At 40.3% G+C, this 144179-nt stretch overlaps 3 protein-coding genes across 4 annotated transcripts in view; 2 read left to right on the top strand and 1 right to left on the bottom strand.

Annotated features, from left to right (window-relative positions):
- The window catches only part of LOC149018702 (FKBP-like peptidyl-prolyl cis-trans isomerase family protein), a 15625-nt gene extending 10766 nt beyond the window's left edge, over positions 1-4859 (top strand). The window contains exons 7-9 of one of the 2 annotated variants that reach the window (XR_016172968.1): positions 2730-2768; positions 4382-4452; positions 4624-4708. Coding sequence is in view for 1 of the 2 variants with exons in the window: in XM_089152859.1 (XP_089008985.1) it covers positions 2730-2775; positions 4382-4452; positions 4624-4701 (195 nt within the window). In the remaining variant the exon portion in view is untranslated. Of the gene's footprint in view, positions 1-2729; positions 2776-4381; positions 4453-4623 lie in introns of both variants that reach the window. The other variant, XM_089152859.1, reaches the window with a different exon arrangement.
- Positions 4860-63888: 59029 nt separating this feature from the next.
- Positions 63889-94576, top strand: LOC149018701 (protein OSB2, chloroplastic-like). The gene is made up of 9 exons (XM_089152858.1): positions 63889-64370; positions 74825-74963; positions 77940-78033; positions 78633-78721; positions 79005-79146; positions 79472-79560; positions 79627-79792; positions 93417-93481; positions 93562-94576. The coding sequence occupies exons 1-9, from the start codon at positions 63994-63996 to the stop codon at positions 93700-93702; spliced, it is 1302 nt and encodes a 433-aa protein (XP_089008984.1). The 5' UTR covers positions 63889-63993; the 3' UTR covers positions 93703-94576.
- Positions 94577-97955: 3379 nt separating this feature from the next.
- LOC149018700 (uncharacterized) lies at positions 97956-115800 on the bottom strand. The gene is made up of 2 exons (XM_089152857.1): positions 115383-115800; positions 97956-98471 (listed from the first exon to the last, which is right to left on the bottom strand). The coding sequence occupies exon 1, from the start codon at positions 115676-115678 to the stop codon at positions 115406-115408; it is 273 nt and encodes a 90-aa protein (XP_089008983.1). The 5' UTR covers positions 115679-115800; the 3' UTR covers positions 97956-98471; positions 115383-115405.
- Positions 115801-144179: the final 28379 nt, after the last annotated feature.

Here is a 144179-nt window from a genome sequence, read left to right as displayed (position 1 = left end):
CAATACACTGGCCACTGCTTGTACTCTGTTTCTGCCATCTGAGGTACCTGTTGATTACATGCTTCCCACCAACTGATGTTGTTTTTCCTTTGAGGATTGTTCTTACACAATTAATGGAACACTAGATCCAAGTTCTGGAACATTTAGAAGACCTGATTAATGACTGGTGCCTCTTCAAACCAGACCTATGGATGCTCTGCTTTTTGATGTCTCAATGACCCATCTGCAAGTAACCCTGTACTCTCTACTTTGCTGAGTTTATTGTTCTGCTTTTGGTGTTATTTTTCCTTGCCTATAGCCCGATTTACTACATTCTTTTGGTTGAAGTTTTTGGTGATAGGAATTCTTTTGTGATTCTTTGCTGCTACTGCCATTGAGTACCATGCTTTTGTTTTACTGTTTTGCCTCTTGTATGCCTCTGGTTTTGAAAGATACTGCTACAACAGCCCTGTGTTTGACATAATCTACTGATACTGTCTTGGGTTTACGATATATTGTTGTCTTAAATATGCACGAGTACTACCTCTTTTACTTAAAGATGCATCGTTGGTATAGCCTTTTGTTCTCAGTTATATTGCCGATACAGTCACTGATTGAGTTATATTCTATGGCTGAATCAAAGTCCACTGCTGATATTCTACAAGTTCAAATGCTCCCTTTTTTTCTTTTTGTGATAATCTAAGGTGCTGTAGATCACCTTAAAGACAGTTCTGATCCTCCAGTTAGCTAAGAACTGCTAGCTGGATTACCAAGTATCTTCTACACTCTATTTTGGTTTATGTACTTAATTCTGAATTGCTTTTATGAGGTTGAATTGTTTCTTGATCAAGTTAACTACTAAGTTGTCATTATCTTACCTTGATGGACCACTAATCACGTCGATTTGGGATTTCTTTTGTCATTGTGTTGGGGTGACTAAAGATATATCAGGTTTTGAGTTTTGATTATTAATTGGCCACATGTAATGCTATAGGGGGAGATTGAAGATCTATTCTCTGTCTGCTCACGACTTGTATTTGAAGGTGGTATTCTACAGCAACAATATATATCTAATTTGTCTGCAGTAACCCAAACTGCCTTTTACCTAGCTACTTGGTCAACAGTAACCCATATTACCATTTACCTAGCTACTTAGTCCATAGCCCAAGCTACCTTTTACCTACCTATTTGGTCCACAGTAACCAAACTGCCCTTTACCTACCTACTTGGTCCGCAGCAACCCATAATATCTTTGACCTTCATACTTGGTTTATAGTAACATATATTTGACTTAAAGAGACCATTGTTTGAGGCTTTGTTTCTGCCTTTGGTTTAGTAGAACTACCTACTACCTACGACTTGCCTTCTTGTGAAGAGCGTATGTGTGGACTATGTTGCAATAGCTGTGTGATAGAAAAAGAAAGGTGAAGTCTTGGAATCTTGGAGAGAAAGCTATTATAGAATTAGAAAGTGTTGTGTAGGAGTCTTGGAGAGCAAGCTGTTACAAAATTAGAAAGTTTGGGTGCTCTACAAAATTAGAATAGAAAGTTACTAATTTTCTAGTTGATTTAGTTTCATATTATCTTTCCTTTTTGGGGACAGATTTAGGACTTCAGAAAGTTGATTTTTATTTTTGGAATGCAACAAAATTAGTAGGATGGATTTTTCTGTCAATTTTTGGTCTGTTCTTAAGGCTGTAAACTTCACTATAAGTAAAGGCTCTTGAGGGCAGAAACGATGCTACAACAGAATTGTTTTTGCCCCCTCTTCTTCTTCTCTTCTTCTCACTTTTGGCTCTCTTATTTTTCTTTCTTTCCTGCAGCTGCACCTCAATAGAGGATGCTGGTTTTGTTGCATGGAGTTGGAGCTTCACTTTTTATCTACTTGTGTGGACATTGGAGCTGCACTTTTATCTTCTCTTTGTGAATATTCCCACCTACTACTTGTCTATTGTGATGTAGCAACTGGATATGCAACACGTTTGAGACAATTGCTACTTACTACTAGTGACATTATTTGGATAATGTCTTTAACATTATTGTTGCTGCTTGCTCGTGTTGATTCATATTCACTACCACCTATTGTTCTCATTGTTGATGGTTTGTTTGGCATGAAGATTATTTAAGTTGGTACTATCTCCTAGATGAAGTTTTCTTGGCATTTATCAGCATCTGCTATTGCTACTTGTTCTCAATATTGATTAAGATTTTTATATATGTTCTTGTTATTCTAAGCTTTAACCTTCGATATGTATACTCCAGCTTGAGCAAGAGTATTAAATGGCATTGGGTTTTACCCTTTTAACTTTTGTTACTCGGGTGTCAAGCTGCATGCCCCAAGTTAGATTTGGCACTTATTTATTTCCAGAATTCCTATCTAATTAGTTTAGGAAACTTAGATTTAGATCTGATTTGCAGTGAGCTATAGAAGTTAATATTTTTCAGTCTTTCAATTTTTAGGAAAGTGGACAGAATAATCTGTCAAGATCTATGTAATCTATTTATATAAAAATGGGCCACAATTCTAGGATTCTAATCCAGAATCTCAGGGAGACAATTTTCTCTTCTTCTTTCCTTTTTCTCTAATTCCTTCTCCTTTCTGGTCCTTACGCTGGTTAAAGGGTCCTGAATTCTTATAAAAATAATTGAGAAAATGTGACTCAAATCTAGAACCTCAGTTTGGAAGCTGAGGTGCATGGTCCTTTGGGCCTTTATAGTTGTAATCATCTTATATGGCATTTCTTTTGACAGATCATACAAGGCTTGAAGGAAGTCTTAGTAGGCATGAAGGTTGGAGGTAGCTCTCTCTCTCATCTCGTTTCCTTGTCAATTGTGTTGATTAATTGTTAAAGAGTATGTTAACAGGCAAATTACTGAAACCTTGTCTTATTCTTGAAGGTCCTACAATATGAAGCTACTGGCCTCTCCTTGACCATGATTCACTTCTATTTCTCCTTCCCCTTGAAAATATATGATGAATTTTCCTGTAATTGATCCTTCAAAAAATAGATAAAAAAATAGTATGTTAAAGGTTTTTTTTTGGCCAAAATATGGTAAAGGTAACAAAGGAACAAAATACTTTTCACAACCACGATTTCAGACCGACTGATAACAATTCCTTGGCCTGTCTGTGATTTTAGTTGTCTCATGTTCACAAAGCAAGCTTCTTATCCACCCCCCCCCCCCTCTTTCCCCATCAAAACCACAAGCAGTCCCCCATATCCTGTGCTTCCTCAATCTTCACGTCCAGAACCATACCTGTGTGAGAGTACAGGGACCTGGCCCTGATTAACTGCCTTACCAGTTCTCATGGCCCAACCATATGATGTTTTATCTATGATCCATCTTAAATTGGTGCAACTGGATCTTTACAATTCAGAAACTGAACTTCAGATTCTTTCTTCCTTGACCTTTCCACCATTGCCTTTCAGGTAAGAGTGTTACTGTCCAGGTCTTGGTCTGTGAATGATGATTTATACTTAGGATCCCCCCTTAAATTTAAATCTATTACTTGGTTGCCACTTTCTGTGATTTTGAAATTTCAAAGCAAGCAATTAGTCCTGTGGTTTGAGACTAGAAGATTTTTATTCCGTATTTGACATTTCTAGGGAAAGGTACTTAATAAAATTGGTGCAATATTTTGTTGGAACTCAGTCTATGTTACTTGGCAAAATGGGAGGCAATTAGATATGTTATCCTGCTTGACATTTAGAAATTGATGGATGATAATCTCCACTGGGAATTTGTGCATCGGACAGGAACCATTGTGTACCTCAATTGCTCTTATCTCATCATTAACACTTCGTCTGGAACTTTTTCCATGGATCAGTTTCACTTATGGTGACATTGAGGTTATCCATAGTACCTTCAATCATCTTTTAGAAGCATTTTGGTTGTTCTGTTTTCCATCCAAGGATGTGATTTACCACGGATTTCACTATCAGGATTTCATTCTTGTGAAAGACAGTCACCATCCTCAAAAACTTTAAGATGACAAGTATATATCTTTATATGATTCTTTTTATTTGTGGATAGTGCTGAACATCCAAGTTTTAGTCCTTTTGGTTCAAGTCCATGGTGATTTATCAGTGAGCCACCTCTAAAGTCTGCATACTCAGTCATCCTCCTTCCCCCCCCCCCCCCCCTCCCTTTAAAGATGAAGTAATGCTTTTATTTGTCATCAGTTCATGCAAGTTTGGATAGCCCCTCCCCCTTTGTGTGCATATCATTTAGCTCTCCTTTTGCTTCACTTTCTTCATCAGCGAAGGTGGTGACTTCACTCTGCGTAAGATCCCTGTCTAATTTTGCTTCCTGTCATCCATGCAGAATTACTTGAAAAGAGAGAGTCTTACACCTTTGTTTATATAAGATTACTGAAACTCATAGAGTGCCTTATTTTTCAGGGAAGAGGAGAGCATTGATACCTCCTTCTGTTGGATACGTAAATGAAAACTTGAAACCAATCCCTGATGAGGTTTGCTTTATTTGTTGTGATTTTTGCAATTGATTAATGTGTCCTCAATAGACTGCTAGTTTTTCCAATTTCCAACTTTTCCAACTGAGCACCAATAGCAACTAAAGCTAAATTTGAGGAAACAGTATTTTTATAGATTAATCTCTTATGTATTTTGATTTCTGTTCGCAGTTTGGCCCTCGACGTAGTCTTCTTTCTCATGCAAATGAGCCTTTGGTGTTTGAAGTGCAGCTTCTTAAAGTACTATGAGTTCATCTCATGGAATTATGGTCAGATTTCACTTCCTGATAGTTTCCTACATGGTACTGCTTGGTTTAACCCAAGGCTACTATTGTATATTCAGAAATGAAGCTTTTCTCTGAGAACAAGTTTCATATGTCTCCTCTTCTTGGGTTCCCCCCCCCCCCCCCCCCCAAAACTTTTTATTTCTCTGGTCTTTTTTCTCCTTGTTAACTGAAGTGGCATTAGGTTGCATCAGTTTAGGTTGCTGAGTGTAATTACTGTTAAAAATCTGGACTTGGTTCGAATTGCCTGGAATTTCATTAAACTATACAACCCAGAAGAACTTCATGAGTTGATTCAATTGGTCTGTGATGTGTTTTAGGTATTCCAGATCAACTCCATCAAGTGGTGGTGGTAAAGAGTGACTGCAGTTAATGCAGGTTGTGGCATGAAAACTTTGCCTAAAGGTTTACTAGAGCATGTTCGAAAAATCATTTTTATATGAATTTATTCTTGTCTCTTTTTGTTCGTCCATCTACTAGATAGCTTTATATTTCCAACCAAGTAGAAACACTAATAAGAATGGCAGTTTAGAGTTACTATCAGATCACCTTAATACGAAGGCATGAAAATTGAGCATTCTAGGCCTTTTGTCTTGTGGATCAAAAGATGGATGCAACCTTTTATTGGGTGGGTCTGAAATAGGAACTTTTGCAAAGCTAAATTGAGGATCAATATTATCGATGTTGATCAGAAAAATGTAGCCCAAGAGTGAGGTTTTCGGTTACATGAACTAGTTGGGAAGATATGATATACTACCACAAAAGCACTCACAGAAGCTGAGGCGGAATTTTATAGATATTTGCCCAAAATAGTAATCCTTGACAAGTTAATTAGGTGTTCACTTGTTGAACGTTTGGTCGATCACGGGTTCTAGTCTTGAAATATGGATGAGGGAAGTTCTTAAATGGGGGAGCGACCTTTTTTAGCTAAGTATGATGAAAATCCATCCAGTGAGCGGCTATAGCATCTGATTAGGACCATTGGGTAGGATATATTAATAACTCTGCATCAGCTTCTCTCCTTTTCATTAACTGAGGTCTCTAATCCAGCTTACAAGTATCTCGACTAATCCTCAAAGAAGAGCTTATGTATATCAAAGAAGAGCCACAAGAAGATTCAAATTCCTGACTTCTTATTCATAAGGATTGAGTCCCCAGTGGGTTCAGAATGACCATTATATTGAGTTGTCACACATGGAAGACACTTGGAGGGGGGATTGACAAAGAATCTCTCAAGATCGTGAGTAAAATAGTTAACTGTTTACCAGGGTGGCAGAAACTGTGCTAGAAAAGACTGCCAAGAGTTCTACTGGCACTGAATTAAGTTTTAGCTCTTGGGAAGAGATTTAAAACATTTTTTTACCACAACTAGGTCCAACACTCGTGAATTCGACATCCAGAATCGCGAACAAACGCTCCCCAAGCATGCCTGTAGCGAGGTTTATATCCGTTGTGGGTTGTTACTTGTGGACTAACTACATTGTTGATTGTGGGTTTCATTTCAGGTAATTTGAAATGGTGAGGCATAGACACTGACCTCATAGAGCTGCTCAAACCTGTAGCGAGGCTTCCCAGGAGACAGGGGTGGACACACCAAGTCGGCAAAAGCCTCTGGAGACTCAAATTGAGGCTCCTATTCCTAGTCCTTCACCAATCCTTTCAGCTTAGGATGTGGCCAGCATACTGAGCAACTAATACAACAACAATAAGCATACTTGATCACTTCTATTCTCGGGCATGCAAAGCCTATAGTAACAATTCATGGACACCTGGGTTGCAAGCCATGCCACCCCTACCCCACCCCCACCATAGCACTTCAATAGGGGAGGTTCTTCCTAGTGAGACAAGATGATGGACCTCATGCTAAGCTAATGGAAGCTTTTCAGGATGCAAGTCCCTATGTTGACAAGCATCACTAAGGATCCACTCTAGTGCATCAGATGGATTCGAGAATTAAAGAAGGCATTTAAATATCTAGGATGCTGCAAGGATGCCCATAGAGGATGCAGCACAAGGCCGACACTTGATGGAATGCCATTGAACCCATTCTAGCAGCTCTACACCCGGTGGTGACCTCGGAACACCTTATGGAAGCTTTCAATAAGAATTATTTCATAGATGCAATGAGGAAGGTGAAGGAGAGTGAATTCATGGCCTTCCAGTAGGGGTCTATTTCAATGCTAGAGTATTCACAACAATCTGAGAGTTGTTTTTCTTTACCCCAAAGCACCTGAAGTTAGACAAAGCTAAGCCAAAAAATTCTTGAAGGGAATCAGGCCATCCATTAGGGCCTAATTAATTGGCATGTCCAAGGCCGTGCACACATTAGGTTACCAAGAGCATCAAGGAAGTAGAGAGAACTACAAAGTTCAATAGGCAGTAAACAAGAGGAGTATGTCATTCGTGAATCAAAGGATCTGTAAGTTCAATTGACATCCTCTATATGCACCCACTCCACTGCAACCCCTCACAGTAGGAGTTGGGGGTGGCAGCCTCCCAGCCTCGACCAAGAGGGTTTGTATTAGTGCAGTGACCAATTTATGCTAACCCCTGTCCAGAAGCCCCATCTAACTCAACTGCCTCGGTGATCTCAAGTGTTTTACATGTGAACAACCTGGGCACATCTCAAAGCATGCCTAGAACAGCCACCCCAACCTTCCATACCAACACAACTATAGCTCCTAGACCCACCCAAGCCCCACAGACGAGAGGAGTATACAACACGACAGAGACTGAGTTTGAGGCTAGTCAGATGGTGGGGATGGTTGTGGTCTCTATTGCTTCTATTCCAACATACACTTTTTTTGACACAAGTGCATCACATTCTTTGGTATCTCCTTTGCGAGGCGAGTGTGTGTACGTGCTAAGAAACTCATGGAGGCCTTGTTCTTCACATAACTGATATAAGGAGCAATGCTTGATAAAATCAAGAGAAATTAATATTAAAATAGAAGTAAGCTTGGTCATGGGTGAGACTGTATCCAAGTATTCACTTCCATAAACCTAAGCATAATCTTAGCAATAAGCCAAGCCTTCAACCAAGCTAGAGAACCATCCTAATTAATATTATTGGCAAAGACCCACTGACAACTAATCGTAGTCTTCCTCAAGGGTGAAGGCACAAGATCCCATGCTTGATTTTATTTTGAGGCCATTGGCTCTTCAGTCATGGCAGCAATCCACCCAAGAATAGATAAAGCTTCCAAAATAGTCTTAGGAAGTGGATAGCTCTCAATGATGGACAAAGAGGTTGTAGGACAAGAGGAGAAAACCATAGGTGTCATGAGTACCTTATGTAGGGCAATTGGTTTGAAGATGAAAGGGTAAAAAATCTCAGGCTTCACAAATGAAGATGGCAATGAGGTAGAGACTGTGGGGGCAGGGACGCAGCAGCTAGTAGTGGATGGCAAACATAGGTGATGGGTTGTGGTGGCGGAGTCAAACCCTTAGGAACACTTTTTGACTAAGAGAGTAATCTCAATTAAGTTAATAGGTCAATAGAATAAGGAGTAGATTTTAAGAAAGACACATTAGCAGTAATAAAATATTCATGCAAGTCAAAAGAATTACAATGATACCCCTTTTGAGTACGAGAGCTTCCAACAAATAGATATTTAAGAACACAAGGTTTTAACTTAGACTACCACCTAAGACGATGACCAAAGGGAGTAAGCAATCAAGAGTAATGAAAGAAATAACAAAGAATATGGAAAGCCACACTGTAGAACAGAAGATGGCTATTATTAACTAGGTAGCAAGAAGTCAAAATACCATCAGTCTGAAAATGTTTGGACACCTTCATCTCAAATAAAGAGAGAGTGGGTGACCTCCATTAAATGCAAATTTCAGAGTGTAGATGGAAAAAGAAGAAAAGAAGAGAGCCACGATTATGTTTGGGAGCTTCACTTCAAAATTATGAAGTATCCAAAGTACTTTTTATATATAATCAATTCTACAAGGAATGCGATGATATCCAAATACTGTAGTATTGATAGAGTGGAGCTTAAATTCATGTTTAGGATGTAAGTCGTAAGAAAGCATTTTAGTCGTGCATGCTTGTGGATTGTATCCAAATAGTAAACTAAACATGTTTAGAAACTACAAACAAAGCTAATGGGATCATGGGGTACGCCGTTGGAAATAATGGATCAAAAGCCGGTAGTTGCTTTCATGAGAAGTTGCAATGTGAGATGATCGATTGGCTCTCCAATCAATCAACCAGCTGCAACTATCATGGGAAATTGCAATGTGGGCCAGAGGTGAAAGATCTAACACATCTACTAACACTTATGTATCATGTTTGGAGCTGAGACACTAGGTTGGGAAGGTCTCATGGAAGCTCACATGCCAAATCAAGCAAATTCACTTCAGAACTAAGGTGAGGGGCTGTGTGCTAGAATCTAGGATTGCACTTTCATTTTTTGTTATGCCATTGTACTTATGACATCATGACCTACATTGTCATATGCAAGCATTCAGTAAGATCCTTTTTTGTTTTTTAGGCAGAATGCATTGAGTAAGATCATGATGATTAACATGGAATTGTAAGTATGATCTTAGTATTGCACATGGCTATTCATTCACTTGATTATAGAATCAGCATTTTGAGTTTATTTTCAAAAATGAGGTATGAGAATGGACATGGAAATGGATATGAGCAGCATATGTGGACTGAGACATGATGAGTTTGAGTATGAAAGAACATAACCATGATATGCATATGGGAATAGGCATGTGCATTCTTACATTTTAAACATGTCACATACATGGCATCATATTAGAATGCACGACCAAATGACATGCCACAACCCTACCAACAAGGATCATGGTTTAGGGCAACACGTGGTATGGATGACAGATTTTGTATTTATTATGAGATGTGTTTTGGATTGTGATGTGATTGATGTGATGAGCTTCACTGCTTCAGGTTTGCTGTGGTCTCTCAAAGCAATGAGAAATTAATGAGGGGCCACAAGATAACACCGGCATACCATTCATTAGGTTGCCAAGGGACTTTCCAAATCAAAGGCCAATATCCACGAGGAGGTCCCAAGGTAACTCTCGTGTGGTTGTTTGGGTGCCAGCCCAAAGTGATGCCTGAATTTGTGCAGGCTATTGTCTTATAATTGTATCATGATGAGAAGATGGCTTTTGCATGGCTAAGTGTGAAATCCCGCAAAAAACCCTAATCCAAAAATCCATAGTGTAGATCCGAAGACTCGAAGTCAAGGAAGAAGATAGCTGTGGGCCATCCTAATTTGAACCCTTTAGGTCTGATCTAGAACCCTTGGAGGTAGATAATGAAGATCCTAGCATGAATACCCCAAGTGCGTGGAAGAAGAGTGACTTGAATGAGGTTTGACTGGAAAGGCGGACCAAGAATACAGTGTTTACACCTTTGGAAGGTCCTATAAAGTCAGGTAAATCCCTTTCTTAAATTGGTAGAGGACCTAAGTGGTGAGTTTGGCTTTTGGGAACCGAATTCAGCAGTTTTGACCTAAGGCCCTACCTTGGTCGATCCAATTTACCAAGGCAACCGATCAAAGCTTCCCTCAGGGCTGAATTATCTATTTTGGGGAACTTTAGGTTTTGGAAGTCCTATATATTTAAACCTCGATCTAATTTGTACCACTCTGCCTCTTTGCCTCTAGGGAACGTGAGAAGAACCCTAGAGTTTCCTCCTCAAGCCGATTCCAAGCATCCAAAGCAAAGTTCATCCATTGAATCTTCTTCTACAAGGTTAGTATTCGATTCTATTCTCAATTGATCTACTATCTCTTCTGTTTTTATTCTTTGTGTTGATTGTGAGGAAGGTCTTACACTACTGTAATGACCTAATCTCAAATCATCATAGTCTTAGAGTGAATTCCCATTCACTCTATTCTCTCCGTAGACAATATGGTCTGATTTCAATGTTTTGATCTAGCATGAGACTATGATTTATTCTTACTATAGTTATTTAATTCTAATCTATGTTAGATCTATTCCTAGGTTGTTTTCTATGCATGATCTACTATTTTTTATCTTTAGAATGAATCCCCATTCGTCTTTCCATGAGAATCCGCGGATCAAACCTATTAGGTGATTTACTAGATTCCTATTCTAATGGCCTTGTTTGATGTTTAGATCATCATAGATAGTCTCAATATTAGAATTTTTCCTGTTGATTTCAGAGTGTTCCGATGTCATTCGATGAGTTTCCGGCCAAAGTTGGAAGTTACTGTTCGTACACAGTAGCTTTGGTCTATCACTTTGGTTGATCCAACCGACCAAGGCCAATTGACCAAAGGGTGCCCAGACAACAGTTTTGTCTGTTTTGCCTTCGTTTCATCTCCGATCATTAGGGTTTGTTCCTTATACTCTCTACATGTTTGTTTAGGGTTGTATTTGCGATTTTGGATTTGCCCTTTGATCTCTTTCTCGAAGATTACGAATCGAACACAAGGTGAGTACGTTCACTCACAATTGACATAATTGCATTCTATATGTTGTTAGATCTTGTTTGCACATGATAGCTACTAACTTAGATTCTTTTATATATTGTTTTGCTTTTGTAATTACAGTATACTTTTCATGATGTGAATTAAATGCTTGTATTGAATATGAATGATGGGATTGTGACTTGGACTTTGTTGTGATATTTATTGAATCATAATGTGATGTGTTTGCCTAAGTTGTGATTGGGGAATGGGGAATGCCCTTTTGGCGTTTCTGACTCGAGACACCAGTGGAGGTGGTATGAGATGCTTTCCTATGGTGCCCCTTGGCACTTTCCCTGATTCTTGGTTGACATACTTATGGTATGTCTAGCTGTGTTTGGCTAGGAAACCCTGTTATATTTGACCCTATTGGATGGGGTATTGAGGTTAAGTGACTTGTGGCAGCAATGGGGATTGGTGGGTGCTCAAGACCAGTAACCAACCCGTGAGTGGACACAATCACATTGTGGGGACCATTCATTAGTAGGGATGCATATAGTAAGCTTGGGCTCGTGGGCGCCCAAGAAGGCGAGAAGCATGAGGGAACATAGGAGCTTCCCGTTTATTATATGTGGATGACCAATAGGGTTAAAGATTTTAGTCTATGTAGCCGAGAAGGAGACAGTGACTCTAGGGGGAAAGGTACCGGAAAGGATCGCGAGAAGCGAGGAATGGACGTATTCAACCCTAAGTAAATGTGACTTAGTAGTGACTTGCATTGGGCTGGTATAACACTAACACGCACCAATACTCATACCAATGGTGGTGAGTGATAGTGGTGACCTAAACCCCAACCATGGAATGTTTGAGAAGGATGCCCTAACCCAATTATCGCGAAGAACCCAATAGACCGAGTGTGAAATCCCCCGAGTTTCTACCCCTTTAACCCGTGGCTTCAAAATCGAGAAAATCGGGCCTTGAGTTGACGACAAATGTGGGCCATTCAAGTGGAGCCCGAATGGTTGAAAATGGAACCAATGTTGGTGGATGACCCTTGTGATGACTCATCAACTCTCCTAAAGTTTAATTGAAGAGAGAAGATTAATCATGATGGTGTAAAAAGGGTGATCTTGGAATGGCCATAGATCAGTGATGGAGAATCCGATTAACGCGAATAAGGTATCAAAACAAAGAGCGTCAAAAGACCTTTCCAACAAGCCAAAGATCTCCCAATTTGGACCCTCAACCAGGGCCGGTGGGTCGGGCAGGTTGAACAGCCGATTGACCTCCCCCAGCCCAGTTCGGGGCAGAATCGGGTTTTACCATTTAAAACCCTATTTGAAGCTCTTTTTCACTCATACTCGCATATTTTGTTGCTAGTACGAGGCTAAGGCTCAAGGAGGAGGTGAAACCAAGGGAGAGGAAGGTTCCTAACCGTTCGGACGCGTGCCGGCATCCAGATCATTGCGGAAAAGTTAGGAAAGGTAAGAATCATCAAACCCTCTTCTTTGGGCTTTGTTTTAGGAATAGTTCTTTGCAATAAATGTTGGATTCGAGTAGTTGTAACATGATAGGTGTTTTGAATGATTGAAAATAGTTTCATTTATGTTTTCCTTTGGTTTGTAAGTGATTTGTACGAATCGTTGCAAATGATTTTGCATTTTAGCTCTCAGACTCAACCGAGAGCACTCGCGAGAGCCCAAAATTGGGGCTTTTTGATTGAGATGGGATTATATCAAATTTAAGGTATACTTAGGACCCTGTTTTTGCCAATTAGACATTCCCAAAGTTTCGTTTTGATTCGACTTCAAATCGATGGTGAAATTTGATTTTCGCCGAAACTAGGTTGAGAAAGGTGGGTTCGAAACTAGTTGGCAGATTAGGCTTTCGTTGGGTGATTTAGGGAACTTTTTAAAACCCAATTGACTTCTAATTTATATCTAATGATCCTCTTACATGATTAGGTTTATTTTGATTATAATCACCAACTCGTACGTGTGATTTTGTGGAACTTTGGAGAGCTTATGCTAACTAAAAAGGTGAGGAATATATTCAACCTTATCTTGCATGTTTAATTATGTAATTAAATTTCATTATTGATATATTGCTTTGCTTTAATATTTATTATCTTGTGATTATGTGTTGGACTTTGCACGAATGAAAGGTGTAACAAGTATCTTTGCTTCTATTTTCAATATTCTTTAAAAACAATATGAGAATGTATGAGATGAATGAGATTGAATGGATTGAGTGTTTTCTCTTATTTTCAAATTCTAAATTATTGATATGAAGATATATGGATGATGATGAATTAAATTACTCTTTTTATTTTATGTTTCAAACTAGGGTTGTGGGTTCGCCCATTACCCTAGTGAACTTACATTAGTATGCATGTAGACTTAAGTACATGAATGCTAAGTGTCTAGAAGTGTTTGGCTAGGTAACCTCATGGGTACTACTACCCTTCCGAAAGGGGTATTGAAACCGGTTAACCCGTGATGTTAGTGGCTAGGTCCTGAGCGTCAAACAGGCCCACTATCATCATAGAGATGTAGGGTTGCATATAATAGATAAGGGCTCCTGGGCGCTCAAGACCGGTGAAATGATCCCTGAGAGGACATGGAGAGCATCCTGTCTATTATATGTGGATGACCACTGAGTTAAGGAATGGGATCCAACAGATGTCTCCCGTTGAGGATTTCATACATAGGTGGAAAGGTATCGAACCAAAAGGGCACTACGCATGAGGGGAGATATCCAGACCATATGTAGTACGAAACCGTATGACTTTGCACTTGGCTAGGATTATCCTTGACACGCGCCAATCTCATACCAAACGGTGATGTGAGAGAGTGGTGACCTATACCCTAACCATGGCTTGACAGGACTTTACCCAACAACCGCGGAGAACCCAATAGACGTCTCTTGTTGAGGGAGAATGACTGAGACCCCCAAAGGAGATTGGTGTACAAACTTAATGCATGTCTACAATAGAGACCTCATCATAGAGTTAGGAGCATAATATCATAATCATTCATACATTATACCACTATCATTAATTACATTATCAATACTCAAGCTATATGTGTGGTGTGGGATCTTGTGTACGAATACATGATATGATGTGGAATATTGTGGACGAATGTATGATAAGATGTTGAGTTGACCTCACTGAGTTCTGTTGAACTCATTCCTTTTTATATGTCTGTTTCTATTAGAATATTCTGCAAGTTATGAGGACTCCTTCCAAATGGAGGATTCGTCGCCGACAGACTTTTTTGAAGGAGTGACTGAAGAAGATGTAGACTTGCATGGAGCTTCATGCCCATGCAGAGACTGTTCTTATGAGGTTGGATTCCTTTAGGGAATCAGTTTAGTTTAAATTCCGCTATGACAATCTACACTTCCTTCAAACTCTGATGTCCATTTTGATTAACTTTAGATAATGGATGATTGTAACCTTTTGATAATCCATATTTAATAACTTATTATTAAAATTTGATTTATTATTGTCCTTTTAATTATGCTATATCTTGTGTTGTATGGAATTGTCACTGAACCTAGGACTTGGCGGTGTATCACCCCCACGGGTATTCGGGTATGGCCGGATCCGGCTGAGTGGGGTGTGATAGAGGTGGTATCATAGCCTTGGTTCATACAAGTCCTAACTCCATGTGATATCGTAGGGGCATCCTTGAGTCATAGATCCAGAAGTGACTTAAATCTTTCTTAGAAGTGAATAATAGAAAACTTGGATTAGAAATTTGAATAAATGAAGCATAAAATACCATGTTTGAATAATGCACAATAATTAAAGTTTATGACTTGTACTTGGGTTGTAGTCATGGTTAAAGTTAAGTTGTCAGTTTTAAGTTATTGTGTATGTGTATTGAGTTTTGAGTTGAGTCTTGAGTTGAAAGTTTTCGTTGTGAGTCGTCTTTGTGGGTGAGTCTTTGTTGTGAGGTACTGTCAAGAGTAAGTTCTCATAAGTCTGAGTCGTGTTGTCATCATGTGTTGTCGTATGAGTTTGAGTCGAGATTCGTTGTTGGGAGTAATGGTCGTGAGTGGTCGTTATGAGTTATAAATCATAACTAAACATTTACAATTACTAATACAACAAAAGAAATGGATAATGTACAATAACATAAGTGAGACAAACTGAATTTCATTAATCACATAAGAGGTTTTTACAAGTCTGAAAGGAAATACATTTGTGAAAGCATAAAAGGAAACTCCTAGCACTATCTATTTAGGTGATTGGCCCCGGTGATCTGTCTGGTCCCTCCTGGATCTGACTCCTTCTCCAGTAGTGCAAATCTTTCTCCCAAGGTATACATATAGGACCCTATCCTCTCCTTTTGAGCCTTTATCCTCTTAAGCATGGAAGAAATCGATAACTGATGAAAAGCCACACCTAGAGTCTCAGAAGTCGTATGGAATGTAGAGCATCCAGCCGAATTGTGTCGAAATCTCACAAATGGTATGTCGAGAGAGCCTACCTTTGGTTCCATGGAAGAGATGCCGCCGAACCTCGCGTTTGAGCATCGTGCATAGCTAGATTTAACTTAGGAAGTGTAAAAGAACTCCCCCCAAGGCAAGAGAGAAGGTAATAAATAAAAAAATTATAAAAAAAAGGTGGAAAAATGTTGAAAAAAAAAAGTGTTTTGGGGGATATAGGAGCACCCGCGAGCGCAGCGCAACGCGGGCTGGCTGCGTGGCCCTTGCCTCTAGTAAACAAACCAGAGGCAGGGAACCCCCGGTCAAACGGGCGGTCTGACGTGCGACCGGCCCGACCCCCCTGCCCCAGGTTTTTTTTTAAAAAAATTCTTCTTTTCCTTTTGGGCCCCTGATTTCATAAACCCTCCCAGTCTTCTTTAAAAAAAATTTGAAATTTCTTTTTCCTTGGCCCCTTATTCCAGAGACCCCTTGAAGTAGAAGAATAAATAATAATAATAATAATAATAATAATAATAATAATAATAATAAATAAAATTTGGGGGACCTTTTAAGCACTTCAATTGGTATTTATGTTTGCCTTAAGCTCAAATGGTTGGTTGGCTTGAGGTTAAATACAAGAGATGGATGTATTGGGCTTGTGCACTTGTGAAGTTGGATATGAAGGATTTTAGTGCAATCTTTGGCATGGATTGGTTGGCAGCTCACAAAGTAGCCATCTCATGTCTTGATGGGGAAAGTTCGATTTCATTCTGTTAATGGCCTTGTTTTCGAGTTCCTGGTGATGTGGGAAAACATCGTGGAGAAGACTATAGTGGTGGCACTCCAGACAAAGGAACTAGTGGGGGTGCTAAACTATGGGCTTCCATAAGAAAAGAAGGAAGTGAAGTCCATTGAAGACATTGAAGTGGTGAAGAACTTCAAGGATGTTTTCCTGGCAAATTACTTGGAATACCCCCGGAAGGGAGTTAGAGGTTGCTGAACTGGTACCCAGAGCTACACTTGTATCCAAAGCACCATACAGGATGGCACTGATGGAGTTGAAAGAACTTTAAGGTCAACTTAAAGAGTTACTAGGGAGAGATTTCATCCAACCTAGTGTATCTCCTAGAGGAGCTCCGGTGTTGTTCGTGAAGAAGAAGGATAGAAGTATGAGGATGTGTTTCGACTATAGAGAGTTGAACAAGCTTACTATCTAGAATTGATATCATCTACCGAGGATTGATGATTTGTTTGATGGGTTGAAGGGGCCTCGATATTCTCTAAAATTGACTTGCGGTAGGGATTTGTAAGGTCGAATGGCATCACTTGGACAACTGGCTAATGCACTAGCTGCTTTCATGGATTTGATGAATAGGATATTTCATGATGTCTTAGACAAATTTATAATAGTTTATTGATGACACCTTGAATTATTAAAGGATGAGAAGGAGCAGGTTGAACACTTGAGGTTTGCTTTGCAAAGGTTGAGAGAGAAGAAGTTGTATGCGAAGTTTTCCAAGTGTGAAATTTGGTTTTCACAAGAAATGTTCTTGGGTTATGTTGTAACTACGGATGGACTCAAAGTGGATCCAGATAAGGTCAAGGCAATGGTGGATTGGGATCAACCTAAGTCGGTTGCCTAAATTAGAGGTTTATTGGGACTTGCCGAATACTATAGGAGGTTACGAGAAACTTCTCTAGGTTATTCACCCTGATGACAAGGTTGACGAAGAAAGGTATGAAGTTCGTGTGGAGTGAATCATGTGAAAAGAACTACCAAGAGTTGAAGAAGAGATTGACCAATGCACCGGTTGTGACTGTACCTGATAACTTTGGAGGATTGACGGTCTACACGGATGCATCGAAGATCGGCCTTGGTTGTGTTTTGATGCAACACGAGAAAGTGGTAGCTTATGCATCACAGCAACTCAAGGTTTATGAACACAATTATCCCACTCATGATCTTGGGTTGGTTGCGGTGGTCGTTGCTTTGATATTATGGTGCCACTATCTTTTTGGAGAAAAGATAGCCATTGTTCACCGAGCATAAGACCGAAAATTCAGAAGGAGTTGAATGTGAGACAACACCGGTGGTTGGAGCTAGTAATAGACTACTATTGCGATATCCAGTATCATCCAGGTAAAGTAAATGTAGTGGCTAATGCCTTGAGTAGGAAGAGCACTCGAGGAGTGATTGATCTTAATGTTATTAGTAAGCTTTTGCTCAACTCTATTATGAAGTTGGAGTTGGAGATTGTGCCGGAAGGTTTTGAGGTAATCTTTACCGCTTTGACAGTGAGGCCTACCCTAAGAGATAGGATCATTACCTTACAACCTTCGGATCCTTTGTTGCAAGAGAAGCTAGAGATGATTTCTTCAGACCCTCAAGAGGTGATTGATTTTTCTTTATCCTCCGACGATGCTCTAATGTACAGAGGAAGAATATGTGTACCGGTGGATGAAGGCTTAGAAAAGAGATTTTGGAAGAGTCTGCAAAAGCTTTGGGTACCCAGTTGAGTTTGAGTATAGCTCATCATCCCCAAATGGATGGACAATCTAAAAGAACCATTCAAATCTCGGAAGACATGCATTGTGCTTGAGTAGTTGACATGAGTGGAAGTTGTGATGAAGCTAGAAAACAAAGAGTTTTTGGCCCTAAGTTGATAGAAGCTAATGGAGCTATGGTTGACTTGATCAGAGAAAGAATCAAGATAGCTCAGTCCAGGCAGAAGTCTTATACAAATAAAAGGACATACCTTGAATTTCGAGTAGCGAAAGGGCTTTTCTAAAAGTCTCACCAATGAGAGGTGTGATTAGGTTCAACGTCAAGGGGAAGCTTAGTCCAAGATATGTTGGTCCTTTTGAGATTATAGAGAAGGTGGGACAGGCTGCATATGGGTTGGCACTTCCGACATCTTTGGCAGGTGTGCATAGTGTGTTCCACGTTTCTATGCTTCGTCAATGCAAAGAGAACCCGAAACACTTATTACCACAGGAACCTGAAGGATTGAGTGCGGATTTGTCTTATGAAGGAGAGGCTGCTGAGGTAATGAATCGAAAGGACAAGCAACTCCAAAATCAAACCATTCCTTTGGTGAAGATCCGATGGAAGAATCACAAAGTAGAAGAACCCTCGTGGGAGACAGAAGATGAAATGTGGGAGAAGTATCATATCCACTTTGACACCTCAGGCACCTCAATTTCGAGGACGAAATTTCTTTTAAGGGGGAGGAATGTGAAATCCCTCGGATTTCTACCCCTTTAACCCATGGCTTCAAAATCGAGAAAATCGGGCCTCGAGTTGACGACAAATGTGGGCCATTCAAGTGGAGCCCGAAGGGTTAGAAATGGAACCAATGTCGGTGGATGACCCTTGTGATGACTCATCAACTCTCCTAAAGTTTAATTGAAGAGAGAAGATTAATCATAATGGTGTAAAAAGGGTGATCTTGGAACGGCCATAGATCGGTGATGGAGAATCTGATTGACGCGAATAAGGTATCAAAACAAAGAGTATCAAAAGACCTTTCTAATAAGCCAAAGATCTCCCAATTTGGACTTCATTTGGCCCCTCAACCAGGGCCAGTCGGTCAGGCCAGTTGAACAGCCAGTCGACCTCCCCTAGCCCAGTTCGGGGCAGAATCGGGTTTTACCCTTTAAAACCCTATTTTGAAGCTCTCTTTCACTCATACTCGCATTTTATGTTGCTAGTATGAGGCTAAGGCTCAAGGAGGAGGTGAAACCAAGGGAGAGGAAGGTTCCTAACCGTTCGGACGCGGGCTGACACCCAAATCATTGTGGAAACGTTAGGAAAGGTAAGAATCATCAAACCCTATTCTTTGGGATTTGTTTTAGGAGTAGTTCTTTGCAATAAATGTTGGATTTGAGTAGTTGTAACATGATAGGTGTTTTGAATGCTTGCAAATAGTTTCCTTTATGTTTCCATTTGGTTTGTAAGTGATTTGTGCGAATCGTTGCAAATGATTTTGCTTTTTGGCTCTCAGACTCAGCCGAGAGCACTCGCGAGAGCCCAAAATTGGGGCTTTTTGATTGAGATGGGATTAGATCAAATTGAAGGTATACTTAGGACCCTATTTCTGCCAATTAGACATTCCCAAAGTTTTGTTTCGATTCGACTTCGAATCGATGGTGAAATTTGATTTTCGCCGAAACTAGGTTGAGAAAGGTGGGTTCGAAACTAGTTGGTAGATTAGGCTTTTGTTGGGTGATTTTGGAAACTTTTTTAAAACCCAATTGACTTCTAATTTGTGTCTTATGATCCTCTTACATGATTAGGTTTATTTTGATTATAATCACCAACTCGTAAGTGTGACTTTGTGGAACTTTGGAGAGCTTATGCTAACTAAAAAGGTGAGAAATATATTCAACCTTATCTTGCATGTTTAATTATGTAATTAAATTTCATTATTTATATATTGTCTTGCTTTAATATTTATTATCTTGTGATTATGTGTTGGACTTTGCGCGAATGAAAGGTAAACAAGTATCTTTGCTTCTATTTTCAATATTCTTTGAAAACAGTATGAGAATGGATGAGATGGATGAGATTGAATGGATTGAGTGTTTTCTTTTATTTTCAAATTCTAAATTATTGATATGAAGATATATGGATGATGTTGAATTAAATTACTCTTTTTATTTTATGTTTCAAACTAGGGTTGTGGGTTTGCCCATTACCCTAGTGAACTTACATTAGTATGCATGTAGACTCAAGTACATGAATGTTAAGTGTCTACAAGTGTTTGGCTAGGTAACCTCATGAGTACTACTACCCTTCCGGAAGGGGTATTGAAGCCGGTTAACCCGTGATGTTAGTGGCTGGGTCCTGAGCGTCAAGCAGGCCCACTATCATCATAGAGATGTAGGGTTGCATATAATAGATAAGGGCTCCTGGGCGCTCAAGACCGGTGAAATGATCCGTGAGAGGACATGGAGAGCATCTTGTCCATTATATGTGGATGACCACTGAGTTAAGGAATGGGATCCAACAGATGTCTCCCGTTGAGGATTTCATACAGAGGTGGAAAGGTATTGAACCAAAAGGGCACTACGCATGAGGGGAGATATCTGGACCATATATAGTACGAGACCGTATGACTTTGCACTGGGCTAGGATTATCCTTGACAAGCGCCAATCTCATACCAAACGGTGATGTGAGAGAGTGGTGACCTATACCCCAACCATGGCTTGACAGGACTTTACCCAACAACCGCAGAGAACCCAATAGACGTCTGTTGTTGAGGGAGAGTGACTGAGACTGCCCAAAGGAGATTGGTGTACAAACTTAATGTATATCTACCATAGAGACCTCATGATAGAGTTAGGAGCATAATATCATAATCATTCATACATCATACCACTATCATTAATTACATTATCGATACTCAAACTATATGTGTGGTGTGGGATCTTGTGCACAAATGCATGATATGATGTGGAATCTTGTAGACGAATGTATGATAAGATGTTGAATTGACCTCACTGAGTTTTGTTGAACTCATTCTTTTTTATATGTCTGTTTCTATTAGAATATTTTGCAGGTTATGAGGACTCCTTCCAAGTGGAGGACTCGTCGCCGACAGGCTTTTTTGAAGGAGTGACTGAAGAAGATGTAGACTTGCATGGAGCTTCATGCCCGTGCAGAGACTATTCTTATGAGGTTGGATTCCATTAGTTTAGTTTAAATTCCGCTATGACAATCTACACTTCCTTCAAACTCTGATGTCCATTTTGATTAACTTTAGATAATAGATGATTGTAACCTTTTGATAATCCAGATTTAATAACTTATTATTAGAACTTGATTTATGCTTGTCCTTTTAATTTTCTATATCTTGTGTTGTATGGAATTGTCACTGAACCTAGGTCCTGCGGTGTATCACCCCCACGGGTATTCAGGTATGGCCGGATCCGGCTGGGTGGGGTGTGACACCGAGAAGGTTGAGGAAGAGTGATTTGAGACCTACCTAGAGGAGTATGGTGATTTATCTGAATGCGTGTCTGCCAATAGAGACCAGCATATATAGAGTTAGAAGCATACTTGCATACTACCTCATATCATTTGCATTTATGCCTTGTTCTTGTTCTTGAGATTTTGATGTTTATAATTGTTAATTGTGTTTGAACTGCTTGCTGAGCTCTTTTGAGCTCACCCTTCGGGGGACATGTTTTCTTTAGATTGTGTTGCAGGTACTGATTGTTAGGTTTATCCTAGGCAATACATGGGTTTAGATTAATTATTGGGGTTAATAATTGATGGGGGTCTCAACACATCAGGCCAATGCACTGCCATTAGGTTTGAGATGGGCCAAACCAGTTCATTGTGGAAGTGGACTAGGGTTTGGGATTGCTATTATAAATAGCTATGATGGGGTCCCTCCAATCTCTCAAGTTCTTTAGTTCTCTTCTCTCTCCACAAGAAAGACGTACGGTAGAAAGACGAGGAGATTGGAGAAGGCTTCGTCACTCTGCAGATTTGGCATCCAAGGTTTGCATCAATCTTCTTCAATATACGTCTGGTATAAGGTATGTCTAATACTTCCTAATCTATTATATTGTATTCTAGTTCTTGCATGATTTTATTATTTTTTAGGGTTTTAAGGAAAACCCTAGAAGTCCCAACAATTGGCGTCGAGCCTTCCCCTGTAAAACTAGAATCAATTATTCGTTTTAGTTAAATTTATTTATTTTATCTCAAAAAGGATTGGTACGGCATGGTGTAAATACCACATGCCCACCTTATCAAAATTCTCTTTAATTGCTGCTAAATAATAATTTTTTTTTCTCTCTTGGCTTCACTTCATATCCCTATTCTCTGGTGTAAGATATTGGTGGGTATTGTAACAATGATTGGAACTGTTCCATTATAATAACAAACCAACGATGATTTGAAGACGAAGTTACACGTTTTAGCCTTAAGGGTTATACCTTGTGCCCCTCGTATTATTTGACCATTATATTTTTTAACAAAATCCATTATTCTTTATGTTTTTGGAGGTCAGGCTTCCCCAGTGGCTGTGTGAATGCGTGAGCCGTGAGGGTGTTGAATCCCTTCTTTTGTTTCTCCACTAGTTTCCCATGTGGCTAATGTCTTCTTTTGAGTAGGTTTATCTTTATAAAATATTTGTCAATTTTATTATTGCTTTTGCTTTTAGTTTCCTTCCTTTACTGAATACAGTTGTTAGTGTATCATATGGATTCTTCCTTTTATAGCGTATTGTAGTTTTATGTTATTCTATAATGTTAGGCATCCCCAATTTTCTTATTTTATATATGCATGCCTTAAATGGTGTAAGACGGAGCGTCGTCTTGTGATGGTATCTATATTTAAATTGCATAAATGATAGGTGTCTAGAAGTATTGGGCTAGGAATCCCGATGAGTACTACTACCCTTCTGGTAGGGGTATTGAAGCTGGTTAACCCGTAATGCTAGTGGCTAAGTCCTAGATGTCGAATAGGCCCACTATCATCATAGAGAGATAGAGTTGCATATAATATATAAGGGCTCCTGAGCGCTCAAGACCGGTAACCAATCCATGAGAGGACATGCAGAGCATCGTGTATATTATATGTGGACAACCACTAGATTAAGGAATGGGTCCAACAGATGCCTTCCATTGAGGATTCCATTCATAGGTGGGAAGGTATCGACCAAAAGGGCACTAGGCATGAGGGGAGATATCCGAACCATATGTAGTACGAGACTGTATGACTTTGCATTGGGCTAGGATTATCATTGACACACGCCAAATCTCATACCAAATGGTGAGGTGAGAGAGTGATGACCTATAACCCAACCACGGATCAACAGGACTTTACCCAACAACCGCACAGAACCCAATAGACATCTATTGTTGAGGGAGAGTGACTGAGACTGCCCAAAGGAGATTGGTGTTTATACTTAAAGCGTGTCTACCATAGAGACTACATGATAAAGTTAGGAACATCTTATCATAATCATACATCATTTTGGCTATATTGTTAATCACATGCTTATCTTATATTTATGATGTGGAAATGATGGATGAATGCATGACATGGATGCTAGTTAACCTCACTGAGTTCTATGAACTCACTCCTTTATTTGTGTATATTTTAGACTTCTCTACAAGTTATGAGGACCCCACTCCTATGGAGGATCCTTCAGTGGGAGATTTCCATGAAAGCGTGATCGGGGAAGAGGTGGATGCACATGATGCGTCATGCTCCTGTCTGGATTGTTCTTATGGAGTCAATTTCCATTAGAATCTTCTTTAGAGGCTTCTGCTACGAACAAACTATGGACTTTTCTTTTAAACTCTGACGTTTATGACTTTGGATTCTAAACATTGGATGATTGTAATCGATATTTTGGATTTTGGATTTTAATACTTGAACTTGATTATTCTTGTCCTTTCAATCATGTGTTGTATGGAATTGTCATTGAACCTAGGTCTTGCGGAGTATCACCCCCACGGGTATTCGGGTATGACCGGATTTGGCTGGGTGGGGTGTGACAGAAGGTGGTATCAGAGCCGAGGTTCATACAAGTCCTAACACCTATGTGATATAGCAAGGACATCTTGAGTCATCAATCCATAAATGACTCTATAAAATAGAGGTGAATAATAGGCTTAATATGAACCTAGAGAAGTTATCATAACATTTGCATAATGAATCTAAATGAAACAAGATACAATAACTATATGAAATGCAAAATCACACTGATGCTATTAATTAAACAAAAGCATAAAGCACAATAAGTATAAGAAATGATAAGTTGCATAACTTATAAAATACGTAAGTCCTAAAATATTACAACCCAAATATTAAGGGTAAGCGTGGACAAACACGCATAATAATAATACAAACATAAGTCTGAAAAATATTGAAACCGAGTGAAGTAACCAGGGGAAATCAAACAAGAGAATGATGTTGAGCCAAGACCTCTAGCACTCTGGTGTGAGGAGAGAGCTTAACTGTGATTTCGTGGACGAAATGCTGTTAAATCTTGTGTTTGGGGGTTGTACATGACTAGATCTAGGCGTGAAATGTGGGAGATTTCACCCAAAAGCAAGAAAAAGCAAGGAGAGAGTGTAAAAGTAAAAAAATGGTGAAAAGTTTTTTCTGGGTTGGGTGGTCATCAAAGATCCCCCCCCCAAACCCGTTTGGGCGTGCGGAGCACACGCCAGCACGCGCGCCGCGCGCGCTGGCCGTGAGATCTTCGGTCTCTGGTAAATATTTTGTTTACCAGAGACAGGGGGCACCCGGTCAGACGGGCTGTCTGACATGGGACCGGCCCAACCCCCTGGCCCCAAAAATAAAATTTTAAAAAATCAATTAAAAATTTGGGGTCTTTTGGACATTTGTTTTTAATGCTTGTTTATGCTTCTAATGCTTGGCTTTCTTGAATTACATACTAAAGATGGATGTTTTAACCTTGTGCTTTTGTGAATTTGAAAATGACAAATCTCATGGTCTTGAAAGGGTGATCAATTTGAGAAATCGAGCCATTGGAAATGGGAGTGGCCGTGGGCCAAACAAGTGGTTCAAGACATGAAGAAGGGAGTGGAGTTCCTCCACCAACTACTGAGACACCCCTCCCTCCAAGTGGTGGCTTGCCAAATGCTCCACCATTGGCCACAACTCAAGATGTGTTCAACATCATGACGAACATGATGCAGCAGCAGCAGACTCAGATCAATGCGCTCATGCAAGGAGTAGTGGCTATAGGGAACAGGCCTGCACCTCAAGCTCATGGTGCTAGAACCTCCGCTCAAGGAGGGAATGATGGGACTTTTGGTTTTGTATCTCACAGTAGACTGATGGAGCAATTCCTCAAGCTTCATGTCCCAGCATTCACAAGGATCACAAAGGATGTCTTGTTCCCAAATAAACGGTTGAGGGAAATGGAGAAGGCCTTCCGTCACTTAAGGTGTGATGAAGAACAAAAGATAGTATGCGCGGAACAAAAGCTTCAACATGAGGCGGATGCGTGGTGGAATGCCACACAACCTGTCTTGGCGGCACAACACCTGGTGATCACTTGGGAAATTTTCAAAGAAGTGTTCTGTCAAAACTACTTCCCAGTGTCGGTAAGAGACTCCAAGGAAGCTAAATTCTTGGCACTTCAGCAAGGACCTCTTTATGTTCTCGATTATCAATAGAAGTTGAGGAGCTCTTCTTATTTGCTCCGGTTTTTATGAGGGCTGACTTGGAGAAAGCCAAGAAATTTTCGAAGGGTTTGAGGCCAACCATCAAAACTTATATGGCCATACAACCTATCGTGAATTATGCTCAAGTGGTGCAAGCAGCGAAGAAGATTGAAGAATGTGAAAGAGAAACCTACCATCTGCAGAGGAGTCTAGCTAATGAGGGTCCTAGTCCTTATGTGAGCAGAAATCAGGGAAGGTTTGCAAGGCCCTCACCTTACCCCACTCCGCAGTTTCAACCTAGAGGAGCAGGGTTTGGTAGTGGAATTAGTGGTGTACCTATGAGGCCAGCTGGTACTACTCCACCATTAGGACCTATCTATGCAAATCCGCGTCCTGTCGACGTCCTAGGCTTGCAGCTCGGCCCAACTCTATTTGAGGTCAGGGAGAGCTCATATGCTTCATCTACAAGAAGCTTGGACATATGGCTCGCTTTTGTCCATAGAAAGGAATTCAACCTAATACTTCTTTCAGGCCACCTCAGCAACCTCAGGTGGGAAAGATGTTTAGTGTGACTGTAACTGAGATAGACCAGAGTCATGATGTGGTGATAGGTACACTCTTATTGCTTCAATTCCTGCATTTGTATTATTTGACATTGGAGCATCACTCATTCATTGCATCATCATTTGTGAGGCGTAATTCTTTACCATCTAGTAAATTGTGTCATGAACTAGTGGTTAGTACACCTACTCAGTCTCTAGTAAAACTTGATGAAGTAGTTGGACCTTGTTCTATAACTGTTGAAGGAAAAGATTTAGAGGCTCAACTAGTGAAATTGGATATGAAGGACTTTGATGCTATCTTAGGCATGGACTGGCTAACAGCTCATAAGGCAGTCATCTCATGTTCTGAGAAGAGAGTCCAATTTCATCCAGTTGGTGGCTCTGTTTTAGAATTCCAAGGTGATTTGGGAAAGCATTGTGATAAGACTATAGTGGCGGCACTCCAAGTCAAGGAACTGGTTGGATGTGCTAAACTATGTTCTCTTATAGAAGATAAGAAGGAAGTGAAGCCCATTGAAGTAGTGAAGAACTTCAAGGATGTGTTCCCCGATGAATTACCTGGAATACCCCCAGAAAGAGAGTTGGAATTTGCCATTGTACTAGTACCTGGAGCCGCACCTGTGTCCAAAGCTCCATACAGGATGGCACCACTAGAGTTGCAAGAACTTCAAGACCAACTAAATGAATTGCGAGGAAGAGGTTTCATCCAGCCTAGTGTATCTCCTTGGGGAGCTCCGGTGTTGTTCGTGAAGAAAAAGGATAGAAGCATGAGGCTTTGTATTGACTACAAAGAGTTGAACAAACTCACCATCAAGAATAGGTATTATTTAACCAAGAATTGATGATTTTTTTGACCAGTTGAAGGGAGCCTCGGTATTCTCCAAGATTGACTTAAGGTCGGGATATCATCAACTAAGAGTAAAGGCATGTGACGCGTACAAGACAGCTATTAGGACTCGATATGGCCATTACGAATTCAAGGTGATGCCATTCGGTCTTACTAATGCACCCGCTGTTTTCATGGACTTGATGAATAGGATATTTCATGATGTCTTAGATAAATTTATAATAGTCTTTATTGACGACATCTTGATTTATTCTAAGGATGAGAAGGAGCATGCCGAACACTTGAAGTTTGCTTTGCAAAGGTTGAGAGAGAAGAAGCTATATGCAAAGTTCTCCAAGCGTGAGTTTTGGCTTTCACTAGTGGTATTCTTGGGTCATGTTGTATCTGCGGATGGAATCAAGGTGGACCCCGATAAGGTCAAGGTAGTGGCGGATTGGGATCAGCTCAAGTCAATTACTAAAATTAGAAGTTTCTTGGGACTTGCTGGATACTATAGGAGATTCATTGAGAACTTCTCTAGGTTATTCGCCCCAATGACAAGGTTGACAAGGAAGGGTGTAAAGTTTGTGTGGAGTGAGTCTTGTGAAAGGAACTTCCAAGAGTTGAAGAAGAGGTTGACCAATGCACCAGTCTTGACTGTACCCGATAATTCTGGAGGAATGACAGTTTACACTAATGCATCAAAGATCTGTCTTGGTTGTGTATTGATGCAACACAGGAAAGTGGTAGCTTATGCATCACGGCAACTCAAGGAGTATGATCACAACTATCCCACTCATGACCTTGAGTTGGCAGCGGTAGTCTTTGCTTTGAACATATGGCGCCATTACCTTTATGGAGAGAAGATTGTCATATTTACCAACCACAAAAGCTTGAAATACTTCTTCACCCAGAAGGAGTTGAATATGAGACAACATCGGTGGTTGGAGTTAGTGAAGGACTACGATTGCGATATCCAGGTACTACCCGGTAAAGCAAATGTGGTGGCCGATGCTTTGAGTAGGAAGAGCACTTGAGAAGTGTTTGATCTTAATGCAGTTAGCAAGCCTTTTTGAACTCCATTATGGGTTTGGAGTTGGAGATTTTGCCAGAAGGGTCTAATGTAATTCTTGCCACTTTGACAGTAAGGCCTACCCTTAGAGATAGAATCATTACCTTACAGCCCTTGGATCCTTTGTTGCAAGAAAAGCTAGAGAAGATTTCGTTGGATCCTCAAGAGGTAATTGATTTCTCTTTATCTTCCGATAATGCTCTAATATACAGGGGAAGAATGTGTGTACCGGCGAATGAAGATCTTAGAAAATAAATTTTGGATGAAGCACATCACTCCGTGTTCACCGTGCATCCCAGTAGCACCAAGATGTACAAGGATTTGTAGGAGCACTATTTGTAACAACCCCCATATTTCTAACCCGGGATCCGTATTGCAGGTCCGAGAACCCGAAGGTCTAGCCGGGTAATTTTGTGGAGTGTCCGGATAGAAGTCCCATGATCCATACCCTGAACCCATGGATCTGGATTCTCTTGATGAAGAGCTTGCCTTGCTTGGTAGTTGGACTTCTGGAAGGCAAGTGATGTCTGGAGATGTCCGGAATGAAGGTAAGACCTCCCCCATGTGTACATTAGGGTTAGGTTGTACTTGGACATCAACCCCCTGAGCAAAGCACCCTTGTATAGCAATATACTTGGGGGCGGTTGCTAGTAGAGGTTGATTAGACCAAGCGACCGCCCCAAGTGACCGCCTGGTCCTAGTTGCGGGGATTTGCCCTATTTTGCCCCCAGACTCCTATAAATAGTAACCCTCGCCTATTTTACGAATATTATATTCAGGATTATTGTTTTTTTAGGATAAACGGCTGTGGAGACATGCTGGAAGGTGATCTGAAGTGTTGTCAGTGTTCCAGAAGGTTCTCTTGTCCTTCATAGCTGATCTGGTTGAGGTAAGTGATTCCCTGTTCACTCATACTTCACTTTAAGCTATGATAAAAGTAGATTAGTGTTCCCCTTGGGTTGTTCTTGATCCTTCTATTGCATTGTCTACCTTTTTGATGATCTTGGTGAGATCAAATCCGAAAACAAAACCCTACTTTCTTGAAAAGGGCTGATCTAATCAAGAGGGAGGATTCTAGATAACCAATTTGATGTCATTGGTTAGGTTTAGTATCACCCTTGGTTATGGGAGTGATAGATTTGAAATTTGGACTATGATCATTCAAAATTCGGATTGAAAACGGATGATCAAAAGCCTGAGTTTCGGATTGAAACTCTTTGTTTTTGGGGCGGTCACTTGTGGCGGTCGCTCAGCCTAAGCGACCGGCCCAAGCGACCAGCTGGTTTCCAATGGCCAAATGATTTTTGGTTTTGATCTGATTTGATTCATTCGACTTATACCTTATTGTAACCCTGTATATAGGTGTTCTCTATTTCAAGTAGAAGTCTTATAATTGTTCCTGGATTGCAAGTTAGAGGAATTCTACATAATTACAGCTAAGGACATACAATCCTTTCTTTATGAAATAACTTAAACATGCTAGTCCAGTGTCTGTTATTACTGTTCTTTTATTTCATATGCTGCTGTAACCTTGTTTAGCATGCTGATCTTATTATATGCTTGTTGTTTGTACTGTCTTTACTTATACTTTGTTGATTATGAATATGATATTGTAATGGTTGATAGTTTGTGGTTCTAATGGAAGGGGAATTCCATGGGGATATCCTAGCTTGGGATATCAGAGGGCTGTAGTATGGGACACATGCTCGCTGATGTCTCTAGCACTATCATAACTACTGGATGACATACCTAGATAGAGTCTAAAGTTGCATGGCTAGGTACCCCACATGCTACTACTCTTTCGGTAGGGGAATTGAAACCGGATGACCCGTGACGGCAATGATGTGACGATGGTCCACTGTTGGTCATATAAATGGTAGGGTTGCATATGTTAGGGTTGGGCTCATGGACGTCCAAGGAATGGACCGGGTGTCGTGAGGAGTCATGAGAGCATTCCACCCCAACACTGTTGGTCATATAAATGGTAGGGTTGCATATGTTAGGGTTGGGCTCATGGACGTCCAAGGAATGGACCGGGTGTCGTGAGGAGTCATGAGAGCATTCCACCCCAACAATATGTGGATGATCATAGGGTTATGGAATGGAGTTCAATAGCAGTAGCTAGTCCATGAGGGTTCTCATTCCTAGGTTGCGAAGGATACTGAACCGAGTTGGTTGGGGATGTATCTAGACTTCATGTAGTATGTTACCATTATGACTTGCATTGGATTAGAAACCCCAATATACGCCAGTACTCATGCCAATGGTCATGGTGAGAGAGTGTTGACTTAACCCCAGCCATGGTTTGAGAGCCAGATGTGGACTATCCATTTTACCCAGGATTCTTATAGAGGTCACCAGTCCTTGTCAGATCAGAGTGACTAGACCTACCCAGAGGAGGGCTGGTGTATATCTTAAAGCATGTCAACTATTAGAGACATGCATGGTTAGATCTTAGCAGTATTAATACTTTGCATTCATACATATCATATATGCACTTTTGATTGGTTTAACATATGGATGGGAATCATTGTTTGTTCTTACTGAGTTCTCCAGAACTCATTCATTTATTTATCTATGTTTTATTAGCTTGTACAGATGGAGGATATATGCCGGAAGATGGATTGGTTTCCCATGAAGGAACCTTCTCGTATGAAGAAGATGTGGCACCGGCAATGGGAAATGGAGATAGCATGTGCGGGAGCTCATGCGAGTGCATGGAATGCGCTTATAGCACACATTGATGGGCGGAGGAGACAGGTTGCTAGGTAGTTTGCACATCGTTGGAGAAGAATTGGAAAACCCCTCATCTTGATAAACTTGAGTCTAAGTTTTTAGCTTTAGAGAAAGAAACCGGAAATAAACTTATTTAATTCTTTTTTTGTCACATCCACCCAGCCGGTACCCCATTTGGAATACCCGGGATGTGATCCACAGTCAAAGGATCAATGATCTGAGGTCCATGCCTCCCACATACACGGTAACACAATCATGAACAGTAATAATCAATGGTAAAAACAGCTAATATCAAGTATCATGAACAAGACAAGATTAACTAAATCAGAGTGCGGAACATAGATAATAAATAAGGTATGATCAAAATCATAAAGGGTGAGAAGGCGTGGTAGCCACCCTCTCAGAGCAGCGGAAAAGTATTAAATCAAGTTAGTTACATATCCAAGTATTACCGGAATAATTCAAAGACAAGTTAATTACAAAATCCAAGGTTCCACAAATACACCAAGGGAATGGGGCACTATGCTAGGGTTTCTTCTATACTAATGGTAGTCTCCTCAACAGTACGGATGAAGTAAACCCAGCGTTGCCGCTCCCGCACAACTGTGGGGCTAACCCTGTTGCGAATAATAATCCACCTCGGCTCCAATATACGAATCCTCACCGACGCCACTACCCAGAGGGTAGTATGTCGAATCATAGTCCGCCTCATAGGAGGTGCCATCGTAATCTTCAGTACCTGGAATGTAATCTAAAACATTTGCACAAAAGGAATGAGTTCGAAGAACTCAGCAAGGGAGTTATTCCATAATTAGAAATCATACACATTCAGAGCATATAATAATGCAATGTGATATGGAACATATGATGCAGATATGAGCCTAACTCTATGAATGCTGGTCTCTAAGGTAGACATGCTTTAAGTCATAGCACCGTACTTCTCTGGGTCGTCAGTCACTCTCCCATTTCCATATCTTGGGAATGCCCGGGGAAGATCGGTAAAGTCATCAAAAAACCATGGTAAGGGGAATCGGTCACCGCTCTCTCACATCACCATTTGGTCAAGTACTGGCGCATGTCACAGTAAAGCCTAGCCCAATGCAAGTCGTCTACTCGGTCGGTCAAGTCGATTCAGATACGTCCATTCCTCGCCCCGGCGATCCTTTCCGGTATCCTTCACACTAGAGTCAGCGAAATCCCGGATTTCGGACTCATCAACCCTATTGGTCATCCACATATAGTAAACGGGAAGCTCTCACGTCCTCTCACGGATTGGTTACCGGTCTTGAGCGCCCGTGAGCCCAAGTCTATCCATATGCAACTCTACCAATAAATGGCCCCTTTCGGTATCCGTAGCATGGTTTATGTCCCCTACCGGATTGGCTACCGGCCTAGAGCGCCCATCCAACCATACACTACCACGGGTTGTTCGGTCTCAATGCCCTTCCGATTCGGGTCTGACACGACAAGGATGAACCTAGCCACACAACTAGACAATCCTATGTATCTCATCCAATAACTCGGGAGAGTGTCGATAGGCACCATCGGAGAACATCCCATACTATTCCCTCTGATGCCCAAGGACAGAAGTGTCAGTAGGACACCCTCCAATCCCAAGTCATACGTAAGCAATCACACATCAAATCTCATCATTCTCATGCATCCAATGCATATTCATAATAGTAATCAAATCATGATATTGAAACGAATCATTATAAACATAAGCAAATCAAAATGATAAAGTAACACAACCAATGTATAAAGATTTAAATGTTACTGTTCTAACACATATGTAACAGTATCATAATGATTGAAAGGAATCTAGGGATTTCATTCTTTGAATAAAGCACAGTTCAATACTTGATGACTTATATGTTTATGGATATAACCATCCTTACCTTGGATAGGTTGATGATGAATTGAGAATACCAAGAATACCAAGAATAGTCCAATAGAATTGTTAAGGCCCTAAACAAACATCAATAATTAGTTAGAAAAGAAGTCGGGAAGATCGGATGTCATTTGAGTCAAAACTGACCAAGGTTGCTGTCAGCAACAACTTTGGTCGATGGTTTTGGTCGATGGTATCGACCAAAATAGTCCTCGGGCAGAATAGTGGATTTTTGGGGATTTTGGTCCGAAATGAGTCCTCCGGTGTTCGGATCAATCTGAAACTTGGAGGCATACTTAACAACAGTAGTAGGACACTATAAATCAAGGAATTAACCCAATCCAATGGTCTAATTAAAAAGCCCCAATTTGAGCTATCAAGTTCAAGTGATAAACATCATGGCATGAGTTGGAATTGATTGCATTGATGAGGAATATCATGCAATAGCTAGAGGAACTAATAGAAATTCGATTGGAATCATATGGCAATGTTAAACATGAACATAATACACTCTATAGCTCAGTTTGATATCAAATGGTATGATGTTAATAGGTAAATCATGGAATACATATGCTAGGCATGAGATATAAGCATTAGCATCAATGATGGCTAAGGGAATCATGGATTGAGCATGAGTAGGCACTTGGAGTGGTGGTTGCAAGGTTGCAGCACCATTCCAAATGTCCCATCAGCAAGATGACAATAGAAAAGAGTAGAAAATGGTAGGGTAGAGAGTGGAATGAAGAGTCATACCTTAGTGTGGAAGATGAAGACAAGAATCAATGATAAACTAAGTGTCTTTGATGAGATACCCTTCACACTAACCAAGGAGCTGCTTTGGGAAGCTCTCCCCACGTTCCCAGGTGAGAAAAATGATTGCAAAAGGCTCAAGGCTCGAGGTCCTATTAAATAGAAAAGGAATATTCCATGGAATCATTAACTTGGCGATCGGGACATTTTGGTCGATGGTCCTTGGTCGATGGTATCGACCAAAATGTTTTCAGCAGAAAACTCAGGTTTAGAACAGCAACTTCAAGTAGGGATTTGAAAGGCTATACAAGGTCAAATTGAGTGAGGTTTTCTTCCACAATTCAATCAAGAAGTCTAGTTTCGGGGAATACCTTCGGATTGTGCACAGGAGGTCATTTGGTACATCAACCATATTAATCTTCTCCGATGCGCAAACTTTCCTTAAACACTGACAATGCATTTAAGCAAGGGGTATCATTGTCAATGTCCATGGGCTCGGTCTCCGAATCATGATCATCAATCAGAATGGTCCATAAATCTCTTCTTCCACCACTTCGGGTCCTCGGACCTGAATACAACAGTGGATCCGGGTCAGGGTCAAGGTTAGAATAGGGCTGGATATTACATTTTTATTGCTTCCGTTGAACTCGTATTCATTTTGATTATTTATTCTTTCCTTGATTATTTTATTGGAGTATTTGGACTCATGTAATCCTTTCATTTAATTATTAAACTTATTCTTGCTCATGATTGTCTTTACTTGCATTTATAATTATTGATAGACTAAAACCGTGGATCCTGTGACGGATCACTCTCACGGGTTGTCAGGCCGATAACCGAGACCGGCGGGTGGGGTGTGACACTATTGGTGGGTTGGTTTGAAAAATGATGTTGAAGACTTTGTGGCCGAGTGTGGGACTTGCCAAAGGGTAAAAGCCGTTCGACAACCATCTGCGGGTCTTTTGCAACCACTTCAGGTGCCGAGTTTGAAGTGGGAGGACATTACGATGGACTTTGTCACGGGTTTGCCTCGAACCAACAAAGGAAATGACATAGTGTGGGTAGTAGTTGATAGATTGACAAAGTCGGCGCACTTCATTCCTATGAAAATTACCTTCACCATGGATAAACTGGCAAAGTTATAAGTGAATAACGTGGTGAGGTTACATGGTGTACCAGTGAGTATTGTGTTGGATCGTGATTCAAGGTTTACATCAAGATTTTGGAAGAGTCTGCAAAAGGCTTTGGGTACCAAACTAAATTTGAGCATAGCTCATCATCCCCAAATGGATGGACATCTGAAAGAACCATCCAAATCTTGGAGGACATGCTTCGTGCTTGTGTAGTTGACATGAGTGGAAGTTGGGATGAACACTTAGGATTGGTGGAGTTCGCTTACAACAACAGCTACCAGTCTACCATTGGCATGGCACCGTTCAAGGCTTTGTATGGACAGACATGTAGAACTCCCCTCTATTGGGATGAAGCTGGAGAACGAAGAGTTTTGGGCCTTGAGTTGATAGAAGCCACTGAAGTTATGGTTGACTTGATTAGAGAAAGAATCAAGGCAGCTCAATCTAGGCAGAAATCCTATGCAGACAAAAGGAGGATAGACCTTGAATTTTGAGTAGGAGAAAGGGCCTTTTTAAAGGTCTCACCAATGAGAGGTGTGATGAGATGCATCAAAGGGAAGCTCAGTCCAAGGTATATTGGCCCTTTTGAGATTTTAGAGAAAGTGGGACCGGTTAGCCCTTCCAACATCCTTGTCAGCTGTACACAACGTGTTCCATGTTTCTATGCTTCGTCAATGCATAGAGAACCCGAAACACCTGTTACCACAAGAGCCTGAAGGATTGAGTGCTGAGTTGTCTTACAAAGAAGAGGTTGTTGAGTTATTGGACCGAAAGGACAAGCAACTTTGGAATCGAACCATTCCATTGGTGAAGATCCGGTGGAAGAATCACACAGTTGAAGAAGCCTCGTGGGAGAAAGAAGATGAAATGCGAGCGAGGTATCCTGCCCTCTTTGGTGCCTCAGGTACGTCAATTTCGAGGACGAAATTTCTTTTAAGGGGGGAGGAATGTGAAATCCCCCAGATTTCTAACCCGTTAACCCATGTATGCTTTCAGAACCGCAAACCCGGGCCTCGAGTTGGCGACAACTGTGGGCCATCCAAGTCGAGCATGAGGTTCGAGAGTGGACCCAATGCAATGGATGACTCTAGTTGTGAAACCCGACCCTAACCTTAACCCGGATACTCTTTTGTCTGTAGGTCCGAAGACCCGAAGTAGAAGTGAAAGTCAACTATGGGCCATATTGGTAGAAGATATAGTGTTCGACTCTGAACCTATGGAGATTGAAGATGATGCCCCATACTTGAAGACAGTGTTGGATATAGAGAAGAGACTACGCCTTGATGAAGAGAAGATTAGTTGATGACCTTAGAGCTTGGTGGGATATGATTTAAAGCCATTTTTCCATGCTAGGTATGTTATAGAATATGTTTTTAAAGTTTCGCTTGATTCCGAGTAGTGGAAGACCCTCAAATCCCTGCTTTTGGATTTGCTGTCAGCCTGGGTCGACTGCTTGGGTCGACTGGGCCATGCTACCCAGCCAATCGACCCAGAGATGCTGAACTCGAACAGAATCTTCTGTTTTGAGTATCTTGCTATATATACCCCATGACTTCGTGATTTTAGTATCCCTAGCCTCCATAACACTTAGAGAACGAAGGGAAACCATCTCCAAGCCTCCAAGAGTGAAGAAGAAGACCTAATCTTGCAATCTTGCAAATTCTCTCTCTTGTTCTTCAATTAAAGGTTAGTATTCTATCTTTTGTGTTATTGATTTATTCTTTCCATGATCACTCTCATCTCTGAATTGAGATTATGATGAAGATGCTGCAACCTTGTAGTCATATCTTTACAATCTCTTTTCATTCTCTTGTGCTATGATCATCTCATTCATTCTTGACATGATTCTTATGATTTCTTCTTAAACTATGATCATATTCCTATTTTGATTTATTATAGCATTATAGATACTTCTCTATGATTATTCATACCTCTGATCTACTATGTTCTTGTACTAGAATGAGATCTTATCATCTCTAGTTCATCTCTTTCGTTCATAGCATGTTTCCAATGAAAACTATGATTTTTACCAAAATAGAAAGTATGATTTCAAATTAGTAAGTAATGGTTTTAATGGTTGTTTGATGTCTAAATTATGCTTTTTAGTGTTAGACTACTGTGTTAGACAATCTCTCCAAGTTTCGTCGCATTTCGGATTGTGTAGCATAGGTTTTCGATCAAGATTCTATTCTTGAATTCGGATTGGCTCTTGGGCAGATTGCCTGGGTCGACTGGCTAAGTCAACCCAGCCAATCAACCCGCAACAGCAGAATTTGATTTCTTCGTCCGATTCGATTCGATTCGATTCATGCTTATTCTTTTAGGACTACTTCCTAATGATTGTGTGATGCTATTCTAGGGGTTGTTTGCTAATTTTGGATTCATCCTCTTGTCCGTCCGGAATATATTCGAATCTATTTAAGGTAAGGAAAGTTGTTACCATATTAACATAGATTGTATAGATTTAGTTTCTAATTTGGGAACTACTTAGAATTGCTACTGTTATGTTAGTTTCTATTATGATATGAATGCTGCAAGTACATTAGGATCTTATTTCCTTATTTACTTTATGTACTTGATTATGTATGAATACTTACTCATGTATGTTTCTTATTTATTTGATCTTGTCTTATTATACTCTTTCATATGATGAGATATCTGTCGTGGATGATATGACTGAATTATGATTGTGATTGTTTAGGTATGATTTGGGATTGGGGAATGTCCTTTTGACATTTCTGTCCTTGGACCTCATTAGGAATAGTATGGGATATTTCCAATGCTGCCCTTTGACACTTTCCCAGATTATTGGTTGTCATACCTAGGACTTGTCTAGCAGTGTTTGGCTAGGTTATACCCCCGTTATATTAGACCCGATTTGGAAGGGTATTGAGACCGAACGACCCGTGGTAGCAATGGGGATTCATGGGTGCTCAAGACCGGTGAGTTATATCCGTGAGGGGACATGAATCACATTGTGGGGGCCATTTATGGGTAGAGTTGCATATGGATAGACTTGGGCTCATGGGCGTTCAAGACCGGTAACCAACCCGTGAGAGGACATGAGAGCTTCCCATTTACTATATGTGGATGACCTATAGGGTTGATGAGTCCGTATTTGAGAGAGTTGGATACGCTGACTCTAGTGTGAAGGATACAGGAAAGGATCCCGAGAGGGGAGGAATTGACGTATCTGGATCTGAGTTGATATGACTAAGTAGATGACTTGCATTGGGCTAAGCTTTACCCTGACATGTGCCAATACTTAGACCAAACGATGATGTGAGAGAGAGGTGACTTAACCCCCAGCCATGGATTGTCCAAGATGGATGAAGGACCCTTTGCCAACCGAGGATGAGTGAATTGAGACCTACCCAAAGAAGTATGGTGCTATGACTTAAAGCATGTCTGCCTATAGAGACCAGCATATATAGAGTTAGATTCATACATGCATTGTCTGTCTCATATCATATCACATTATGATTGTTTGTGTTAATATGTTATTTATGCTATTATGGAATAACTTGCCTTGCTGAGTTTCTTTTGAAACTCACTCCTTTTTGTACAATATCTTTTGTTAGATTATTATACAGGTCTTGATGGCTATGAAGCGCAATATGAGGAAGCGCAAGATGAAGAAGCGTACCATACGCAAGGTGTTGGCGACTACGAAGATTACTTTGAGGATTCCTCGAGTGGTCTCATTGGTTACCAAGATTAGCTCTACTGTGGAGTGGGAGCGTCTGAGCGTAATTGATGAAGTATATGTTTATGAAGATGTTCTTTATAAAGTAGAAAAGACTCTAGCTTAGTTAGAATATATCTTTCTTTCTTGTCTTTAGAATTAGTTGTAATCCCTTTGACTTTCGAACTACATTTCGCTGTACTCGTGGAGTGAGATTCCGCCTCACTCTACATTTGATTTATATATCTATTGGTATCATTTCCGCACTCTGATGATTATCTCGTTACTTTACTTTGATTTATTTGAATAATATTGTTAACCTTGATTTAGTCTTGTTCTTGATTATATTGTTGTGAATGTGGGAGGTTGATTTTACTAACTACTGGATCTTGTGAACAGTGGATCACACACTCGGGTATGCCAGATAGGGTACCGGCTGGGTGGATGTGACGGATCTTTATCCGCTCCGGTTCTGACAGTTTGTTGTTCCCTCCAATTAACCGTTAGATGGTGGACATGTGTTTTATTTTAATTTTTTGGTCAAGATCATTCCATCTTTGAATCGCTCAACCCTAACTCATTTATGCCTTCTTCCTCTTCAGCTCTGGCGACAGCAACTCACCACCGACAAGCCACCACCACTTGCACGTCTGCAATAGCAACTAACTCCCATAACACAAACGGTAAAATAGACATATAATCCCCAAATAATATCTCTCCAGGAGCAGAGGATTCGTGTTTGATTTATAGATCTTCTTCCTCTACCTTTCTTGGGTTTTCTCTATTATTGGCGATCTTTTTGTGTTTCTCTTCTTCTTAGAATCTTGTAAAGGGGTATGGTGGTATAGTAGGAGGAAGGAACGAAGTTCAAGATATGAAAAACAAGGAGATTCAAGAGATCGGGAAATTCTGTGTTGAAAAATACAACTGAAATCTGCAGCTTTACCAAGCACAGCAAAATACCATTTGGAATTCAAGGAAGCTGTCAAGGCTCAAACCCAGTTGTTTTAGAATTCAAGTATTTTCTCAGAATTTTTGCGTTTTATTAAGATGGAAACTCAGAGATTTATGATGTGTGGTGATTGTGGTGAAACCAATCGATCAAGAGTTGGAATAGGACCCATAGAGGGCTTCCAAATAGAGAAGCTGTACCAATTGAAGATGTAGGGAAAGCAGAAAAATTTTCTTTTTAAATTGTTGTCTGGGTTTTCTTCTTTGTTATAACAAAACGAAAATTCAGGTTGAAATTCGAAGAAGTAAACAGAGGAGGAGAGGTAAGAAAGAACTCAAATCTAAAAAACAGATAAACCAGAAACACAAGCAAGTCAAGAGAAAACTGAAAACCCCATTTTTTAGAACCAAAATCTCGCAGGATCTGGAGTAAAAATCGACTACTTAATGGGGAAAAAGCACACAGAACCCAGCCCAAGTTTTCAACAAACACGGAGATGAAGGGAAGAAAAATAGTGAGAGAGAAAAAGGATCTGAGTGTTCCAGATCTCCCTCCCCGCTTGTCTGCTCCTCTTGGAGTTTTTCTCAAGTTTGAATGCCAGGTTGGTACAACATTCCCTCCCAAGCATTACTATATGGTTGTTTCTGCTTCACCCAAGCATAAAAAAGAACTCCTGTAAGAGTTGGTATGCACAAATCAACCGGAAAAACATGCCCTTTCAAACCACGCAAATCCAAGCGAATATTTTTCCATCTCTTTTCTCGCCCAAATCCTTGCTCCACTCTCTCCGACTGACTCTCAAGTTCCAAGTTCTCAAAATCAATAGGTGTTGCCGAAGGTGAAGAGGGAGACTGTAATCAGCGTTGCCGGAGATGAAGAGGTTCACAGCAGAGACACTCGAAACAGGAGAGAGAAAAAATGATGAAGTGGTTAAGAGTAGGAATAATCGGAATCGTAAGATTAGAATTAAACACGTGTCCATGATCAAACGGCTAACAGGAGGGAACTGGACATTGTCAGAATAGGAGTGGATAAAAATCTGGATGTGACACTAGTGATGACTTGACACCTCTTATAGAATTTAAGAGGAGAGAGAAGTTTAGTCATGAAGGTTTTAAAAGGCAATATTGGCACGTCCGTAAAACGACGATGGAATATCCAAATAACGAGGTATTTTCACCCATGATTAGATCTTTAAAAGACCTTTTTAGAAAGCCAAAGATCTCCAAATTTGGACTTTGTTTGACCCTTCAACCAGGGCCGGTCGACAACCCCCAGCCCAGTTTGGGGCAGAATCGGGTTTTACCCTTGAAAACCCTATTTTTAAGCCCTCTTTCATTCATACTTGCATTTTACATTGCTTGTACGAGGCTGAGGCTTAAGAACGAAGAGAAACCAAGGGAGAGGAATGTTCCTAACCATTCAAAAGGGTGTCGGCACCCGGATCTTTGAGGAATCGTTAGGAAAGGTAAGATTCATCAAACCCTCTTCTTTGGGCTTAGTTTTAGGAGTAGTTCTTCGCAATAAATGTTGGATTTGAATAGTTGTAACATGATAGGTGTTTTTAATGCTTGAAAATAGTTTCATTTATGTTTCCCTTTTGTTTGTAAGTGGTTTGTGCTAATTGTTGCAAACGATTTTGCATTTTAGCTCTCAGACTCACCCGGGAGCACTCGTGAGAGCCAAAATTTGGGGCTTTTTGATTGAGATGAAATTATATCAAATTGAAGGTATCATTAGAATCCTATTTCTTCCAATTAGGCATTCCCAAAGTTTGTTTTGATTCAACTTCGAATCGATAACAAAATATTGAATTTTCGCCAAAACTAGGTCTAAAACGGCAGGTTTGAACATAATCGTCAGACTAGGTTTTGTTGGGTAATCCTAGGGACTCTTTTGAAACCCATATGATTTCTAATATGTGTCTACTAATCTTCTTGTGTGATTAGGATTTTTTTAAGTTAATCGTCGACTCTTGCGAACTGGAATTTGTGAATTTAAGAAGGAAACCGTATCAAAATGTGAGGATAGACTAACAATGTTGTGTATTATTAAATGTTGTTATTTTGGACTTTATTAATGATATGAATCTCTCTAAATTGTTATCTACCAATATATGCTTGCGTGTGACTTTGCACGAACGGAAGGTAAGCTCGATGTTGAATGTTATTCTTTATTCGAAACTTTATATTATGATTTGTCTATGATATGAGAACATATGTGATGAATGATGTAGAATGTGATTATTCTTCTTAACTAATCTTGTCAAATGGGGTTGTGGGTTCGCCCATTACCCTAGTGACCTCATGTGATGGTATCTATATTTAAATTGCATAAATGATAGGTGTCTAGAAGTGTTGGGCTAGGTATCCCTATGAGTACTACTACCCTTCCGGTAGGAGTATTGAAGCCAATTAACCCGTGATGCTAGTGGCTGGGTCCTAGATGTCGAGTAGGTCCACTATCATCATAGAGAGGTAGAGTTGCATATAGTATATAAGGGCTCATGGGCGCTCAAGACCGGTAACCAATCCATGAGAGGACATGGAGAGCATCATGTATATTATATAGGGACAACCACTAGGTTAAGGAATGGGGTCCAACAGATGCCTCCCGTTGAGGATTCCAATCATAGATGGGAAGGTATCGAACCAAAAGGGCACTAGGCATAAGGGGAGATATCCGGACCATATGTAGTACGAGACCGTATGACCTTGCAATGGGCTAGGATTATCATTGACACGCGCCAAATCTCAAACCAAATGGTGAGGTGAGAGAGTGATGATGTCACATCCACCCAGCTGGTATCCTATCTGGCATACTCGGGAATGTGATCCAAAGCCCAAGGATCAAAGATCGAGCGGTCATGCCTCCCACATAAACGATAACATAATCACGAACAATATAATCAATGTTTTAAGCAAGTAATAACTAGATCAAGATGGATAAGAAAAGATAATCAAATCAGAGTGCGGAAAATTATAAGGTATCCAGTACATATAAAGGTATTCTCAAAAGAGAGAGAGAGAGAGAGAGTGATCAGAAGTCACTTCCTCTCAAAAGCAGCAAAAAGTGGTTAATTAGTTGAGTTACAATCCCAATTTTAAAGAGTAAATCCATAAAAGTTAATACAACATGTCCAAGTTCCAAAATGATAGAAAAGGGCCTAAGCTAGGGTTTCCTCCATCTTGTATAAGGTGTCCTCGTATGTGTACATGAAAGAAACCAAGCACGGCCTCTCCCAAAACAAGGTCGGGCTAACCCTAGTACAAAGGGTAATCACCCTCGGCACCTTCACCATAATCTTCGTAATAGCCAGGACCTTCACTGTAGTATGAGGGATCCTGCGCCGCCTCGTAGTAGGAGCCATCAATGTCTTCGGTACCTGCAGATAAGTCTAACAAAAACAATTGCACAAAAGGAAATGAGTTCAAAGAACTCAGCAAGGCGAGTCATTCCAAAATACAAAAATCATACGATACAAGTCACAATATGATGCCAGATGATATGAGACAATAATGCAATATGATTCTAACTCTGAGTATGCTAGTCTCCAATGTAGACATGCTTTAAGCCATAGCACCATACTTTTTTGGGTCGTCAGTCACTCCCCCTCAACCCATTCTGTATCTTGGGTCTGCCGTGGTAGTTGGGTAAAGTCCTCTCAAACCATGGTAGGGGATTCAGTCACCACTCTCTCACATCACCATTTGGTATAAGTATTGGCACATGTTAGGGTAAAGCTAGCCCAATGCAAGTCATCTACTCAATCGTATCAAGTCAGATCCAGATACTTTCCCTATGGCACTGACCAACTCTGTTCCGTATCCTTCACACTAGAGTCAGCATAATCCCGGATTATGTACTCATCAACCCTATTGGTCATCCACAAATAATAAACGGGAAGCTCTCACGTCCTCTCACGGGTTGGTTACCGGTCCTGAGCGCCCGTGAGCCCAAGTCTAGCTATTTGCAATCCTACCAATAAATGGCCCCTAACAGGTATCCATAGCATGATCTATGTCCTCTCACGAGGTAGTTATTGGTCTTGAGCGCCCATCAAATCACACTATTACCATGGGTTGTTCGGTCTCAATACCCTTCCCATTCGGGTCTGATACAACAAGGATAGTCCTAGCCATACATCTAGACAATCCTATGTAACTGACGAATAACCAACCCGCAATGAATAGGGAAGGTATAATAATGCTTTGAATGACCCAATATCGAATACTGGTAATAATATCAGCAAAAGAACGTTCTCCCGTGCTTCCAGACATACCGAACTCCACATATTCTTGTACAGTCAAAGGGGATCGATTCTGTGAAAGATGGAATCAGTAAATGGAAACTCACTATCATCGTCATCTTTGTGAGATCGTCATCCAATGATCCGGGAAAGCATCGGTGGACACCTTCTGAGAACATCCCATACTATTCCCTCCGATGTCCAAGGATAGAAGTGTCGGTAGGACACTTCCCAATCCCAAGTCATTCTTAGTCATTTACAAGCTGAATCTCATCATATCATACATGATCAATAATTCATCATATAAACAAAGGCATAATATAACATGATCAATCATATATGTAATCATAAAGAATAATTATGCATGATATTCCGAATGACATGTAACATAACATGACTAATATAAAGTGCATACAACGGTCATACATGGCTAAGGAATACACTAGTGAAGTATATCTACTAAGTTTCCAAAGTAGAAGTAGATTCGCATAATCAGCGTACTTGGGGTAACAACCGTCCTTACTTTAATCGAGTCGGAAATAATACCAGGAATCACCAAGAATAGCCCAATAGTCAATGTTTGTACCCTAGACAACATATAAAAAATATTAGAGAAGAAAACAATCGAATCGGAGGTCAAACGAAGCAAATCGGCCAAGGACAAAGTTGCTGTCATATCTTGGTCGACTAGCTGGTCGACTGACAGTCGACCAAAGCAAACACTAATGGGCAGAATTGGAGATTTGGCCCGAAACTGATCTTCCGGTGCTCCGATCGATATGAAACTTGGAGGGGATGATCATGGCAATGTGAGGACATTACACACTAAGTTTCATCATGATCCAACGGTCCAAATATGAATACCCAAATCAAAACCCTATGTTCTATATGCTAAACATCAAGAATTGAATTGGAATTGATTGCAATAGCAAGAAATGATAGGTAATCAATTAAGGGAATGATAAGAACTAATTTAGAATCATGAATCATAGTAATTCAAACCTAGTATACATTTACACATTAGTTTGAATTAAAGCATAGGTTGAAATGAAAGAAATCATGGAATTGTAATGTAAGTATCATAATCATAGCAAGAATGAAGTGAGATTGATGGAAATGAAAGGGGAAGCTCATGGCCAAGTGTTTGCAAGGTTGCAGCACTTCAGCCATGGTCTGAAGAGTAGAAATTAATAGGAGATTGAGTAGATTAGAAGAAAAATAAGAGAAACCATACTTTGAAGTGATGATTGAGATGGAAAGCCAATGATTGGAGCCAATAATCTTCACAAACACCAAGAGATGGCCTAGGGAATATCACTCCTCGTTCTCTGGAGTGCCAATGATTAGGGTAGACCTTCATTCACGAGTTCCAAAAATGTAGGGTCAAAATGGTCAAGATTTTTATGATTTTTCAAAATTAATAACTGCTGGTCGACTGGCTGGTCAACTGGTCAGTCGACCAAGATTGACATCAAACTTAGAGTATGGATTTGGAAGGTCAGACTAATCCAAATTGAGTTGGGTTTTCTTCTATAAGTCAATCAACAAGTCTAGTTTCAAGAAATACCTTCGGATTGAGCACGAGAGTTCATTAGGTGCCTCAACTAATTCAATCTTTTTCGATGCGCAGATTTTTACTAAACACTAACAATGTGCTTAAGCAAGGGGCAACACTGTCAATGTCCATAGGCTCTGGATGATACACCGAATCTTCAACTATGAGGGCCCACAAGTCTCTTCTACCTCCACTCCGGGTCTTCGGACCTACAACTGTAATATCCAGCCCTATTCTAACCTTGACCCTGACCCGGATCCACTGTTGTATTTAGGTCCGAGGACCCGAAGCGGTGGAAGAAGAGATTTATGGACCATTCTGATTGATGATCTTGATTCGGAGACCGAACCCATGGACATTGACAATGATACCCCTTGCTTAAATGCATTGTCAGTGTTTAAGGAAAATCTGCGCATCGGAGAAGATTAATATGGTTGATGTACCAAAATGACCTCATGTGCACAATCCGAAGGTATTCCCCGAAACTAGACTTCTTGATTGAATTGTGGAAGAAAACCTCACTCAATTTGACCTTGTATAGCCTTTCAAATCCCTACTTGAAGTTGCTGTTCTAAACCTGAGTTTTCTGCTGAAATCATTTTGGTCGATCATTTTGGTCGATACCATCGACCAAAAGCATCGACCAAAATGTCCCAGTCTGCCAAGTTAATGATTCCATGGAATATTCCTTTTCTATTTAATATGACCTCGAGCCTTGAGCCTTTTGCAATCATTTTTCTCACCTGGGAACGTGGGGAGAGCTTCCCAAAGTAGCTCCTTGGTTAGTGTGAAGGGTATCTCATCAAAGACACTTAGTTTATCATTGATTCTTGCCTTCATCTTCTACACTAAGGTAAGACTCTTCATTCCACTCTCTACCCTACCATTTTCTACTCCTTTCTATTGTCATCTTGCTGATGGGACATTTGGAATGGTGCTGCAACCTTGCAACCACCACTCCAAGTGCCTACTCATGCTCAATCCATGATTCCCTTAGCCATTCATTGATGCTAATGCTTATATCTCATGCCTAGCATATGTATTCCATGCTTTACCTATTAACATCATACCATTTGATATCAAACTGAGCTATAAAGTGTATTATGTTCATGTTTAACATTGCCATATGATTCCAATCGAATTTCTATTAGTTCCTCTAGCTATTGCATGCTATTCCTCATCAATGCAATCAATTCCAACTCATGCCATGATGTTTATCACTTGAACTTGATAGCTCAAATTGGGGCTTTTTAATTAGACCATTGGATTGGGTTAATTCCTTGATTTATAGTGTCCTACTACTGTTGTTAAGTATGCCTCCAAGTTCCAGATTGATCCGAACACCGGAAGACTCATTTCGGACCAAAATCCCCAAAATCCACTATTCTCGCCTAGGACTATTTTGGTCGACCAAAACCATCGACCAAAGTTGTTGCTTGGACACAACCTTGGTCGGTTTTGACTCGAATGACATCCGATCTTCCCGAATTCTTTTCTAACTTATTATTGATGTTTGTTTAGGGCCTTAACACTTCTATTGGACTATTCTTGGTATTCTCAATTCATCATCAACTCATCCAGGGTAAGGATGGTTATATCCATAAACATATAAGTCATCAAATATTGAACTATGCTTTATTCAAAGAATGAAGTCCCTAAATTTCTTTCAATCATTATGATACTGATACATATGTGTTGGAACAGTAATATTTAAATCTTTATACAATTGTTGTGTTACTCTATCATTTTGATTTGCTTATGTTTATAATGATTCGTTTCAATATCATGATTTGAGTACTATTATGAATATGCATTGGATGCATGAGAAATGATGAGATTTGATGTGTGATTGCTTACGTATGACTTGGGATTGGAGGGTGTCCTACCGACACTTCGTCCTTGGGCATCGGAGGGAATAGTATGGGATATTCTCCGATGGTGCCTATCGACACTTTCCCGAGTTATTGGATGACATACATAGGAGTGTCTAGTTGTGTGGCTAGGTTCATCCTTGTCGTGTCAGACCCGAATCGGAAGGGCATTGAGACCGAACAACCCATGGTAGTGTATGGTTGGATGGGCGCTCTAGGCCGGTAGCCAATCCGGTAGGGGACATAAACCATGCTACGGATACCCGAAAGGGGCCATTTATTGGTAGAGTTGCATATGGATAGACTTGGGCTCACGGGCACTCAAGACCGGTAACCAATCCGTGAGAGGACGTGAGAGCTTCCCGTTTACTATATGTGGATGACCAATAGGGTTGATGAGTCCGAAATCCGGGATTTCGCTGACTCTAGTGTGAAGGATACCGGAAAGGATCGCCGGGGGCGAGGAATGGACGTATCCGAATCTGACTTGACCGACTGAGTAGATGACTTGCATTGGGCTAGGCTTTATTGTGACATGCGCCAGTACTTGACCAAATGGTGATGTGAGAGAGCGGTGACCGATTCCCCTTACCATGGTTTTGATGACTTTACTGATCTTCCCCGGGCATTTCCAAGATATGGAAATGGGAGAGTGACTGACGACCCAGAGAAGTACGGTGCTATGACTAAAAGCATGTCTACCTTAGAGAACAGCATTCATAGAGTTAGGCTCATATCTGCATCATATGTTCCATATCACATTGCATTATTATATGTTCGAATGTGTATGATTTCTAATTATGGAATAACTTCCTTGCTGAGTTCTTCGAACTCATTCCTTTTGTGCAATGTTTTAGATTACATTCCAGGTACCGAAGATTACGATGGCACCTCCTATGTGGCGGACTATGATTCCATATACTACCCTCCGAGTAGTGGCGTCGGTGAGGATTCATATATTGGAGCCGAGGAGGATTATTATTCGCACCAGGGTTAGCCCCACAGTTGTGCGGGAGCGGCAGCGCTGGGTTTACTTCATCCGTACTGTTGAGGAGACTACTAATAGTATAGAAGAAACCCTAGCATAGTGCCCCATTCCCCTGGTGTATTTGTGGAACCATTGGTCTTGTAACTAACTTATCTTTGAGTTTATCTTTTGACACTTAGACATGTATTTGACGTTATCACACTTCTTTTCCGCTGTTCTGAGAGAGTGGTTATCATACCTTCTCTCACCCTTATGATTATGCTTTAATGTTATTGCCTTCCGCACTCTGATTTATTTAGTCTTATCTTATTCATGATATTTAGTATTAACTGTTTTTACCATTGATTATTACTGTTCATGATTGTGTTACCGTGTATGTGGGAGGCATGGACCTCAGATCATTGATCCTTGGACTGTTGATCACATCCCGGGTATTCCAAATGGGGTACCGGCTGGGTGGATGTGACAACAACAGTACAAAATCCGGGCCGGGTCAGGGTTAGGATAAGGCTGGATTTTACATTCTCCCTCCCTTAAAAGAAATTTCGTCCTCGAAATTGAAAGTGTACCTGTGCTTCCAAAAAGATGAGGAAACTTCTCCTTCATGTCTTCTTCTTTCTCCCATGAAGCTTCTTTCAGGGTGTGGTTCTTCCACCGAATCTTCACCAAAGGGATGGTTCGATTCTACAACTGCTTGTCCTTTTTGTCTAAGATTTCGGTTGGTCCTTCATCGTAAGAAAGATCGGCATTAAGTCCTTCGGGAACTTGCTGTAGTATGTGTTCCGGGTTTTCTATGTACTTTCGAAGCATCAAAATATGAAACACATTGTGAACTCCAGCAAGAGATGGGGGCAAGGCCAAGCGGTATGCTATAGGTCCAACCTTCTCCAAAATCTCATAAGGTCCAATGAAGCGAGGGCTAAGCTTTCCTTTCACATTGAATATCGTCACCCCTTTCATAGGTGATACCTTAAGGAAAACTTTCTCTCTAATTAGAAATTCCAAATCGGTTCTTCTCTTGTCGGCATAAGATTTCTGTCTAGACTGGGTAGACTTGATCCTTTCTCTAATCATGTCAACCATTGCACTTGTAGCTTCAATCATTTCCAGACCCAAGACTCTTCTTTCACCCGTCTCAGTCCAATACAAAGGCATCCTACAAGTGTTACCATACAAAGCTTTAAACGGAGCCATGCCTATTGTTGCTTGATAACTGTTGTTATAGGCAAACTCAACTAAAGATAAGTGTTCATCCCAATTTCCACCCATGTCCTCCACGCAAGATCTAAGCATATCCTCCAAGATTTGAATTGTCCGCTCAGATTGTCCATTAGACTGTGGATGATGAGCCGTACTCATATTCAATTGGGTTCCCAAGGCTTTCTGCAAACCATTCCAAAACCTTGAGGTGAACCTAGGATCACGATCAGAAACAATACTCACAGGCACTCCGTGCAGATGAACCACATTGTCCACATAAAGCCTAGCTAGCTTATCCAAAGTGTAAGTGATCTTCATAGGGATAAAATGGGCTGATCTGGTCAACCTGTCAACAATCAGCCACACAGTGTCATTTCCTTTACTTGTCCAAGGCAAGCTAGTCACGAAGTCCATGGAGATATCTTCCCACTTCCAACTAGGAACAGGAAGGGGCTGAAGCAATCCGGATGGAGGTTGACGAACGGCTTTCACACATTGGCAAGTCTCACACTTGGCAACAAAGTCTTCAACATCAGCTTTCAAACCATTCCACCAAAAATGTTCCCTTAAGTCCTTGTACATTTTGGTACTTCCAGGGTGTACTGTAAAGATTGACTGGTGTGCTTCTTTCAATATTTCCTTCTTGATTTCTTCAATGGCTGGCACACAAAGTCTACCTCTAAACAATAAAGTACCATCTAAAGACGTACTAAAAGCAGGGTCCATTTCTGAATTCAAGGCAATCTTCTCTTTCAACTCTTGATCAGAACTCTGCAAAGCAACAATCCGGTCTCTAAGGGTGGATCTTGCCATCATGGCATAAAGAACACAATCCAAACCCTCAGGGACCACTTCCAAACCAAACCTTTCCATCGACGACAACAAAGGCCGACTCAAAGCATACAAGTTCAATTCCTTCCTTTGACCTTTCCTACTAAGAGCATCCGCAACTACATTTGCTTTACGTGGGTGATATTGGATGTCACAATCATAGTCAGAGACCAACTCCAACCACCTTTTTTGTCTCATGTTCAGCTCCTTCCGGGTGAAGAAGTATTTCAAACTCTTATGATCTGTGAAGATAGAGATCTTCTCACCGTATAGGTAATGTCTCCAAATCTTCAAAGCAAAGATAACGGCGGCAAGCTCTAAATCATGAGTGGGATAGTTCCGCTCATAATCCTTTAATTACCGAGAGGCATAAGCCACTACCTTACCATGTTGCATCAACACGCAACCCAACCCGATCTTGGAAGCATCAGTGTAGACTGTCAACCCACCGAAACTATCAGGTATAGTTAAAACCGGAGCACTTGTCAATCTAACTTTCAGCTCTTCAAAATTCTTCTCGCAAGCTTCAGTCACACAAACTTCTCTTCTTTTCTAGTTAGCTTAGTCATAGGAGAAGCCAACCTAGAAAAGTTCTCAATAAATCTCCGATAGTATCCCGCCAATCCAAGGAAACTTCTTATCTCAGTCACGGTCTTCAGTCCTTCCCATTCGGTAACAGTTTGCACTTTCTCCGAGTCAACACGGATACCTTCGGCCGAAACAACATGACCAAGAAACACCACCCTTAAGAGCCAAAAGTCACACTTGCTAAACTTAGCATAGAGTTTCTTTTCTCTCAACCTTTGCAATGTGAAATTCAGGTGTTTCACATGCTCTTCCTCATTCTTCGAGTAGATGAAGATGTCATCAATGAAAATGATTAAAACTTATCGAGCACATCATGAAATACTCGATTCATGAGGTCTATGAACACGGCAGGAGCATTAGTTAAACCAAAAGGCATAACTCTAAATTCATAATGTCCATACCTGTTTTGAACGCTGTCTTAAAGATATTACTTGACTTCACTTTCAACTGATGACACCCAGATCTCAAATCAATCTTCGAGAACACAGCCGCGCCTTTCAACTGATCGAAAAGATCATCAATCCGGGGCAGCGGGTATCTATTCTTAATTGTCAACTTGTTCAACTCCCGGTAGTCAATGCATAAACGCATGCTACCGTCCTTCTTCTTCACAAACAAGACTGGAGCTCCCCAAGGTGATACACTTGGCTGTACAAAACCTCTCTCTAAGAGCTCATTCAGTTGTGTTTGTAACTCTTCTAGCTCGGTAGGTGCCATCCTATACGGAGCTTTAGATACCAAAGACGCTCCAGGAGTCAAGTCTATGGAAAACTCAACTTCTCTATCAGGGGGCAATCCCGACAGATCGTCTAGAAACACATCAGCAAAATCACAAGAAACTTTGACTTCTTCAAGTCTCTTCCCTTCTTTGACCTTGCTTCCAGGTGAAGCACTTTCCACCAAAGCGTGGACTTGCATTAAAGCAGTCAAAGTCTTCTTGCTAACTCTTCCCTTCTTGCCTTGGAACTCGAAAACTGAATTTCCTTCCCCTCAAAACTGAATCTTCTTCGAAGAGCACAAGATTACAGCATTGTAGGATGTCAACCAATCAATTCCCAAGATTACATCAAAATCCTTCATATCAAACAACACCACATTTGTCTTCAAGTTCTTTCCACAAACTAACACAGGACATTCTTCTAACACTTTATCTAGTTTAACAGCAGACCCAACAGGGGTACTAATTGACAAACAACTAGATAAACACATGGGTGTCAGGTTAGTCTTCATAGCAAATGTAGATGAGATGAATGAATGAGATGCACCCGTATCAAACAAAACAAATGCTGGAAAAGAAGCAACTAACAATGTACCTATGACGACTTCATGACAAGGGTCCTGTTCAGCACCAAATATGTTGAATACTCTGCCAGAGGGAGGGGCAGGAATAGGAGCGCTTCTCACGACTATAGTAGAAGCACTAGGCTGGGTAGGCTTCTTCGGACAAAAGCGAGCAAAATGACCAGGTTGCTTACAAAGGAAGCAAACAAGATCCTTCGGTCCCACTGAAGTAGCTGCCACTGGAGGTCTCTGGAATGCAGGCCGAGGGTGCACCATACCTGGCTGTGGGGGTTGCACAAATCCCGTAGGTCAAGCTCCACTAGGTTGGCCACGAGGACCCATATAAGTAGCACTAGAACTCTGACCCACACTCCTTAGCTAGAAGGTAGGAGTGGGATATGGTGTAGGCCTCACAAAATGACACTCGGTGCGATCCACAAGACCGGGGTGCCTAGGCTGCCAAGGCCTCTGGACACGTGGATTTTCTCTTTCAGCTTTTTCCAACTTCTTAGCATATGGAACTACCTGGGCATAGCACTCAAGAGGGAGGATGGTGAGGTATGCCTTTATAGATGGCCGTAGTGCTTTGAAGAATTTCTTTGCTTTCGCATTGTCAGGCTTTATCGAATCAGGGGCGAAAAAGAACAACTCTTCAAACTTCTGCTGATAGTCCAACACTGATAAGGAACCTTGAGCTAATGCCATAAACTCTGTTTCTTTGGCATCCTTCACTGCCTTAGGGAAATAGTTCTTACAGAAGGCTTCTTTAAATACTTCCCAAGAGACAACACCAGCATGGAGGGCTTCGAGAATAGGGCGAGATGAAGTCCACCATGCATCCGCTTCCTATTGAAGCTTCTGCTCGGCGAAGAGTACTTCTTGGGCATCAGTACACTGTAAGTGCCGAAAGGCCTTCTCTATTCCCTTAGCCATCGGTTAGGGAACAGAACATCCTTTGATACACCAATAAGGATGGCATTTGCAATTTCAAGAAGCTCTCCATCAACCTGGTATGCGGGGTTCCAGCGAACCTCTCCACATACGGGGCTGCCACACTTGGGTTACCATGCCCACTTGCACGATTATCTTCCCGAAGAGTCACAAAACCAGCCATCATCTGGATTGAACTGGCTTGCTGCTGCCACATCATATTCTTTATGATGCTAGCAATGTCCTTGAAGCTTCCGATTTCAAGGGCATTGGGGATGCCATTAGTAGTATGGCTGTCCTCTTGGGTATGTTGGTTAGATCCCCCAACAGGTATCTCTTCTTTGCCGGAACTACCGGAACCAACAAGATGATTTCTCAAAAGAACCATTCTGCAAAACAGAGTGACCACATCGAGACACGAAGATTCATCAAAACTCACTTGACCATGTGATTAAAATGCTTAAATCATACATAGGTTCATCAATATAACAAGCAATTAATCAATCATTGGTCAAAAATCCAAAAAATTTCACAAAAAAACCAAATTTTCACAATTGATGATCTGCTGGTCGACTGTCAGTCGACCAAGCTCGACAGCAACGAGAATTTGGCCTTTAAACTTCATTGTGCAGAAGGTTATGATCGAGGTTGTCATGCATCTGGGTGTTAGGAACCTTTGCTTTGGGATGGTTTTGACACATATCTTCAGATATTTTGGGGTAGGCCTGGACGATGAGGAGAGGGTTGTTGGAGGTGCGGGGTATTCCATCGGCGCGAGGACTATTGGGCTGATGCAGTTAGATCAAGTCGATAGATCTCCCAGTCTAGGGGATGAGTCGAAGTTCGAGGATGGTGATGAGGATGTTCTAGCAGAGGGACAGGCTAGGGATGATGCAGTGATGCGGGATGTCGGTCCCGATGATCAGGGGATTCTTGCACCAAAGTTTGAGGTCGGGGATCCATCACAGGCTGCACCTGAGACACTGGATCTATATGCTCAGATGCTGACTATGACTTCCATGATGGAGAGGATGGGGGTCAGACAGGAGCAGTTGTTCGAGAGTTTAGAGGCCAGGCAGACTCAGATGTACGAGAGGATGGAGGCGAGTCAGACTCGGATGTATGAGAGGTTGGAGGTGAGGCTTGCACAGATAGAGTCTAGACAGGATCAAATGCAGTCTCATCAGCTCACCCAGATTACCGAGGATGTCAGAGCACCCAGAGATCAGCGGTGATCTCCTAGATAGATAGATTGTACTAGGATTTCAGTTTATGCTTTCCATATGTAATCCATTGTAAAACTTACTTAAGTTAATGAATTTCACTTTTGTTTCCTATTATTGTGCATTATTCACTTTTCTTTTTGTTTCATTAAGTGATGATTGTTAAATTGTAGTTAGTGTATGTTATTCAACAATTCACTTATGCTTTATTAATCAAGTTTCTAGTCTGGGTTATCTATTATTCACTTCTAAGAATAATTGAGTCACCTTGGATTTGTGACTCGGAATGTTCCGTTGTCGTTTCTGTGGTTGGGGCCTTACTTGACCGTGGGCTCTGATACCACTCTGTCACATCCACCCAGCCAGTATCCTATCTGGCATACCCGGAAATGTGATCCACAGCTCGAGGATCAAGGATCGAGCGGCCATGCCTCCCACATAAACGATAACATAAACACAAATAATATATAATCAATGTTTTAAGCAAGTAATAACTAGATCAAGATGGATAAGAAAAGATAATCAAATCAGAGTGCGGAAAATTATAAGGTATTGATAACTCTATGAAATAGAGTTAAGATTTATAACTTTTATACTTGAGATGGCTTGATTTAGGAGTATTTTGTCTTTGTTTTAGTGATAGTATTCATTAGGTGTTGTTTTATTTAGTCTCAACATGTTGCATTTTGTTTAGTTCATTTTTGTCACATTGCATGAATTTCCCTTCTTTTTATGGATGAATTTGACTGTTTCTCTTTCTCTTGAACATGTAGGTGAAGATTCATAATAGAAGAACATGTCCTCTAACTTTGTTGTAGAGTTGTTGCTGCATTGCTACAACAACGGAGCAAAATATTCTCAGATCCAATTCAAATGGAATTGACCAAAAATGGCTAACTTAAGTGGACTAAATTCTTGTAAATACATGATGGTTTTCAGCCCTTGATCTCAGGAGGAAGGTTCTAATCCTATGGCCAGAATCTAACCTAATGATTGAAGACATTTATGGAAGAAAGAGAAGAGAGGCAAGGAGGAGAGGAGGAGACATTCGACCAAGGGAGAATAGAGACTGGGCTGAGAGGAAGGAGGTAGAGAACGAATGCTGGAGCTCTTGTGGAAGCAAGGAGCTGCTGGAGTTGCTGATTTGCTGAAGACGAAAGCTGGAGCTCATGTGGAAGCATTGAAGCCTTAGTTTATTCTTGTTTTTATAACTCTATCTTCTTATTTTCTAGTCTCATGTCAACTATACTTGGTTTTATGCATTTGAATTCTGTTATGGGCTAAATCTTAGCTATGTTGGGATGATAGTAGTACCTAAACCTGAATTTTGATATGTAACTAATCATGTGTTCTTTAGTTTTATTGCAATCTACTTTATTGTTAATGAATTCAGCATGTTATATTGACTAATTTCAGTTCTTGAACCATCTTTCTTGAATGAATGTTATGATTTCATTAATTGGAAAATTAATGAAGTCTAAGTGTTTGTTGAATTGTGTGAGTTAGCATCATCTTTAATTAGGCTGTGTTAATTAGTAGGTTGGGTAGAAATACCCAATTACCTCACATTACCATTGATTGGATTGGGTTTAAATTGCATTCTTAATTCAATACTTCATAGGAATATGCTGATGTTGATTTAGGATGCTAGCTTATGTGTATTGGAAAATACCATATTGCCATTCATTCCAAGTTCTTGATTTATCTTGGGGTTGTAGTATTGCTTTAGTATTTGTGTTTTAAAATTCAGGGGCAGGGAAACTTGATTCCTAACACACTTGTCACTCATTAAGTTTCTTCCATTGCTCAAATCTACATTTTAGTTCCTTAGTTTTCTTTACCTGTCATTTGGTTAATTAGTTAGACAAACACCAATCAACCTTGTTAATTTCATTTAAATCAAATTTATTTTTACATTGAAAGTTAAGGATATAATTCTCCGTGGGATCGATACTTTACTTATCATTTATTACTTGATTGCGATACATATACTTGCGTGATATCTTGAGATACAAGCAACAGGTATCCAATACATATAAAGGTAATTCTCAAAAGAGAGAGAGAGTAATTAGAAGTCACTTCCTCTCAAAAGCAGCGAAAAGTGGTTAATTAGTTAAGTTACAATCCCAATATCAAAGAGTAAATCCATAAAAGTTAATACAATATGTCCAAGTTCCAGAATGACAGAAAAAGGGCCTAAGCTAGGGTTTCCTCCATCTTGTATAAGGTGTCCTCGTATGTGTACATGAAAGAAACCAAGCACGGCCTCTCCCAAAACAAGGTCGGGCTAACCCTAGTACCTTCACCATAATCTTCGTAATAGCCAGGACCTTCACTGTAGTATGAGGGATCCTGCGCCGCCTCGTAGTAGGAGCCATCAATGTCTTCGGTACTTGCAGATAAGTCTAACAAAAACAATTGCACAAAAGGAAATGAGTTCAAAGAACTTAGCAAGGCAAGTCGTTCCACAATACACAAATCATACGATACAAGTCACAATATGATGCAAGATGATATGAGACAATAATGCAATATGATTTTAACTCTGAGTATGCTAGTCTCCAAGGTAGACATGCTTTAAGCCATAGCACCATACTTCTTTGGGTCGTCAGTCACTCCCCCTCAACCCATTCCGTATCTTGGGTCTGCCATGGTAGTTAGGTAAAGTCCTCTCAAACCATGGTAGGGGATTCGGTCACCACTCTCTCACATCACCATTTGGTATAAGTATTGGCACATGTCAGAGTAAAGCCTAGCCCAATGCAAGTCATCTACTCAGTAGTATCAAGTCAGATCCGGATACTTTCCCTATGGCACCGACCAACTCGGTTCCGTATCCTTCACACTAGAGTTAGCGTAATCCCGGATTATGGACTCATCAACCCTATTGATCATCCACAAATAGTAAACGGGAAGCTCTCACGTCCTCTCACAGGTTGGTTACCGGTCTTGAGCGCCCATCAAATCACACTATTAACACGGGTTGTTCAGTCTCAATACCCTTCCGATTCGGGTCTGATACAACAAGGATAGTCCTAGCCATACATCTAGACAATCCTATGTATGTCATCCAATGATCCGGGAAAGCGTCGGTGAACACCTTCAGAGAACATCCCATACTATTCCCTCTGATGTCCAAGGACAGAAGTGTCGGTAGGACACTTCCCAATCCCAATTCATACTTAGTCATTCACAGGCTTAATCTCATCACATCATACATGATCAATAATTCATCATATAAACAAAGGCATAATATAACATGATCAATCATATATGTAATCATAAAGAATAATTAAGCATGATATTCCGAATGACATGTAACATAACATTACTAATATAAAGTGCATACAACGGTCATACATGGCTAAGGAATACACTAATGAAGTATATCTACTAAGTTTCCAGAGTAGAAGTAGATTCGCATAATCAGCGTACTTGGGGTAACAACCGTCCTTACCTTAATCGAGTCAAAAATAATACCAGGAATCACCAAGAATAGCCCAAAAGTCATTGTTTGTACCCTAGACAACATATAAACAACATTAGAGAAGAAAACAATCGAATCAGAGGTCAAATGAAGCAAATAGGCCAAGGATAGAGTTGTTGTCATATCTTGGTCGACTGGCTAGTTGACTCTCAGTCCACCAAGCAGTCGACCAGAGCAAACAGTAATGGGTAGAATTGGAGATTTGGCCCGAAACTGATGTTTCGGTGCTCCGATCGATATGAAACTTGGAGGGGATGATCATGGCAATGTGAGGACATTACACACTAAGTTTCATCATGATCCAACGGTCCAAATATGCATACCCAAATCAAAACCCTATGTTCTATATGCTAAACATCAAGAATTGAATTGGAATTGATTGCAATAGCAAGAAATGATGGGGAATCAATTAAGGGAATGATAAGAACTAATTTAGAATCATGAATCATAGTAATTCAAACCTAGTATACATTTACACATTAGTTTGAATTAAAGAATAGGTTGAAATGAAAGAAATCATGGAATTGTAATGTAAGCATCATAATCATAGCAAGAATGAAGTGAGATTGATGGAAATGAAAGGGGAAGCTCATGTCCAAGTGTTTGCAAGGTTGCAGCACTTCAGCCACGGTCCCAAGAGTAGAAATTAATAGGAGATTGAGTAGATTAGAAGAAAAATAAGAGAAACCATACCTTGAAGTGATGATTGAGATGGAAAGCCAATGATTTGAGTCAATAATCTTCACAAACACCAAGAGATGGGCTAGGGAATGTCACTCCTCATTCTCTGGAGTGCCAATGATTAGGGTAGACCTTCATTCACGAGTTCCAAAAAGGTAGGGTCAAAATGGTCAAGATTTTTATGATTTTTCGAAATTAATAACTGCTGGTCGACTGAGCAGTCGACCAAGGCTGACAGCAAACTTAGAGTATGGATTTGGAAGGCCAGATTGATCTGAATTGAGTTGGGTTTTCTCCTATAAGTCAATCAACAAGTCTAGTTTCAAGAAATACCTTCAGATTGAGCACAGGAGTTTATTAGATGCCTCAACTAATTCAATCTTCTTTGATGCTCAGATTTTTACTAAACACTGACAATGTGCTTAAGTAAGGGGCAACACTGTCAATGTCCATAGGCTCTGGATCAAACACCGAATCTTCAACTATGAGGGCCCACAAGTCTCTTCTACCTCCACTCCGGGTCTTCGGACCTACAATAGTAAAAAATACGGGCCGGGTCAGGGTTAGGATAAGGCTGGATTTTACAGATGTCCTATACCCCAACCACAGATCGACAGGACTTTACCCAACAACTGCAGAGAACCCAATAGATGTCTCTTGTTGAGGGAGAGTGACTGAGTTTCACATCCACCCAGCCGGTACCCCATTTGGAATACCCGGGATGTGATCCACAGTCCAAGGATCAATGATCTGAGGTCCATGCCTCCCACATACACGGTAACACAATCATGAATAGTAATAATCAATGGTAAAAACAGCTAATACTAAGTATCATGAATAAGATAAGATTAACTAAATCAGAGTGTGGAATATAGATAATAATAAAGTGTGATCAAAATCATAAAGGGTGAGAAGGTGTGGTAGCCACCCTCTCAGAGCAGCGGAAAAGAAGTAAATCAAGTTAGTTACATATCCAAGTGTCACCAGAATAATTCAAAGACAAGTTAATTACAAGATCCAAGGTTCCACAAATACACTAGGGGAATGGGGCACTATGCTAGGGTTTCTTCTATACTAATGGTAGTCTCCTCAACAGTACGGATGAAGTAACCCCAACGCTGCCGCTCCCGCACAACTGTGGGGCTAACCCTGGTGCGGATAGTAATCCTCCTCGGCTCCAATATACGGATCCTCACCGACGCCACTACCCAGAGGGTAGTATGTGGAATCATAGTCCGCCTCATAGGAGGTGCCATCGTAATCTTCGGTACCTGGAATGTAATCAAAAACATTTGCACAAAAGGAATGAGTTCGAGAACTCAGCAAGGAAGTTATCCCATAATTAGAAATCATACACATTCAGAACATATAATAATGCAATGCGATATGGAACATATGATGCAGATATGAGCCTGACTCTATGAATCCTGGTCTCTAGGGTAGACATGCTTTAAGTCATAGCACCGTACTTCTGCGGGTCGTCGGTCACTCTCCCATTTCCATATCTTGGGAATGCCCGGGGAAGATTGGTAAAGTCATCAAAAAGCCGTGGTAAGGGGATCGGTCACCACTCTCTCACATCTCCATTTGGTCAAGTACTGGCGCATGTCACAGTAAAGCCTAGCCCAATGCAAGTCGTCTACTCAGTCGGTCAAGTCAGATTCAGATACGTCCATTCCTCGCCCCCGACGATCCTTTCCGGTATCCTTCACACTAGAGTTAGCGAAATCCCGGATTTTGGACTCATCAACCCTATTGGTCATCCACATATAGTAAACGGGAAGCTCTCACGTCCTCTCACGGATTGGTTACCAGTCTTGAGCGCCCGTGAGCCCAAGTCTATCCATATGCAACTCTACCAATAAATGGCCCCTTTCAGGTATCCGTAGCATGTTTTATGTCCCCTACCGGATTGGCTACCGGCCTAGAGCACCCATCCAACCATACACTACCACGGGTTGTTCGGTCTCAATGCCCTTCCGATTCGGGTCTGACACGACAAGGATGAACCTAGCCACACAACTAGACAATCCTATGTATGTCATCCAATAACTCGGGAGAGTGTTGATAGGCACCATCAGAGAACATCCCATACTATTCCCTCCGATGCCCAAGGACAAAAGTGTCAGTAGGACACCCCCAAATCCCAAGTCATACGTATGCAATCACACATCCAATCTCATCATTTCTCATGCATCCAATGCATATTCATAATAGTAATCAAATCATGATATTGAAACGAATCATTATAAACATAAGCAAATCAAAATGATAAAGTAACACAACAAGAGTATAAAGATTTAAATGCTACTGTTATAACACATATGTAACAGTCTCATAATGATTGAAAGGAAATTTTGAGATTTCATTATTTAAATGAAGCACAGTTCAATATTCGATGACTTATATGTTTATGGATATAACCATCCTTACCTTGGATGAATTGATGATGAATTGAGAATACCAAGAATAGTCCAATAGAATTGTTAAGGCCCTAAACAAACGTCAATAATAAGTTAGAAAAGAAGTCGGGAAGATCGGATGTCATTTGGGTCAAAACTGACCAAGGTTGCTGTCAGCAACAACTTTGGTCGATGGTCTTGGTCGATGGTATCGACCAAAATTGTCCTCGGGGCAGAATAGTGGATTTTGGGGATTTTGGTCCGAAATGAGTCTTCCGGTGTTCGGATCAATCTGAAACTTGGAGGCATACTTAACAACAGTAGTAGGACACTATAAATCAAGGAATTAACCCAATCCAATGGTATAATTAAAAAGCCCCAATTTGAGCTATCAAGTTCAAGTGATAAACATTATGGCATGAGTTGGAATTGATTGCATTGATGAGGAATAGCATGCAATAGTTAGAGGAACTAATAGAAATTCGATTGGAATCATATGGCAATGTTAAACATGAACATAATACACTCTATAGCTCAGTTTGATATCAAATGGTATGATGTTAATAGGTAAATCATGGAATACATATGCTAGGCATGGGATATAATTATAGCATCAATGAATAGCTAAGGAAACCATGGATTAAGCATGAGTAGGCACTTGGAGTGGTGGTTGCAAGGTTGTAGCACCATTCCAAATGTCTCATCAGCAAGGTGACAATAGAAAAGAGTAGAAAATGGTAGGGTAGATAGTGGAATGAGGAGTCATACCTTAGTGTGGAAGATGAAGACAAGAATCAATGATAAACTAAGTGTCTTTGATGAGATACCCTTCACACTAACCAAGGAGCTGCTTTGGGAAGCTCTCCCCACGTTCCCAGGTGAGAAAAATGATTGCAAAAGGCTCAAGGCTCGAGGTCATATTAAATAGAAAAGGAATATTCCATGGAATCATTAACTTGGCAGACTGGGATATTTTGGTCGATGGTATCGACCAAAAGGATCGACCAAAATATTTCCAGCAGGAAACTCAGGTTTAGAACAGCAACTTCAAATAGGGATTTGAAAGGCTATATAAGGTCAAATTGAGTGAGGTTTTCTTCCAAAATTCAATCAAGAAGTCTAGTTTCGGGGAATACCTTTGGATTGTGCATAGGAGGTCATTTGGTACATCAACCATATTAATCTTCTCCGATGTGCAGACTTTCCTTAAACACTGACAATGCATTTAAGCAAGGGGTATCATTGTCAATGTCCATGGGCTCGGTCTCCGAATCATGATCATCAATCAGAATGGTCCATAAATCTCTTCTTCCACCGTTTCGGGTCTTCGGACCTGAATACAACAGTGGATCCGGGTCAGGGTCAAGGTTAGAATAGGGCTGGATATTACACTGAGACTGCCCAAAGGAGATTGGTGTTTATACTTAAAGCGTGTCTACCATAGAGACTACATGATAGAGTTAGGAACATCATATCATAATCATACATAATTTTGGCTATATTGTTAATCACATGCTTATCTTATATTTATGATGTGGAAATGATGGATGAATGCATGACATGGATGCTAGTTAACGTCACTGAGTTCTATGAACTCACTCCTTTATTTGTGTATATTTTAGACTTCTCTACAGGTTATGAGGACCCCACTCCTATGGAGGATCCTTCAATGGGAGATTTCCATGAGAGCGTGATGGGGAAAGAGGTGGATGCACATAATGCGTCATGCTCCTGTCTGGATTGTTCTTATGGAGTCAATTTCCATTAGATCTTCTTTAGAGGCTTCCGCTACGAACAAACTATGGACTTTTCTTTTAAACTCTGGCGTTTATGACTTTGCATTCTAAACCTTGGATGATTGTAATCGATATTTTGGATTTTAGATTTTAATACTTGAATTTGATTATTCTTGTCCTTTTTAATTTTGTTATATCATGTGTTGTATGGAATTGTCACAAAACCTAGGTCTTGCGGTGTATCACCCCCACGGGTATTCAGGTATGACCGGACCCGGCTGGGTTGGATGTGACATTTATAGTTCAACATTCTAGGAAAAGTGCTGGAAACTCTAGCTGCCTTCAAGATTTTGCTCTTTTTTCTGGTTAGCAAGTCGAGACAGACTGTTAACCAAGGCTTGTATGAAATATCTGCACTTACACGACGAGGATCGTTGTGACTTTTACCAAACTGAAATTGAAGATAATTTACATATATTTAGAGACTGTTCTTTCACCAAGGTATTTGGCTTCAGCTTGTGGCCCCTCTAAACAGGGACTGTTTCTTTGGTTGCTGCATGAAACAATGATATGTTCTTAACACTTGTGGTGATGCATCCAGATGGGCATTGGATTGGTCAAAGAAATTTGTTTGTGTTTTCTAATTTCTTTGGTTTTGGAGAAATAAAGACCATCATGAGTCTGATTTTGTTAGGCTAGGAAATGGACGGGTGGTTATTGAAGATTTCTTTAACACCGTAAAAGAAGCACAGTTGTCATGCCAAGCTTCGTTGAGATTTCAATCTTCGAAGCTAAAAAAGAAAGTTGGTGTAGACCACGGGAGGGATGGTTCAAATGTAATACAGATGCTTCCTTATATAGTAAGAACAATTTTGCTCAATTGGGAGGAGTAATAAGATATCAGGATGGCAATTTCAGAGGAGGCTTCTCCAAGAAGGTTATTTGTAGTGATGTGCTAGAGGCAGATTTGATGGCGATAAAAGAAGGGCTTCACATGTCACTTAATCTAGGGGCGCAGCCAGTCCAAATGGAATTAGATTCATTGCAAGCTATATCTCTTTTGGAGCCAAATGGGAGTTTTCAAGGAAAATATGGTGACATAATTTCAGCTATCCTGAAAAGCTACCACTCGCATGGACATGTTTGATATATCCATGTGGGTAGGGAAGGAAATAAAGCTGCTGATTGGTGCTCGAGAATGGTCCTTCCGTTGGATAGTAATTCGCTGATTATTCAGGACCCTTCTTTGGACTTGAAGGAGTTTTTTAGGGCTGATCTACTGTCTAAGCCAGTGTAGTATCTTTTTGTTTTCTTTTTTGGTCTTGTTTTGACAGCATATTCTCTCTACACAAAAAAAGAACCATCCTCAATATGTAAAAATGGACTATTTCACCCCAGGAAAACAAAATTATGGACCTCAGGGTTGAATTGTAAAATTCTTTCCCGCACTTCCCGGTTGTGAGATTCCTCCGTTTGCCCACAAGTGAAAAAAAAAAAAAAAAAAAAAAAAAAAAGAATTTTCAAGTTCTGAGAACTCTCCGGCAACCCATTTCCCTCTCCCCTTTTTTGGGTCTACTCTGCTTTCGTTCTCTGACCATTCGTTTTCTGTTCCACCATGAATAAACTTTGTAAATCACTATTAGCAGCTGTTTCATCACCTGTAACGGAGAAATGGCTTCTGCCTCCCATCTTCACTCTTCAATCTTCACTCTACTCAACGAATTCATCAGCGGAACAGGGACACACAAAAACTGAGCCCTCGGTTTCAGAAACAGAGAATTTAGGAATTCCTGCTGACGCTAAGTTTACCAAGAAAAAGATTACCGATTGGCCGAGACCGAGTGAAATTCCATTTCAGGTGAAGGTTGCCAATTCTGTCAGTCTCATTGGTTCCATACATATGCCAGTTCAGTTCGAGTCGTCTGCTGATGGGAAGTCCTGGGCTGGAACTATCATCACTCAGGAAAAAACGGCGGATATTCCTGCTATGTGGTGTGTTAAATTCTTGTTCCATTTTATATTAGATTGAACCTTGTATCAAGATGTTTCTGTTTGTTGATTCTGGAATTGCAATTGACTTCATCGTATAATCTGTTTGTTGATTCTGGAATTGCAATTGACTTCATCGTATAAGATTCAATGTGTTCAGAGTTTCGTTCATTGGTTTTTTTTTTGGATACATTGAATCCTAAATCAGTTTAGTAGATGTGCATGTAGCTTATAAACAGTTGGTGTGCAGTGCACAGGTTGTGAAACTTGCACCTCTATGTATTGCCGATTCTATGCATGCATGTTTATGGAATGCGTTCCCCCCCCAAAAAAAAAAAAAAAAAAAAAACAATAAAAGAGCTTATGGAAAGTGTTAAGTTCATATGTGTAGTGTTGCTTAGGGTGGGTTGCTTCCTTTAGTTTGTTACGAAACCATGTATTGAATGCTTGAGTTGTTGATATTTCCCTTTAGTTAGAGGGTGGGTTCCCCTTGAAGTGAACTGGTTTGAGAGTTTGAGTTCTTCTTGCATTGAGTGCAGTTGGGGAATTTGAAGTTTTCTCAAATTTAATTAAAAATGCAGACAGAAATATGATAGGAAGTAGCCATAAATAATTCTGAAATATCATAGATGTGGAACTGGTTCTAGAGTAGTGATCTCCTTCAGGAGTTGATGGTAGTATTACTGATCTAACAAGAGCATGTGAAGTTAGTGAGAGGATCATGGTTTTATCTTATTGATGGCAAGTGCATGGAGGAAATTGAACTCTCTATCAAGTTTTGAAGTTGAATGTAATATATTAGAGTAGAAGCTGAGATCACAATCTATTTGGTTATATGTTTTTATGTAAATTAAACTTGCACTAAAAGAGCTGTCAGGAAATTAGTTTAAGCAGGACAGAAGAGTAGTTTAGAAATACTGTTTCTCTTCAAAGGGTTTCAGATCAATTCAAATTTTTGTTTTAACACTGGTAATGGATGAATTAACCAAAGACATTCAAGATGAGGTCCCCTGGTGTATGCTTTTTGCGGATGATATTGTGTTGATTGATGAGACTCAAGTGGGGATTAATACCAAATTAGAATCATGGAGAGTAGCTTTGGAATCAAAAGGCTTTAAACTTAGTAGATCGAAGACAAAATATCTAGTTTGTAACTTTAGTCATGATCGGGCAGATGATGAGGTGGTGATACTTGACGATAAAGAGATTCCTCAGAGTGATTGTTTTAGGTACCTAGGTTCAATCATAAGTAAAAGAGGTGATTTAGAGGATGAGGTTTCCCAAAGAATTAAAATAGGGTGGATGAAGTGGAGAGGTGCGTCCGGGGTCTTATGTGATCGACGTATTCCATTAAAGCTTAAAGGAAAATTTTATAGGACCGTTGTTTGACCAGCTATGATGTACGGTGCAGAGTGTTGGGCTGTTAAAAAGAATCATATAGATAAACTCAGTGTAGCAGAAATGAGGATGCTAAGATGGATGAGTGGCAAAACTAGGATGGATAAGATAAGAAATGATCATATTAGAGTTGGTCTGGGAGTTGCTCCCATAAGTGATAAGCTTAGAGAAAGTTGTTTGAGGTGGCACAACCACGTTCAACAGAGACCTATAAATGCTCCTGTTCGGAGAAGTGATATAATCCATATTGAAGGAATTAGAAGAGCTAGGGGTAGACCTAAGATAACTTTAGGAGAAGTGGTGAGAAAGGATATGTATAGCTTAGGCCTTGTATCTAGCATGGCCTCAAACAGAACTGATTGGAGGGCAAGAATCCATGTAGCCGACCCCATTTAGTTGGGACAAGGCTTATTGTTGTTGTTCATCTGAAAACGTAGGAGTTAGAATGGCTATGCAAAGGATCTTTCATATGCACTAGGATTTAAGTTGTAAAGGCCTAGTTACTAGCTACTTTCCTAGCCTAGGTTAAGTTAGTTTTATTTTCATCAAGGGAGTCCTATTAGTATTAGGACTCCAGTCTGTTGCATAAATAAGCCCCTCGACTTTGATGGGAAAGGCACCATTCAGATTAACAATAAAGATTTCTTATTCGAGTCACCCTATGAGTATTGCCGCTACAGTAGGTGTCTTTTCAATTTGGAGAGTCTAGATTGAAGAACAATAAAACCCAAGTGAAGTCAAGCCTTGATTCTTTTTTTTTTTTTGGATGAATAATTAATCAATTAAAGACAAGACAAATACAAAGAAAGATCCTCAGGAAAAGGATCAAGGGGAAGGATGGATTTGGGAGTTGAGGCCCCAGGCAACAACAATGAGTCAGTTCCTTGGGGAGTCAACAACCGGGGGGGAGGGAAAAGCAGAAATTTTAGAGGATACATCAAAATAAATAGCATTCCAAATAGCATCAATGGATCGGGATTTAGAAGTCCAGCGCCGAAGGTTTCGCTCCCACCACAGATGGTGGACTGAGGCCCCAAAAACAAGCCTGCCTATTCGGTCACAAATAGAGGTACCTGAGAAGTTACTCAAAACCCAAGACCAGTCCCTAATGAACCCAAATGATCGACGATAGCGGGGCCAAATGAAGTTAAGGGCTTTTCTCCAAAGAGCACTGGAGAAAGGGCAAGAGAAAAACAAGTGTTCGATGTCCTCAGGGCTATTCCAGCAAAGAATGCAATTTAGGTTCACGGGGATGTGGCGGGTAGCAAGGAATGACCGGGGTTGGTAAGGCAGTGTTTAGGGCTCTCCAAAGGGTAAGAGAGTGGCGAGGGATATGACCTTTGAACCAAACCAATGGGGGCCAAAGAGGGGGAGGGGAGGGAGAACGAAACAAATTCCAAGCGGTCTGAGTGGTGAATATTTTGGAAGAAGAGGGGATCCAAATAACTCTATCATGGGGAAAGGAAAGGATAGGGGGGAGAGAGTTCCAAACTTGCGTGAGACAATGGTGAGGGGGAAGGACCCAGGAACCACTAGAGATAAAATGTGAGAGGCGGGTATTTTTGGGAATGCGAGTCTCATATACCGTACGGGGAGAAAAGAGATTGAGAAGGATACCCATCGGATGCCAAGGATCAAGCCAGAAAGAAGTAGAGGAACCAGAGGAGATTTGGATGGTGATGGCAGGGAGAGCATGAGGTCTGAGGAGAAGCAATTTCCTCCATGACCAGGAAGGATTTGGAGGAATAGGGACAGTCCGAAAGAGTCGATTTGAGAAGATAAGATTGAACCCATTTAACCCAGATAGAGTCATGGTTTGTGACAATTTTCCAAATGAGTTTGAGCATCGCAGCAGAATTGACATCTTGGATTCTACGGATTCCAAGACCCCCTTCAGATTTGGGTCTACAAATGTTGGCCCAGCTGATGGGGCGAAGGAAACGCACAGATTCCTGGCCTTTCCATAGGAAAGCACAGAAGAGAGATTCCATTGCAGACGAGATGGCTTTGGGGATCGGGAAAATGCCACACCAATAAAGGTAGGAAGATTGGAGCACGGATCGAATGAGTTCCACCCTACCGGCAAACGAGAGTAGTCGGCTTTTCCGAGTTGGAGGCATTTACGGATATGATCCAACATGGGCAAGCAATGATGGCGGGAGAGCCTACCCGGGATAAGAGGGAGACCAAGGTAAGTCACAGGGAAGGAGCCAGCCTTAAACCCCGAAAGATTAAGGAGATTTGACCGCAGAGGCTCAGTCACACCTGAAAGGAAGAGGGAAGATTTATTGAGGTTGACCTTGAGGCCGGAGATCGATTCAAAGAAGGAGAGAGCGGAGATGATGGAAGATATGGAAGAGTGATCAGCTTTAGCGAAGATCATGAGATCATCAGCAAAAGCAAGATGAGTGAGATTGATAGCTTTACACTTTGGGATGGGAGAAATTAGAAGTTGATCGGTCTTGGCTTGGAGAATACGGGAGAGCACCTCTAGAGCCAAAGAGAAAAGGAAAGGAGAAAGGGGGCAACCTTGCCGAATTCCAACCCGAGAGGGAAAGAATCCTGCCGGCGAGCCATTGGTTAAAACAGAGAATCTTGGAGTAGAGATACAGACCTCAATCCAATGGATGAAGGAAGGAGGGAATCCCATAGTGGAGAGAACATCACTGATAAAGTCCCAGCGGATCGAATCAAACGCTTTGTGGAGGTCAATTTTGAGGAGGGCCGCAGGGGAATGAGAGGATCTTTCGAAACCCCTAACAACCTCGGCACAAAGGAGAATATTATCCGCGATACTTCGACCAGAGATAAAAGCCGATTGGTTGGGACTAACCAGGGTTGGCATGATCTTCTTGAGCCTATTCGCTAGGATTTTGGCTATGAATTTGTAGAGAAGATTACAAAGGGAGATGGGGCGAAAATCCGAAACAGAAGAGGCTCCAGCTTTTTTGGGGATAAGACAGAGGAAAGTTTGGTTGATGGAAGAGAGCTGAGAGGGATTGAGAAAGAAACTGCGAACAGCTCGAATAAGGTCGGCCTCAATGAGGTCCCAGGCACAAGAGAAGAATCCCATACTAAATCCATCAGGGCCTGGGGCACGGTTTGATTTGTGGGAACGGATGGCCAGAGAAATCTCATCATGGGAAGGAATTGAGAAAAGAGAGGGAAGAGAGAGGGGATCAACAAATTTATTGATAAGTCCAGGGGGAAGAGGAGGGCGGAGCGGGAGAGAAGACGGAGCGAGAAGATTAGAGAAATAAGTCACAACCTCGGCTTTGATCCCCGAGGGGTCAAAGATCCAAGAACCATTACTAGAAAGAAGGGCAGGAATGGAGTTGTAATTATTTCGGGCTTTAAGAGAGCGATGGAAGAAAGCAGAATTAGAGTCTCCAAGTTGGAGCCAATTAATTCTAGCCTTTTGCCGGAGGAAGCTTTCTTCAAGGGAAGCAAGAGACGATAATTCAGAGGGGAGAGCCCTCTCATTCTCCGCTAGCAGAGGATTGAGAGGGTCCAACTGGAGAAGGGATTGAGTACTAAGGAGATTAGAACGGCAAGTAGAAACCCTAGAGGAGATATCTCCGAAAGTAGAGGAGTTCCATCTACGGAGTGCCTCCTTAGTGTTCCTCAGGCGACGGGCAAAAGCTATTAGGGGGAGAGAGTGACAGTGGACAGGCTTCTCCCAGGCTTCCTTTACAGTGGGGAGAAAGGACTGGTTAGAGGTCCACATATCAAAGAATTTGAAAGGTTTAGGACCAAAAGAGGAGAAGGGGAGAAGGTGGACAAGGCATGGAGAGTGATCAGAAAGGCAAGCTGGAGGGAAAGAGGCATGGGAGTCCGGGAATGATGAGAGCCAGTGATGGTTAACAAGAAAGCGATCAAGTTTAGATGCAATTCTATGTTCACCAATACGCCGATTGTGCCAAGAGAGAGAATGGCCCGACCAACGAAGATCAGTGAGACTAGAGTCATCGATACAAGAATTGAAATCATCTATCGCAACCGGATTAGGGGGGCGGCCACCCACCCTCTCATGGGAAAACCGAACAATATTAAAATCACCTCCAATACCCCAGGGAAGGTTCCCATAGGAGGAGGACAAGGAACGAATAGAGTCCCACAGAGGAGCACGGTCATCCGCCCGGTTGAACCCATAGACAATGGTGAGGAAGAAGGAAGAGATAACATTAGAAGGAGAGATGGAGAGATGCATGAATTGGGGGGAGGAATCAATGAGGGAAACCGAAAAGGAAGAAGGATCCCAGAGAATCCAAATCCTCCCATTAGAGCAATGAGAGTAATTAGAGAGGAAAGACCATGACGGGGCCAAGAATTGGGCAATCCGATGGGCATTTTCAGCTTGGACATGAGTCTCAAGGATGGCACAAAAAGCGGCTTTGGATTCCAAAATGAATTTTTTGATTTCACTCTGCTTAGCAACAGCATTAAGACCACGAACATTCCACACAATAAACTCAGACATAATAATAAACAGGGGGGGGGGAGCTATCAACTAAAATTGGGGTCAATGGAATCTAAAAAGTGGGGCGAGCAAGGAGAATTAGTCTCACACAAGGTGGAATCCCAAGGGGAAGGGGTTTTGAAAATATTTGGGTCAATGGAGGATGTCGAATTTGGAGTAGAGGGCTCGGTTGAAGGGGAGAGGTTCTGAGAAGAGGGAGGTGAGTTTAGAAGGTGAGAGGCTGCAAGAGAGGGTTTCGGTTGGGCCATACTGCATAAAGAACCAAATGGGTTTGCATCTTTATGATTAGAAAGCACTGAGGACATCGTGGGCTTAATGATATGTGGGGAAGAGGGTAAGTTAATTAGCTAATAGGGAACAGATGGGCCGAGGCCCACCAGAGTTAATAGGCCCAAGAGAGGAAGAAAAAGATTTCACAAAGGGTCTTGGCCCAAGAGAGGGAGGCGGAAGACTAAGGGATAAGGGTCGGTGGCGATGGGAGTGGCTAAGCATGGTGGGTCCCAGCTGAAGGTGAGAGGGAGTCGGTAAAAGGGGAATGGAGGTAGCGTGATGAGGAAGGTTTGGAGAAACTAAAGGGTCTGCAACAGTCGACCTAACATCATTCGGGAAAGGGAAGGGCAAAGCGGCTACTGGGAGAGATTCAAGTACCTCTACTGACCTTATAGGGGCTCTGGCAGCATCAGCAGCATCGACGGCAGGAGCAGGAGACCCAGGAACGAAAACTTCTTCATCCGCAGAGTTACTGGCAGAAGTTGCAGGCTTTCTTGAGAGGTCGACATCAGAGGGGTTGATCGAATCGAGTCGGGATCCGTAAAATCTGGAGCAGCAGCAGCAGCTTTATTCTTTCTTCTTCTTCTTCTACGGTATGATTTGATTACCGGAGGAGAAATTCCGGCAGCACGCAGCGGGCAATCAGCGGCAACAGCGGCAACAGCGGCAACAGAAGTGGACGGAATATTTTCAGCAGTAGTAAAAGGAGTTGTGTTTGCAGCGGACGATGGAACCGAGATTATTTCTAGAGCATCGATTGTCTTCATCTTTAGGAGAGCTTCAACAGAAAATCTTGGGTCATCCGAGGGCAAAGAGCTTGGAGGGTCACTTGAACCAGCAGCAGCAGAGGCAGGGGCTATTTGCTTTGCATGATGGAGAGCAGCGAATGAGCAACCCGATGATTCATGACCAAACGACGAGCAAAGATCACAACGAAAGGGTATCCATCGTAAGCAATTATCCGATTGTACTTAAGACCAAGATCATCAGCAATAGTTACACTAGAAGGCAAATCTTTTGAGGCGGAGAATTCAACACAGAGTCTCGCATAGGACAAAGCGATTCATATTCAACGTTTTTGCATCGATGCGAAGGGGCTTTCCAAGGGCAGATCCGATTCTACTAAGGCAATCGGAGTTCCAAAATTCAAGCGGGAGACCAGGTAAGTTGATCCAAAGAGGAAGGGAGCCAAAATCGACCCTGCTGAGGGGAAGAGAAGGGGTCCAGGGTTTTAGGAGAATAGGGGATTTTCCCACAAACCAAGGAGACCCTTCAAGGGCACGAGAACGGCAATCGGGAGAGGGCAAATTTGAACAGGAAAACACCAGAATCAATAAGATGGATATCCAGAAGACCTTGAGCTTTCCATTGTTTAGTAAGGGAAGTTTTAAGAATACCAAAGGAGGGAGGGGGACCAAGGAATTGACCAAGGACTGCTGAGGTCCATCACTGGATACCAACAGCAGTAGAGGCAGAAGGGCAGTGAGCTAAAGGGATGGGATCGCTGGAGGTGGAAGGAATGTAGGTGAGGTCAAGGTCAGAATTGGTAGGGTGATGATGGTGGAGAGAAAAAAGGGAGCTCCAGGGTTTAACGGAGGAAGAGTCAGCGGGAGGGTTAGGGGGAGAGGGAGGGCGAGAGAGATTATCAGCTGGAGGGTCATTGGGAAAAACAGGGGAAGCCATGGAAGATATCCAAGGACGCAGAGTAACAAGGTGGTCAGGTCATCGGAAACAGCAGGTCATCGGAAGTACCACTTTCTACAGTTCCATCTCACTCAAGTCAATCACTTACAAGCAAGGTTGTCAGGACAACAAGGCGAACAAGGCGGTTGGGGCACCACCTAGGCAATTAGGTGATGAAGTGGTCCCCAAGTGGCAATAAAGCGACCAAAACGGTTAGGTCAAATTTTTTCAGTACAACTACTTTTCCGACAAGACGTTCAAGAATCACATTCATCCCAAAAAAAAAAAAAAAAAAAAAAAACCACAAACAGAAGTTCATCTCATCAAGCATCATATATGATATTCGAATAATTCACCATCTAATCATTCCCAAATCTGAAAGAAATAACAATGATATTCATGCATGGTTTTGTGAAGTTATTTGATTGAGTTGTTTTTTACCCCTTTTTTTAAAATAAACGAATAATTTTCAAATCCAAATCGGAACTGATATGGCCAGTTTTTACCACTTTTTGCCCAAACACAATAAATTAATAGATCACATTATTTTGATTTCCAAATCATTATCCATTTAATTATTCATTGATTCTCGATTTCGAAATGATTAATTATTAAATTCATGTATGACTTTGCAGATTAAATTTTTATTTTAAATGTTATACAGAATGTTAAAAAAGTTACTACTTTAGCACCTAAGCGGCAATATGGCACATAAAACTACCAAGTGGTAGCAGCTAGGCGATAAAGTGGCCGAAAATCTACATGTCAACAAAGCGGTTATAAATAAGGCGGTTCAAAAACCACCTTGCCGCCTAGATTTGAAATCCCTAGATTCATGAATCGGAGATTTATACCTATTTTGGTTGTAAAGCATCCCTGGATTTCACTTTTTTGCCTAAAAACATGAATTAAGCCATTCTTGGGTGAAATCCATGGATTCCACCCTAAGTATAAAATGGATGAAATTTGTGGATTCACGTGGAGTAACTTGACGGAACTCTATGAACTTCGATAGATTTGAGGCTAACCAAACAGTTAATTTTTTTAACCATGAATCCATAGATTTAAAATTCCATTTCATTTCAAATCCTTGGATTCATGTAACCAAACAGGCCCTTAGAAAACCAAGACAAAACCTGTGGTGTATCAAATTTCATAGGTCTCAACTGGTTTCTCTTGATTTCATGGCTTTTGCCGAGACTGTTTCACCCCCCTCCAACTGTTTTTTGCTGACGTTTTGTGTTTCGAATACATTTTTCACCAATTTCAGTCACTCCTTTGCCTTCCATCACATCATTTGCTGCTCCCTCCTTTGGGGATTTTGGAAGTTTTTTGCAAGGTTTCCTCCAAACTTCTCATTTTTTGATCTTTGCTTTGTTGATGGCTTAAATTGTCTTGTATGGCTATGAGATTAATATATGTTTACTCTAGGACTATAATCTATGATTGTGCGTTGTTCAATTTTGCAAAGTTTGTATTTTTTGGAACCTCTCATGTGTTAGCATACTTGAATGATAACTTTTCATTTGTTTTTTTTAGCAAAATACATTGTGTTCATTGTGGTTTAAATAGGTAGTAGGCAAGAAATCATATGAAGGACCCATAAAAAAAGGGCAAAACGTGCTGTCGGAACTTGCAGGAAAAGTTCCATGTTTCGTCCAAACTAAGTCCATGGCTGCATAACCTTTTGGGACAAAGGCCCAACACCCATATCTATCAACAGTAGGTTGATTTCAAAGGAAAATAGTCAAAGTTGGTGCTGGATCTGCAATATAAGCGCACAAAATTACGATTTTTATCCATGTAAGTCTTAAATAGGTCTTGTTTCTACTGTGTGACTGCAGCAGCACTAACACTTTCAAATTGACCAAGGAGTTTAGCTGTAGAAGCAACTGGAGTTTTATGAAGCATTAGAACTTATAAACCTTGTACGATAATGTTACTCTTTCCTGTGAGCCTTGGCTTTTTAAGTTGTTTTGTCATTGTGCTGAGTGGTGTTGTTTTAGTGTTCTGTTTGGGATGTAGGGGAAGGTGGACTGGGCTATATTTTAACTTTAGGTGTGTGGTACTCTCTGTTCAGGTTATTGGTTACGTGTTGGCGTGTCGCCTTCTATTCTTTATTGTTGGTTATATCACCAGTTTTTCTTCTTGATTTTCCTTTTGTTGATTAAACAACACTAAAAACAAAAATGAAAAAGTTGATAGTATATCCTAATTATTTACTCAGAGGGGTTTTTAGGCTTTGTCTTCTTCCCAAAGTCTTCCTTTCTGGTGGCCTTGTGAGACAGGAAACTTCATTTGGGTTCTGCAAGGACATAAGCAAATGGTGGTTTAGATGGTAAGAGATGTAGTTGACTAGTTGCAGTAGCAGGGTAGCAGCATCCATAGACTAATAAGTTTAAAATGTGTGTTGTTTCACATCAGTGACTTTTGTGCTTCTAGTTTACTAGTTCTGTCCTTGTTTTGTGTTATATCATATATAAGAGAATGTTCAATAAAAAGAATTTAAAGGCACTGATAACATTAAATTTCTGAGAATCTTCTAGTCCCGATTATTCTGCTAAATTCCCTAATTATATGGCTTGAGCATCAGTTGCATTTTCCCTTCCCCACCCCAATTAATCAGGATTCCAGTAATCTTTGAAGGTGATCTGGCGCATGTTGCTGTTTGCCATCTGAAGGAAAATGATCTTGTTCATATAGTGGGACAACTAATAGCGGACACACCGCCATTTACTGTAGAAAAAGGTCAACCGAATGTACAGGTAGTTATTATTTTTGCGATAAGGATCATCATAGTTTTTGTAGTTATGGTTACTTTAGATTATTCATTTGTATTAGCTGATTTGTTCTTGGTCACATATAAGTAGCTACAAGAATGAGCATCTGTATTTCATTGAGAGATCAAACACCAATCTTGCTTTGGATTTGGATGTCTTGGAATGCTTGAGCAATATAATTATTTTGTGTGTTTAAACTGCACTCCAAACGGTGCCTTAAACAAATCGCATACAATGCACTATCTCAACATGGACTCCTGCATTTAATTTGGGTAGAAGATATTGATGCTGTCATTGTAGATTTAATGTGGTTTTGGAAGATAATTATTCTGCTTTACCATGTAAGAGGTTCATTTGGCATCACGTGTGCTGTGCATTGTCTGTCTTTTTAGAAATGCAATCTTGTGCCAAGAATGGGCAGCAACCATGGTTATCAAAGTGTTCGCCTAGGCGGCAAAGCGGTTTTTGAACCGCTTAAATTGTTGCCACTTAACTAACGGACTGATGTCTTGCCGCTTTTTTGCTTAGGCACAACCGTTTTTCCGCCTTTTGCGCCATATTGCCGTCTAGATGCTAAAGTAACCGCTTTTTTTACATTTTGTAATTTGTGCATATTATTTTTTCTTTTTTTTTAATCATAATTTATTATACAGTGCCATATACAAATTTAAATATGTGACCCATTTCGGAATCGAGGCCCAAAGTGTCTGTCAGCAACAGAATGTGAAGCATGAGCCATGTTCAACATTGATAATCAATGAATCATTAAACAAACAATGACTTGGAAATCAGAATAATGAGATCTATTAATTTATCATGTCGACACTGTTTGGTTTAAAAAAAGGGAAAAATGGATACATCAATTCTAATTACTGATCTATGCACAAGAGTACAAGACACTTATTTGGCGTCACACTATTATAGAGGTAAGTAAGAATGTAAAATTACTACATTCATTTTCATTTTCATTTTTCACATTGATTACTGATATAGTACATACTACATAATTATTGTTATGAATCTTATGATGCTAGATGAGATGAAGTTATGTTTTTAATCTTTTTTTGGATAATTTTTCATAATTGTGATTCTTGAATGTTATTTTTATTTTTATGAATGTGATTGTTTGTTTAGTACTTTAGTTTATTATAAAAAGTTAATATTAAAAAGTAGTTTAAAAGTAGTTATATTAAAACTATTGACTAAACCGCTTTGGTCACTTTATTGCCGCCTAAGTGCCGCTTAGTCACCTAAACGCCAAGACGGAGCTCCAATCGCTTTAGTCGCTTTGCCGCTTTAATAACCTTGGCAGCAACGTGCTTGACAGTTTAGCTCTTGAATAAAAATTAAGTCTTGTATATTTTGGCGGAACCAAGGAAGGAACTAGTTCAAACGGAAGTCAGCTCCTTTAAAACATTTAGTCAAAAAGCTGTAGTCAGAAAGGGAAGTCAGGAAGAGATGTCTTGATCACAAGAAGTCGTGATAGGTGGTGGTGTTCTCTCTTATTCCTTTGTCCCATGGTTGCCAAGGCGGCAAGGCATCCAAACCGGTTGGCGCTCCACCTAGGCGATTAGGAGACAAAGCGGTGCCTAGGCAGTAATAAGGCGATCAAAGCGGTTACGTCAATTTTTTTCAATACAACTACATTTAAACTGATAAATTTTTATTTTAAGCTAAACAAGCATTCAAGAATTACATTCATCCAAAAAAAACAAGCATTCAAGAATCATAATTGTGAAAAAAATTCAAAAAAGAATACAAACATAAGTTCATCTCATCAAGCATCATAACACTATAGTGATCCATAAGATGGAGCAACGTCTTATTATAATGCCTTCTTTCGTTATATAGGGAATTTGTAGTCCACCCTCTGAGTTAACATAGAAATCTATAAGGTGGGGTCTAATTGATAAATTGGATAACTCAAGAGGTGGCATTAATTTAGGGGGCATTATTTGACCAAATTATTTTTCACCCGACATTCTTTAAATAAACAAATAATTTTTGAATATGAATCAAGATTGATATGTCCTTTTTTACCACTTTTTTTTTTTTAACCAAACATGATAAATTATTAGATCACATATTCCAATGTCCATATCATTTTCCAATTAATGATTCATTAATTTTTTATTCCGAAATGACTAACTATTAAATTCATATACGGCTTTATAGAATAAAATTTGATTTTAAAAAAATTCAAAAAAAATAAATATTATTATGTACAAAATGTTAAAAAAGATTGCTTTGGCGTCTAGGCGTCAATAAGGTGCACAAGGCAACAAAGCGGTAGCAATTAGGCAAAAAAAACAGCTGAAAAACTGCATGTCAACAATGCGGTGACGAATAAGGTGGTTTTTCAACCACCTTACCGCCTAGGCGGACACTTTGAAAACCATGTTTTGTCTTATTCATCTCCTCAGTGATCCTATTTACTGGTGGAACCTCAGACACTTGGTCTCTTTGCTGCTAGAGTTTAATGGACAACTCAAGGAGTCACACCCTACCTGAACTACTAGGTTCAAGCTGGTAACTGGTATGGTACATTGGCATGGCACATAATCCTAGATCCCATACTTTAAGGGCCATACATCACATATTAGTTCTCAAACATTAATCGATGTAAGCCCCAAGCACAGAAGATCTTGTGAGATACCTCACTTTTTCACAAAGATGAAATGAGATAGCATTAGAAACCGTGGTTTACCCCAATCCACCAAGATCTCAGATATCTCGGTCATATCTAGGGTATCTCAGACAGAGTATGTGAGTTGATTAAGTAGTATCTTGTCATTTGCTTCCTTTTAGTTAATTTTGACTTGCTTTGCTATTTTTGTTAAATATTTCATACTTGAATATATAATTGATAGCGTGAATACTTGCTTGTAATGGAAGCTACAAATGGATATTAATGTGAAAAATGATACTGTTATGAATCTAACATCAAATTTGTGACCTCAGGTGATGGTGCAAAGTGTGAGTTTTGTTCAAGATTCATATAAAATGGAGAAAAGATATGCTCCTTACAAGCACAATGTAGGGAGCTCAAATCATGGTAAGTCAATGTTTCTTCCTCAATCATGTAAGTGAACTTGTACCCTGTGGAGGTAAACTACCCTCTTTCCACATTCAAACTTGAGTAATATTTATAATGATAAGCCATGAACTTTTATATATTCACTAGAGCGGAACTTTCATATTTACACATTGACTGTTTCTTGATTAGCTGGAACTGTTGTCTTTTACTTTTACCCCTCTCTATTTTATTAGTAAAATAATTTTAACTTTAAGTGGGCAAAACCCCCAGCAATTAGTACCTGCCATATTTACAAGGTCAACCAACTAGAGCCACAGGGCCAACTCTGCTATAAGGAAAAAGAAAGCTATACATGAAGCGTTGCATCTGAAATTTGAAATATATTTCCATGAATTTTACACACAGCAAAAAACATGTTAGATCTTTAGCTTTGTCAAGCTAATTTGTGGATGGATTCATGAAGTCAGATGCTCATTATTTGCATTCCGTCCAGACACATCATATTGTTGCAGGCTCCACATGCTCATCACATAATCTGTCTATCCTGTTAAGGCAAAATCGCGTAGGCATTATCTGTATATGTTTTGCCGTTACTGATTTGATGCCTGGCTTTGTAGGTATTTTGAAGGATAACATTTCCGTTATACAATATTGGAATCAGCTTCTTGCTAAACCACATGAGTGGTTGGACAAAAGATTAAATGAGGTAAGTGACCTTTAGTGTTCAAGAATTCGGAATTGGGACCATAATTGTTCACCACTAATTATGATCTAGTTCCTTTTTGGATTGGCCTGTATTGGATAAAAAACCCGAAGTCAACCATAAGTCATTCTGGAATAGTTCCAGTCTGGATTTGGAAGTGGCTGATCCAATACCGGTTCTTCATACCTTGTTGAACTTAAAATTTTTTGGACTTAATACTTCTAAGCAGTTGCTGGTCATCATCTTAAACCCCCCCCCCCCTTCAAAAAAAAAATCCTATTCCCAGAATAAACGAACAGGTCCATATTTTGAACACAAGGGGAGTGGAAAACTGCTCTTGATTGATGAGTCTACTCCAGAATGGGTACTGTCAAAGTTGGACTCCCTGACCTTTGCTCATGATAGCGAGGACAAAAGTCAGAAAAGTGGTAACAATGTGCATTCACTTATTAGACTTTTATTTCATGTTTATAGCCACAAAGGTTTTCCTTTTTCTTATTTATTTATTTGCTCTGCATATTTTTAATCACCAAGTATAATTTTTTCTTCTAATTATGATTGGTGTGTTGAAAAGTGAGAAGTCTATTGGCAGTTACTGGACAGAGTTTGTTCAGTGTAGAGTTAGACTTTTATTTTATTTTTATTATAGAAAAAAAAAATTCCGTGGGAAGCTTTTTCAATTTATTTGCTGTTTATATTCTTATACGACCAAGTGTATTTTTTTCTCCTAATTTTCAATTGGCATGTTGGAAGGTGAGAAGTCCACTGAGTATTGTTGGATGGAGCTTGTTAACTATCCAGAACAATGGTTTGACTACAGGAAGCATAAGATGGATGGGAAGGTGAGCATACTTGTGAAAAGATTAGTATTTGTTTTTTCCTTCTTATTTTTAATCTCATCTGTGCAGGTAAAACCAAGGCATCCTGATTTTAAATGCAAGGAAGGTGGGTATTCACTTTGGCTTAACACAGCACCGAGATCCCTTCTGCCAAAGCTTAAGGGATTAGAGTTTAATGTTGATAATTCAGGAACATGCCTGAGAAAAGATAATAAGATTGAGAACTGTAAGAAAGGTTAGTTATCCTTTTAATGCCAAATTTGATGGAGACTTGGGGGTTGTATCGTTCTTGATGGCTCCTCTTCGGGTTTTATTTATTTATTTATTATTTATTATTGTTTTTTCTTTTACCTTTTCCCATTATCTCATACAATGTAAAGAATGCTCTGTCTCAAACCCACCAAATCCCTTTTCATGTTGTTTTCTCTCCCTTCCATTTCCCACCCCCAAAACCATCCAAAAGGAGGAACATGCTCACTCTTGTAGTGATTTATGCATTTCTTGAATGTCCACATGTTAGAGGATGGTGTTAATCAACTTTTCACTGCAACTCACTCTTTTAACATCCCCATGGACCCATCTGATTGAAGAAAAGGCCATAGCTCAAGCAAGGAACCAACTCAGGACAAGGTTGATTGACTCAACCCTGTCCAGATGGACTATTTTGGTTGACTAATTGATATCAACATTAATCATGCCATCTAGATATAAATGTGTCTCAAACGCCTTGTATTTGCTTGCTCTTATAATACCTATCTTGTCCTAAAACTTGATTGTTATGTAGTCTACGCCTTTTGATTCCTTTCTTCGTACTATTTCTCAATTGGATTATTAACTCAACCAGCCTTATACTAACCAAATGGGGCTGGATACTTGCCTTCTAAACAGAGCTGATTGGAAGGTAAGAATCCATGTAGCCGACCCCATTTAGTTGGGAGAAGGCTTGATGTTGATGATGATGAGTCCTCATGTATGCAGTCTTTCCTCAACCCTTATCCTGGGCATTTGTTGGTCTACCCTAGCTCTTTTTAATCTCATCTTATTTGATCATGTCACTGCTTATTCAAGCATTCAAAGGCCTTCTTTTTACATTTTTGTGTCACCTCAAAGTGACATCTCTTAAACCAATTATGTATTGGAACTTCTTAGTTAGTGCTACTTTCTTAATTATCCTTTTTGGTTTACCCATCCATCTATCTTAAGTCTTAACATCCCCATTTCAGCTACACTAAGTTCGTTTATCTATTGTTCCTTCACTTCCCGTCAATCAGCGCCACATATCATTGCTGGTTGTATAACTATCCTACAAAAATTCTCATTGAGTTTTAAATGAATATGTTGACCATACAAAATTCTGGATACACCTCTCCATTCTATCAATCCTACTTTAATTCTTTATGCAACATCCTTCTATTTCTCCTCCTTTATCTATATGATTTAACCTAGTACCTTAAATTATCACTTTGAAGTTCTTGATGTCATCAATTTTCAGTAGTCCACTTTCTGTCCTACAACAACAACAAGAAGAAGCATTATCCCAACTAAATGGGGTCGGATATGTGTATCCTTGCCTAACAATCAGCTCTGTTAGAGACTATACTAGCTGCAAGGCCTACGCCATGCATGTCCTTTCTCAACACCTCCTAAGGTTATCTTAGGTCTGTTGCTAGCTCTTCTAGTTCCTTTAATCTGGATTAAATCACTTCTCCATGTAGGGGCATCTAAAGGTCTCCGTTGAATGTGGTCGTGGCACCTCAATTGACTTTCTCATATCTTATTATTTATCAGAGCTACACTCTCAGACCAGCTCTAATTTGATCATTCCTTACTTTATATTTCCTAGTTTTGCCACTCATCTATTTTAGAATCCTCATTTCTACTACATTGAGTTTATCGTAATGATACTCTTAACTGCCCAACACTCTAAACCATGCACCATAGCTGGTCTACTTTCTGTCTTATTGTTGCAAAATTATTCAACATACATTGCTATAGCTGTAGTTAATTTTAAAGCCTTTTGATTCCAAGGTGTGTCTTCATAATTTTAACTTGAAATCTATCCTTGCTTTTGTTTCATTTCCAAAAGTCTGTTATCAGAGAAATGCATAGACCAAAGGAGTTGATATTAGATGATTCTAGTCAGCTGATCCATTACCAGAGAAGATAAAAATGGGATCATAGTTTATCCTAGTCTAGTAATTATTTTTAACTACGTCTAGTTTTCTAATCAAAAGACGTTCTTTTCAGAGAAATGCGTAGACCAAAGGACTTGATATTAAATAATTCTACTCTGCTGATCCATGACCAGAGAAGATAAAAATGGGATCATAGTTGATCCTGTCTAGTAAATATATTTAACTATGTCTCGTTTTTTAATCAAAAGACGTTATTTTCCTTTTAAACCAACATAATTACAATCTAGGGCCCCTGCATAAGCTTTTCCGAAGACAAAGTAAAACCAGGTGGAGATATTTCTTACATTCTCTAGGTCTTTCCATTAATTTCTTGATCAAATAATAACTTCCTGATTGATCTTCCTACTATAAAACCAAATTCAACGACAACAACAAAAAGATGAGCCTAATCCCCAACATAAAGGAACAAAGTAGAGAAAACCAAGGTCTGAACATAAAAAGGGGAATGAAAAATGCGGAAAGAAAGATGGGAATGGGATGAAAAATGAGAAAAGGACAATGAGAACTAATGGTGGACAAAAAGAAGATGAAAGTAAGAGGAAAGAGGCATATGGATCCTTATATTAGGAATAAGGCCTAGACTATCCATGTCCTTCCTCATAAATTTTCCTATAGTCATTGTAGGCTTGCCTCTAGTTCTTTCAGATCTTTTTATTGGGAAAATAATCCTTATTGTAATGATCCTAGGCCTCCTTCAGATTATACCCCTTGATGCAGATCCTAGGATCCACAAGAGAAAGAGCTGCTTAATTAGTATGTTATTTCAGTTGCATTTTAGTTGGGCCAATAGAGTCAGAGTTTTTAATGTAACTTACAGACCTGATGTGAACACAGATTACCCCCACCCCCTGGCAGCCAAAACCCTAACTGGGCCCCCAGGCCCACCCAAGCAAGCCGGCCAAACCCTGTTACAGGGGTATCTTGATTCTTGGGTATTTAGACCCTATTTTACTGCTGGGTCAAAATTCCAGAATTTTAGCTTATTTTTAAGAGTCCCAGTCCATTTTAAATTTCTTATTTGAGTTGTGATGAGTTGGTTTCCACTAGTTAAGTTGTAGATAAGACTCTTTTACAAAAATGGTTCCTATCTATTAAGAGTTTGTTTTGATTGGAATTGTCTTTATTAGTGGCTGTAATTTACGTAGGTGAGGAGTCTTTTTCTAAAGAGGACTCTTAGAGATAAGTCAGTCTTTTATTTCAAGAAGAATTTTTTTTATTTAGGTGGTGGTTAATTAATTGTAAAAGGGTATCCTAACTCATAAAGGAAGCCCCAGTTAAGTTGGTCTCTAAGTCTGGTTGAGTCAAGATAGAATCTTCCAATTTGAGTTAAGTTCTTTCTTTTTGATGTTAGGCTATAAATAAGCCAACCTATGATTTTAAATTTTGGCCTGCATTGAATAAAGATTGAATATTGCTTGTGGGAAAACAAGTCGAGTTCTCTTTGGGGAGGGCCTTGGCGGATTTATAGATTCTTGATTCAATTGTAGCAGCTTCTCTTCAACAAATCAGCATCTCTCTATCATCTCCAGCAAGTAATCAATTAAGTACCAGCACCCCAGCCCTTCTCCCACCTCCATTCCTCATCCCGGCCACACCCCCTACTGTTCCAGAACCAAAACACCCTGAAACCCCTCCCCAGTCCCACCGCAACCTCCCCTGTCCTTCCCCCTTCTTGCACAACACCAAGAACCCACACCCTGCCCATCGTAGCCCCTTAACAACCCCTCCCTACCCCCTGCGGGCTTTCCAAAAGCCCTTTCCCATCCCTGTGATCACTATAAGACCCTCCCCCTTCTCCCTCAAACCCAGCGGCACCCCTCCCACCTGCTCTCTGACTTGCGGCAACCTGAAAAGAGCAGAAAAAACAGAAAAAAGTAGAGAAGAAAAAAATAATAATAATAATAAAAAAGAGAAAGAAAGAAAAAAAATAGAAGTTGCTCAAGATCTTCAATTCCTTGAGTTGCTTTCCCTCCAAAGTTTTCCTAAATTTTCCCTTCAATCCATACCCATAATAAAATACCCTTTCCAACCCTATTGTGTTTTCTTTTTTTCAATTTCAATTTCCTTCTACCCATAGGGTCCAACATGGTTATTGGAATTATTTGTTGGAAGATTCTGGGCAAATCCTTTATTTTAAGAAAATTATTCTAGAAACCCTAACCCTAGAATTGGGTTCACATCATTACCTGTTCAGATAAGTTTTCTTCCTTTTTTATTTTATTGTTAAGGAGATATCCTAAAAGTTGGGATTCTATCCAGTTAGTTATAAATTTTTTGGAACTCCCATACAAAGGGGACTCTAGTTAGTTATTGTCAGCTAATTTCCTTATCAGTTTAAAGGTTAGTGAGCTGTAGAGTCCCATTAGGACTTCCTTGTTCTATTGTAAATCTTGGGCATTGCTGCCTATTTAAAAACCCCTTGAAGCCAAATAAAAGATAATCTTATTAATAAGATATCTTTGCATTATTCCTCTGGTTTTTGTTCTTGCATGGGAAAGCTCAAGGGTTCAAAGTTACATCTTCTAGGTGGAAATTCCTAGACAAACAAGCTAAGCCTCTCCTTTTACTGGTGCAATCAGCCTAGTTATTCCCTGTCTCCTTTCCTTCTTAACTTCATGGTCCCTCATCACCTGACCTCCACTAAACCTGAACCTTCAACTAGTCTTAACCCCCATCTAACCACTAAATTTAGATCCCATTCCATCAAACACAGCCCTCCATCTCCCTATCCATTACCTCCAAATTTCAGGCCCCATATCAAACCCTAGCCCCTTTGACCTCCCTTCCCTAGAGAACCTCAACTAACCCCTACTTTTTATGATTGATTTATTTCAGTCCCATGCTGCAGCAGTTTTAATACTTCTTTTATCTAGTTCATCCCTAGAATCCAGAGTTTAATTAACCACCACAGCATCCCCTACTTTCTGCAAAGATTGAAGTTCAAATCCCACCTTAGATTGGTATCTGTTTTGGTCAGAAATTAGTGTTTGGCCCTGATTGGATTCCCAATTCCAAGGCTATGTTAGATTGGTATCACAGCATGGCTCACAGGAAAACATATGTATGATCTATCATTCTCACTGTGGGACTGGTTAATGCCATTGAGGCCCACAAAGTTATGAACCAACTTAACTACACTGACTTAAAATTAGCCATCAAAGGCATTTTTGATAGGCTACAAGTGCTAGAAGATCTTGGCAGGGGAAGCAAGAACATCCCTTTCCAGAATCGACATCAGTTGCATTCTCAAATCCATGTCCCTAATAAAAATGGAAATGAGAAAGGGAATGGGAATGAGGGCGGCAACAACCATCACTTTTACAGAGATGATCGAGGAGTTCGTTGTAACTACTCCATCTATGAGAGGGATGCCAGAGAAAGATAAAAACAGAGACACAGACCGGGGTAGAGATAGATACCATTCATGTGAACCCACAAGTTACTGTTAACACCACACTGCACTGTTACAGGAAGATCACTTTTCCAGCACTACAGAAGTAGCCACCACCAACCCTTCACAAAATTCTCAATTTCTCTAGAGCTGATTACAAAGGAAAGGCTCCTATCACCATAGCAGATGAGGATACATGCTACTCTTGCCAGGAAAAGCTGCACCATGCTAAGGAGTGCTCCTATAAGAAGGTCAATGCTGTGGCAGAAACATGTCCAGAAGAAGAAGAAAAGGGGCTGACTGTACCCTATGGTGAGGGCTTTGATGGAGGTCCTTTGAATTAAGAAGAATATGAGGGAGACTACTATGCTGCCCGTGTAGTCACCAGAGTTCTTATAATTGAAACACAAGGAGAAGATTGGAGAAGAGAGTGCATTTTCTATACTAGGATCAAGATGGGAGATTGCAACAATAGGTAATTGTGAGATGGTAGTTGTGCAAATGTAGTTTCTGAAACTTCTGGAAAAAAGCTGCTCTAAAGACTGAAAAACAACCAAAACTGTGTAAGGTTTGTCTTTTAATTAGTCACCGGATAGAGTTAACCAAGTATAACCTTAGATTAGGCTTTCTATGATATTGTCCCTGTAAAGTTAACAGATATTTTAGTAGGAAGACCATGGCTATATGACAATGATGTCAGCAATGTTGGGAAGAGGAATGAGTGCATATATGTGCACAAGAGACATAAAATGATACTCCAACCCCAAAACTTGCTTAATGTAGTCAAGAAGAACCAAGCAAATCAGAGTAACCAGAAGGGAGACTACAAAAGAAAATTGCTCACCATTCAGGGTAAGGGTTGGCTGCCACTAAAGATTCTAAAATAATTTTAGCCATGGTTACTAAGGCAGAGATGCCACAACCAGAGGTTGAAACCCTGATGCCTATTAAGGAGGTCATGATTTCTCATGCATTATTCCAGATGAGCTCTCCAGTGAATTATCCCCTCCGAGAGGCATTTGACATGCCCTTGACCTGGTTCCAGTGTCTGTGCTACCTAACCTACCAGCTTACAGAAAAAGTAGTACAGAGCATGAAGAATTAAAGAGACAAGTAGATGAGTTGTTAAAGTAAGGCTTCATTCACAAGATACTTAGCCCTGTGCAACGCAGCCTTGTTAACCCTCAAGAAGGATGACTCTTGGAGGATGTGTGTGTTGACAGTATAGCCATCAATAAGATTGCTATAAAATACAGATTATCTCTAGACTTGATGATATGATGGATATGTTATCTGGATCAACCATCTTCTCTAAACTAAATCTCAGGTGTTGATGTCACCAAGTCTTAAATTCTGAGTTAGGCTAGGTGATGAATGGAAGACAACCTTCAAGACAAAGGATGATCTATTTGAATGGAAGGTCATGCCCTTTGGGTTAACTAATACTCCGATACTTTCATGAGGGTTATGACTCAGGTACTTGGTCCCTTTTTGGTAAAATCGTAGTTTTTACTTTAATGACATTTTATTGTACAGCCAACAGCCAAGGGAGCATCTTGAGCATTTGAGGCAAGTTATGAGGGTACTCAGGCAAGAAAAAATTGTTCTTCAACTTAGAGAAATGCACCTTCATACTGCCTAAGGTCATATTCTTGGGTTTCATCATTTCTTTTAATGGTGTAGAGGCTTATCTAGAAAGCTTATGTGCATTGCATAATGGCACATCCTTAGGACCATCACACAAGTTAGAAGCATCAGAATGACATCATTTTATAGGAGGTTTATTTCAAACTACAGCATCATTATGGCTCCTATTACAAAGTGCACAAAGACAACTAAGGATAAGTTCAAATGGGCTCCAACAGCCACCAAAGCCACCTCATCAAGAAGAAAATGATACACGCTCCCCTCTTATGCCTACCAGATTTTAACCACGTCTCTGAATTTGCCAAAGAGGCTTTACACATCAGGCTCGGAGGTATACTAATGCAACAAGGCCATCCAATAGCATTCTATAGTGAGAGTCTGAAAGAGTCAAGAAGCAAATACTCCACCTATGTCCTAGATCTGTATGCAACTCTTACGTCCCTGGAGACACCACTTAGTGGGTAAATTGTTCATCTTATTTCTGACCATGAGGTGGTCAAACATCTTTGCTCACGAAAATCCTCTAGTAATAATACTTCCAAGGGTTTGTGTTTGCCCTAAACTACTAGGAAGGAAAAGAAAACAAAGTGGCTGATGCCCTTAGTAGGAAAATCCTGATTCTGGACATGTTCTTATCACAGGCAGTTAGCATGCAACAGATTTGTGATGAGTACACAACTGAAATTGAAAAATGTAGGCAACAGCCAAGTATTCCTTCCACGATACCTCTTTATGGGCACTAGACTTTGGATTTCATACCATGATCTTGCTCTTGACACCCATCTCACCCCGTCAAAAAAGAGAGATGTCACTCAAGCTGGCGAGATCTCACATTTTCTGGCCAACTCGATGAACTCGAGGGCCCATCTTTTTTTTTTTTTTTGGAGGGGGGGTGTTTAAGGGTTAGGTTGGGCTCAAAGTTGATATTAAGCCTCTTTTAGGCCTTCTAAAATCTAAACACACCGGTGGCCTTAGATTTGTGAGAAGACAACCCTAAGTATGAATTATAACTCGACCTTAAGGATGGAACTAAAATGCTGCAAGAATGAACATGCAAGGTTATAAAACATGAAATATAGAACTATTAGGACATATATAAATGAAAAGTGAGTGTTAAGATGCACCAAATAACTTAAATAGCAACAGAGTTTCATCCATGTGAGTATGATACAACATCACATTCTCGACTCTCGAGAGTACAATAATGCAACCATCATAAGTTCAATATAAATCATAGGTTCATAATAGAAGTGTTGGGTATGGCTCATGCTTCGCATTCTGTTGTTGACGACCTTCCTGCGGATGCGCATGAGGGACCCTTAGGATTTCCTTTGCAGTTTGGTCTTGGGCCCATGAATAGCTGTTGTGGCCTTGGTTGAAGAACTTTTTCAAATGGCCTTATTTGGTCTTCCTTTCTTGATGTAGATGTGCTAAACCTTGCTGCAGGTCAAGATCCAGCGTCCATCCGACAAAAAAAGGCAAAAATGGAGGTTTGGAAGGTCTTGGCAAGTTGGGAGGCAAGAGAGAGCGAGACTGGTCAAGATCTCCCCACTTGAGAGATGGCGTTTAAAGTGGCTAAGTGGACTGAGATCTCGGTCGAGATTTACTACAAAGGAAAGGAGATCTCACATGAGATCTCGACTCACTATCTCAAAATAGCGTGATCTTAGCAAGATCTCGCGAGATCTGAAACCATATTCCAGACTCCTTAAGGCAGCACATAGTCAGCAAACTACATGAGGGGGAATTCAATAAACATTTTGGCAAAAACAGAACTGTTTTTTTACGTCGCATATAGATACTACTGGCCCCACATAATTAGAGATATAGAAGGAGTCATTAGAAGATGTAGAATGTGCCAACTAGCCAAAGGTGACAACGAAAGACATGATTCCATCCTAGTAGTGATTGATAGATTTAGTAAGATGGTCCACTTTATCCCTTGTAGTAAGACTATAGGAGTTTACCATATTGCCAAGATTTTCTATAAAAGTAGTTTGAATTCGTGGGCTGCTTAACACTATTGTTTCAGATGGAGATGTTAAATTTATGAGTTACTTCTAGAAGACCTTATCGATGAAGCAAAAAACCAAGCTACTATTCTGTTTTTCCTTCCACCCAGAAACAGATGGACAAACTGAAGTTTTCAACAGAAGTCTGGGTACGTTACTAAGGTGCTTAATCAGAGATTACTAGAAGACCTAGCCTTCTATACTTGGCATTCTAGAACTTTTGTCTATAATAGCTTTTTGAATGGAATACCTGGGCTTATTCTAGAAGTCTGGGTACCAAGCTACTATTCTGTCTATAATGGTATCCATCTGTCCATCCCAAGAGACCCACTGACCTTGTTCTTTTGCCCACAAGCCAGAACTAGAGAGGCACAAATTTGTCAGACATATTACTAATGGTACAAGCTCGTGTTAGGACTAAAAATTGCCTTCAGTAAGCACCGCAGGTATGAGGAGTTCATTCCTGGAGACATGGTAAATTGTTCGAGTCATTCCAAAGAGGCACCAGCATGGTTATTCAAGAAGCTCCTCAAAGAAAATGGGCCCCTAGAAAGTGCTTAAGAGTATTGGGCCCAATGACTATGTGTCAGAGCTACTCCTCCTCCTGACATTGGCATAAGTAATGTGTTTAATGTGGCTGATCTCTACTTAATACACACATCATTCTAATGAAGGAGACTCGGAGTATATGCTAAAGCTTCCCCAACTCAAGCCATGCATTGAAGATATAATTGAGGAGGTTATAGATGATGTACAAGAGCACTTGACATGGCCCTGGATAGCATGCATTCGTTGTCAAATGGAAGGGCAGGGGAAGGGAAGATAGCACCTAGATCCATGCAAACAGTTATCAAGAAGCTGGACCCTGACCTTTATGGGAAGTACATGGGCTTTACCCATTTGTTGGAGATGAATGTTTCAAGCCAGGGAGAGCTGATGCAGATCGTAGGATCCGCAAATGCTGATTAGTTAGTTTGTCATTTCAGTTACTAGTAAGGGCAATAGGGTCGTTTAAAATTCGGTAATTTTAAAGTAACTAGCAAGGCCTACAATTTAAACAACCTGTTTAGACAAGTTCTCTTCCTCTCTTCCTCTATTTTATTGTTAATGAGATTCCCTAAATAGTGGGGATTTTAGCTAGCTACAAAGTTGTTAGGAGTAGGTCTCTAGTTAGTTAGCTTATTGCCTGTTCAGTTTAGTAGTTAGTGAGCTGAGTTCCATTAGGATTTTCAAAGTTATCTTGTAAATCATGGGCTGTGCTACTTATTTAAAACCCCTTGACGGCTGAGTGAAGGATACAACTGATTAATAAAATATCTTGCACTATTGTTTCTGGCTTCTGTTCGTGTGTGGAAGTGCTCAAGGGTTCAAAGTAATGGCTTCTGGGTGGGGAATCCCTAGACAAACAAGGTGCAGGTAAGCCTCTCCTTTTACTGATTGTGGAACCCCTACATAATCCGCATCTTCTTCCCTTCTTACCTGCATTTTCTCTATCCTTTCTTCGAGGTCATTAGATCACGCACTTTCTGATTTAGCTCCATCACTTAGGTCTTCAAGTTTCTGATCTCATTCTCCAGCCTGTAGTTATTGTCATCCTTTGGAATGTTTTGGGCTTTTAGTGTCCACAATGGTTGTACTCTTCTTTACTCGTCCCTTCAGCTTCATGACATATTTAGTGTCCAACCTTCCAACACTGGAGGTTTCTTTTGTCTTCTTGTCTCGCCCTCTGCTCATCCAAAGTAATTTAAGTTCTTTTTGAAAATCAACGTCTTCATATGTCTCAAAGTCACTCTTTTCTTTGTCAGATTTTTCTCTCCTTTTCAATCCATTCTGAATTATGGTTTTATATATACAGAAAAGCTGGCTGTTCTGTTATGTATAGAAATACACATTTTTCTGTCACTCACTTGTGGACTACTCATCTGATAGGTTGCAACACCTTTTGGAATGAAGTTGTTTAACTATAGCCCATTTCTTCCTTGGTCTCCTATCACTGCTTCCATTGTTGTTACTGTCCTATATGTCTATAATTCCACCTTAATGCTTTACCTTTATAGGGCACTGGCAAGAAAATTGACCAAGACAGTCAAAGCACTGAAGAATTCATTTTTCTTTTGAGTGTCGTCTTCTTTTCCCAGTCTTTTTGCTAAAGATTCTCAATTAACTCATTATCAAAGTTTCATTTGTCATAATTTTGTTTTTATCTTCGAATTTTTTGTGATTTTGAAGGCAGGTTCTTCCTATGAAGTTCTCACCTTGCCATTCTTCATCTCACAAGTTAACAGTCTCCTTTCCAGCCATCTTTAACCCTTCAAACTGAGCCCTATGATCTTGCAATCTAGGGTGAACCCGGTGTCAAGGCCTGTACCAGCAGAGTCCAGCCGTTCAGGAGCAATTTTCCTCCACATCATTCCCCCCATCAATTTTTGCTGAGAGGCTGTTTCGACACCTTGACCTCAGGCTGCAACTGTGGTCCACCCACGGTCCACCCACCATTGTGATCTTGCAATCTGCCTTTTTAAATTCTTGCTCCGCCATGTACATTTTGAAGTCTATCCGACACTTCTTTAGTGGTGTCACATTTTATTATTGTGACAGACTCATTATGTCAGCCATTGCTTCCAGAAGTACATTCTGGCTCCATTCATTTTCCATGTTTTACTTAGTCGCCAGATCAGTAAAGGTGTCTGTAGCTTGAAGCTATCGTTCTTTACCAGCAAAGAGATATCCTGACTTTAAGTCTTTTTTGCTCTCAATTCAGATAATTCTATGTTCAAATGTGTCACTGAGAAGGGGATGGGGTTGACTGACTCTTAAAATCTTGACACAGCTCATTCACTCTCAACTCTCTTGTGGGTTACTCATGTCTTCAACTAGCATCCCATCCTTCTCATACATAAACCATCTTGCTTACCCATAACTCAATAGTTATTTCAGCAATGTGCTTACAACCATGATGCTTTTCCTGGGCTTTGTTTATTGCTTAACACTTTCATGACTTTCTTTGCTGTAATGACCAAGAGTGACTACCCTTGCTTTCAGCCTTTCTATTGCTAAGTCTAGTTTACATAGCCACAATTGTTTAGGTGCTACAATTCTTGGTTTTAGGTAGCGACAATTACCAAGGAGCTACAACCCCTGTTCAAGCTCCCATTGGACACCCAGAAAAGAAAAAACAATGGGTTTACAAGAATACCCCTATATCATGCTTAATACAACCACAAATCTCTCCCAATGCATACAAGTATTGGTGGAGACATTTTATCAGCATCAGGGCGATAATCAAATATAATAGATGGCATTTGAAGATGGGTAATCTGTATTGATGGGTAGCCTCTGGAGATGCTGTATATTGGATGTCATCAATCATTGACAGTACCCTCTTCTTTCCTAATCCTTCTTTTCACAAACCTTAATTTTGTACGTCTTCTTTCTTTCACCTTTCAAATCTATTCCTTTCATAGAGTTTAAGCAGATGGAGAATCCTTTAAATAGATCACATTTGATGTCCACTTGAAAGTAGTATGCTTGGGGTTCTTTTCTGAGCGATTCTCCTCTTCTTGCCGTTGGGACTACTCTTTTCTTGCTGTGCAAGAAGATCTAAGAGTGAACTTTTTCTTTCACCTCTCAAATCTATTCCTTGAGAGAGTTTTAAGCCATGATAGAGTTTAATGCTGTTGGATGCATATGGAAGTGAACTTAAAAAATATACAAAAAAATTCTGGTCAGAAGATGCTTAAAACACAACCCAGCATTAGTGAAACCAAAATGCCACATTATGAAACCATTACTACAGATTGCTTCATGGGTTTAAGGCACTAAGGCTGTCCTAGGTCTATGGATGTCTGACATATACATCTCAGACAATCCAATAAATTATGTCCTACAACATGTCATCTAACTATGATCTGCAATAACACAAGAACTAATGTACGGGTGTTGGCTATCTAATCTTCTTGACAACATGAACAACTATAGCTTCATTAGTCCATTCATCTTTTCTCCTTTTACCTCGATTTCTTAGGGTAACTAGTCTTTTTTCTTTTCTTCTTTTTTTTTTTTTTTTTTTTTGGGGGGGGGGGGGGAAGAAGGGGAAGTAATCATGACCTCATTATTTAATGTGGATAAAATCCTCTTCCATTTCAATTGAAAATTTTCCATGAAACAGATTTTCATAATTTTTCCCTTTGTTTCTTCTCTAAAAAATGACAAATAACTATCTTAACTAAGATATCTTCTTTTGAGTTTCAAACTCCTTGTGTAATCTCACGATCTTGCAATTTGATGGGTGGAGAAAATCAACTCCTATTTCAATTGAAACTTTTACACCCAGTTTTTCATTGTATTCTCCATTTTCTCTCTGGAAAGACTATTTTAGCAGGATACATTTCAAATAACACTTTAACCTTGGTTTCTGAGATTCCTTATTCCACTGCATCTGCTGCTCGGGGGGCAATGTGTCTCATTGTTTTTGCAATGAAAAATGCTTGTGTATATAATAAGATAGTTCTCTCAGTGAACAGGTTTGTTCAATAAACTACCATCAAGCTTATTTCTGCTACCAATTTAGTCTTTTTGCTAATCTATTCTTGTTGTTACCCTGCCTAAACTCAGTGGAAGACTCCTGGAAGGACTTGGTGGAAAATCCAGAACAATGGTGGGATAATAGATTGGACAAGGTATCCAAATTGACTCTGTAAATCGCCTGGTATTGAGCTATGATACATGATGTTTAATACGTATGATTTTCCATTTGCAGAAAAGTATGAAGTCTCCTGACTTTAAACATAAAATCACCGGTGAAGGGTTATGGGTTGATAGCTCTCCAGCTTGGGTACTTGGAAAGTTACCGCCACCTTTGAAAGCTAGAGTCAGTGAGGGGGATTCTTTGTTTTCCTAAGCTGCCTCCGGAAACTGAAAATGATTTCATAGTTGGCAAGAGGGATTCATAAATTTTCCCTGTCTTTATTATGTTAGTATGTTTTAGTCCTTCAATTTTACTGGTTTTTCTGCTTAGTATTTACCGAGCTCCTTCCAAGATTTGATTGTCCAGAAAACCTTTGTTGTATAGTTTTAGGGTGACCAAGATACAAATTTGTGCAACGCGACGGTTGTCCTATTGATGTACTTGATCATAAAAATGTAATATTGCAGAACATGTTTCTGGCCTTGCTGCCTACTTGTGTTATACATCTTTGATCTCTCTGGGATCTTAAGTGTTTGATTTATTAAATGCTGACCTGCATGGAGTATGGTAATAGTTTTAAACCTGCAACAGCTGCTAACTGTTGGATATATGTGCCTAAAAAACTTGGTTGAGCCCCATTTTTTTTGTAAATTGTTTATCAAACTTGGTTGTTCATCCGATTACATAGTCTGTCACATTGGGTATATCTAGTCATGATGAGGGTCGGGAGTAAATGTGATTATTCATGTGTGTTGGTTGACTGAGTATCTACTCAGTGTCGATTTTCACAGGTGTACTGTCAGCCATGGAGATGGGGTGGACATGTATCACTTTGACCGTGTACTTGTGAGGATCTTTTCATTGTGAAGTTAAGGTTCAAACAAACTGGATATGCTACTACTTTGTGGATATGTTACTGAGCATGATATCAGCTAGGTATGTCAATGGGTTGGTCCAAGCTGGTTCTGATTTATGCTTTTTGGTTTTGGACTGAAAATTCCTAACCCAAACACAGATAGTTAGGGTCGATTTGGTTTGAATTTGGTTTGAATTTGATTTAGGTTGTGTGGGATTTGGACTAGTGGTTTGTGTTTGGTTGGATCAGTTTTCTGGACGATTACCTACCTGTGAGCGAACTATTTTTAAAGGTTTGGTTTATATATGTAACTAATTTCCTTCTGTAACCTTTGACTTTTATACTTCTCAATAAATTTTGATATACTTATTTACTCTTTGTTGTTGTTTAATCATTTACCTTGATTTTTTGCCTAGACAAATGCTTAATTGCATTACAACAATTACTAGTAACAGACACTAAAATAATTGGAGCATCTTATTTGTAGGTTCAATAATAAGGAAAATTAAAAAGAAATTTGAATTATATATATATGAGAAAAGGAAAAGGTACAAAGCTATGTAAGTCCAGAACTAGTCTTCAGCAACTGATGGGTTAAAAATACAACACAAACGAGGGAAACAAACATAAAAGAGGGGGGGGGGGGGGGGGGGAGAGGGGGGGGGGGGTGGGGGATGTTGGGAGGGGTTCCCCCCCCTCTTCTTTTTCTTCTTTTGGTTATAGGGGGGGGTTGGTTGGCTGTGGCCGCTGGCCACCCCCAAGCCCAACAAAACCAACCCACCGCTTCCGCTGGGGGGGGGGGGGGGGGGGGGGGGGGGACCGAAAAAAAAAAAAAAACCACCCCCATGTTTGTCCCCCCCGCGCCCGCCCCCCCCCCCCCTTTTTTTATTAAAAAGCGCCCCGGGGGGGGGGTCGTGGTGCACACAAGCTGGCCCGGATGAACCTCATTTCCAAAAAGAAAGCCCACGCATCTGGGAGGAAACCCAACCTTCATTCGAGGAAAATATCAACGCATCTTCTTAAGGATGTGGAACTTTTATATTGATATAGTTGATTAAGCTTGGAACTATATATGAACCGTATATGTTTAAATTCATCTTGAATATGATGAGTACATGTACTTCCTCTTATGGGCAAGGACTATTCTTTCTTTTGGTAAATATAGACAAGTACTTTTGATTATATTAGCATGTTGATTTCAATAGTTTTGGGTTGGCATCTTAGATATTACCTTTTATTTTAAGGTTTTAAAAACAAAGAAATCTTAAGAGAGTACATTTTAATTATTCTTTTTAATGTAATATTAATCGTGGTTAACAAAGTGATTATGACCAATCAGAGCCAACCCGACCCAACCTAGCTTGATTAGGGTTCCGGCCACCACCGCCCCCCACCTTTTCCCCATCAGAAATCATCCACCACCTTCCCTTTGCCAGAACCCTAATTCCACCCACTTTTAGCCCTTTTCAAACTCATTTAGGGTAAACCAATCATGATTATGGTTGAAAATTGTAATTTGGTTTTAATTTTAATTTTTTTTAAAGAAAAAAAATCACATTAAAATAAAAGTTGATAGCATTTACAAATACTAGATAGTATTCTATTATAGTTATCTTGTAAGGTGGCTGCCATAGTGGCATACCCCTCAAAAAAAGTTTGAAGCACTAGATTTGGGAATGTTTTATATTCCATAATTTTTGTTGATCTTGCCAATTCCATCAACATGGGTAATCCCTGAAGAGTCAATTTTTGTCTTGAAGGCCATGGTAGTAGTTCTGCTATGTATGGATTGTTTGTCTATATTTCATTTATTTTAAGTCCATTTTCCTCCACTTTTGCAATCCCCTGTTGCAGTCCAATAAGCATAGCCTCCAGAATTCTAGTTGCCTTTTCTCTTCCAAAATCGATAGACCACAGATGTCCATCTCTGTGTGTTCCAGTGCTCCACCCGGCAGCTCCTAGTTGCTGGTTATATACCCCTGTACACATAAAAATATTTTTGTTAGATTGTGATATTGTCCTACACCAATTTACTCCTATATTGTTATGATTTGCATTATTGATATGAACGGGTAGAATTAAGTTTTCTTCCTCCCTTTGTAGTTGTAAGGCCTTTATCCACATCTGGGTATTCCTTATCACCGTAATGGGGCTAGGTATTTTCTAATTAAACACTTTCATTCCTTTCTTTCTAGATGAAGTAGCATGATATTGTGAAAAATAGACATAAACCATCTGAACTTGTCCTTGGTTAGTTGTGAGCACATATTATGGCACCAACTTAAAAATGATATATCCATCCAGTTTTCTGACGTAGCCCAAGAGGTCCTGCTGCATGGATTCTCTTTCCCCATTCACATGATATGAAGATATGCCACGTTGTTTCTTCTTCCTTCCCGCATATCGCACACTCGGCTAAGATTGCAACCATGTTGCTAGTTTTGCCCGCACCGGTAAACTTGCATTTAAAACACGGCAGAAGAAGATTTTAAATTTTGGATGAATTGGAAGTTTCCACATTTGGTTCCACCACTTTGCGAACTAGTAATCATGGTTCGTGAAACATTGTTTCAGTATTTCACAGGGCCATTTTGACCGAGAAATCTCCATTTGGAGAAATCAGAGTGGTCCAAGAATCTTCTTGGTCCGAAAGAAGTATTGGAAAAATTGTCAGCGGGTTTATTGTTGGCCACATGTCCCCTTGATGATTCTGTAGTTCATTTACCATGTCTGCCACAGTTGCCTGTCGAGGCCATCTTATGAAGTTGTGCTCTGTTGTTATGCTATATTCTTGGTTATGTTTCCATGGGTCAAACCATAAAGATGTTCTTCGTCCGTTCCCGACTGTTCTTTTCACCATGGTTCTTAACACTAGGATGATGCTTGTAATACTATTCCATACCCATGACTCTTTTTTCCTTGTTACCTTTGGATCAAAGAAACTTTGATCTTTAATGTATTAGGCTTTTGAGAACTTGTACCCATATCGCATCTAGATTTGAGAGTATCCGCCACCCTTGTTTGAGTAGCAATGCAGTCTGAGAACTTGGTTTTAAACCTTCTTCCTCAAAAACCATCACCGTCTGACTCACTGGGAGACTTCCCTGAGCTTGATTTTTCTGATTATTTGGGCTATGATGTCTCAAATTTTCACTTTGCTCAAATTATTTCATTCTGTTTAATGGATCCCAGTGCTATCGTTCGTCAAGTGAGAACACTCTGCTTCTGCTTCTACGTTCTTAGGGTACCATCCTGAAAAGAGCGATCATCCGAATAGATGACACCGTAGGGTACCACACGTAGGGGGACGGTGTCGGATGATTGGTCTTTTCAGGATGAACAACACCTCCTCGTCTTTACTACAGGATGCAAGATGGCAGCCTAGTGGCAGTCATACAATTGTCACTAATTTTGATACCAAAAACACCATGGCCGCTGTTGTATTAACTACGCACTTGCTTTGGTTAATTAGGAATGTAAAAAATGTTATTTTTCAACAGGATCTTATGGGGACATCTTACTTTTCTAGACAATGATTAACCCCTATCCACAGATTGCAATTGGTAATTGGTAATTGGTTGCGCTTCTGTTTTGCTTCAAATTTTTAAAAATAAATAAATAAATTTACAAAGTCCAATAACTACAATTGACTGAGATAATCACCCAAAAACTACTATCATACTTGACAAAGGGCACCACTGTGACACTCAGTTATTAGACGACCAGGACCAACACCTAGATGATCATTTAACTCGCCAATAAAGATAGTGCAGTGCCAATGACGCAAACGCAAACGAACAATTCAACGACTAATGACGAGACAACATGTTCTATCTGGGGATCCTAACGTGATTCAAACTAACAGAAGCATCATAGAAAGGAAAATAGAATGCATAAATGGGGTTTTGGGGGTGGGGGGGGGGGGTGGGAGGCCATGTATCTTTGAATGTCAAAGTACCAGATAATCAAGTATTAACAGTACACGCGAACTGGATTATTTTAAACAGCAAATACTGGTGCCACATTTGTAGATGAAATCCTTTCCCTACAGTGTCCAGAAGGTAAAAATGAACCATCACTGAAAAATAGATCTAAAACAAATCAACCGCATGTTTGCCTGGAGATCCTGCAAAACAAAGTGAAATACAGAAGAGATTTAAGAAGCAAATCTTACACGAGGGAGGAGGGGGGAAAGCAAGGTGAACCACACTAACTCATGGGTCATGCCCATTTGCAAAATTGAGAAGCAATCAAAATTTGGGATACACCACCTAATATAAGTATGTATGGTGTAGCACAGATTGCCCCTCGAACAGTGAAAGCATAGTTGTTAAGGCAATGCCAGTCTCTTTCCTGAGCCCTGGCAACATGCTCTGTTGACAGTAACCAATTTACATTGATTTGTGTTCAATTTTTTTATTGTTAGTGAATATGCTTAATCATATCCTATTGTTAGCAAATATGCTTATATTATATATCCTACACTTCGATTGTAACATGTTGCCTTATTTTTCATGTTAGATCGTTTCTACAATAGTTATATCATGTTGCACTGACAAGGCACCCCCCCCCCTCTCCCCTCTTTTCCCCCCCCCCCCGGCCCCCCCCCCTTCCCTTCTTTCCCCCCCCCCCCCCCCCTCCCCCTTAACCTACCTAGTTTTGATAGTCATCCATCTTAACATCCTCATTTCTGCTACACTGAGTTTATCTATATATTGTTTCTTAACAGCCTATGCTCTGCACCATGTATCATTGCCATTCATGCAACGATTGGATAGAATTTTCCTTTGGGCTTTAAAGGAATACATCAATCACACAAAAACCCCAAATGCACCTGTCCACTTCTCCACCCTACTTAAATGCTTTGGGAGATGTCATCCTCTATATCAACTTCTTATTTATGATTGAGCCAAGGTACCTAAAATAATCGACTTGTGGAATATCCTTCTCATCAAGTTTCAACAACTCACCATCCATCTAATCACAACCAAAGTTGCACACTAGGTAATGGGTCTTTGTTTCACTTAGTTTAAAATCTTTTGATTCCAAAGATGCTTGTCTCATCCACCAAAATAATATCATCAGCAAGAAGCAAAATGTCTTTGGTAAAATCATCCATTATAAGTGCAAATAAATATAGGCTTGAAACTGATTCATAATGTAGCAAAATTGTAATTGGGAATGTTCGCTAACTTGTCCCTCCCCCCCCCCCCCACCCCAAAAAAAAAAATTGTTCTTACACTTGTCACCGAACCATCCATCTGATGTGACCACAAATCCAGGGTTAGGGGCAAAACTGTAATTTCCCTAGAATGTGGCTGCCCAAGAATATTCCAGCAATAGGTAAAGGGGTTTTCAGGGTCCCTAACACAGTTTAAGCCTGCTGAATGTGCAATTCAGATCTGAATTCTATTGGAGTTAAGATTCAGATTTGAATTTCAAAATTCAAGGCAATTATGGTTTTGCCTAGGAATGGAAAAAGGGCTAGGTGTGCTGGTTCTGCAGATCAGAACTGTCTTCTATTGTTGATCCCTCAACTAGAATAGGTTCTAATTGATGAAATCAATAAAATTCAGATTTCTAGAACTCTGAAAATTTCTGCAAAACTCAAGGAAGAAGATGAAGTGCAGGCTTTATTAAAACTCAGGGGAATAGGACTGTTTGGAAGAACTAGGAGTAAGGATGAGGTCTCGGGGGGGGGGGGGGATCGTGGCCTGTGGGAGGGCTGAAGGGGAGGGGGCGGGTGATTGGAATGGTGGATGAATGGTGGAGTCTAGGGCTGGCATTTGGGATATCCTGAAAGATGCCAAATTGAGGCATATATTGAATTACTTATTAGATTCCGTTGTGTTCTATTGTTTGACCTATATGGATATTTATAATGTGTGATAGGATAAAAAATAAACAAATAAAATCGGAAGGAATAAGTTCTTGACGGTATCTATTCTTTCTCTTTTCTTTTCTTTTCTTCTGTTTGCTTGAGGGAGGGGCTGCAGCTTTGTTTTTAGGAACCACTGTAGTTTGTTGGATGACTTGAGGGGCTAATTTTTTTTATTATTATATGATATGTAGTTTATAATGGATTTGAGTGAATGGTGTTCTAAAATTTTTTTTAAAAGCGCCTCCCGCCTTTTAGGGGCGGGGGGGGGCGGCCGGCCCCGCCCCCCCCAGGCCGCCCCCTTTGTTCCCCCCCCGGCACTTGGGTGGGGATGGTTTCCTAGGTCAAACAAAGTGGGAGGGACCTGGGGATGCCACGATTGTTAGAGGGCTTCTAGGGTTCCACCAGAGAGGGGAAAGGTGGAGATGGCCTGCTGGACATACTTGATTGCCTGGAGATTAAATGCATCTGGCTGTTGGAAGATGAATGCTTGCTGAAAATTGATTGTAGACTGAATGCTTGAAAACTAGAAGCTCAACTAACAACCATAGGGTCCCCCTCAAAGGAACCTTGCCACCTCTCTTAGCAAAAACACTCAATTCATTAATCAATCTAAAACTGAAATTTACATTGTAGAAAAAGGCTATTTAGAGCCTAAAATTAATGAGATCCAAATTTACTTAATGAAATTTACTTAGATTGGGATCTCCCTAATTAATGAGATCCAAATACAACTCAAACTGGATTCTTATCCAAACTTAAAAGGAAATCAAATTACTACAAGATCACAACCCTTAGATTGGAATCTCACTAACACACTATCTTTTAAGCACATGCTAATTAGACAACTTAATACTAAAGCAACCATCTTAGGACTCTTTCAAAACAACTCAACTCAAAATAGAATACTCCAAGCAAATCCTTAATGATGAGCACATTTATGTGTGAAATCTTAGGGCACAAAGCAAGCATTTTACACACTTAGAGTGGAGGCACCTTGGGTTTTATGTTGTTTTTGCAGATTTTAGGACTTTTCAATATTTAAGCAAATATTTGAAGTTTTGGGTATGAATCATGCAATTTTACACGTCAAGAGGTCCATTCAAATTTTCAAATGCGAAAATGGGCCTGATCTAGGGCATGATGGGCTAGAGATGTGATTATGGGCCAACTCCGAAATATTTAAGAGATAAAGAAGGCAAATTTGATCTACGGCTGAGATTATAAATTATCAATCAAATCTACAAAGATATTATTGAGAGAGTCCAAATGGAGAAAAGAGTCCTTGCATACCTCAATATCTTATTTCCTATTTGTGATTTGATTAAAGAAAGAAAAAGAGGAAAAAGAATTATATTCAAATAAGGAAGAAGGAAAAATCCCATTTTTGAATGTCTATGTTCAATTTCGATCAAGCCCTTCATCGAACGGTCATCCGGTGTCCGATCGAGCTGATTTTTGGAGAAGAGCTTCACGACTTCTTGATCCTCAAATCCAACGGTGGAATTGTGCATTTGATCTCTCTAAGTCAGTCCAATTAGTATGTCAAAATCCTAATTGGTTGAGTCAGATAGGAACCCTAAGTTTGATTCAAATTCTATCAAGATTGATATCTCATGTAAACTCTATAAAAGGTGTTTTAGAGCTTAGTGGAAGCACTCTTTCTTTTCTCTTTAGTTTATTTAGGCTTTCTCTAGTTTTCTTTGCTTGTTTTTGTAAGATTTTAATTTCCAAAATGAATGTTTAGGTTTAATTTTTCTATGTAATGTAATGGAATTTCAAGTTCAAGATTCGTTTTTCTCTAGGTCTAGCAATTGCAGATCTAGATCATTCTAGATCTAAATCTGGTTGTTAAGGTTGGTTGAGATTCGAATCGTTTGTTCAATTCTTTTTTATTGTTTGAAGTTCAAAGATGCAAATAAGTAACATTCTTCAATAATCCTCTCCCTCCTCCATTCCCGCTTCTATCTACCCCTCAATATTCTTAATTTAGGATTTACTTTCAGCATTTATTTATTGTTCTTCCTTCCCCTGGGTCCTTGATCAGAGATGCCTACAGTCGTGCCTCTCTTTGGTTAAGGTTTCCCTTTCCTTTTATTACTTTGTTATTTACTTTATGCAATTTACTTTCAGCATTTATTTATTGTTCTCCCTTCCCCTGGGTCCTTGATTAGAGATGCCTACAGTCGTGCCTCTCTTTGGTTAAAGTTTTCCTTTCCTTTTATTGCTTTGAATATTTATTTTCTGCAATTTCTTTTTCTCTCATATCCGTTCCCCCGATCGGTGGACTGTAAGCTACGGCAAAGGGTCCACGGTCAAAGTCATTATAATTAGTCCCTTCCCTAGATCCAAAGCTAACACTCGGATCACTTCCCTTTTATTTTTATTTATTTATTATTCGTATTTTTTTCTGCCTTTATTAATTATGCGTTAATTATGTTTGCTTTATTTTTCGTTTCAATTCAATCGCATTAGATGTATGGATTAAGACTATTCATTTAGTTTAAGTAAGTAATTAACAAATTTGAATCATTGCACTCTCGCATTATTATTAAGAAGTTAATTCTAAAGTGGCATATCTCCTTGAGATCGACCCATTAGCTACATGATACCATGGGCTTGCGGTTACTTTTAATTTCACAAACACTTAACAAACTCAAACTACCAAACTGGACTCACTAAAGTTTTGGAAAATTCTAATAATAATTCCATAATAAAAATTAAAATAAGATAAAAAGGGCCCAGGTGCCCAAAACACCCTTCCAAAGGGGTTCGTCAGCTTCATGAGGGCTGCTTGGATCCATCCAGGGCCCCACTTAGCACTTCAGATAGGGGGTCTTTGAGTTCCCCTTCTTGAAAAAATTCATCTCCTCATGAATGTGTTGCTCTAGCGCTCTTGGCTCAATGCTTTGGAAATCCTTTGTGTGGACTCATCTTCTTGCAGTGGAGAGGGAGTAGAAGGTACATAGCCTCTAGTACTGCCCCTAAACAAAACTCTGGAAGAATGACTGCTTGAGGGATATGGTCTTCTAGGAGTCTTTCTTTCAACGAACCAAGAGGGCTTAAAGAATTGGTTGGTGAAGCTTTTGAAGCCCATTTCTATCATGACCTCTACGAGTAGCATGGCTAGGGCTTGGATCGTTCTTGTAGCATCCCTCCCAGGAAGAAGTGTAGGACCCAACAGAGGACCTATCTCTAGTGGATGCCGTGGGGTCTCTGTGTCAGGAATTGGTTGGTGCGTGTTGGGGATAGCAACTCCCCTTCTTTGAGGAGACTCCTTGGCTAAATGCTCTTATATTCCAAAATCAACTTATCAATCTTCTCTAGCACTTCTTCTGGAGGAAGCTTCTTATTGGGTGGGACTAGTCTTCTATATGATTAGGCTTCTACCATGCAATCATTCAGGGTGTTGCCCTCTATTTGTAGAACCTCTCGTATTGGCTCTTCTGGAACAATATCTGAAAACTCAGTAAAGAGATCTCGAATCTATGGTGGGGGTTCTTCTGGTTGAGTCTCAACTTTGGTGACAAGTCCCAGGGTTACACTCGATTCTTCTTCAAGGTCTTCAAAGCTTCTTGTAAAACACTATAGGTTGGGGTTGGGGAACAAACTCTTTTGCAGGTTAGATCCTTTTCTACCCTCTTTCTTTCTTCCTCTTGAATATTCAAGGGGAGTACGATGTTTTTCCCCTGGTGCCTAAAGATATATATATTATCCCTACCACGTGGGGTTACATCATTGTCAATAACCAAGGCCTACCTAAGATGACACCAGTGGTACCCATAGAAACTGCATCACACCAAACATTATTAACATAGGAGTGTAGACTAAGAGGAACCAGACACCTATGTGCAACCTTTACAAGCTCATGATTAAGAAGTTGGACTGAATATGGCCTTGGATGCTCTTCTAGTAGTAAACCAGCCTTATGTGATGTTGGTTCCGAGATGATGTTGGCGATGCACCCATTGTCTATAATGGCCCTCACTATCAACTTACTAACTCTCAACATGTGTGAAAGGGGCTGCTCCTCTTCCAGACTTCATCTTCATCTTTAGTAACAAAGATTTTGGAGAGGAAGTTCATGGATGGTCCATACTTGAAGTAACCTTCAATACGAAGGTTGTCTACTAACTCCTCCATGATCTTGGCAATGCATCAATGATGGTGCTAGGGCTGCTAGAAACCTTCCCTCTGATACCAATTGATGTAACCATGAATCTAGTGTTAGGGGCAAAACTATAATTTCTCTAGAATGTGACTGCCCAAGATATTCCAGCAATAGGTAGAGGGGTTTTAGGGGGTTTCTAACATAGTTTAAGCCTTCTGAATGTGCAACTCAGATCTGAATTCTATTGGAGTTAAGATTCAGATTTGAATTTTAAAATTCAACGCAATTAGGGTTTTGGCTGGGGTTGGAAGAAGGTGCTATGTGTGCTGGTTCTGCAGATCAGAACTGTCTTCTATTGTTGTTCCCTCAACTAGAATAGGTTCCAATTGATAAAACTCAATAAAATTCAGACTTCTGGAACTCGGAAAATTTTCTGCAAAACTCAAGGAAGAAGATGCAGTGCAGGTTTTTTAAAACTTAGGGGAATTGAATTGTTTGGAAGAACTAGGAGTAGGGACGAGGACCAGGGGTTCCTGCGACTCTAGTGGTGAGTGAATGGTGGAGTCCAGGGCTGGGATTTGGGATATCCTAGAGTGACTAGGATATGCTGCCGTGGGGAAGAAAGGGAGAGGAAGGGTCACGATGGCTAGAGGGAGGGGCTGCAGCCGTAGGAAACTAAGGGGGAAGAGCAAGGGTGATTTGCGATGGGGTGGGATAGTTTCCTAGGTCAAACAAAGAGGGAGGGGGCTGGGGATGCTACGGTTACTAGAGAAGGGCTTATAGGGTTGCACAAGAGAGGGGAAAAGTGGAGATGGCCTGCTGGACTTACTTGATTGCTTGGAGATTGAACGTGCATGGCTGTTGGAAGATGAATGCTTGCTGGAAATTGATTGAAGACTGAATGCTTGAAAAGTAGAAGCTCAACAAACAACAGCAAGGTCCCCCTCAAAGGAACCCTGCCACCTTTCGGCAAAAACACTTAACTCATTAATTAATCCCAATTGAAATTTACAATGCAAAAAGAGGCTATTTATAGCCTAAAATTGAAGACTAAAACTCAGACTAGGATCTTCTTAACCAATGAGATCTAATTACAACTCAAACTAGACTCTTATCCAAGCTTAAAAAGAAATTAAATTACTACAAGATTACAACCCTTAGATCCGAATCTCACAAACACACTTTATCTTCTTAAGCACATGATAATTAGATAACTTAAGACTAAAGCAACCATCTTAGGACTCTTTCAAAACAACTCGACCCAAAATAGAATACTCCAAGCAAATCCCAGACAGAAACTACCAAACTGGACTCACTAAAATTCTGGAAAATTCTAAGAAAAAATTCCAAAATTAAAATAAGTTAAAATAGGGGCCAAAGTGCCCAAAATACTCATCCAAAAGGGGCTTGCTTGGATCCATCATGCGGCCTAACTTAGGATTTTGGATAGGGAGTCCCTGTGTTCACATCACCATCATACATATCTTTAATTATATCCACGTATTTACTTGCAATATTTCTTTTCTCTAGTATTTGCCAAATTAACGTTCTAAGGAATCTGCCATAAGCATTTTCTAGGTCGATAAAGACAATTTGTAGGTCTTTCTTACACTCTTTGTACCTTTTCATACATTTCCTAATAAGGTAAATAGCTTCCATTGTAGATCTTTCTGGCTAAAACTAATTGGTTCTCCGTTATAGTGGTTTCTTATCTCAAACAGGTTTCAATTACTCTCTCCCATAACTTAGAAGTATGACTCATCAGTTTTTTATGCCTCTAATAGTTATTTCAGCTCTAAGAACCTCCTTTATTTTCATAAATTGGGACCAAAATGCTTGTCCTCCATTCGTTTGGCATTTTCCTTGTGCTCATAATTATATAAAATAACCTAGTCAGCCAAGCTAGCCTAGGATCCTAAGTTCTTCCTTGCCTCTATTGGGATTTCATTAGAACCTCGTGCCTTGCTTACTTCATCCTCCTTAGAGTTTTTTGTACTTTGGACATTGTAATTCTCCATACATGTGCTCCAAAATTGGTGTCATGGCTAATGGTGTAATCATCCAAGTTCCGATACCTGAAGTATGTTCACGCTAAGTTAGAGAAATTAACTCAATATCTCTTCTTGATGTCCTCATCACGTAATAGGACTTTACCATCTTCACTTTTAATATATCTAGCATGGTTTAGATCTCTACTTTTCATGTCCCTTATTTTAGCTCTTATAAATGTTTTTTTCCCTCCCTTTGTGCGTAAACTTATTATACAGATCTTTATACTTCTTCTCCCTTATTTTTCGAACATTTGTTTGGCTTCATTTCTGGCCAACGTAAACCTTTTTAATCCTACACATCTTTAATCCTTTGCCATGTCTTAAAGATAGTTTTCTTATTTTGAATGGCTTCTTAAACCACACCAACCCACCACCAAGTCTCTCTATAAGAATGTTGTTCCTTTTTTGTTCACATATAACATTTTTAGCCACCTTCCTAATGCATGTAACCATCTCATTCCACATCGTATTAGTGTCCCCCTCAAAGTCCCAATCTCCTTGTTTAACTACTTCATCAATGAAAGATCTTGAGCAATATCCATTACAATTTCACCACTTTATGTTAGGATAGTTAACCTCGCACCTTATGAATCTGTGAAATTAGGCACACATCCAAGACCACTAAACAATGTTGTATTGTTAAGCTTTTTCCTAGTATCACCTTGCAATCCGTGCACAACAACCTATCTAACCTAGTTAGGAAGATATCTATTTGGCTTCTATAATGTCCACCTTTAATGGTGATTAAATGCTCCTCTCTCTTTTTGAATACTAGGCTAAACAACTCACCAGCCTTATGCAATAGATGCTGCAACATAGACTGCCAACTAACTTGGATGATTTCGCGGACCTTCCTGTTGCCGTGTGGGTGGAATTGAGCAACTTGCTGCTTCATCCTCTCTACTGCAGCAAATATGTGTGGTAGAGTAGGTCTTCTTTGTTGATCTACCATCTTCAACACATGCACCACAGGCTCAAGCATCTTCACCACTATCCTCACATTATGCCGGAAGTCTCATCGAGTATGGTCAACTATGCTCTCCTTCCTCCAACGGTTGAAAAACCCTCACAGCTAAACCACTGCTCTAATGCAAACATGCTCCTAAGGCCAATCTTTCTGCTCTCAAAGCTCTACAATGTTATCCAATTGGTAGCAAATCTGGTTATGCCTGGCCTCAATAAGTCAACTTGATACTTGTCCCTCATCATCTTTAATGCATATCTGTGGTTATAAATGATGTTAACTTGTCGGGCTTGCTCCACGGTCTTCTTCACAAGCTTGACCTTTCCGATGTCCTTCATTATTAAGTATATGCAGTGAGCAGCACATGGAGTCCAAAAGAGCCTATATATGTCTATCCATCAAGGCATCAATACAAAGTCATAAAGTGTACATGTAATGTAGACATATGTATTTAAAAATGAAAATTAGTACTATATGTTTTGATACCTGGAGTTCCCCTGAATCTTCAACCTAGCTTTCTTGTAGTTGGAGCCATTATCAGTCACAATTTGGATCACATTCTCCACTCCAACCTCCTTCACCACTTGCTTTAATAATTATTGACTTGAGGAACACTGTCCTCCCATCACAATTCAACATGAAATTGATGATGGACTGTCTAGTGGGACCAATCCAACCATCAGCCATCACAGTCACTCCATAATGAGCCCACATGAGCTTTAATCCATTAATATACTCATTTAAGTCCTCCTTATACTTAGGCAAATAGACATTATACATCTCATATGGAGAGGGTCCCAATACACCACTCCCAGCCTTGCCTCTCTCCTCAATCATATCCCTATAATAGGGCCCTTGGGCTGTATGTGTTGGAATACTATGGTAATAAGCCTATTTGGAGAAAGCCATCCCCACTTTTTCCTTCACAATTCCTCACAAGTGCTTCAACTTTCTCTGCTTTTGCTCAGGCCTCCTAAATAGGATTGGATCATTGCAAAGAATCTCTAGATCCAGATCCGTAGGATGTGCTGATAAAGTTGAAGATGGGGCCCGTGGGATAGGAACCTCTTGCCTCACACTCTGACTCCTCCTCATAGGGACTTGGGAGTTGTCTATGCCTCCCATACCTGCCGTCTCTCTAAAGGACCCACAACCCAGAGACCTCTGTTGCCTCCTCATGTCATCAACCCTCTGTTGCTCCGTACTCATCATCATTGCCCTCCTGATCTGCTCGGCCTCTGCGTCAAGGTCACATCCATACTCTCCTGGCTCATCTAACCCATAATCCTCGGGATCTGGAAGGTCATCTAAGCATGCATCCTCGAACTCCTCCCTTTGTGTTCTCTTCTCTTTCCTCTTTTGCTTTCCCCCACTAATATATGAGGTCATTGCCTTCTTGACCTCTAAGGGCACCTTTTGGCACCCTACTACATCCTTGTTTCCACCAACTAGATGCACCTTCAGTCTAGTGGCCCCACCTCCTCCTATTTGTTTCTTGCAATAATTACACTTGTTCTTCCTAAGTTCCTCCTATAAGCTGTCAGTGGTCTCTCGTGTTGCCAAGCTATGTCTAACATCTTTGAAAGAGAGTGTCTGATAAAAGAAATACACACTAAGTATCTTGAAAAGCTCCATAATATGCTCCAAAAATTACATACATGCTTCTAATAATAACCTCCTATTTTTAAATATATTAAAAAAAATTACGTATTTTTAATATATATAAATAATTTAAAAATATATAAAATACAATATATCTTAAAAAGCTCCACAACATGCTCCAAAGATTGCTTGCATGCTTCCACTAAAACTCTCCTATTTTTAAATTTAAAACAGAAATCAATTAGTTTTTTTATATTTTTTAAATTATTTAATATTAAATACGGTAAAAATAGATAATTAACAAAAAAAAAATTGATTCAACACCATCACAATATGGTGTCTCAACTCTCACATGCATTAATTTAAAGCTCATACATTTTTATACATATACATTTTTAGCAATATACATAATTTAAAAAATAATTTTTAATAACAGAAAAATAAAAAATAAAATAGTAGGAAGAATCAAAAATTAAATTTTACACTACAAATTCATAGATCCACACTCTAAAGTAAACATACTAAAATTTGGAAGCAATCCAAGAAGATTTAAGGCACCAACAAAACAAAAATCAAAAAATGAGGAAGTTGATTACTCACCTTGCAAGATTTGAGAAAATCCACAAATGGAGGAGCAAATCTAGTGTTTGAATGAAATGGAGTTAAAGAAATTAGGTGAAAAGGGGGATGAAATCAAGAGAAATAAAAAGAAAAGTCAAAAATAGGGTCAAAATATCAGAGGCGATATCGCTCGGTATGCTTGAAAATGACGATAGGTCAAAAACTGAGTCGAAAATGTACATTTTATAACCTGCGTTTGTGTCGTTTCGGGTCGATACCATATCGGTCGAAATATCGTATCGTATCGACGGAAGTATCAATTGATACAATACAATATGGTACACTTTCTATTCATATCATTGTATTTCGTTTCGTTTTTGAAAATTGCAAACATTTCGACCGAAATTTCAACAATTTTGATCGAATTTTCTTCCATGTATCTACCATATCATTATTTAAATCTTTATCCACTACTATGTCTATTCCACTTATTACTTATATCCCAATGTACCAAAGTTTAAAATCATCCAACTCTTTAGCTTTTTTACCCTTCCATCTGGTCTCCTGAATGCAAGCTATATTACCCTTCAATTTGGTCTCTTGTATGCAAGCTATATTAATCCTTCTTTTCCACATAACATCTATTATTCTATTAATTCTAAGCTCTTACTTGTTATAGATCCTATGTTCCGAGATGCCAAACTAATTCTACATTTCTAGACTAACTTTGTTCATGATGCAAGAATCCTTGCCTACTTATCACCACATCCGGGTGCCGACATGGCACGTTGCTTATGGGGGATGCCCTAGCTAACCCTAGCCAACTTATCACTACACCAAGCCATAGTCTAGCAAGTCGTTAATTTGTTAGAGAGCGTTGCAGCATAGCCTTTATCATGCAAGGTTGCCGAATCCATGTAAAAAGGGTTTAGCTGGATTTTTTTCCCCGGTGCTGGTGTCAACCTAACGCACCAACCCTCCTCCTTTACCCAGACTTGGGACAGCGCATCTATATTCCATAAAATGCATAATTACATAAGACTAATCATTGCTATGTTGGATAGTAATATATTGCACACCTTAGTAGGCGACCATCCGACACCTTGGGTTGCTTACGTGCTGTGACAATTGTCATAGTAAAAAGCATACAAAAATGCTTCAGTTTTAGGGTTGACTACATAAAAAGGGCAAAACCCAGAAGTTAAGAGTTTTTGCACACAATAGGATACAACCAAATTATTGCAGAATACGTGATGTTAGATCATAAAGTTGCTGCTTTCCTATGAAGGGGTCCAATGGGGATATATGCATCTGTTTGGGCAGCATTCCAAGAAGAAAGAAACATGCAACTGTTCAGCCTGCTAGACCTACCAATGTGTGAAACCCAGCCAATTATGCAATCCCATGGCTGGGAAAGAGATTGGATGATAAAATGTATATTTGGTTAATTTTAAGAAAGCACTAAATCACATATGGCAAAGTGTTCCACAACAAGAGTTGGAAACTCTGCCTCTCCTCCATTACAATCCTTGCAACAGAGTCTCCTCTGCCCCCTTACTGGTGAAACCAAGTGTGCCTCCTCTCCTATTACTGTAACCTTCACCGATGTCAAGGAAAACCATCCCCATAAAAAATATCCAGTAAAATTTCGAATAAACTTATTAAATAACAAGAATAGAGCACTTTTCAGCATCAGGGTTCAAGAACTTGAACTTGAGCCTAACTTGCTACCGTTGAAAGCCAAGTTGGGTTAAATCTCGTCAAGTTGGTGCTATAATTTCTTTATTATTGATATTTATTACTTATTTATTGTGGTTAACTAGAATGGCCATCTCAAGGAACTTTTTTATGCAGGATGGGACTGCAATTTGGTATATGGCTTATTTCACGCCTGTTGGACAGAATGGAACTTTTCTGGGGAAAAAAAAATTAATTAGATTTTAATCTGGACCATAGGTTGTAACTGTTACAATGAACTAAACTTAAATATACCATTCTACGCATAATTTTGTCATAAAAACAAGAAAAACATACATTTCATGTAAAACAACTTCAATAAACATCAGAAATATTCAAATCCATTTTCTCTTGGATGTGCTTGAAATAGGCTAGATGGTTACAGATGTTGGCATGATGTAGTCCATCTGCAAGGGTAAGTCTTACGAAGAATCTGGCAAAAATCAAGTCGAAGGGAAGAGAACACAGCTTCCAACAGAGAAAATGGCAGAACTCAAATCAAGTTGAGTTGAGATATCACAAGTTGATCAACTTTTTTAAAGGGATTTATACGTTGAGTCGAATGGAGGTCTCAGTTCAAGATCTTGACTCCACCGGGATTATCTTGTAAGATATTCTACACTTCTGTTTTGCTTAGGATCCCATCTCACCTACTGGAATAAGTGGGATATCTCATGAGTCGATCAACCTCAGAATGACTTTGTAGCATCTTAGGACTCAACAAAAATAGAAACAAACAAAATCTGCCTCTAAAAAGGTGCAGCCAAATCTTCATGTGGCCCCATTGTAATCTTCAAATAAATATGAAATATCCCACAAAGGGGCTGTGACACTGCTCATGTAAAGTGCTTTGGCCTTTTTTTGGCCCCTCTAAAAGATCAGGTGGGCTGATTTGACCTGCTCCAGTTGGTCCAATTGAAGCTGGTTTGGATCTGCCTAGATTCTACATGTGTCCTCTTGACAGAGGTAAAATATGTCTCTGACAATGCTGGCATGGGAGCTTTCATTTTGCAATCAGATCTCGGAGGACCTGGATTCCGCTTTTCTCTTTTTTTTTCTTTTTTGGGCGGGTGGGCTTTTGGAGCTTGGACCAAGGGATGCAAGGTTCGGAGGCTGGAATTTTTTTTCCTTCAAATCAGCAGTCTGCTTTCAGCCCTAAGGGCTCCCTTAAAACAATCTCTAATGGCTAACGCCATAGCAGTGTTAATAACCTTCTTAATCCCAATTGAAGTCCAGTCAATACCTGTAACTCATTCTCACTAGTTCAGTGCAATAAGGACAAGCTAGAGCATCAAATTTTCTAGATGTATTGAGCTAAAAAGAGAGCCCCTTGTTTGAGAGTTTTAAACTGCTCCTACACTTGGGCTTTGAAATAACTAGGAAAGTATTTCTTAGTCAGGTCAAGTCTCATCTATTGCCCAAATGCGTTTAATCTTTGTCCTCTCTAAGAGATATCTACATATCAGAGCAGGACTCCATTATTTTACGTCCGGGACCTTCAAAACTGCTCAGTGCTGCACAAGCAGGAGGATCTCCCTTCTCTTAATTTTATTTTTACTGTTCTTATTCTAGTTTTGAAGAAAACCTGCATTAAACCTGCACTTTTTCATCTTCCCCAGAGTGCTGTCCATTAAAAACCATGTTTCCTACCATTAGAATCTGTTGATATTTGGAGGAATCTTCAGCACCCTCAATCTAGCATTTCCATTAGTGATGAACCTTTAATCCCCCTCCAGACCCTTGACTTTGGTATCCTAGATTATCTCAACCAACACTAAATATTAGGAGACCAGAATTGGCTAAATTCACATCAGTTCTTGTTATAAGACTGCAGATCATTCCCTTCAAGCCCCATTTCTATCTGACTCTTGGAGACCCTTAAACAGCACAGGTATTTTTAATAACCGAGGTCTTGTTTCTTGTTTCTGGTTTTACTAATATCCTCGCAGTAGGGGAAATCAGCAGAAAAGAAGGAAAAACTCATTTTGATTTCATTACAGATGCTCTAATACCATGTTAGAAAACAGAACTTAAGTAAAAAGGCAGAAAATAAGCAGGCAGCAAGAAAAGGAGGGATAAGGGGTTAAAAAAGATGCTATCAAAAGTTTAATTTAGTTAGGCATCAAGCCCCTTTTCCCTAGGTCCCTTATATATAGAAAGCACCAACAAGAGATTTAGTTAGGCAACTGCAATACACACCATGCACATGGTAACTGTTCATGTGAACAGTACCAAACAATTTAAATAAACTTCAACAGTATATGTCGACGAAAAATCATTACACAATTCAGAAGTAATAGCATAGTAGTGAACAGAACAAATATCAAAATTTTCAAAAACAGTTCAACAAAAGGTTTGGACAAATCAAACTTGAACCAGGAAACTAGAATTCAATGGGAAACATAAAAGGATATGATCAGTAACCACTACCTGATCTACAAGGCTGTAATCAAATCATCATAGAATGCAGAATTCTAAATATCCACAGAAGGCAGCAAGCCCAATCCATTGCTCAAATTCATCACAAGGCTGTAGCTCCTTGCAAACTACAGGCTAAATGGATCTCAGATCAGGTGAGTTCCAGTCAGGCCCAAAACTGAGATGTCTTGGATCTCATATGGAGGTTCACCCACTGGTTGAATTCCTAGGTCGGAACCTGGGTTTTGACCATGGGCTTAGTTTTGGCCAGGGTCCCAAACCAAGACAACTGGAAGATTTTGGTCAGGTTCAACCAAGATTTAGTTTCACGCATAGAAGACTCTAACTAGAGTCACTATACTAATTAAGTAAACCCCATATTCCTTCCTTCTACCCAAATCTGACCTATTAAAGTGGTCTATTACAAAGAAAATTATTAAACCCAAGTAGACACGTATATAACCCAACCTAAGGCATCGACAAGATACATAGGGAAAGCTCAACTAAACTCAACTCAACTCAACTCAATAAATATTTACCCCAATGCAGTTGGTTATACATACCCAGTTAAACCAAGTCACAAACAGCATTTTACCTAATTCTTCCTAGTCAAGAAACAGAAACCAGCAGATTTACAAAGAAAAGCAGTGACATAAACAAACATTCTAACCATGTTATTGGAAAGTTGAAATGAAGCATTTGGATGTATAACGAGAATTTGAACAGGGGCCAAAAACAAGTTCCTTGACCCAAGACTGATCTATACAATATGACTCCCATATACTCAAAATCTACATACTAGATTAGTGAAGGTGCTATCAATAATCATTGTCCTCGAATGTATCTTCATTCTTTAATGCGCATAGAAAGTCGAGAAAATTTTCTACTCATTGGACCTACAAATACAGATCAATTAATGTCATCTACTGCAGCATCTTCGAAGCATAAGACGGACCTTAACTGGGGACCAAACTGGCTGTATGACCAAAAGATTGATCTATTTAAAAAGATTCCCATACACTTAAATCCCCTGACTAGGAAAGTGAAAGTTCTTTAATAATTATATAGGAAGCTAAAACGTAGTGAGTGAGGTAGTCATTCATTTTAATTTGCCCAAGTGTCTGTCTGCCCTCTACTACAGCAACAGGATAGATGCTAAGCCAGTCAATATCTGATGTCAACGTCACACATGTGCCGAATGAAATGAAGCATTCGGAAACTTTAACGGGCTTTTGATTGGCTTTTCATTGAAGAGCCCAAAACTAGCTGCACAGTGGAAGGAATGGCTTTACAGAAAATGACTTCATCCACCCAAACCCCCTAACGAGATTAGAGGCGGAGATCTTGAAAATGACATGGAGAAAGAGTACGTCAGGATGACCCACTCTATCCAAAAAAAAAAAAGAGATTAGGAGACAAATGGCCACTTGTTCAAACTACCATTCCTTAGTTCAATACCATTTTCGTTTAGTCAAGCTCAACATATGCAATGTGGGAAACCAGAACATCGAAAGAAAATTCACCACCCCCTCTCCGCGTCTCAACTTTTGATGCCAATGTCACACAAGACGTTCATCTTTCAATAACATGTTCTTCAAGATAAAATTGTAAACAAACAGGGCTAAAATACTTGTACAATCTTTCATAAACGGATAAATTCAAAGTCCAATTTCCGAATTAAGAAAGGAACAATAAACAAGCAATATAACGCATACCACGATCGATTGATTAGAAGGATTTAATGGCCACCATGCTCCTTGGCGTGCTGCTGGTGTTCGAGGTGACGGCGCTCTTCCGGAAGGGCAACAAGGTATGAGAAGATCATGCCACCGAATAAGACATGGTAAAGAGGATCGATCGAGTCAGTCAAGATGTACTTGCGGTGATAGTTATCTAAGCCTTTATTGATCGATTGCTTCACAAAATCGATTGAGAACATTGGCTTCAGATGATTAGGCAGATCCTTCACTTTGAGTCCTCTGATCTCGTTGTAGAAGTTCCTCAACGCCATTGGAGCTACACAGGAAGAGACTGATAGAACTCAACCCTAGAAATTGTTGTTGTATTTCTTGTCTCGCGGTCGCAGCGGAATCTGATATCTTTCGGCTGTTGCTTTGCAGCAGCTAATGAGTCGATTTCTTGCCAATAAAAAGGGGAAGCATCATGTTGACAAAAAAAAAAAGAAAAGGGAATTTCTTTTGGTTGGTCTGTTTTGCCCTTGTCACCAATCCCAGTGAGAAATGAGAATTTAAAAATAAAAATAAAATAATGTAAAACCAGAGAGAAGATTATGCAAACAAGACTGCATGATTATTGGAAAAAAATCTGTCTCCTGTGCACATTTCTCTGTTGTGCACCATTAAATTGTGACACGTGTAAAATACCAATTTAATGGTTGAGATCAAAATGGTAATTTTTAAATGTAAAACCCCTAAAAAAAACCCATTTATCCTATACCCGCCCCACCCCCATATGAGAAAATCCAAATGATTAAAAACTCTGAAAATCCCCCTTAAAATCGCATCTCTGAAGTTGTCTTCTTCCTTTTTCCATCCTTAGCTTTTACAACTCCCTTCACTTAACTGATTTCTTTTTCTTTTCTCTCATCATTTTCTCTGCAAAATCTAGTGTAGAAACCTTGAAATGCTGCTGAGATGAATGGGTAAAAGGATGAGTGAGAGAGAAGAAATCAACACAATTTTTCCCCTCAATTTCTAGTTTGGGTTTTCTGTTAATGGATCATATTGTTGATACAGAATCTCACTCGTCCTTCCCAGTCACTAACCTGCAAAATACGTGCTCGACCTTGTGTGGTCGAGGTACGTCTCCGATGAGCAAGTCAATACCAATGACATGATCTCAACTACTCAATAGAGAATTCAAGTAATTGATCACACAAGATATGAATGCTTACCCCCATAGTGTTTACTTGAGGTGTTTATACAGTGTATGATAATAGAGTTATATTTGGAATGTGACTCTAAGATGAGTTGCTCTAGGGAAGTAACTCTACACAGAGTTCTTTACCTAACTTATCTTTCCATCAAGTTGATAGATGGTAGGAGTCTACCTTTGTCAGGTTCCCTAAACTTGTTAGGTGAATGTGCTTGTTGTATGGTCAGTCCAACTATGAACCGTTTGGTCGAACCATATTAGTTAACGAACCTAGTCGGATTGTGCAGTCATGGATTCAGACCGGAAGATATAGAATGACCATTTTAGTCATTAACATAAGCCCCCCAGTCCATTGTGCTCAAGAACTGTGTGCTCGGCTCAAGGGAGTATATTTTTCCCGTACATGGGGTGTGAAACCCAGCCCTATCCTAGCCTTAACCCTGACCCGTAAACCCGGTTGTTTTTAGGTCTAAAGACCCAGAGTAAATGAAGAAGCCAACTTTGGGCCATCTCAGTAGAAGATATGGTGTTTGACTTTGAACCCATGGATGTTCATGATAGTGTTCCAATCTTGGAAGTCTGTGCAAATTTAGAAAGAAAGCTGCACCTATCTGAAGATGAGTTTAGTTGAAGGACTTGGAGTATTATCTGACTTGGTTTGAAGGCATTTCTACACACTAGGTATGTCATTTGATATGTGTGCAAAAGCCCTTGAGGTTTAGTGTCCATTTGATCCTTCAATTCCCTGTTTGAACTTTGCTGACCTGATTGGTCGACTGATTGGTCGACTGGACCAGTAGACCAATCAACCAATGGTGTGTTAAATCCGAGAAAATCCAATTTTAGGATTTTTCACTCTCTATTTAAACGCACTTTGTGTTTCTTAGTATCCTCTGCCTCCAGAACACTTTGAGAATGTGGGAAGACTCATTTGAAACTCTCTTCGGTGATTTTGAAGATCCCTTTGCCAGATCTAAAGTCTCTCATCTCCAATCTGTCAGTCTAAGGTTAGTATCTCTTCTATTTTGTAATTTATTCTTTCTTCGATCTTGTTCTTGATTAAGATTGGGAAGAAGATGCTGCATTCTTGCAACCATATCTTCCGTAATCTGATTCTTTTCTTTAGGGTTTATGATCAGCATAGAGATCTTAACCCTAACTCTGAAAATTCTTCTTCAAACCCTAATCCTTTCCATGGATCTGATTTCGTAACCATTTGAATCTAATTTTCATGGCATACTTGTATTGATTCTTATTACCTTTTTCTTGGATGAGATCTAAATCATCCCCTGTCTCTTCTGTGATTTCCATAGTGTATTTTCATCAAATTCTAGGGTTTTTCTCCCAATTGGGGAGAACCATGATTTTAATTGAAGGTAATGTTTTTAATCATTATTAGTGCCCGATCTTTACTCCCTTAGTGTTAGAATACTTTCATATAGTTTTCCTCCAAGTTTCGTGAAGTTCTGAACCCTGTAGATTGAGTTTCGGATCAGAATTCTCGTACTTGCTTCGTACTGACTCTGTTGGTCGACTGATTGGTCGACTGATTGGTCAACTGAGTCAGTAGACCAATCAATCGACCAATGATGTTAGTAGCTTCATTTTTCGCTCAGTTTGATTCGTTTGCTCTCTGATCTTTTAGGCATCTTTTCTAATGTTGTATCTATGATTGTTAGGGGTTTATTTGCTATGTTTGGAGTTGCTCTCTTTGATCTTTGGATTATCTTCAACGATAATCAAGGTAAGGACAGTTATTTCACAATAACATAAATCGCATACTCTCTGATTTTCTACTTTAAGAAACTCTGAGTTTATTTATTGTTCTTATATTTTATACTTTTGATGAACTACTATAAGTACAATAGCACTTCACTTATGTCTTCTTTTTCATTATTCAAGATTATATCAAATGCTTATTACTGCATATGGTCTAATGATTTGATTATGCTTTTACATTCTCTTTGTATGATGAGTTGTTGATCTTGTATGTTTTGACTGATCTGAGAATGTGTTTGATTAGGTATGATTTGGGATTGGGAAGTCTCCTTTTGACACTTCTGTCCTTGGACATTGTTGGAAATAGTATGGGATGTTTCCGGGGTTGCCCATTGACACTTTCCCAAATCATTGGTTGTCATACCTAGGGCTGTCTAGTAGTGTTTGGCTAGGATGTCCCCATTATATCAGACCCTAGTCAGAGGGGTATTGAGACCGAACGACCCATGGTAGTTGTCACATCCCGCCCCAAATCCACCCAAGGGGTACCCTATCTGGGTTACTCAGGAGTGATCCACAACCCAACAGATCGAGTTTAGGAACGATCATATCCACTTAGCACAATAATATAATCAAAAGCAAGAACAAATTATGGTATTCACGTAATCCAATAATAAAAGTTAAGAAATGATCACAGAAGGATCACAAAGAACATCAGAGTGCGGAATAACAAGTACCAAATCAAAAGACCACTATAGAGTATAGGGGAAATATACTCTACAAACGTGTGCGGAAGGTAGATCGAAATAAGGTAAAGATTACAACCAGATCTCCAAAGAAGGGAAATAAAAAGGTAAGCAACTAAGTTACAGTTTTTCTAACTTATACAATGTCTCCTCAATAACATAATCATAAGAAACTAAGCCTGGCCGGATCTACTCCTGACAAATATGAGTCTTGAACTGATAGCCTTCATAGATGTAGTCACCGTAGCCAAAGTGGTATGAGTCACCAACTTAGTCCTCAAAGTGTTGACCGTCACAATCAACAGTAGTAGTACCTGTAGAAAAGTCTAACAAAATATGTTGCAAAAAGGAGTGAGTTCAGAAGAACTCAGCAAAGAAAGTTATTCCATAATAACATAAATCATATGATGCACAGCATAGCATGTTGCAATATGATATGAGACATATGATGCAAACATGAATCTAACTCTAAGTATGCTGGTCATCTAGGGTAGACATGCTTTAAGTCATAGCACCATACTTCTTTAGGTCGTCTGTCACTCCCCCTCAATCATACAAGAGATCTTGGGTCTACCAGGAGTAATTAGGTAAAGTCCTCTCAAACCATGGTAGGGGATTTGGTCATCGCTCTCTCACATCACCATTTGGTATAAGCATTGGCGCATGTCACGGTAAAGCCTAGCCCAATGCAAGTCATCTACTCAATCGTATCAACTCAGATCCAGATACGTCCATTCCTCGCCCCGGGACGATCCTTTCCGGTATCCTTCACACTAGAGTCAATGTAATCCTGGATTACGGACTCATCAACCCTATTGGTCATCCACAAATAGTAAACGGGAAGCTCTCACGTCCTCTCACAGGTTGGTTACCGGTCTTGAGCTCCCGTGAGCCCAAGTCTAGCCATTTGCAACCCTACCAATAAATGACCCCTTCCGGGTATCCGCAATGCGATTTATGTCCTCTCACGAGATGGTTACCGGTCTTGAGCGCCCACAATCCACACTACTACCACGGGTCGTTCGGTCTTAATGCCCTTCCGATTCGGGTCTGATACAACAGGGACGTCCTAGCCAAACACCACTAGACAAGTCCTATGTATGTCATCCAATGATCCAGGAAAGCGTCGATGGGCATCTTCAGAGAACATCCCATACTATTCCCTCCGATGTCCAAGGACAAGTACCAGTAGGGCACTCCCCAATCCCAAATCATACCTAAGCAATCACATGCTTATTTCCATCCATTACATATCAACAATACATTATCATATTGAAAACATGTCATAACATCTCATAATACAATGTATAAATAAATGACAAGAATAAGTAAACATGATAAACCAAGTAATTAAGCATGGTGCTACTGTCATAAGGTAACTACAGTAGTCATATGATGTCTAAAATCAACTAATAAGTTAAGTCTACTAAGTTACCAACAACAATGTAAAAGTCATACAATCTATGTTATATGGCAATAACCGTCCTTACCTCAAATTGTGAAGAAGATGATCCGAAGTCACAAGAGGATGGTCCAATTATAGTCTTAAAGCCCTAAACAAGCATACATGAAGGATTAGAGAAGAAATCATAACAAGCGGAGATCAAATGGATCAAAACTGGGCAAAAGTTGTTGACAACAACCTTGTTGGTCGATACATTGGGTTGATGGTATCGACCAACAGTATCGACCCAAAGTGTCTCGGACAACAAGTTGGATTTTTGGGTTTTGGCTCAAAATCGGTCTTCCGGGTCTCGGATCGATACGAAACTTGGGGAATAGTTCAAACACAATATAGAGACATTAATTATCAAGGAATTAACATGATCCAATGGTCAATTTAGAAAACCCCAAATTGACATATCAAGTTCAAGAGTTGGAATTCATGGTCTTCAATGGAATCAATTGCAAATGCAAGAGAGCTTAGGAATTTAATCAATAGAATGATGAGCAGTAGAATATAGACAATTACTAACATATAATCAGACCTCATTGCTAAAGAAAATCAGATTAAGAAAATGAACTCAAGTTGCCATGAAGAGGAATCAAAGTAAGAGAGCAAGAACATCAAGTTTCATAATGAAATCAATGCAATTGCAAGGGAGATCAGGGATTCAATCAAGAGAATGATAAGCAATAGATTAGGAATGATTATTAACATATAATCAGACTTAGCATACTATAGTAATCAGTTTAGGAGATGAAATCATGTTGCTATGGAGGAATATCATAAGAAAGACAAGGTTAAGAATCGATATGAGATACATAGCATTGATAGAATGAATGGGGGTTTATAGGAATCACAAGAGACATTAGAAGAGGTGGTTGCAAGGTTGCAACACCTCCTTCATAGCCCCAACATCAAGAATAAGGTGAGGTAGAAGTAGATTAGAGAGAGAGTGAGAGATTACATACATTGTAGAAGAGATTAGAGAAGAGAGACAAAGGATTCTTGAAGAAGATCAACACCCAAGCCAAGGAGGAGGCTTAGAGGAGTTTTCCCACGTTCTCAGATGTTGAAATGAGTGAAATAATGTTTTAGGTTTGAGGTTTCACTTAAAAGGAGGAAGGAATATCCAAAAAGCACATTTTTATTCTAATCTGGGCTTGTTGGGTCGATGCTCTTGGTTGATGGTATCGACCAACGGTATCGACCCAAGGTAGTTTCAACAAAATTTTCAGAAATAGTTCAGCAACTTCGAATGTGGATTCAGAGGGCTATACAAGGTCAAATTGAGTGAGGTTTTCTTCTAAAAGTCCATCAAGAAGTCTAGTTTCCAGAAATACCTTTGGATAAAGCATGGGAGTCCATTAGGTACTTCAAATAACTCATCCCTCTTCAATGCGCAAGCAGAATTGGCCAGACATAGTTCAGCAACTTCGGACAGGGATTCAGAGGGCTATACGGGGTCAAATTGAGTGAGGTTTTCTCCTACAAGTCAATAAAGAAGTCTAGTTTTCAGAAATATCTTCAGATCATACACGGGAGTTCATTAGGTCCACCAAATAAGCTCACATTCTTCGCTGCGCAGATTCTCACATCACACTGACAATGCTTCCAAGTATGGAGCACCATCATCAAAATCCATGGGTTTCAGGTTGAACACCATGTCTTCCATATAGAGGCCCCCACAAGGACTTCTCCCACTACTTCAGGTCATTGGATCTACAGACAATACAAATTCCGGGCCGGGTCAGGGTAAGGATAAGGCCGGATTTCACAGGATCTACCCTAAGGAAAATGTCGGACATGGCCTCCTAATGCTTTCAAGGATAACAACATTGAAATCAAGGTCCAACTTCAAGCTCTAACATTAAACAAGTCTTTCTTTATCCCAAAACAAATAGGGTGTCCTGGTTAGGTTTGGGCTGGATTTCACAGTAGTAATGTGATTCACGGGCGCTCGAGACCGGTGAGTTATATCCGTGAGAGGACGGGAATCACATTGTGGGGGCCATTTATAGGTAGGGTTGCATATGGATAGACTTGGGCTCATGGGCGCTCGAGACCGGTGAGTTACATCCGTGAGAGGATATGAGAGCTTCTCGTTTACCATATGTGGATGACCTATAGGGTTGATGAGTCTGTAGTCCGAGAGGGAATACGCTGACTCTAGTGTGAAGGATACCGGAAAGGATCCCGAGAGGGGAGGAATGGACGTATCTAGAGCTAAGCTGATGTAATTGAGTAGATGACTTGCATTGGGCTAGGCTTAACCCTGACATGCGCCAGTACTTAGACCAATGGTATTGTGAGAGAGCGGTGACTTAACCCCCAGCCATGGATTTGTCCGAGAGGGATGTCGGACCCATTACCAACTGATGATGAGTGATTTGAGACCTTCCCAAAGAAGTATGGTGCTATGACTTAAAAGCATGTCTGCCAATAGAGACCAGCATACATTGAGTTTAGATGCATACATACATCATCTGTTTCATATTACATTGCATCTTGTTATGATCTGCTGTATGTTATTTATGTTGTTATGAGTTAACTTGCCTTGTTGAGTTCATTCGAACTCACTCCTTTTTGTACAATATTTTTGTTAGATTATTCTGCAGGTATTGACTATTATGAAGGAAAATACGATGAAGTGTGATGAGCACATTTATGTGTGAAATCTTAGGGCATAAATCATGCATTTTTAACACTTTGAGTGGAGCTACCTTGGGTTTTATGTTGTTTTTGCAGATTTTATGAATTTCTAGGACTTTAGCGAATATCTGGAGTTTTGGGTATTAAACATGCGGTTTTACACATCAAGAGTTCCGTTCAAATTCTCAAGTGCGAAAGTGGGCCTGATTTGGAGCATGATGGGCTAGAGATGTAATTATGGGCCAACTCCAGAATATCTTGTAAAATTAGATTATGATTTTTATTTTATTTTTGTTTATTGTAATTGAGAATTGTATGGGGCCCACAAGTAGTCAAAGACTAGTATTTTCTATTTTTTTAGAATATTTTATTTTGTTAGATTTTATTTATTTCTCTAATTAGTTTTTTCTCTTTCTTCCCACTTTCTATTTTATTTACTTTCTTATTTCCTTAATAACCAACCTACCTATATTTTTGTTAACAAAATATATATATTTTTTGTTTTATTTTATTTTCTTTCTCTTTCCTTCTTCCACTTTTCTTTCTTTCTTCCACCTTGTCTCCACGTGAACTTCAAAAGCAAGATCTTATTTTATTTTATTTTATTTCTCCACTTATTCTCTCTCTCTCTCTCTCTCTCTCTCTCTTTCTCTCTTTCTTTCTAACAAATTTTTTTTGCTCCTTCTTTATTTGTTTTTTTCCTTTTTCTATTTTACTCTTATTATTATTATTATCATTATTTTTCCTTGTTTGTAAATTATTCTCATTCTTCTATAAATATTACCTCCCTCTTAGGTCTAACACTTGATTTTCTCTTTAGTTTTACACTTGATTTTCTCTTTAGTTTTACTTTAGTCTTGCACTTTCTATTCTCTTTAGTTTGCTCTAGTTTTCTCTAGTTCTTTGATTAATTTGTGGGTTCTAGTTCTAGTTTTTAGATTGAATGTTTAGGAAGATTGAATGTAATTTTTCTTTTATGCAAGTGTAATTCCTTTAGTTTTATCAATGCAATTTCAAGTTCAAGTTCAAGTTTCAAGAGGATTCGCTTTCTCTCTGGGTCTAACAATTGCAGATCTAGTTTATTCTAGATCTGGTTGTTAGGGTTGGTTGAGATTCGAATTGTTTATTCAAGTTTTGTTTAGAAGATGCAAGTAAGTAAGATTCTTCAATAGTCTTCTCTCCCCCCTCCATTCCCGCTTCTATCTACTCCTCAATATTCTTAATTTAGGATTTACTTTCAGCATTATTTATTGTTCTTCCTTCCACTGGATCCTTGATCAGAGATGCCTACAGTCGTGCCTCTCTTTGGTTAAGGCTTCCTTTTCCTTTTATTGCTTTGTTATTTACTTTCTGTTATTTACTTTATGCCTGTTCATTCATTATCTCGGACCACATAACCGGAGCAAGCCTACAGTCGTGCCTCTGTTTCTGGTGACGGGTGGTGTTGCATCTGCATTTTTTTTTCCTGTCTTTTATTTATGCAGTAGTTATGTTTGCTTTATTTTTTTCGTTTCAATTCGATTGCATTAGATGTATGGATTAGGATCGTTGGTTTAGTTTAAGTAATTAGTTAACAAAATTGAATCATTCCACTCTCGCATTACTATTAAGAAGTTGAATTATAGGTGGCATATCTCCCTGAGATCGACCCGTTAGCTACACGATACTGTACGCTTGTGGTTATTTTATTTTGCAAACAAAGTGCAAGCCGAAGAAGCGTACTACACGCAAGGTGCTGGCAACCATGAAGATAACCCTGATGATCCCTCGAGCGATCAAGTTGCGTACTACGATTAGGCGTAACGTAGAGTTGGAACATCTCAGTTGGATTGATGAAGTCCATTACTTTGAAGATGTTATCTACAAGATAAAAAACTCGTAGTTCAGTTTGACTTTCTTTCTTTGTTTTCAGTTGTAATTTTTTCGACTTACGTACTGCATTTCCGCTGTATCTGTGGAGTGAGTTTCCGCCTCACTCTACTTCTTTTGATGTGATTACATCTGGTATCATTTTTTCCCCACTTTGATTATACTGGATATTCATTTCTGATTAGATCTTTTATTTATAATATTACACTTGATTTTATCTGTTCATGATTATGTTATTGCATGTGGGAGGATGATTTCCTCGATACTTGATCTTCGGGGCTGTGGATCACACACCTGGGTATGCCAATTAGGGTACCGGCTGGGGGGATGTGACAATAGTAGTCGGCATCGTCTTATTCACTGATGGGATATTAAGCTTGATGCTAACCTGAAGCTACAAGAGCACAACCCTAAGGTGAAGAAGATGAAGATTGAAGAAGAATAAGAGCTGATGGAAGATGTTGATTAGATTTCTTTTATTCGTCTAGACTTTTACTTTTATTTATAATAGCTTAGACCTTGCTTTAGTTTTCGATCTACCTTCTGCATTTGTCTGTGGGGTATATTTCCACTATACTCTACAGTTTCTTTTGATTGATATCTTGTTATTTCCGCACTTTGATATTCTGTTATGATCCTTCTATGATCCTTTCTTGATTTTTATTATAAAATTACTTGAATACAATGTTTTATTTTTGCTTTTGATTATATTATTGTGCTAAGTGGATATGATCATTCCTAAACTTGATCTTTGGGGCTGTGGATCACACACTTGGGTATTCCAGATAGGGTTGGGTGGATGTGACAGAATGGTATCAGAGCCCAAAGTTTTCGGACAATCATAACCACAAAACACAATAATGAAGCATCCTTGAGTCATAGATCCATAAGTGACTCAAACTTTCTTAAGTGAATAATAGAGAGCCTTGGATTAAAAACTTGAATTGATAAAGCATAATACACCAAGTATGAATAATACGCAATAATCAAAATTTATGACTTGTACTTGGGTTGTGGTTATGGGTTTCAGTTACGAGTCGAGTCATGTGTGTAAGTTGTCGTTGTGTGTAAGTTGTCGTCATGTGTAAGTTTTTGTTGGTTGTAAGTTGTCTTCATGTGTGAGTTGTCATTGTGAGTTGTAAGTTGTCGTTGGGAGTTATCGTATGAGTCTTAGTCAAGAGTTGTTGTTGGGAGTAATGGTCATGAGTGGTCGTTTCGAGTTATGAGTCACAACTAAACGTCAAACAATTACTAATGCAACAAAAGAAATGCATAATGTAGTATAACACAAGTGAAACATACTAAATTTCATTAATCACATAGGAGATTTTTACAAGTCTGAAAGTAAATACATCTGTGAAAGCATAAAAGGAAAACTCCTAGCACTATCTATCTAGGTGATTGACTCTGATGGTCTGTTTGGTCCCTCCTAGCCTTGAACTCCTCCGCTAGTCATGCAAACCGCTCTCCCAAGGTGTACATAAAGGACTCTATCCTCCTCTGTCCAGCCTCAATTCTCTCCTATCCTCTTGAGCATGGAAGAAATCGATGATGATGAGAAGCCACATCTGGAGCCTTAATAAGTCATATGTGATAGACCTCCAAACTCAAAGAATCATGGTGTAGGAATCTCCTTGTGTCTCAGAATCTCACCATGGCCCTGATCCTCATCTCCCTGATCGTCGACATCATCTTGATCCTGAGCAGGAACCTCATCATGCTCATCATCATCATCATCCCCGTGCTCATCCCCATCATCACCCTCATCCTCTGTGTCATCAGCCTTGGCAATATCACCCTCATCCTCTAACCTAGTTGCGACACGAAGCCTCATCTTCCCCATCAACTAGGAACCAATGTCCTCTCTAGTGTCTCGGCAATAAAGTACCGGAGTATCTTAGAGATCGACACCAAAGTACTCGAAGATGCGTGTCAAGAATCGACCGAAAGCCAAGCTCTTGACCCTAGGGAACTCAACTCGGTCAATCATGACATGCTACATGATGTAGGCAAGGTCTATTTGGAATCGGTGTAGATGCTGTAAATCACTAGTGCCTCCATCATCGACACCTTGCTGTGGTGCCCTGCCTTTGGTATGATATTTCGCCCAATAATGTGAGCGATAACTCTAGCATAAGGACGCATCGTAGTGCCGCTCCGTAGACTATGGTAGCGGAGATCATCCCATAATGTCATATAGATCTCATGAACCTCATGTGGGAGAAGAGCCTCTGTGATGTCTGTGCCAGTCGGGATCCACCAGCGGGAATCTCGAATGTACGGAACATCAAGAATGTGAGCTAGTACCCTGGTGGTGAAGCTAATCTCTCTACCCCCAACCATAGTCTGGATGACGATCCTAGTACCATCGCGTGGGTCTGCCTCTATGCGGTAGGTCAGGTTACTATAGAAGTGCCTAACAAGGTTTGGGTAGACTGGGTAATCAGTAGTGTATAATTGTTAACCAATCCATAGACTTCAGCCTTTTCTTGATGCGGAATGTCTCCAAATCATCTAAGATAACCAACCGCCCACACTCGATCAGTAGATCCCTGAAGTAGTACTCGTGTAGAAACTCACCCATTGGAGTAATGAAAAGAGCCTCATCTATAACTACCGGCCGTGGAACGTGTCCCCGACCCCTATCTACTCTCCTACCTCCTCTAAGCATAGTGAACCTGTTTAGACAAGAGAAAGATTGCATTGGATTAGTACTTGGGCTGTTTTGCACTAAAGAAGGGCATTTTTCGTAATTTTTTGAAAAATTTTGATTTTGGCCAAATTGCGATTCGGACACACTAGAATTTGCATAAGACTTGGATAAAGATGCTGGGATGGTTTGTTTGAAGAAAATCCATCAAGAATGTAGTTTGGACATGAAAATTCAGCAAGTTTAGATGAAGAAATCCTCCTTTGGGCTAGGTTTTGTGATTTTTGGAAAGTTGAATTTTGGCCAAATGAAGAGCGTGAGCATCTTCCTCATATTGAAACAGTCATGTAGGAATTGGTTTGGTGTTAAAATTCCGTTTGGTTTGAAAATGGTGCAAGTTTTTCAAAAGAGGGATTTTCGGTGTTGTGAATAGTGAAATTGGTGCAATGTGAGTGAAATCTTGTTGTTAAGGCAGGACATTGTATGAAAAATAGTTGGAGCATGTTTCTGAGTGTCCCTAAACATGTTTCTAACCAAGAACAACAAGCATTTCATAGTTTAAAAGAAAACCATGTCGTTGGTAATGACAATTGAAAAAGAAAGAGAAGAAGGAAGGTAGCTTACTTGTGTTTGATGATCAACGTTGATGAAGAGTAGTTGTTGGAGCCTTGAGCAAGACTTGGAAGCCTTAGAAACCCTAGAGAACCTTTTCTTCAGAGCTAAAATTTGAAGTTGGAAGTGTTAGAAGTGAGTTTGAAATGAAGGAAGTGGGCCCTTTAAGGCTGTATTTCGTGCCAGATTCCCTTTGGTTGATGCTTTGGTTGATCCCATTGACCAAGCAGCATCGACCAAGCAGGGTGTTGTTTTGGCCATTTTTGAGAAAATTTGATTTTTGATGCTTTGCTTGGATTTCTAATGGCCTGTGTAGTTGAGTTGAGTTAAGTGTGTTTGACATGTTGGGAATGTAAGTTTGACCTTGGATGAAATTTTTGTGGATTTTTTACTTTTGTTGGTTTAGCAGAATGGTTGGAAGAAGGAACCATGGTGTCTCCTCTAGTTAGAATGGAAGTAGGGCTACCCCTAATGCTTGGTGTATCTATTGATGGTGTTGAAGACCAGAATCCTCTGAATGGTCAAGCTGCTGGTAACCCATCCGGTGCTCCTCCAATGGTTAGTATCCATGATATCGCTAATATCATGGGGAATATGATGCGACAACAAAATGCACAGTTTAATCAGATGTTGATTGGGATTATGGCTATGCACAACGAGACCCGTGTTGCTGCCTAGGCAAACCCTAATAATGCTATTGTGCTTGATGCTGAAAGGTTGGCTGGAACTCCTTATACCCAATTGATGGAGAGTTTTCTGAAGCTGCAAGTTCCGAGCTTCATTGGGGGTGACAAAGGATACGTTGTTCCCTAATATGTAAAACCCAGCCCTAACCTTGACCCGGTAACCTTGTTATTTGTAGGTCCGATGACCCGAAGTAAAGTAAGAAGTCAGCTTTGGGCCATCCCAGTAGAGGACTTGGTGTCTGGCTTTGAATCCATGAAAGTTGATGATGAAGTTCTATTTATGGAAACTGAATCTTGATGAAGATCTGATTAGTTGATGGACTTGGAGTGCTCTCTATCTTGGTTTGAAGGCATTTCTACCTATTAGGTAAGTCACTTGACTTGTGTGCAAAACCCCTTTAGGATTGGATTTGATCTGGACCTTCAATTCCCTGTTTTGGTCTTGTCAGCCGGCATTGGTCGACGATTGGTCGATCGGGCGATCGACCAATCCACTCGACCAATGAGTGTCGTCTTTGGCAATTAGGTTGTTCTTGCTCTATTTAAGTCCAATCTCGAGTCCACTTCGTATTTGCTGCCTCCAAACTCTCTGAACGAACCAAAGACCTCTGCAAGTCATCTCTCTTGCATCCTTGGTGTTTTCTTGACGGATCTTCGTCGAAACTCTTCTTTTTGCATCAAAAGGTATGTCTACTCTCTCTTCTTCTCCTCCATCTTTGTTTTTCTTTCCTTTTTGAGTTGAGACAGTAGAAGAGATGCTGCATTCTCTGTTGCAAACATCTCTTGAACATGTTCTCATGATCATCCTAAGGATTTGAGGCTAGAACAATGATCTTAACCATGATCATTGCAAGCTTTTGAAGGAATCATGATCAAACCATGATCTAATCTTTGTTAAACTTCTAATCTGAATTCCGATCTCTTTGGATCTTCTATGTTGATCATGTTAGTAGTTAATTACCGTGTTTTCCTTCCATGATCCATAATCTATAGATTTCTAGTTGTTCTCTTCTACCATACTATGTGTTCTTCATGATGCATGGTAGTTACATATATGGTAGGTTTTATTTCCTTATTTAGATTTATGCTTCTAAGCCTTATTCCATGAAGATCTATGCATGTTTTCATGATACCTTTACCTGAAGCAATGATCCATCCTCCTATTGTTCTTGTCTTTGTTTTCTATTTCAAATTCATCAAGATCCATGGTTGATTTAATTATGGTAACTTTTTGTTTCCTAATTTGGATCTTGATATCTTGATTGGATTAGTGTTTTGAGGTCCCCTATATGTTAGAATACTACTGATGTAGTCTACCCCTTGATTAGTACCCTTTTGAACCACCAAATTCGGATTTCATATCTTAAAACTCTGTTTTTTTAGGGCTATCGTCTCGCATTGGTCGATCGATTGGTCGACTGGACCAGATCGACCAATCCACTCGACCAATGAGTACAACAACTCCAGAATTGGTCTATGTTGGATGTTTTGGTATCTTTTCCGTTAGGGATCTTTCCTAATATGTTGTATATACTTGTTTAGGACCTTCTTCTCAAGTTTGCCGAGATCTTACTTGATTTCTTAGGATTCCTTTGCGAGTTATAAAAGGTAAGGATGGTTATTTCCTTAATTACATAGATAGCATGAATCTAGTTTCTATATTTGAATATCATAGATATGATTCCTAAATTAGATTCTTACAATGATATACTACTGTTGCATAACTTTGATTACAGTAGCATTACTTATTCATATTAAATTGATTCATGTATGATTTACTTACCAATGTTATTAAAGTGATTGTAATTATTGATTTCTTTCCATATATGAAGTTACCATATATGTGATGATATGAATTGATGCATGTGTATGCTTAAGTATGGTTTGGAAAGGAGAGGTATCCTTTTGACACTTCTGTTCTTGGACTACTACGGGAATATTATGGGATGTTTCCGGAGATGCCCTCTGGACACCTTCCTAAAGCTGTTGGATGACATATCTAGGATTGTCTAGTAGTGTTTGGCTAGGATGTCCTGTTATGTCGACCCCTAATCGGAGGGGTATTGAGACCGAACGACCCGTGGTAGCAATGGGGATTCATGGGCGCTCAAGACCGGTAACCAACCCGTGAGAGGACAGGAATCACATTGTGGGGGCCATTTATTGGTAGGGTTGCATATGGTTAGACTTGGGCTCACGGGCGCTTAAGACCGGTAACCAACCCGGTGAGAGGACGTGAGAGCTTCCCGTTTACCATATGTGGATGATCAATAGGGTTGGTGAGTCCGTAGTCGTGGACTATGAGGACTCTAGTGTGAAGGATACCGGAAAGGATCGTCGGGGACGAGGAATGGACGTATCTGGATCCGACTTGATGTAACTAAGTAGAAGACTTGCATTTGGCTAGGTTTTACCCCGACATGCGCCAAGCACTTATACCAAATGGTTGTGAGAGAGTGTGTTGACTTAACCCCCCGCCAAGGTTTGTCCCGAGGGATGAAGGACCCATTACCAATCGGCTGCTCAAGACCGGTGAAATGATCCGTGAGAGAATCCAAGATATCTTAAATGGTTGAGGATGTGAGTGGACTTTCCTAAAGAAGTACGGTGCTATGACTTAAAGCATGTCTGCCAATAGAGACCAAGCATACATAGAGTTAGATTCATTCATTCATTGCTTGTCTCATATCATATTGCATTTATGTTTGTTCTGGAATCCCGCCATTTATGTTATTATGGATTTTAATCGCCCTTACCGAGTTTCTTTGAAACTCATTCCTTTATTGTACAATGTTGTTAGACTATCCCGCAGTACCGAGTACTATGACGGTCCCTATGAAGAAGCGCAAGGCGAAGAGGCATATCTCCAAAGAAGGTGATTGCGGTTACGACAATTACTCGAAGATCCCGCGAGTGGTTATGCTCCGTACGATGCTTAGTCCGACCATTGAGTGGAAGCGTCCTTGTGCCATTTATGAGATTTACACTTACAAGGATGTTGTCTATAAAGTGGAGAACAATTTAGTTACCCAATGTACTTGCTACTGGGATTAGGTTTTGTCTAGTTTATTCTTTAGAGCTACTTTTCCGCTGGTTGTAAAGTGGGATTTTTGCCTCACTTTACTTATCCGTTTGATACTCCGATTATATCTATTATTCCGATTCATTTATGATTCATTCTTTCTTTATTGGATCTATGATTTATCTTCCGCACTCTTGTTATGATTGTTCATGATTATGTTATTGTTTATGTGGGAGGTTGATCACTCGATACCCGATCTTCGGCTGTGGATCACACTCTCGGGTATGCCGGATAGGGTACCGGCCGGGAGGGCGTGATGAGATTGGTATCGGAGCCCAAGGTTCGAGGAGATCCTAACCACAAAAGACAACAATCGAACATTCCCGAGTCATTGATCCGAAATGACTCTTCTACTCTTAGAAGTGAATAATAGAACACCGAATTAGAAACTTGACCTTTGAGGCATAACGAACATTTCGAATAACATACCATAATTATACTTGAACAAATGTCACTAATGCAAGGAAAAGAAAGTGCATAACATACAATAATTAAAGAGGAACAAAATGAACTTCATTAATTTCAAAAGTTTTTACAATGATTACATCCGAAATGCATAAATGGAAATCCTAAGGTACAGTCTATCTAGGTGATCCGCTCCCGATCTCTCGTATGCTCGAACTCCTCTCGCTAGCCGAGTCACCCGATGCTCTATCCTATCCCGTCGTGACTCCATCCTCTCGTACATCTGCTCTCGTCCGACCTCCATTCTCTCTAGCATGGAAGTCATCGATCTCATCCGTGCTCCAAGATCCGAAGTCTCCGGAACCGCATGTGAAGGGCCACCCGCCTCGAAGTGTGATGAAGGAAACTCGTGATGCACGGGCTCAGCCTCGCGCATATCCGCATCATCTCCGGCCCGATCATCACTATCGGGACCGATATCCTCTCCTCCATCCTCCGATCCCCGATCCTCATCCTCCGATTCATCATCATCCTCACCCTCCGGACCAGGAGATCTCTCGAGCTGCTGCAGCCTCATCCGACGAATGGTCCGAGTCCCAATAGGGTATCCCCGTGATCTAGTGTCCACCGGTGTATCCTCGAAACTCACCCCGAAATGCCCGAAGATCAAAGTCGGTAGCCTCCCATAGCAAAGGTTCCGCATGCTAGGCCGCAGAACTAAGTCCAGCATGACCCGCTGAATGATGTAGGAGAGATCGATCTCGAAGCCCATGTAGATGCGGTAGATGACTAAGGCCTCCATCACCGTGACCCGATGGTGATGTCCGGCTTCGGCATGATGTTTCGGCCGACTATGCGACCGATAATCCGTGCAGAATCCGTCATCCGTCCGCTAGTCCACGGTGTGAAGCATCGACGGCTATCCCATAGCGTAGAGCATATCTCGAGAAGCTCGTACGGCATCGGATGGCGGTCCCGGATCTGCTCTCGCAGGTATCCACACACACCGCTGTGGATAGTAAGGAACCCGCAAGATCTCAGCCAGTGTCCGGGTAGAGAAGCGAATCTGAGTCCGGAAGACCCCCGCTCCCGAGGACAAGTCTAAGTGGATGTCCTTGGCCTCGAGCCTCCTCTCGTGTAAGTAAGGTTGCTGAAGAACAACCTCACTAGCTCCGGGTATACCGGTAGATCCTCGGTGAAGAGATGAGTCCACCGCAATGTGTCGAACCTCCGCCGAATCCTAAAGGCTCCGAGCTGGCGTAAGTGAAGTAGACGTCCCATCTCAATATTGCAGATGGCGAAGTAGGCCTCGTACAGGAACTCGGCCCGAGGTGTGTCAAACATGTCCGGTCTCCTAACCTCCCGTCTAGGCTCGAAGGAACCCGACCTCTGCCCCTAAGAGCACCTACGATGCGACCACGACCTCTACCTCGTCCTCGCCCTCCCCTTTGCATAGTGTATCTGTGAAAGAGACAAGAGACAATTCCAATTAGTGCTATTTTAAGATTTGAGCCAAAAGGGTATTTTCGTAATTTTTCGGAAAATTTCAAATTTGGGGGAAATTTGATTTGAACATACTAGCATGTGCGCAATACTTGGAATTTCATGTCTATGAAGTTTGTTTGATGAAAATCGATCGAAAACTTGGATTAAAGCGAAAAATTCAGCAAGAAGGAAATTTGGGGATTTTGCAAGTTAGGTCAAAATTGGATTTTTGAAAAGTTGAAATTGGTTAAATCAAATTGTATGGACCTATCTACAATGTCATCTTGAGCATGTAGCATTTGATCTCGTGCGAAAATTTCAAGCGGTTTGAGAGAAAACGGAATTTTTCTAAAGATGTCGATTTCGGTATAAAACTTTGCGAGATGAGCACCAATGTGTTAAAACTTGTTGTCTATGCATGGCATTGTGTTTAAAACCTAAGGAATATGTTTCTAAGCATTCCTAAGCATGATTTCTAGCATTGGATACAAGTAAAGCATGGTTTTATTGAAATGCAAGCATGAGAAGATGAAAATGGAAGGAAGATTAAGAGGTTTACCTTGTTTGTGAAGATGGTGTGTTGTGGTGTTGTTGTTGAAGCACTAAATCACCTCAAGAACACTTGTGGGAACTCTTGGAGATTTTTCCCTAGAGCTCTCTCACCTTTGGAAGAAGTTAGAATGAGGTTGGAATGTGAAAATGAGGCTTATAATGCGAATTTTCGCATTTTGTCTGCATTGGTCGACTCATTGGTCGACTGGGTCAGTCGACCAATCACTCGACCAATGGTCACAGAGACCTCATTTGCTGTTGAATTTTTGGAAAATGTGATTTTTGCCTTATGGAATATTGTTTGATGACTATATGGATATATTTGAGCATGATTTAAGTTTTCAAATCATTTGGACTTGTGGTTTATGTTGAATCTTCGAAATTCGGTATTTTGATGTTCTCGGTTTTGCAGAATGGTTACTCTGAGAAGTGGGCGTGGTGAATCCAAGTGGTCATGGAGGTGGTGAAATACCTCGGGGAGGTGGTGAAGTACCTCATGGAGGTGGTGGGATACCAAATGTTGATCGGGGTACTCATGAGATACCCGGTGCCCCGAATGTTGGAAGTTTCGAGATATTGCCAATATTATGGGCAATATGATGCGAGCCAGAAGCAGCTCAGTTCAACCAGATGTTGGTGGGTTTCATGACTCGCATAATGAGACCCGGCTGGTGCTAATGTGAATCCTCATGCCGCAGCCCCGAATGCGGGAGGTTTAGCTGAACTCCTCATACTCGCCCGATGGAGAGTTTTCCGAAGATGCAAGTACCCACTTTCACCGGAGTTACCAAGGACCCCTTGTTTCCTAACAAGTGGCTTCGTGAGTTGGAGAAGGCTTTCCGACATCCGCAATGCTCGGAAGCTCGAAGATTTTGTTTGCTTGAATGGGTTGCAACAAGAAGCCGATGCATGGTGGATCTCCACTCGTCCTGTTTTGGAAGGTTTGCATGCGGGAGTTGTAACTTGGGAGTTATTCAAAGAGGCTTTTTGTATGAACTACTTTCCCGAGGCGGTGAAGGATGCGAAGGAAGCCGAGTTTATGATTCCGACTCAAGGAACTCGTCTGTGTTGGAGTACCAACAAGTTCGAGGAGCTTCATTTCTTTGCTCCGATTCTTTGAAGGAAGACCTCGCCAAAGCAAAGAAGTTCTTCAAAGGACTCGCGTCCCGCCATTAAAGCTTACCTCACGGTCCAGCCTATAGTGAGCTATGCTCAAGTGGTGCGAACTCGAAGAAGTTGGAAGAAACAGAGAAGGAAAGTGCTCGTGTGCAAAAGCCTTGGCAGTCAAGGAATTCTGGTTTGGTGGATCGTAATGACCGTCGTTTTGTGAGACCTACACCCTACCCCACTCCTACCTTTCAAGCTAAGAGTGTAGGTCGAACACGGGTTTTCAGCAGCCCGGCCAGTTTAGACAAGATGGCGGAAACCGACCACCAGCAAGTGCAAGTGCAAGTGCAAGTGCAAGTGCAAGGCCTTTTGTTCGAAGCCCTCTCATGCAGCCACCCCCGTTGGATCCAGCAATCTCGTTTGCTTCTACCGCAAGCAAGCTGGTCATTTTGCTCGTGCTCGTCCGAGCGGCCCGCCCAAAGAGCCTCGCCTCATGGTGAAGAGTGCTCCCGCTCCTCCCTCCGGTAGAGTTTTCAGTATTTCCAGGCTTGAGCAGGATCCAAGCCATGATGTGATTACGTGTACATTGTTAGTCGCTTCTATTTCGCATTTGTCTTATTTGATACGGGTGCATCTCATTCGCTCATGTCATCCGCATTCATCAAGAAGACTAACCTAAGCCCCGAGAAGTTGTCTAGTTGTTTATTGATTAGTACACCTACTGGTCCTGTTGTGAAACTAGATAAGGGGTTATCTAAATGTCCCGTGTTGATTGGTGAGAAGAACTTGGAAGCCAATTTTGTGATTCTTGACATGAAGGACTTCGATGTTATTTTGGGAATTGATTGGTTGACAGCCCACAAAGCCGTGTTCCTTTGTTCCTCAAAGAAGATTCAGTTCCATATTTGTGGAAGTCCGGTCTTTGAATTTCGTGGTGAAAAGAGAAGGGTTTGTAAGAAGGTGCCGTCTCAGACCGATGCAAGTCTATGCCCTAGTGGATGATGCTTCATCCCAAGGCAAGGGTATAGTGGAGAAAAGAGTCGATGAAGTCGAGTTGTCTCTGCGACTTTGTTGATGTCTTCCCCGATGATCTATCGGAGTGCCTCCGGACAGAGATGTCGAATTCTCTATTGATCTCGTCCCCGGTGCTGCTCCGGTATCTAAAGCTCCGTACAGGATGGCTCCTACTGAGTTGAAAGAGTTGCAAAATCAATTGAATGAGCTCATAGATAGAGGTTTCGTGCAGCCTAGTGTGTCACCTTGGGGAGCTCCGGTCTTGTTCGTCAAGAAGAAAGACGGTAGTATGCGCTTGTGCATCGACTACCGTGAGTTGAATAAGTTGACTATCAAGAATAGATATCCGCTGCCCGGAATCGATGATCTCTTCGATCAGTTGAAGGGTGCAGTTGTGTTCTCAAAGATTGACTTAAGGTCCGGATATCACCAATTGAAAGTGAAGTCTAGTGATATCTTCAAGACAGCTTTCCGAACGCGGTATGGTCACTACGAGTTTAGAGTCATGCCCTTCGGATTGACCAATGCTCCTGCGGTGTTCATGGACCTCATGAACCGAGTATTTCATGATGTGCTTGATAAGTTTGTGATTGTTTTCATTGATGACATCTTGATCTATTCGAAGAGCGAAGAAGAGCATGCGAGTCATCTAAGTTCACCTTGCAAAGGTTGCGAGAAAAGAAGTTGTTCGCTAAGTTTAGCAAGTGTGATTTCTGGCTTAAGAGAGTGGTATTCCTTGGTCATGTAGTTTCAGCCGAAGGTATTCGTGTCGATCCCGAAAAGGTCCAAGCGTGGCTGGTTGGGAAAGACCGAAGTCGAGGAACGGAAATAAGAAGTTTTCTTGGATTGGCGGGTTACTACCGAAGGTTTATTGAGAAATTTTCTCGGTTGGCTGCTCCTATGACTAAGTTGACCAGAAAGAAGAGAAGTTTGTTTGGTCCGACGCTTTGTGAGAAGAATTTCCAAGAGTTGAAAGATAGATTGACAAGTGCCCCGGTTTTGACTATACCTGATAGTTCCGGTGGTATGACAGTTTATACCGATGCGTCAAAGATTGGTTTGGGTTGTGTACTGATGCAACATGGCAAGGTCGTAGCCTATGCTTCTCGGCAATTGAAGGATTATGAGCGGAATTACCCCACTCACGATCTAGAACTTGCCGCCGTTGTCTTTGCTTTGAAGATTTGGAGACATTATCTTTACGGTGAGAAGATTGCCATTTTCACGGATCATAAGAGTTTGAAATACTTCTTTACCCAAAAGGAGTTGAACATGAGGCAAAGGAGATGGTTGGAACTAGTCTCCGATTATGATTGTGATATTCAGGATCATCCTGGGAAAGCAAATGTTGTTGCTGATGCTCTTAGTAGGGAAGAACCAGAAGAAGACTTTGGAATTGAATGCTTTGAGTTTACCATTGTGGTCTTCTATTGAGGGTTTTGATTTGGAAATCGTCCCCGAGAATTCTGATTTTATTCTTTCCGCCATGACGGCAAGATCTGGTCTTAGAGATAAGATTGTTGCTCAGCAGAGTTCCGATCAAGAGTTTTTGATCAAAGTTGAGAAGATTTCTTCGAATCCCGAGTCGGACCCCGACTTTGGTATATCCATGGATGGTGCTTTGTTGTTTAGGGGGAAGACTGTGTGTGCTCGCAAACGAAGAAGTTAAGAAAGAAATATTGAAGGAAGCACACCGATCGGTCTTTACTATACACCCGGGAAGCACCAAGATGTACAAAGACTTGAAGGAACATTTTTGGTGGATTGGTCTAAAGGCGGATGTTGAAGATTTTGTTGCCAAGTGTGAGACTTGCCAACGTGTGAAAGCCGTTCGACAACCTCCATCTGGATTACTTCAGCCCCTTCCTATTCCTATTTGGAAGTGGGAGGATATCTCCATGGACTTTGTGACTAGCTTGCCTCGGACAAGTAAAGGCAATGACACTTGTGTGGGTGATTGTTGATAGGTTGACCAAATCAGCCCATTTCATTCCTATGAAGATCACTCATACTGCGGATAAGCTAGCAAGGCTTTATGTGGATAATGTGGTTCGTCCGCATGGTGTGCCTTTGAGTATCGTTTCGGATCGTGATCCTAGGTTCACCTCAAGGTTTAGGAATAGCTTGCGTAAGGCCTTGGGAACCCAATTGAACTTGAGTACAGCTCATCATCCACAAGTCGATGGACAATCCGAGCGGACAATTCGGACATTGGAAGACATGCTCGGATCTTGTGTGGTGGATATGGGTGGTAATTGGGATGAACACCTAGCTTTGGTTGAGTTTGCCTATAACAACGGTTATCAAGCAACAATAGGCATGGCTCCATTCAAGGCTTTGTATGGCAAGACTTGTAGGACACCTTTGTACTGGATCGAGACAGGTGAAAGAAAAGTCTTAGGTCCTGAAATGATTGAAGCTACGAGTGCTATGGTAGATATGATAAGAGAAAGGATTAAGTCCGCCATACTGAGACAGAAATCTTATGCTGATAAGAGAAGGACCGATTTGGAATTTCAAGTTGGAGAGAAAGTCTTTCTCAAGGTCTCACCAATGAAGGGTGTGAGGAGATTCAATGTTAAGGGAAAGCTTAGCCCTCGTTACATTGGACCTTTCGAGATTTTGGAAAAGGTTGGACTCGTTGCGTATCGATTAGCATTACCTCCGCCTCTTGCTGGTGTGCACAATGTGTTTCATATTTCGATGCTCCGAAAATACATAGAGAATCCGGAACACATTTTGCAGCAAGCACTCGAAGGACTTAGTGCTGATTTGACCTATGATGAAGAACCGGCCGAAATCTTGGATAGGAAGGACAAGCAGCTGGGAATCGCACCATTCCTTTGGTGAAGATTCGGTGGAAGAACCATACCCCTGAAGAAGCTTCTTGGGAGAAGGAAGAAGATATGAAGGAGAAGTTTCCTTACCTCTTTGGAAGCACAGGTACGCTTTCAATTTCGGGGACGAAATTTCTTTAAGGGGGGGAGAATGTAAAACCCAGCCCTAACCTTGACCTGGTAACCTTGTTATTTGTAGGTCCGATGACCCGAAGTAAAGTAAGAAGTCAGCTTTGGGCCATCCCAAAGAGAGGACTTGGTGTCCGGCTTTGAATCCATGAAAGTTGATGATGAAGTTCTATTTATGGAAACTGAATCTTGATGAAGATCTGATTAGTTGATGGACTTGGAGTGCTCTCTATCTTGGTTTGAAGGCATTTCTACCTATTAGGTAAGTCACTTGACTTGTGTGCAAAACCCCTTTAGGATTGGATTTGATCTGGACCTTCAATTCCCTGTTTTGGTCTTCTGGCCGGCATTGGTCGACCGATTGGTCGATCGGCCAGTCGACCAATCCACTCGACCAATGAGTGCTGTCTTTGGCAATTAGGTTGTTCTTGCTCTATTTAAGTCCAATCTCGAGTCCACTTCGTATTTGCTGCCTCCAAACTCTCTGGAACGAACCAAAGACCTCTGCAAGTCATCTCTCTTGCATCCTTGGTGTTTTCTTGACGGATCTTCGTCGAAACTCTTCTTTTTGCATCAAAAGGTATGTCTACTCTCTCTTCTTCTCCTCCATCTTTGTTTTTCTTTCCTTTTTGAGTTGAGACAGTAGAAGAGATGCTGCATTCTCTGTTGCAAACATCTCTCGAACATGTTCTCATGATCATCCTAAGGATTTGAGGCTAGAACAATGATCTTAACCATGATCATTGCAAGCTTTTGAAGGAATCATGATCAAACCATGATCTAATCTTTGTTAAACTTCTAATCTGAATTCTGATCTCTTTGGATCTTCTATGTTGATCATGTTAGTAGTTAATTACTGTGTTTTCCTTCCATGATCCATAATCTATAGATTTCTAGTTGTTCTCTTCTACCATACTATGTGTTCTTCATGATGCATGGTAGTTACATATATGGTAGGTTTTATTTCCTTATTTAGATTTATGCTTCTAAGCCTTATTCCATGAAGATCTATGCATGTTTTCATGATACCTTTACCTGAAGCAATGATCCATCCTCCTATTGTTCTTGTCTTTGTTTTCTATTTCAAATTCATCAAGATCCATGGTTGATTTAATTATGGTAACTTTTTGTTTCCTAATTTGGATCTTGATATCTTGATTGGATTAGTGTTTTGAGGTCCCCTATATGTTAGAATACTACTGATGTAGTCTACCCCTTGATTAGTACCCTTTTGAACCACCAAATTCGGATTTCATATCTTAAAACTCTGTTTTTTTAGGCTTATCGTCTGCATTGGTCGACTGATTGGTCGACTGGACCAGTCGACCAATCCACTCGACCAATGAGTACAGCAACTCCAGAATTGGTCTATGTTGGATGTTTTGGTATCTTTTCTGTTAGGGATCTTTCCTAATATGTTGTATATACTTGTTTAGGACCTTCTTCTCAAGTTTGCCGAGATCTTACTTGATTTCTTAGGATTCCTTTGCGAGTTATAAAAGGTAAGGATGGTTATTTCCTTAATTACATAGATAGCATGAATCTAGTTTCTATATTTGAATATCATAGATATGATTCCTAAATTTGATTCTTACAATGATATACTACTGTTGCATAACTTTGATTACAGTAGCATTACTTATTCATATTAAATTGATTCATGTATGATTTACTTACCAATGTTATTAAAGTGATTGTAATTATTGATTTCTTTCCATATATGAAGTTACCATATATGTGATGATATGAATTGATGCATGTGTATGCTTAAGTATGGTTTGGAAAGGAGAGGTGTCCTTTTGACACTTCTGTTCTTGGACTACTACGGGAATATTATGGGATGTTTCCGGAGATGCCCTCTGGACACCTTCCTAAACTGTTGGATGACATATCTAGGATTGTCTAGTAGTGTTTGGCTAGGATGTCCTGTTATGTCGACCCTAATCGGAGGGGTATTGAGACCGAACGACCCGTGGTAGCAATGGGGATTCATGGGCGCTCAAGACCGGTAACCAACCCGTGAGAGGACAGGAATCACATTGTGGGGGCCATTTATTGGTAGGGTTGCATATGGTTAGACTTGGGCTCACGGGCGCTTAAGACCGGTAACCAACCCGTGAGAGGACGTGAGAGCTTCCCGTTTACCATATGTGGATGATCAATAGGGTTGGTGAGTCCGTAGTCGTGGACTATGAGGACTCTAGTGTGAAGGATACCGGAAAGGATCGTCGGGGACGAGGAATGGACGTATCTGGATCCGACTTGATGTAACTAAGTAGAAGACTTGCATTTGGCTAGGTTTTACCCCGACATGCGCCGGTACTTATACCAAATGGTTGTGAGAGAGTGTGTTGACTTAACCCCCCGCCAAGGTTTGTCCCGAGGGATGAAGGACCCATTACCAATCGGCTGCTCAAGACCGGTGAAATGATCCGTGAGAGAATCCAAGATATCTTAAATGGTTGAGGATGTGAGTGGACTTTCCTAAAGAAGTACGGTGCTATGACTTAAAGCATGTCCGCTAATAGAGACCAAGCATACATAGAGTTAGATTCATTCATTCATTGCTTGTCTCATATCATATTGCATTTATGTTTGTTCGGAATCCTCGCCATTTATGTTATTATGGATTTTAATCGCCTTACCGAGTTTCTTTGAAACTCATTCCTTTATTGTACAATGTTGTTAGACTATCCCGCAGTCTTGAGTACTATGACGGTCCCTATGAAGAAGCGCAAGGCAAAGAGGCATATCTCCAGGAAGGTGATTGCGGTTACCACAATTACTCGAAGATCCCGCGAGTGGTTATGCTCCGTACGATGCTTAGTCCGACCATTGAGTGGAAGCGTCCTTGTGCCATTTATGAGATTTACACTTACAAGGATGTTGTCTATAAAGTGGAGAACAATTTAGTTACCCAATGTACTTGCTACTGGGATTAGGTTTTGTCTAGTTTATTCTTTAGAGCTACTTTTCCGCTGGTTGTAAAGTGGGATTTTTGCCTCACTTTACTTATCTGTTTGATACTCTGATTATATCTATTATTCTGATTCATTTATGATTCATTCTTTCTTTATTGGATCTATGATTTATCTTCCGCACTCTTGTTATGATTGTTCATGATTATGTTATTGTTTATGTGGGAGGTTGATCACTCGATACCTGATCTTCGGGCTGTGGATCACACTCTCGGGTATGCCAGATAGGGTACTGGCTGGGAGGGCGTGACATAATAAGTGGTTGAGGGAATTAGAGAAAGCTTTTAAAAACTTGCATCGCTTTGAAGCGCTGAAAATCCTGTTTGTCGAGCAAAAGTTCCAGCACAAAGCTGATGCATGGTGGAACTCGACCCGTCTTATCCTTGAAGCCTTGCATGCTGATGGTATCTCTTGGGAAATATTTAAGGAAGTATTTTGTAAGAATTTTTCCCTGAGTCTGTGAAGGATGCGAAAGAGTCGGAATTCATGGCTCTTACGCAAGGTCCCCTTTTTGTACTTGAGTATCAATATAAATTTTAGGAATTGTTTTTCTTTGCTCCTGAATCCCTGAAGGCAGATAGAGCTAAAACGAAGAAGTTCTTCAAAGGATTGAGACCTTCAATCAAGGCATATCTCACCATCTTACCGATTGAGAGCTATGCTCAAATAGTGCAGAATTCGAAGAAGGTTGAAGAAGCCGAGAGAGAGAAGTTTAACCTAAGATCCCTACCAAGTAGAAGTTTCGGTTATGTTGACAGAACCGACAGGAAGTTCACTAGACCTGCACCATATCCCACCTTGACTTTTCAGCCCCGGACTGTAGGGCAAGGTGTTGGGAATGCAAACGCCAGGCCAATCTATGCAAACCCAATGCCAATGACTCAAAGACTTCTAGTGTGAAATCCAGCCCTATCCTTACCCTAACCCGGAACCCTTGATGTTTGTAGGTCCGAAGATCCGAAGCGGTGGTAGAAGAGACTTGTGGACCCTACAAGTTGATGATCTAGTGTCGGAGTCCGAGCCCATGGACATTGTCAGCGTTTAGTGAAAATCTGCGCATCGAAGAGGGGTGAACTAGTTGAAGTACCTAATGAACTCCCGTGCATGATCCGAGGGTATTCCCCGAAACTAGACTTCTTTATTGACTTGTAGAAGAAAAACCCACTCAATTTGACCCTGTATAGCCCTCCAAATCCCTATCCGAAGTTGCTGAACTAATACTGAATTTTTTGCTGAAACTTGTTTGGTCGATCCTCCTTGGTTGATCCCATCGACCAAGAGCATCGACCAAGGCTGCCAAATTCGAGTTAACGATTCCTTTGGAATATTCCCTACCCTATTTATGCTAGCCTCGTGTTTTGAACCCTATTCTAATCATTGCAACACCTGAGAACGTGGAGAAGGTTCCCCAAAGCTCCTCCTTCATATTGGTGAAGGAGATTCCACTATAATCATTGTCAATCATTGTTCTTTGTCTCCATCATCATCTACGAGGTATGATAAATCACTCCCACTCTCTATTCTATTCTTTTCTATTCCTTTTCTTGCTATTGTAACCTTGGAGTTGATGCTGCAACCTTGCAACCATCACTCCAAGTGTTCACTCTTGCTTAACCTATGATCATCTCCCATTTCCATTGATGCTATGCT

The sequence above is a fragment of the Hakea prostrata genome, chromosome 4 (assembly GCF_041222555.1).
Source record: "Hakea prostrata isolate BN-2017 chromosome 4, UWA_Hpros_2, whole genome shotgun sequence".
Classification (NCBI taxonomy): Eukaryota; Viridiplantae; Streptophyta; class Magnoliopsida; order Proteales; family Proteaceae; genus Hakea; species Hakea prostrata.
The sequence above is the reverse complement of the archived record's forward strand: the minus strand, read 5'-3'. Positions and strand labels throughout refer to the sequence as shown.

Coding starts and splice junctions, on each gene's coding strand:
- LOC149018701 (XM_089152858.1), top strand. CDS start 63,994: ATGAATAAACTTTGTAAATCACTATTAGCAGCTGTTTCATCACCTGTA. Junction 64,371..74,824: donor GCGGATATTCCTGCTATGTG/GTGTGTTAAATT, acceptor CCAATTAATCAG/GATTCCAGTAATCTTTGAAG. Junction 74,964..77,939: donor AAGGTCAACCGAATGTACAG/GTAGTTATTATT, acceptor TTGTGACCTCAG/GTGATGGTGCAAAGTGTGAG.
- LOC149018700 (XM_089152857.1), bottom strand. CDS start 115,678: ATGGCGTTGAGGAACTTCTACAACGAGATCAGAGGACTCAAAGTGAAG.